Raw genomic sequence first — 126,180 nt, forward strand, 5'->3', positions numbered from 1 at the left:
GTCAGGGATGAGATCCCAGCCCTGGTGGCACCTCCTTCTCCCCCCAGGCCTAGGCAGCTGTGAGCTCAAATGAGGAGGAGGGGAAGCGCACCCAACCCTGAGCGCTCGGTGCAGGGGTTGCCCCTGATCAGTGCGATGTTTTTAATTTTTGCCCAGGCTTTGGGTGGGCGGTTCTGCACCTGGGAAGGACACCTTCCTCCCTCCTTATGGCTCTGAGCCTTCCGGGGGAGGGGCAGCCAGGAGGAGACCCGGACTGGGCCAGGTGAGCTTGCAAGGAGGCAGCACTGGACTCCGCCTGGTGAGACGCAGCCCTCCCGGGTCCAGGAAGCCCCGCCCATCCCAGCCCCTGGCCAGCCGCATTTGAAGGCTGCATTTGCCTTCATACTCAGTCAAGAAATAGTTTGCAGACTATGTGGGGGAGAAAAAATAATCTTTTCCTCAACATTCATGAGTTGTTAGTTGGAATGGACCCCTGTAACAGAAGAACAAAAGAAAAACCTACAATCACGCAGGAGAAACCTCAATGAAAAGTAACTCCAAGCAGTGATGAGATTTCACTCATATGGTGTCTTCAACAAAGAGCAATACATTTTAGAGAAATGACAGGAAAAAAAAAGCAGCTTTAGGCTTACAAGAGCGACTACTGTGGGAAGGTAAATCTATGGCAAGAAACCAATGGAGGGAGGTTTATTTGCAGGTTCTGAAAGCAGACAAGGAGGGTCTCCAGAGATTATAGGAATTTTATCAACTTGCATAATTGCCTGTTTTATAGCTTCCTGTCCTGCAGCCTGTTTTTCCCCAAACCCTGTGTGGAAAGTGGTCACCTTGTTGGTAGGAACCAGCTTCTGACAGACCCCAGCAACTTATAGAAAGTGAACTTTCTTCATGACCATGCTAAAGTCTCCAGCCCAGAAGGAGCTATAGCTTCATGACCATAACATGTGGCCCATGTGCTGATGTTAGGGAGCCTAGGAAAGCCAGGGTGACACTATTTTTAAATCGTGTCCATCTTGGTATTTTTTTTGTTTATTTAGAGACGGAGTATTTTTTTTGTTTATTTAGAGACGGAGTCTTGCTCTGTCGCCCAGGCTGGAGTGCAGTGGTGTGATCTTGGCTCACTGCAACCTCTGACTCTCAGGTTCAAGAGATTCTTCTGCCTCAGCCTCACAAGTAGCTGGGATTACAGGTGCCCACCACCACGCCTGACTAATTTTTGTATTTTTAGTAGAGATGGGGTTTCACCATGGCAAGGCTGGTCTTGAACTCTTGACCTGAAGTGATCTGCCTGCCTCAGCCTCCCAAAGTGCTAGGATTACAGGCATGAGCAACCACACTGGCCGTTTTTGTTTTTAAATACAGACGGGGTCTCACTGTGTTGCCCAGGCTGGTCTCCAACTCCTGGGCTCAAGCAATTCTCCTGCCTTGGCCTCCCAAAGTGAAATCAAGACTATCAAGACATTGGCTGAGCACAGTGGCTCACACCTGTAATCCCAGCACTTTGGGATACATGTGCTTTGATAAAATAACACTTTAATAAAATGTCAAGGATAGTCTTCTTTAAATCAATAAAATAATAATTTTTGTCATTCTGTCAGCCCATCTACATGTAGGGACAGCTTAGTTTAGTCTTTGCATAGACAAGACCTGTGTGTGTGTGTGTGTGTGTGTGTGTGTGTGTGTGTATATAGTATATTGTATATATATATAGTATATAGTGTATATATATATATATACACACACACACACGCGTCTTAAAACAAAGATGGTTCACTCTTCCTGTTGCTTTCTGAGGACACCCTACCCTGTAATGGATTAGCTTTCAATAAACTCTCTCTTCTCACTGCACTCTTTGACTCATCTTGAATTCCTTCCTGTGTGAGATCCAAGAACCCTCTCTTGGGATCTGGATCGGGACCCCTTTTTCTGGTAGCATCTTCTGGTGACCACCACTAAGGGACTGATATGGTTTGGCTGTGTCCCCACCCAAATCTCATCTTGAATTGTAGTTCCCATAATCCCCATGTGTCATGGGAGGTTCCTGGTGGGAGGTAATTGAATCATGGGGGCAGTTATCTTCATATTGTTCTCATGATAGTGAGTGAGTTTTTACGAGTCTGACGGCTTTATAAGGGACTTTTCCCCTTTTTGCTTGGCACTTCTCCTTGCTGCCACCACATGAAGAAGGACGTATTTGCCTCCCCTTCCACCATGATTGTAGGTTTCCTGAGGCCTCCCCAGCCATGCAGAACTGTGAGTCAATTAAACCTCTTTCCTTTATTAATTACCCAGTCTCAGGTATGTCTTTATTGGCAGTGTGAGAACAGACAAGACCCTATGCCAAGGAAATTCAGTCTGTGCAGCACTAATTGCCCACCTCTGGAAAGTGGGATCAGTCTTTGTGTCATATTAGGCAAGGCTAATATTTGGGTTAGAGTCCTGGCCCATGGGGTGGGAGTCCCTGCCTAAGGGGTTAGAGTCCCCGGGGCATAATAAAAATAGAAGGAGCCCTGCAAGACATTTGCCAGTGTGTGCCGTGAACTAATCTACCTTGTCCCCTTTGCTGGGTGTGGGAAAGCTACAGTTCTTGTCATTTCCCAACTTGTCGCCTTTACTTTACTGAGGCCTTATGGCAGCCCTGTATGGCTGGCCCACAGGTTCTCTCACTTCTGATTACCACTTCTGAAGCTGTTTCTCTCTTTTATTTTCTGCTTGCTTTGAATCTGCTATTATTAGGCTACTGGTGTTGAGATAAAACTTGCTGTTCAAGGTTACGTGAAGATTTTGTTCTGGCTAAAATGTAAACATGAGAAATGCCTTTGAATCTGAAGAAAAAAAGGTGAAAAGGGCTTTTTAAAAAACAAACTTCCATGAAGTCTTCTTTACCCAAAACGTTGGTCCACAGCTTTTTTTGGATGGCTTGTCAGATGTCTGGGTCATTCTCAGTTAAGAAAAGTGTATGATATGGGAAAATATGTTTCACAGTTGTGGAATGGTTTTCTCTGTAAAATGCTAACATATGACAAACAGTTCAGGGTTTCTTGCTTCCTAAGTTCTCGGAGTCATGGATGGGTGAGTGTCTTTGTTGTCCCTTCCCTTTCCCTTGTTGTCTTTTTTCATGCTCAGCCTGCTGAGCCCCAGGGGACATAGGGATGCTCATGTTCCTTTATATTCCCTGGGGGCTGGGGGTTACAGGCCCCCACTCAGATCTGTTGGATCCTGTGGGCCATGCCTGCCAGGGAGCCGGGAGTTGTGGGGTCCTCTGGCTTGGGCGCCACCCTGTTGTGTGGGGCTTTTTGGCTTTTATGGGTCCAGGGCTGCCATGTCACCCTGTCAGATAAACTGAGGCTCAGAGGGATGTGTGCCAGCACCTACTGATTCTCCATCCCCCTTGTCCCCTTTTTTGGCCACATGTTTGCTGTCTGTGCCTCACTAGTGACACATGTTGCCCTGCACTTCCATGCCCTGAAGCTTACACCTAGCATTTCCCTTCTGGTCTTGATGATTTTCGTTCTTTGGGTTGTTTAATTTGGCATATCTCTGAGTGGCATTGGAGGGCAAAAGCCTCCCAGGAACTAGTCTTATTGAGAAAAAGAGTAATTTTGTCCAATTCAGAAGTTATCTAAAAGTCAATTATGGCCTTGAAAATTACTTGTTAAACAAGGTAGAAAGGAACAGTAAGTAGGGGAGAGAGAGGTGTGAAGAAAGTTATGGACATGCAGACATATTTTTCATAAGGAAGGTTATAAAGAAAAGAGAATAATTTTGTATGAAAAAGGATCTTGTGTGGTAAATTTTTGTCCTAAAGTAAAATGACTGATTATTTAGGAGGTTTAGGACAAGGCAGAAAGTCCAAGCATGTTGTAGATGGTCTGTGTAAGTCGTGAAAATCTTTGTGAAGGGGAATTTATTAACGTGATTTTGGATGTAACTAAGTTGATTATAATTAAAAGGAAATCATTTATAATAGTCCTTCTAAGATTGGTCCCCTACGTTACAACAAGGCTTTTTTTAAAAAACTATTGCTTAGCTCTTGATAAAATTGCAAGATATTTTACTTGTATTTTATAATCTATTTCTTTTGAAAACTTCTCAGAATCATATCTCAGAAGTTCAACTTTTGCTATGTCTCGTTTTTCTCTCCTTGAGAAGGATAACTTGATTCTGTACTCTTGGCTTTTCTTGATATGTCTAAGTTTCTAATGTAATCAGAAAACTTCTCACACTGTTTCTAAGAGTCAGGTATTCCCCTGCTATACACATAGCTTTGAACACACTCTTCCTGTGTTCAATTAAATTCAAACTTTTTTCGTTGAGTTTGAATTCCAAGTTATGTAAATGGGCTTCTCAGAAGGAGAAGCAGTCACTGCAGAAGGGTTTTCTTTGCTTTTTTGTAGCTGGCTTAAGAAACAAGATTTTGGCTGGGCACGGTGGCTCACACCTGTAACCCAGCACTTTGGGAAGCTGAGATTGGTGGATCACGAGGTCAGGAGTTTGAGGCCAGCCTGGCCAATATGGTGAAACCCTGTCTCTACTAAAAATACAAAAAATTAGTTGGGCATTGTGGTGCATACCTGTAGTCCCAGCTACTTGGGAGGCTGAGGCAGAAGAATCACTTGAACCTGGGAGGCAGAAGTTGCAGTGAGCTGAGATCGCACCACTGCACTCCAGCCTGGGTAACAGAGTGAGACTCCATCTCAAAAAAAAAAAAAAGAAGCAAGATTTTATAATTGCTATGCTGTCTTTATTAGGTTTTGGATTGCTAAAAAAACCCCAAGATTTTTTTTTTTTTTTTTTTTAAGATGGAGTCTCACTGTGTAGCCCAGGCTGGAGTGCAACAGCGCCATCTTGGCTCACTGCAACCTCCGCCTCCTGGAAAAAACCCCGAGATTTAAAAGGTTTTAGGTTTTATCCACTCTGTAATGGAGTGGTTACATGGTGTTTTGTTTGTTTTGTTTTGTTTTTTGTTTTTTTTTTTAAGACAGAGTTTTGCTCTTGTTGCCCAGGCTGGAGTGCAAGGGCATGATCTCGGCTCACCACGACCTCCACCTCCCAGGTTCAAGCAATTCTCCTGCCTCAGCCTCCCAAGTAGCTGGGATTACAGGCATGCACCACCATGCCTGGTTAATTTTTTGTATTTTTAGTAGAGACAGGGTTTCTCCATGTTGGTCAGGCTGGTCTCAAACTCCTGATCTCAGGTGATCTGCCCACCTTGGCCTCCCAAAGTGCTGGGATTACAGGCATGAGCCACCACGCCCAGCCAGTTACATGGTTTTTAATTACCACTTTGGTTAAATGAGTAACTATTTTGCAATGACCTGTGCTTCTGTTTTGATCAAATGTTTTAACCTTTTAACATCTTTAACAAACATCCTCAAAATCAAAATCCTGTTAAGTCTCTAACTTAGTTTTATTGCTGGGGCTTACTAAAGCTATAAAAGTTAATTGCTGCAAGGTTGTAGAATTTTTTTTACACCTTCTAGTTAGACAATGAAGACCAGTATCACCACCTTCAGCCCCTTGGAAAAGGTCCTTATCAGGTGCTATTAACTAATCCTTGTACTGTTAAATTACAGGGCTTTGACTTCTGGGTATCCACATCTCATCTAAAAAAAAAGGCATCAACTCCTGCCAGTATCTGATGCCAAACTCAAGTTAACCAAAGCCTTGTCTTTAGAACTGGGCAAAAGTGACAAAGTAAACTCTTCTCATGAGACATAGGAACAGGCCTGTATTCAAAAACATTAAGATCCATTTAATAACTTTTCCTCTATCTGAAATAATCTAATTTATTCTATGCCTTGATGCTAAATAATTTAAATGTTTGGCTACTTGCGAACTTCCTATCCTGCCCTGCTCAAAACTAGGCAGGGCTGGCTGGGTGTGGTGGCTCATGCCTGTAATCCCAGCACTTTGGCAGGCTGAGATGGGAAGATCGCTTGAGGCCAGGAGTTCGAGACCAGCATGGTCAATATTGTGAGACCCCCCATCTCATTAAAAAATAAAAAAAAAACAGCTATGGCTTATGACCTTTTGTTTAAAATGTTGTTAATTTCTTATATTTTGTTTTACCTCCAGAATTTGAAATGATTTCAATCCCTCCAGGCTCAGAGACTATCATATGAGATTGTAAGAGCTGATTTTGAGGGATAAAATTAGTTCAGACCCTCCAAATCAAAGATGGAACCTTCAGGGAATCACCAGCCGGGTATACCTGTCCGAGATTAAACTTGATTTTTTTGTTGTTTGTTTGTTTGTTTTTCTGGAGTTTTACTTTTGTTGCCCAGCCTGGAGTGCAATGGCATAATCTCGTCTCACTGCAACATAAAGCTAATCAGGAACTAGTTCTTGGCTCACTGAAGTTAATCAAAGATTAAACTTCAGGGAATCACTAGCTGGGTACACCTGTCCAAGATTAAACCTGTTTTTTTTCTTTTTTTTTTTCTCCTGGGGATGGAGTTTCGCTTTTGTTGCCCAGGCTGGAGTGCAATGGCACAATCTCGGCTCACTGCAACCTCTGCCTCCTGTGTTCAAGTGATTCTCCTGCCTCAGCCTCCTGAGTAGCTGGGATTACAGGTGTGCACCACCTGTAAAGATGGGCACATAGATGCCTAAGCAGCTAATAAAACGCTTGTGTTTTGTATAACTAATTGCTACAAGCCAAGATTACAGTGGCTCAATGCATAGAATTTATAGATAAGTTAATTTTATAACCTTGCATTTTGGCTTTTGAGTTTTGGCTCTTATGTTGCTTAAAGGGGGTCCTAAAGCTGATGAATGCCTGCCTACCTCCATTCCCACCTGACCTAGAATGTTTAATTGACTATACAACTTTTGATTCTAAGTCCCTTGGCCATAGAAGTCCCACCAAGGGACATAATGGACCCAGGACAGGTAGCACACCACCCTGGCATCAATATGGGACAAAATAAAAGCTTGGCCAGGCCGGGTGTGGTAGCTCACACCTGTAATCCCAGCACTTTGGGAGGCCGAGGCAGGCAGATCACCTGAGGTCAGGAGTTCAAGATCAGCCTGGCCAACATGGTGAAACCATGTCTGTACTAAAAATATAAAAATTAGCCAGACAGGCTGGAGTACGGTGGTGCGATCTCGGCTCACTGCAAGCTCTGCCTCCTGGGTTCACGCCATTCTCCTGCCTCAGCCTCCCGAGTAGCTGGGACTACAGGCGCCCGCCACCATGCCCAGCTAATATTTTTGTATTTTTAGTAGAGATGAGGTTTCACCGTGTTAGCCAGGATGGTCTCGATTTCCTGACCTTGTGATCCGCCCATCTCGGCCTCCCAAAGTGCTGGGATTACAGGCGTGAGCCACTGCGCCCAGCCTAAACCTGCGTTCTTGAAGTCGTTTGTTACTCGCCAGGTGAAAGAACTCCAGTTTTTCTCTGGTAACATCCTTGGAGCTGAGAATCTAGAGTTGTCTCTAATAAAGGAGAATTTACATCCTGTCTTTAGGCAGGAGAGGAGGAAGATAGGTAGCACTTTTTCTCTGTTTGTTCTTTCTTTCTTTTTTTTTTTTTTTTGAGACGGAGTCTCACTCTGTCGCCCAGGCTTGAGTGCAGTGGCGCCATCTCGGCTCACTGCAAGCTCCGCCTCCTGGGTTCACGCCATTCTCCTGCCCCAGCCTCCCGAGTAGCTGGGACTACAGGCACCCGCCACCACGCCTGGCTAATATTTTTGTATTTTTAGTAAAGATGGGGTTTCACTGTGTTAGCCAGGATGGTCTCGATCTCCTGACCTCATGATCCACCCGTCTCGGCCTCCAAAAGTGCTGGGATTACAGGCGTGAGCCACCGCGCCTGGCCAAAAGAAAAGAAAAGAAAAGAAAAATAAAAATGAGCCTTAGGCTTGTAATACATGTAAAGCCCTCAACCTATTATTCAGGCCCTAAGAGTTTTTTGTTATTATCATCAGAGTGAGAGGATGTGTAAATGGGTATGTCTATTTATTGGAACTGCATTCATCCATGCAATAAGCATTTTTGGCACCTATGATGCGCTGGTGCTGGGGACCCAGGAATGCGCGAAGTCCTCAGTCCTGGCCCTCTGTGTGGTTTGGGATTGGGCATGGGGGTGCGTCAGTGTGTGATGTTAGTTAGGTGTGGGTGCCTCTTGCAAAGGTACTGCCCTGCAGGCAGGGTACATCCATGCAGATGGGCAGGTGGCCCTTGCCCGGCCCTGCTCTCATCACGCCTGACTCCTCCTTGCCCTGACCTGCTCCCTGACTTGGCACATTCCTGGGGTGGGTCCGGGAGGGCTGTTGGGGCGGGACAGAACAGTGAGTAGGAGGCCTCTGGGTGCCTCCCCACTTCCTGCTGGGCCTCCACTTCACTGCCTGCGAGTGAGTAGGGTCTGTACCAGACCGGGTAGGGGGCGGGGCCCAGGCTGAGTCATCAGCCTAACCCCCTCTCTGGGGTCTGACCCCTGGGCTCCTTAGCTCCAGCGAAGTTCTGTCACGGCCTTCATCCTCCTGTCTGTCTCTCCTAGTGTCGCCCTACACCATCGTCTACTTCTGGACCCAAGGTACAGGCCCAGCTCCTTCAGGAGGACGAAGGGTACACGCCGCCGGCCGGCTAAGCCGGCTCCCTGGGCCAGTGCCAGGGCAGGAGGGGGCGGGGCCAGGGCCGAAAGGGCGGGGCCGGAATTGTGGGGGTGGGGCCTGGACCTGCCTTTCTGGTGTCTTCAGCCCCATGGAGTCATGTTTCAAAGGTGGCAGGAACGTGGCCCAGGGAAATTCTGCCTCCTCTTTATCGAGCCTGGGGGTTCTAGGAAAGCCCAGGGTCCCAGGAGGGTGTGGCAACCAGGGAAGAGTGTAAAGGAACCCTGCGAGCTGCCAAGGCACAGCCCACCCCAACTTCCGGAGGCAGCTGCATTCCGTCCCTCCGTGGGGCTGAGTTCTCCGCCGTTCCCCTCTCCAAGGCACTGCTGGGGCCATGGTTTCCTCTCTAAGAGGCACCCAAGCTAGGGTTTCTGTCCTGTCTCCGTGTCCTGTCCCCTACCCTCCTCGCCCCGTCCCAGGTTGCTGTGAGGATGGGTCTCTCTCTGTCCCCACATTCCTGTCCTGTCCACTCCCCCTGCCCCAGGGCACCCCGAGGCCATGTCCTGCTGCTGGCAGTTCAGGGCCAGAGCTGGAAGGAGGAGGTGGTGACCAAGGAGATGAGGCTGCAGGGCCCACTCGAGGCCTCCTGTGTGAGTGGCCATGCCAAGAAGGGGCTGGGTCTTAGGGGTCAGGACTAGAGTGGAGGGCAACTGAACTCAATGCCCCTCATGGAGCCATGCCACCCCCAGCTGGGCTTTGCCCTCCTCCTGTGAACGGGAGTGATCCCAGTTGAGGGTGTGCAGTGAGCTGGTCACCTCCCCAAGTACCAGGATGGATACCTCACCCTGTACCAGTCCAATGCTATCCTGGGTCACCTTGGCTGCACCTTTGGTGAGTCCTGAGGCCTGGGGTGGCCCAGTCCAGAAAGGTACCTGACAGGTGCCTGGTGCCTGAGCTGCTGCACCTGCAGCCACCAAAGTTCTGCCCAGCTGAGGGGCAGGAAGGTGCAGGGCCTGCGTTCCAAAAGGCTCTGGGCTGTGGGGCTGGGGCTGTGGGTGCACGTGAGCAGGGCAGGGGCTGTGCGGCTGGGCTAGCCCCCAACCAGGCAGCACCAGGTGGAGTCGCTGCAGCCATCTCCTAGACAACAACTCACAGCAGTTTGGGTGCAGGCCAGAGGCCACTTTGGGTGGGGCCAGGAGCTTCCAAAAAGACCTTCCTGTCCATTTCTTCCCACTCTGGCCGTACCTAAATCTAGAAAGCCCCCACTCAAGGGTGGCAGGAGCCTGGCTCAGGGAGATGCTATCTCCCCTTCGGCCAGGTAAAGGGTCCAGGAAAGTCTGGGGTCCCAGGAGGGCATGGCAACCTGGGATGGTGGTGCAGAGGAATAGGGGGAGCAGCCAAGGCGCAGGCCCATCCCAACTTCTGCAGGACCCAGGAGAGAGAATGGAGAGAACACCCCCACTGGAGTCTGCCACCTCTTTCTGCCCTCACGTCCAAGTTCTCTTCTGGTCCCCACAAAAAGTCAGACTTGGACCTAGGAAGACACAGAGCAGAGGCTTGGTCCTCTCATCGGGGAGACAGATCTGGGGGAGTGGGCTTGGCACATTTTGGGCAGGGAATTCCTCAGTGCCAGGGAGCCAGGGTGTGGCCCCAAAGACAGGCGTGGGCCTACGGCCTACTCACCTTGTGGAGGTGGGAGTAGCAGAGGCTGGGAGAGAAGGCCCTCCAAAGCGGGGGTCAGAGAGAGGTCCTGGAGGCCCAGGTCTGACGCCTGTGGGCTTTGTGGGGAGAGAACAGAATCTGAGCCCACTGCCTGGCTGCTGACTAGGTCTCTACAGCAAAGACCAGTGGGAGATGGCACTGGTGGACACAGTGAATGACGGGGTGGAGGACCACTGTGGGCAGGCGCTGCAGCCGCCTTATCCACCAGGGCTCTGAGTGAGCCTGGGTGCGGGCTGGTGCTCTGGGACAGTGTGGTCAGGGACAGGAGGTCACCCTGGTCAGTCTCACCGCACACCTCCAACTGGAATCACTCCTGTTCACAGGAGGAGGGCAAAGCCCAGTGTGTTCGGGAGCTGCCAGGCACCTGAAGCCTTTTGAGACCCTCCGACCCAGAACCAGGGATGACAGGCCTTCATCGTGGGTGACCAGGTGAGTGCTGGCTCCAGCCTCTCCCAGATCATTGTAGGTCCATTTCTTAGAAGGGCAAACTGAGGCCCAGAGTGGGCCAGTTCACTGCAGCAGAGGCAGCCAGGGTTCTGGGTCCTGAAGCTGCTCTCTCCTGACCCAGCTCAAGCTCCCTCACACCTCCTGCCCTGCAGGTCTCCTTCACCGACCACAACCTGCTGGACTTGCTTCTGGCCCACCAGGTCCTGGTGAGGCAGGAGAATAGGGTGTGGAGGCAGGGAACCTAAGGCTGTTTCACACCAACTTCCTAGAACTAAATTGAAAGGAAAACCCTAACTTTCCACACCTAAGTAACAAAAGGACCAGAGGCTACTCCATTTGACCTTTTCTGCACAGCAGATGGGAAATTGGCTGTCCCCAACAAATCAGACTGGTTGTGGGTGGAGTCTTCGTTTGCAACTTGGTAACTTCACTCCAGCCTATGAATGGTTGCTGTCCACAATCAGACTGATTGCGGGTGGAGTCTTCGTTTGCACAGAGGTATAACTTTGTAACTTCACCCTAGCAAACATCTCATCCAATCAGATGTTGGCACAGGAGTGTGACCTTTGTAAGTTCACTTCAGCCTCTGATTGGCTGCTTTCTGCAACCAATCAGATTGTTGGCTGCCACTTCATTTGCATGAGGTGAGCATGAAGTGACCAATGGGAAACTTCTAGGGGATAGTTGGACCCAAGAAGATTCTGTATCCAGGCCCTTGAGCTGCTGCTGGGCCCACTCCCACACTGTGGAGTGTACTTTTGTTTTCAATAAATCCCTGCTTTTAGGCCAGGTGTGGTGGCTCACACCTGTAATCCCAGCACTCTGGGAGGCCGAGGGGGGTGGATCACCTGAGGTCAGGAGTTCGAGACCAGCCTGGCCAACATGGTGAAACCCTGTCTCTACTAAAAATACAAAAAAAAAAAAAATTAGCTGAGTGTGGTGGTGCACACCTATGATCCCAGCTACTCGGGTGGCTGAAGCACAAGAATCGCTTGAACTTGGGAGGCAGAGGTTGCAGTAAGCAGAGATCACACCACTGCACTCCAGCCTGGGTGGCAGAGCAAGACTCCGTCTCAAAAAAAAAACAAAACAACTGCTTTCGTTTTTTGTTGCTTCATTCTTTCTTTGCTTTGCTGGGTGTTTTGAACCAAGAATTGGTTCAAAACACCATGAACCTGGACAACTTGCAGTCACAACCCTCTACCAGTGACACTGGTGCCTGGCTATCTGGATGCCCTCCTCCTGCTCTCAGCCTACGTGGCACACCTCAGCGCCTGGCCTAAGCTCAAGGCCTCCCTGGCCTCCCCTGAGTATGGGAACGACCCCATCTTTGGAGGCTATAAGATGTGAGCCCACTTGGCCTCCCCATGGGAGCAGGGTTGCCCTTGGGAATCAATAAAAGCAATGAGAGGAAAGCTGTGCTGAGGTCATTGAGGGGCTGGGTGGGCATAAGGGACGTTCTACCCCATCCCAGGCTGCCTGGGAATGACCCAGGCATAGGCAGGACCAGAGGCTACAGATGACGCTCCCAGGGGTTGAGTGGACAGGGGCCCTGGTGACCTTGGCGGAGGCCTTGTCTGCTGGATGAAGGAGTGGGAGTTGACTCCCAGGGCACTAGGGAGCCACTGCAGGCTTTTAAGCAGGGATGGTGACTTTTAGGAATCAGAGCCTGTGATAGCTCAGGAGGCCTTGGGCACCACCTAACTCAACACCTAATAGATAGGGAAACTGAGGCCCAGAGAGGGGACTGGACTGCCTAGGTTCACTAAGCAAGTGGGTAGATGGGTCAAGTTGGTGTCCTGGGTCCTAAGCTCCCAGGCTGGAGGACTGGCTGCCCCTCAAAGGAGCCTCTGCCTGACTGAGATACTTTAGCAGAGGCTCCATGGGGAGGGGTCTTAGGCACCTTGGATTTGAGGGGCTGACTGGCAGTTCTGTTTTTGATGAAGGAGAGCTGACCCCTTTTGGGAGGCATGGTCCAGGAAGGACCCCCACAGTCCCCAAGAGGAAAGTGCTACAAACCCATCATCTCAGTGAAATTCTGAAGCTTCCACAGCCCTAAAGACAGACTGCTGCCTGAGGGGGGTGCTGTTCTGGTGGGTCTTGTAACCCTGCCCCAAGAAGCCTGCCAGGCAGGGCCCAGGGCCTGCAGCCTGTGGCCTGTGAGCCTCCTCAGTGCCCGGAGCATTCAGGAGAGCGTGTTCAGGTTCCAGCCTCGCCTGGGCCAGGCCTTGGAGTATGCTTGGGATGCCCTGGTGCCTGAAGGCAGGCAGCCTTACCAGTGGCTGGGCATGGGAAGGGCTGGACTCCTTGGACCACAGTGGTTCACTGTGCAGGCAGGTAAGACAGTGGCCGTGGTAGGCCACAGAGCAGGCCTAGGGGACACTCGAGCATCCCGCAGGTTCCAGAACAGCAGGAGGAGAGGAGTTGCTCTTTTCAAAGCTTCCCGCAGGAGTTGGATGCACTGGCTCACACTTGCTATCCCAGCTACTCAGAGGCTGAGGTGGGAGGATTGCTTGAGCCCAGGAGTTAAAGGCTGCAGTGAACTATGATTGCGCCACTGAATTCCAGCCTGGGCAAAAGAGCGAGACCCCATCTCTAAAAATATTTTTTATTTTATTTTTTGAGACAGTCTCACTCTTATCACCCACACTGGAGTGCAGTGGCATGATCTCAGCTCACTGCAACCTCTGCCTCCTGGATTCAAGTGATCCTCATGCCTCAGCCTCCCAAGTAGCTGGGATTACAGGTGTACGCCACTACACCTGGCTAATTTTTGTATTTTTAGGAGAGATGGGGTTCGGCCATGGTGGCCAGGCTGACCTCGAACTCCTGACCTCAAGTGATCCACCCGCCTTGGCCTCCCAAAGTGCTGGGATTACAGGCGTGAGCCACTGTGACTGGCTAAAAATATTTTTAAAAGAAAGCTTCCTGCAGACAATCACTTTCACACTCTTCAGGGTGACTGGGCTGGACATTTTGACTGTGTAGCTCTGAGACTGCAAGAAGGTGGATGGAGAGGCTCCCTGTGGCCAGGAAAAGGGACTGGGCCCCTGTCTGGGTGCCTCAGGACTGGCATGAAGCCGCATGTGTGAGCTGGTGCTGCAAGGCGAAGGAGTGATCAGATGGTCATTGGTGAGAGGCTGAGAGCCCCTCTAGCTGTAAAGTTGACAGGTGACACCCAGGGCATGTGGTCGGGACTCCCTAGCAGCATATGGGAGGGAGGAGGGTAAGCTTCCTCCAGGCAGTGTCCCAAGCACTTGACATCTATCAACTCATTTAATCGGCAGAAAAAATCCACCCAGTGGATGCTATTATTATCTCCATTTTATTTTTTTAATTTTATATTTTTTGAGACAGAGTCTTGCTCTGTCACCCAGGCTGGAGTGCAGTGGCGTGATCTTGGCTCACTGCAAGCTCCTCCTGAATTCAAGCGATTCTCCTGCCTAGGCCTCCAGAGTAGCTGGAATTACAGGTGCCCACCACCACACGCGACTAAGTTTTGTATTTTTAGTAGAGATGGGGTTTCACTGTTTTGGCCAGGCTGGTCTCCAACTCGTGACCTCAAGTGATCCGCCTGCTTTGGCCTCCCAAAGTGCTTGGATTACAGGGGTGAGCCACCGTGCCCGACCTATTATCTCCATTTTAGAGATGAAGAAACAGAGACACAGAAAGGTAAAGTAACTGCCAAAGTTCACATAGCTGGTAAGAGGCTGACCCAGGATTTGAACTAAAGCTTCCTGGCTCCACGCCTGTGCTTGAATCACCTCTGCCACAGGTGGTGGCTCAAGCTACTGGTTATTTTTGTTGTTGTTGTTGTTGTTTGTTTGTTTTTTGTTTTGTTCTTAAATTCTGGCACAGAGTGACGGCAGGAGGCCAGTAACTCTGTTTACTCCCCTTCATTTTACGGGGGACAGGAAGCCCAAGAGAAAGCCTCGGCTTCAGCCAATTAGGATGGAGGTGGGAGTGGGACCGGCTTTGGTTTGAAGGTTGGAACATTTGGAACTAGTGGCTGGATTTGCTCCCTGGCTGGGGAGGGGGGCCATACAGGTTACAGATAAAAACCTGCTGTTCTCAGGGGGAGCCTCTGGCCCCGGCCAGCTGCTGTTCCAGAGCAGGCAGAAGGGGCAGATCCAGGGGGCTGGCATCCGTTCACCCAGGGGTTTGCCCTTTGGTAGTAGCCCTGGGACTGAGAGGTCTGGAGTACCAGCATGGGGAGGGAGGGCTAAGGGGTGTAGAGAGTGACCCCAGACCTCAAGGGCAAAACCTGAGGATGCTTGCAGGCCTTGGCATCAGGTCTCAGCCACAGGTCTGGTCCCCAGCTGCACCATCCGGGCAGGGCAGCTGCAGGAATTTGGCTCCATTCCTCCCTGCTCCTCCTCCTGCCTCCCTTGCTTGTTCCCTGCTTGGCCAAGGTCCCAGTTGGCTGTGGCTCAGGCTCGGGCTCCATTTCTCTCCACCCTCATAAGTGGCCTGAGAACCCTTCCTAGCCCTGCTTGGGGACCCTGCAACTAGATATTGGGGCTCATGGCTGCCTTTACCCAGCTGTATGACCTTGGACAAGTGGTCAGCCCTCTCTGGGCCTGTTTCTTTTTGTTTGTTTGTTTTGAGACAAGGTCTTGCTCTGTTGCCCAGGCTGAAATGTGGTGGTGCAATCATGGCTCACTACAGCTTTGACCTCCTGGACTCAAGTGATCCTCCTGCCTTAGCCTCTGGAGGAACTGGAACTACAGGCGTGCACCACCATGCTTGGCTATTTTAAAAAATTTTTTATAGAAAGCGGGGGGGTCTCCCTGTGTTGCTCAGGCTGGTCTCGAACTCCTGGGCTCAAGTGATCCTCCTACCTCACCTTTTCAAAGTACTGGAATTATAGCTGTGAGTATCTGCACATGTGGGCCTATTTCTTCCTCCAATAGCCAAATCCATTACAAAGTGCCATCCTGTTACCAAATACTTCCTACATGCCAGACACTTGGCGGGTCTTCAGACCCCCATTTTACTGATGAAAAAACTGAGGTCAGGACTGGAATTTGTACCCAGGAGGCTGATTACCAAGCCTTCATCCTGTCCCAAACAGCCTCAGAAAATACTCTCAAGAGCGCTCTGACTGGGCGCAGTGGCTCACGCCTGTAATCCCAGCACTTTGGGAGACTGAGGCGGTGGATCACCAGAGGTCAGGAGTTCAAGACCAGCCTAGCCAACATGGCGAATCCTTGTCTCTACTAAAAAAAATACAAAAATTATCGGGGTGTGGTGGTGGGCGCCTATAATCCCAGCTACTCAGGAGGCTGAGGCAGGAGAATCACTTGAACCTGGGAGGTGGAGGTTGCAGTGAGCCGAGATCGCGCCACTGCATTCTAATCTAGCCTGGGCGACAGAGCGAGACTCCATCTCAAAAAGAAAAAAAACAAAAAGCTGTGGACGAATGAAGTGGCCGGAAGTGGTTATTTGAAAGGTTAATGTTAGTTGAATGTTAACTATCCTGACTGAAATTAAGTTGAAGCCCCAGGAATTTCAGAAGCAAAAGCACTCACGCACTCTTCTGGCCCATTTTGCAGTTTGCCTTCACAGCCAGCACAGTGGGAAGCCAGCTCTGAAATATGTGGGGTGAGGTCGGGGTGCTCAAGTACAGCCGGAAGTCTCCTCTCCCTGCACCTGCAGAGACGGTTACCCCTGGGAACCTCTGGGTGTTTTTCTGGGAGTTGTTTTTGGCAATGAAACCACACTTGAACTCCAGACCTCTCCACCGGAAGACTTTGGACAGGGTCAGGGTGGGACCTTTGCATTTCCAGATGGGATTTTCTGCTGCAAACAAGGTCAGGAACATGGCCCTGGATGATGCAGACGTGAGCGATGCTTGCTTCCCCTTAAACTGAACATCATGAGCCTTATTCTTACTTAGAAGCAGCATCCAGGGCAGAAAATACGATCAAAGCCTTGGCCCACCTGCCTGCTGTGCCTGCCACAGGCTCCTGGCTTAAAGTGTGTCCCACCTTAAAATGAGAAGGTGGTGACCTCTCAGAGGTTCAGGCTCAGTAGGTTTAAGTCTTCAGGTAGAACGAGCGACTAGGCCACTCCTGTGGAGGACTGCCATTGCCAGAGTTTGAAGCAGTTGCTTTTTCCTGCTATTCCAAAAATAGGACAACTGCGACCTTTGGCTTATAAATCCAGCCAAGGCAACAGTTGCATACACAACTGGGATGGCCACTCAGCTCTCTTCCTCTACCCACCCTGGCCCAGCGTCCCCTGCTGGTACCAGGCCCTGCTCCCTAGACGCAGGGATTGACCCAAACCCTGCCAATCAAAGAGCCTCAGCTCCAGCAACAGCAGTTGGTCCAGCGGGGAGAGCACGTGAGCAGAGTCGGGCTTATCAGAGTCCTCCCTGGCCCATCCCAAACACAGCTGGCCAGGGTCCAGGTGCTCCCTCTGAGATGGGAGCTTCTATTCAGGTCAAGAGGCTGGGAGAAGGTGAATCCGGAGTGGACTGTGATGTTGGTTACGGCTGAGAGAGTGGAGCAGGTGTGTGTGTGTGTGTGTGTGTGTGTGTGGAGAGAGAGAGAGAGGAAGAGAGAGAGGTGGCGGTGCAGTTTTTAGGTGCCTGGTTCCATTCTGTGAGAGTCCAGCTCCACTTTCCCTGTTTAGGTCATGTGGAGCCCATAAATGCCTCCCTTCTGGAGTTGAGTTTCTGTACTTTCAGCTGAAAGAGATTGCGACAGGTTCAAAATGTGTCCACAAATCCTTTGACAATTTCTCCCTCAAAATTTGGAACCCGGCGAGGGTGGTGGCTTATACCTGTAAACTTAGCACTTTGGGAGGCCAAAGCAGGAGGATCTCTTGAGCTCAGGAGTTCAAGACCAGCCTGGACTACATAATGAGGCCCCATCTCTAGAAACAATTAAAAAACAAAATTAGTCGGTTGTGGTGGCATGCACCTGTAGTCTCAGCTGCTCTGGAGGCTGAGGCAGGAGGATCACTTGAGCCTGTCTGGGAGGTTGAGGCTTAAGTGAGCTGTGATCATACCACTGCACTCCAGCCTGGGTGACAGAGGGAGACCATGTCTCCCCACTCAAAAAATGGAAAATAAACCCAATTCCCTACCCCTTGAGCACAGGCTGGATTTAGTGCTGGAAGTGATGGTGCACGACTTCCAAGACTAGGTCGGAAAAGACATTGTGGCTTCTGTCTTGTTCTCCTGAATCACGTGCTCTGGGGAAGCCAGCTGCCATGTCATGAGGACACTTAAGCAGCCCTGTGGTGGTCCAGGTGGTGAGGAACTGAGGTGTTCTGACAAAGCCAGCACTTCATCACTCTCCATGGAGTGCACCAGTATGAAAGTGGATCCTGCAGCCCCACTTAAGCCCCAGGCACCATCTTAATGACCACCTCATGAGAGACCCCAGCAGAAACCCCTAGCTAAAGAACTCCCAAATTTGTGACTTAGAAACGAATACAATAAATGCATGTTGTTTTAAGCGGCTAAGCTTTGGGGTAATTTGCTATGTACCAATAGATAAGTAATACAGAGTTCAAACCAAGCCGCTGCCATCAAGCCTCCGTAACAGAGGTGAGTGACCTACGAGGCTCACCAGACAAGGCAGATGCTGAGATTTCATGAGCCGTTTTCCAGAGTCCAATTTCTTGGATTGGGGTTTGTAGTCGTTTCTGAGTTGCTCTCACTCCTGTTGACAGTTGGAATTCTTGTTGTTTTTTGTTTTGTTTTGTTTTGTTTTGAGACGGAGCCTCACTCTGTTGCCCAGGCTGGAGTGCAGTGGTGCGATCTCAGCTCACTGCAACCTCCACCTCCCGGGTTCAAGCAATTCTCTGCCTCAGCCTCCTGAGTAGCTGGGACTACAGGTGCCCGCCACCATGCCCAGCTAATTTTTGTATTTTTAGTAGAGATGGGGTTTCATCATCTTGGCTAGGGTGGTCTTGAACACCTGACCTTGTGATCCACCCGTCTCAGCCTCCCAAAGTGCTGGGATTACAGGCGTGAGCCACCACGCCCGGCCCGACAGTTGGAATTGTTAGTGTCCTGCGTGCAGTGGTATTTCACTGTGGCTTTAATTTACATTTCTGGCCAGTCATGGTGGCTCATGCCTGTAATCCCAGCACTTTGGAAGGCTGAGGCAGGCAGATCACCTGAGGTCAGGAGTTGGAGACCAGCCCGGCCAACATGGTGAAACCCCGTCTCTACTAAAAATACACAAATTAGCCGAGCATAGTGGCACATGTCTGTAATCCCAGCTACCCGGGAGGCTGAGGCAGGAGAATCACTTGAATCCGGGAGGTGGAGGTTGCAGTAAGCAGAGATCACACCACTGCACTCTGGCCTGGGGGACAGAGTGAAACTCCATCTCGAAAAAAAAATTGCATTTCCCTAATAACTAATGACACTGAACATGTTTTTACCTTTTTACATGCTTAAAGGGTGTATAATAATGGCACACAAGTCGTCTTAAGGCTATATGTTTTAAATATTAGGGACTAGACTATGTAATATGGACACAGATAGGCTAGTAATTTATTGTCCCTTTGAAGTCTTTTTTTTTTTTTTTTTGGTAGAGATGGGGTCTTGCCATGTTGCCCAAGCTGGTCTTGAACTCCTGGGCTCAAGTGATCCACCTGCCTTGGCCTCCCGAAGTGCTGGGATTACAGGCGTGAGCCACCACACCTGGCCCCCTTCAAAGTCTTTTTTTTTTTTTTTTTTGAGACAGGGTCTCACTCTGTCACCCAGGCTGGAGAGCAGTGGTGCGATCTCCGCTCACTGCAACCTCTGCCTCCTGGGTTCAAGTGATTCTCCTGCCTCAGCCTACCGAGTAGCTGGGACTACAGGTGTGTGCCACCATACCCGGCTCTTTTTTGTGTATTTTTAGTAGAGATAGGGTTTCACCATGTTGGCCAGGCTGGTCTCAAACTCCTGACCTCAAATGATCTGCCCGCCTCGGCCTCCCAAAATGCTGGGATTACAGGCGTGAGCCACTGTGCCCAGCCCAAAGTCTTTACGTATTTGCTCAACATGTATTTAGTTTGGCTGTGTTTCTTTATTTTAAAAAGCCGCTTTTTATTTAAAGAAAAACAAAAGATTGTCTTCAGAAATAGATTCACCTCCCGGGGCTAAAAAAATCTTAACCATTTCCTACTTCTCTGTGGTTCTTGTTCTCACTTCAGGTTGTATATTAATCAGATACAAGTTCCACTGAGGTTACAAAGTTCCCCAACAGCAGCAGCTGAAACAAGCTAGAAGTATGTTTTCACTCAGCAACAAGTCCGGTGTCCTCTGCACGGAGCAATGGGCACTCCGTGGTGTTAGGGTCCCAGGCTCCCCCTACTCTCTCTGCCATGCCAAGGATGCCATCCCTGTCACCTCCATGTCCCAGCCCCGCGGGATCGGGGGTTCTCTGAACAACACCTTTTGAAGAGGCATCTTCTAGGTTTGCAATGTAGATGATAAAATAAGTTGCTTGTTGGCAACACGCAGCATACCCCATGCAGCACGGGGTTTCTGACTTGCAACTGGCGTGACTTCTAGTGAATGTGCCGCACAGAAACACTCAACGGAGACTCCACTGTTATATCACTAAGTTGTTTTTTCTCCTTCTTGAGTACTTCAGTGGGGTGGGGCCAATTTATATTTAACCAGTTATTTCAGGAATCAAGGAGGGCGGGGAGGCACACTGACTGCTCTATTACTGGTTCATTCTGGGGACGTCTGGGCCCAGCTCCAGCTTGCTGAGGCCACGCTACGGGGTCCACAGCATCGATTGTCCCTGACTCTAACCAGCGTCTCCCAGAGCCTGCAAATGTGCCACGCACAGCAGCAGGGGCGGGGCTCACTCCTCATACTCACTCTTTAACTTGTATTGGGCTGATTTTGATTGAAAGCAACAGAAACCCAATCAAAGGCAAATTTGCTGACTCAGTTAACTGGAAGATAACAGATGCTTCTGCTTTATGCACGTTGGATCCAGGAGCTCCATCAAATTCATCATCATTTCTCACTCTTCCTCCCCATGAAACATTCTTTTTCTCCCTCTCTCTCTCTTTTTTTTTTTGAGACAGAGTCTCGCTCTGTCGTCCAGGCTGGAGTGCAGTGGTGCGATCTCGGCTCACTGCAACCTCTGCCTCCCGGCTTCGAGCAATTCTCGTGCCTCAGCCTTCCGAGTGGCTGGGACTACAGGTGTCCGGCTAATTTTTGAATTTTTAGTAGAGACGGAGTTTCACCACGTTGGCCAGGCTGGTGTTGAACTTCTGACTTCAAGTGGTCCGTCCGCCTCAGCCTCCCAAAGTGTTGGGATTACAGGCGTGAGCCACTGCACCCAGCCAGTGTTCTTTTTCTCTACACTGCTTACTTCTCTGTGGCTTCATTCTCAGGCAGCCTGTTCCTGCAGGGTGGCAAATATGGCCAAGTCACTTTAAGGCTTTCTTGGATGAGTTCTGGGGTTGCCTTTCATTGACGTGGCTCACTGGGTCCTGCCCCTCCCTGAATAATCACTTTGGCTAGGAGAATGCAGTTCCTATCCCCTTGGCAGAAGTGGTCACTTTCAGTTCAATCACATGGATTTGGTTCCTCCAAGAAAGAGAGGTTCTGTTACCAAAGGAAGGGGCAAAGGATCCTTAGCTGATGAAGACCTCAGATGCCCTCTGTGCCTTCTTTGCTGTGCTCAGATGATGCCTTTGGCCAGCTTTTTCCTGTACTGCTCATTATAAAAACAATATGTAATGAAGTGGAGAAAACTTATTTCTCAAAAATTCCTGGCCAGGCACTGTGGCTCACGCCTGTAATTTCAGTGCTTTGGGAAGCTGAGGTGGGAGGATCGCTTGAGGCCAGGAGTTTGAGACCAGCCTGGGCAACACACTGAGATCCCATCTCCATTTAAAATATGTGTATTAAAAAAAAAATCCTAAGGGAAGACTGGAGATAGGCTGGTGGGTGGTTTGGACAGAGAGGGGCCATCTCTATGCCTGGGGCCTGGATATCCCATGGACAGCTCTTCTTGGGGCCAGGCAGGCACGGGTGGAGGGCACCAGCAGGAGGAGATGGAGGGCTGGGCTATGCCAGGTGCTGCCTCCTGTCCACACCCCACCCTGGTTCTCCATCACGGGATGATTCCCTGCAATGCCCAGGAGGACTGGAGTGAGAAAGTGGGCTCTCCATGATGGAGACTGAGGAGGGGAGAAAGCTACAGGCTTGGTTTGCTCTGTGGCAGAAGAGGGAAATGGCCTTGAGCTGCCTAGGCCTGTGAATTGGGGTTCAGATTGAGCTCTAAGTAAATCTGCAATGGGCAGGAGGCCTAAGGGATCATATGTTTTCTGAAAATCAAAGATGGAGGCCGGGCGCGGTGGCTCACGCCTGTAATCCCAGCACTTTGGGAGGCCGAGGCGGGCGGATCACGAGGTCAGGAGATCGAGACCATCCTGGCTAACATGGTGAAACCCTGTCTCTACTAAAAATACAAAACATTAGCCAGCCGTAGTGATGGGCGCCTGTAGTCCCCGCTACTCGGCAGGCTGAGGCAGGAGAATGGTGTGAACCTGGGAGGCAGAACTTGCAGTGAGCCGAGATCATGCCACTGCACTCCAGCCTGGGTGACAGAGTAAGACTCCGTCTCAAGAAAAAAAAAAAAAAAGAAAGAAAATCAAAGATGCACTGGGGTGTTTTCCAATACCAGCAACCACTTCTCTGACTCTCCAGATACCAGCTTAGTGTTTGAGAAAAGAAAAATCCCTCAGAGCAGTCTGACCTAGGTAAGGTGCTTGAATGAATCAGGCCGGGAGAGACACAGATGTGGATTTTGGTCGCACACCCCCTGCCTGGAGGTAATCATTTAAAGGCATTTTGACTGACTAGCTGCCTCACCCATTATCTTCATGTCCTGGAATTTGTGATATAAAGCACAACGTATAGCCAATCAATAGCTTATGTTATTTTACTGAGATAGGGTCTCACTATGTTGCCCAAGCTGGCCCCAAACTCCTGTGATCCTCAAGTGATCCTCCCACCTCAGCCTCCCAAGTAGCTTGGAATAACTCCTATTATTTTAATGTAAATTCCTGGTAAAGGGGCCGGGTATGGTGGCTCATGCCTGTAATCCCAGCACTTTGGGAGGCCGAGGCAGGTGGATCACTTGAGTTCAGGAGTTCAAGACCAGCCTGGCCAACATGACAAAACCCATCTCTACAAAAATTACAAAAATTAGCCAGGCCTGGTGTTGTACGCCTGTAGTCCCAGCTACTGGGGAGGCTGAGGTGGGAGGATTGCTTGAGCTTGGGAGGTGAAGGTTGCAGTGAGCCAATATAATGCTACTGCACTTCAGCCTGGGCAATAGAGTGAAAACCTCCTCTAAAAAAAAAAAAATTCTGGTAAACAACTTAGGGATTGCCTCTTTTCTTTTTCCTTAAAAACCAGCTTCTAACTGCTGCTAATCAGAGTGTACATTTAGGGCAACTTGAGTCTGTGCTCCCAGGCAGCCACCCTCAGGCTTTAGACTCTATACTTAATATTTTCTGAATCTTGTTTTTTTTGTTGTTGTTGTTGTTGTTTGTTTGTTTGAGACAGAGTCTCACTCTATTGCCCAGGTTGGAGTACAATGGCGCAATCTCGGCTCACTGCAATCTCTGCCTCCCAGGTTCAAGCGATTCTCCTGCCTCAGCCTCCTGAGTAGCTGGGATTACAGGCTCCTGCCACCGCACCCAGCTAATTTTTGTAGTTTTAGTAGAGACAGGGTTTCACCATCTTGGCCAGGCTGGTCTTGAACTCCTGATCTTGTGACCCACCCGCCTTGGCCTCCCAAAGTGCTGGGATTACAGGCATGAGCCACTGCGCTGGCCTGAATCTTGTTATTTAAAGTCGACATTTTGCACCCCAGATGGAACCTGAAGGGAGCTTCCGGTGATCCCACCGCTTCACCAGCAACCAGAGCCTTGGTACCAGCATGAGCAGCTTACTCACCCTACCTTGCCGAAGCCAGCAAGGAGTTCTGATAAGGCCCCTCTCAGGGCCGAATTCCTCCCAGGCTTGGTTGTGAATTCAGACTTGCTTCAAGCTACACATATTCTTTACTCGGTGGGGTTGGAGTTGAAACTGTACTTAGAGGTGGGAGTTTCATCTGTTATTCTCTAGAGACTCTGCTGATCACATATTCATAATTTTCAGTTTTCTCTGAGGTTAAGATTTTGTTTGTCTTACTCATTAGAGTTTGCAACCTTTTTTCTCATTTCAAATTTTGATCAGGGAGAAAATAGTTTCTCTCCGAAAAGAGAAAGTGAAATCTTTGTGGCTTCAGTGTCAAATCTGTAATCTTTCAAACTGGCCAGGTTCTGAGGCTCGGTTCGATGGCTTAAAACTGAGTGTTCCCCCTGAAGGCATAGGGGGAACATTGAAAACATAGGCTGGATTTGTGTTTAACACTGTGGCGCCTCTTCATGCAAATATTTAGAAAACTGGTCGTGCATAACTTGTGATGACCCAGCTTATAATGGCCAAAATGGAGGACTTTGAAATGCCTACATGAGTTCATCTGCATGCACAACTGGAAAAAGCTGGTTTTAGGAGCAGACAAATGGGACCGGGCGCGGTGGCTCATGCCTATAATCCCAGCACTTTGGGAGGCAGAGGCGGGCGCTTGAGGTCAGGAGTTCGAGGCCAGCCTGGCCAACATGGAGAAACCCCATCTCTACTAAAAATACAAAAGTTAGCCGGGCGTGGTGGCAGGTGCCTGTAATCCCAGCTACTTAGGAGGCCGAGGCAGGAGAATTGCTTGAACCCGGGAGGCAGAGGTTGCAGTGAGCTGAGATCACACCACTGCATTCCAGCCTGAGTGACAGATCGAGACTCTGTCTCTAAAAAAAAGAACTAAACAAATGGAATGACAGACTTCCAATAGCACCTAGAAGCTTCTAAAAGACATTCTGAGAGAAAAAATTGCCTCCATTCAAGCAGTAAACAAAAGGATATTTGAAACTAGTTCTAAATTAAGAAAGACTTCGGAGGCTTTTTCTCTTTCTCCTCCTGCTGACCCTTGGTCCTCTCCCGTGCGATCTGAACTCACCTCTCTCTGCTCTTTCCCTCAGCTCCCATACATCTCTCAGGCAGAGATTTTTGGAATTCCACAATACACACATTTCCTTCTCTTGAAAGTGGGGAATGTATCTAAATTTGGAACAAAGGAAACAAATGGAACCACTTCACAATGAGAATGACTCTACTGACATTATAAAATACAGATGCAGCATTTTTTATTCTCTAAACCAGGATGAATGAATGACACTGATGATTTATTGACCCAATATCGGACAATACCCTTTAAAAGCCCTGCTGGACTTCACAGTCCCTTGGAGATATAAATCTTACCAGGTATATGACATGTTAACTTCCAGGGAATTGGCTAAGCCATGTTCTAGTTGAGATCAGATCTGAAACAAGTTAAAATCCTTTACATGTTCAAACTGCCTGCTTTGCTTCTCCTGCAGGCCTTACAAAGCACTGGGATCTAGTGGCTATGATTCTGGGCATTCATGGCGGCAGCCTAGGTTGGACTTTTGGTCAGGGAACCAGTCTTGTTTGTTTTAAATTATTGGGGTGACTCTTCACCTTTTGGGTAGCCATTTGTTATTGGTCCTCGTCCTTTCCATGGGCAGCTTCCGATTTCCTGTTTTTTCCCATCTGTGGGGCATATGGGGATTTTGAGACTATGCATAGGTGGTCGGCTGAGAAGGTGACATCCTGGAATATGGCTGGACAGAAATGTGGGTCACACTCCATTTGCAGCTTGTGATGTCAGAGGCATTTGAACCAGAGCAGCTCCATCTTGAATAGGGACTGGGTAAAATGAGGCCGAGACCTACTGGGCTGCATTCCCAGATGGTTACGGAATTCTAAGTCACAGGATGAGATAGGAGGTCGGCACAAGATACAGGTCATAAAGACCTTGCTGATAAAACAGGTTGCAGTAAAGAAGCCGGCCAAATGCCACCAAAACCAAGATGGCGGCGAGAGTGACCTCTGGTCGTCCTCACTGCCACTCTCCCCCCAGCGCCATGACAGTTTAGAAATGCCACGGCACTGTCAGGAAGTTACCCTATATGGTCTAAAAAGAGGAGGCATGCATAATCCACCCCTTGTTTAGCATATCATCAAGACATAACCATAAAAATGGGCAACTAGCAGCCCTCGGGGCTGCTCTGTCTATGGAATAGCCATTCTTTTATTCCTTTACTTTCTTAACAAATTTGCTTTCACTTTACTCTATGGACTCACCCTGAATTCTTTCCTGTGTGAGATCCAAGAACCCTCTCTTGGGTCTGGATTGGGACCCCTTTCCAGTAACAGTGAGACTTTTCCTTCTTTGAGCTGTCTTTAGGGTGGCTCTGGATCTTGTGAGGATCACTTTGCACTTGTTTGGAGATGTCTTGTGTGTCCTTGGCTAAGTCATAACCTTGGTTAAGGGTTCCTGGTTTTGGTGAGTCACTTGAAAAGGAATTTTTTTTTTTTTTTTTTTTTTTTTTTTTTGAGACGGAGTCTCGCTCTCTCACCCAGGCTGGAGTGCAGTGGCGCGATCTCAGCTCGCTGCAAGCTCCGCCTCCCGGGTTCACACCATTCTCCTGCCTCAGCCTCTCCGAGTAGCTGGGACTACAGGCGCCCGCCACCACGCCCGGCTAATTTTTTTGTACTTTTAGTAGAGACGAAGTTTCACCGTGGTCTCAATCTCCTGACCTCGTGATCCGCCCGCCTTGGCCTTTCAAAGTGCTGGGATTACAAGCGTGAGCCACCGCACCCGGCCAGGAACTTTTTTTTTTAAGGTGAATTAAGTGTTCATAAATGATAGGCCTTCAGGTAAAGTAGCCTTTCTTCTTTTCCAGAGCTATCCATGCTGAGTCCAGGCATGGAGAATGCTTTCTTTGCCCTATTCATTCAAGAGCTTCACCCTGAAGTCAGTTATGTAATCAAGAAACAAGCTAAGACCAGGCACGGTGGCTCACGCCTGTGATCCCAGTATTTTGAGAGGCGGAGGCAGACGGATCATCTGAGGTCAGGAGTTTGAGACCAGCCTGGCCAACATAGTGAAACCCCATCTCTACTAAAAATACAGAAATTATCCAGGCATGATGGTGGGTGCCTGTAATCCCAGATACTTGGGAGGCTGAGGCAGGAGAATCACTTGAACCTGGGATGTGGAGGTTGCGGTGAGTCAAGATCACGCCATTGCACTCTAACCTGGGCAATAAGAGCAAAACTCTATCTCAAAAAAAAAAAAAAAAAAATTCGGCTGGGCGCGGTGGCTCACGCTTGTAATCCCAGCGCTTTGGGAGGCCGAGGCGGGCGGATAACGGGGTCAGGAGATCGAGACCACGGTGAAACCCCGTCTCTACTAAAAAATACAAAAAAAATTAGCCGGGCGTGGTGGCGGGCGCCTGTAGTCCCAGCTACTCGGAGAGGCTGAGGCAGGAGAATGGCGTGAACCCGGCAGGCGGAGCTTGCAGTCAGCCGAGATTGCGCCACTGCACTCCAGCCTGGGCGACAGAGCGAGACTCCGTCTCAGAAAAAAAAAAAAAAAAAATTAGCTGGGCATGGTGGCGTATGCCTGTAATCCCAGTTACTCGGGAGGCTGAGGCAGGAGAATTACTTGAACCCTAGGGAAGCAGAGGTTGCAGTGAGCCAAGATTGCACCACTACACTCTAGCCTGGGTGACAGAGCAAGACTCTATCTCAAACAAAAACAAAAAACAACCCTAAAACCAAAACCAAAAACTCTACTTCTTCTGTGTGTCTTTACATCTCTATATCTATATATAGATATACAGATTTTTCTTTTTGAGACAGAGTCTCACTCAGTCGCCCAGGCTTGAGTGCAGTGGAGCGATCTGGGCTTACTGCAAGCTCCGCCTCCCGGGTTCACGCCATTCTCTTGCCTCAGCCTCCTGAGTAGCTGGAACTACATATGTGTGCCACCATGCCCGGCTAATTTTTGTATTTTTTTTTTTTTTCGAGACGGAGTCTTGCTCTGTCGCCCAGGCTGGAGTGCAGTGGCGCAATCTCGGCTCACTGCAAGCTCCGCCTGCCGGGTTCACGCCGTTCTCCTGCCTCAGCCTCTCCGAGTAGCTGGGACTACAGGCGCCCACCACCACGCACGCCCGGCTAATTTTTTTTTTTTTTTTTGTATTTTTAGTAGAGACGGTGTTTCACCATGGTCTCGATCTCTTGACCTCGTGATCCGCCCGCCTCGGCCTCCCAAAGTGCTGGGATTACAAGCGTGAGCCACCACGCCCGTCCTAATTTTTGTATTTTTAGTAGAGACAGTGTTTCACCATATTAGCCAGGCTGGTCTTGAACTCCTGACCTTGTGATCAGCCCGCCTCAGCCTCACAAAGTGCTGGAATTACAGGCATGAGCCACCGCACCCGACCACATCTATATATTTTTATATGTCATGTGTTTGGGATATTTCACTGCCAAAATATATGAAAGAGCTCCAATTAATTAGCTTAAAGAAAAAGAAAGTGTTTAATGTTTCATCAGAAAAACAGAAACTAACTCAAAAATCTTTTAGTTCACATGACTTGGGTACATTTTTGGTAAATAAAACTAGTTCAATATTGTTGGCTTGGCTGGGCATGGTGGCTCATGCCTATAAACCCAGGACTTTAGGGGGCCGAGGCTAAAGGATCACTCGAACCCAGGAGTTTGAGACCAGTCTGGGCAACATGGCGAGATTGTGTCCCTACCAAAAAAAAAAAAAAAATTAGCCAGGCACAGTGGTGTGCACCTGTAATTCCAGCTACTCAGGAGGCTGAGGTAGGAGGATCGCTTGAGCCAAGGAGACTGAAGCTTCAGTGAGCCATGGTCATGCCACTGCACTCCAGCCTGGATGACACAGCAAGATCCTATCTCAAAAAGGTGAGATCCTGGAATGTCGCTGGATAGAAATGTGGATTGGATCGCATTTGCAGCTATAATAATATAGTTGGCTTAATAAAAACAGCTCCCAGAGAGAATAAGAAAACAAAAAACAAAACAAACCAAAAAACCAGCTCTGTCTTCTGATCGGCAAAATACTCATGTATGTAAGCTGAGATTGCGCCACTGCACTCCACCCTGGGAGACAGAGTGAGACTCCATCTCAAACAAAAAACCAAAAACCGACAAGGGGGAAAGTAAAGTAAATTTTTGTTCGAAGGTTCAACAGAGCTCTTAGGTGATGACTGCCTAACATTTGAAGGCTATAAAAATGCTTAACAAAGAAAGAACTTAGGAGGATGGCGAGCTTTGTTTATTGAACTATTCAAGCATAATAATTGTTGAGAATGAATAAATTAAATAAATGTCAATGGGGGAAAAGTTTAAAAAGGAACTTTTCATAGTTTCGAACATCTTTTGCAGAAACTTAATGCCGTTATGTTAATGACATATTAAGTAATTCATCATCACAAAATGTCTGAGTTGTTTATATGGTATAGAAAAACTAAATATATTTAGATCTGTTAATAAACAAAAAACCGATAAAACATTTTTCTGAAAGTTATGAAATGGTTTTCATCTACAAATACTGGTATAAAACAGTTTAAGGCCGGGCGCGGTGGCTCACGCCTATAATCCCAGCACTTAGGGAGGCCGAGGCTGGTGGATCACAAGGTCAGGAGTTTGAGACCAGCCTGACTAATATGGTGAAACTCCATCTCTACTAAAAATACAAAAATTATCTGGGCATGGTGGCGAGTACCTGTAATCCCAGTTACTTGGGAGGCTGAGGGCTGAGGCAGGAGAATCGCTTGAACCTGGGAGGCGGAGCCACTGCACTCATCCTGGTGACAGACAAACTCACTCAAAAAAAAAAAAAAAAAAAAAAAAGATAAGAAAATTGTTTACCTTTGAAAAAATTTGCCTCAGGCTATCTTTATTGGGTATTTCAATTGTTTAGGAGACCGAGTCTCCTCTCTAATCCAAGAGTAAAGATTTTTGCTTTTTGAAATCTTTGAGTTATCATTTTGGCTAAATTAATAACTTTTTTAAAAAATTTTCTTAGAGGCCAGCCATGGTGGCTCACGCCTGTAATCCCAGAACTTTGGGAGGATGAGGCAGGCGGATCACTTGAGGTCAGGAGTTTGAGACCAGCCTGACCAACATGGTGAAACCTGGTCTCCATGAAAATTTGCTGGGCGTGGTGGCGCATGCCTGTAATCCCAGCTACTCAGGAATTGCAGACAAGCTGAGGCAGGAGAATCACTTGAACCCGGGAGGTGGAGGTTGCAGTGAGCCGAGATCACACCACTGCACTCCAGCCTGGGCGACAGAGTGAGACTCTGTCTCAAAAAAAAAAAAAAATTTTTTTTTTTTCTTAGAGATGGGGGCTCACTTTGTCACCAGGCTGGAGTTCAGTGGCATGATCATAGCTCACTGCAGCCTCAAGCTCCTGGGCTCCAGGGATACTTCTGCCTCAGCCTCCCGATTAGCTAATAATATTAGCCTGGGCAACATAGTGTGACCCTGTCTCTATTTAAAAAATTTTTTAAATATTAGCAAGGCTGGCTAATATTTGACATTTTTGTTTTTATAGAATCAGAGTCACACTATGTCGTCCAGGCTGTTCTCAAACTCCTAGGCTCAAGTGATCCTTCTGCCTTGGCCTCCCAAAGTGCTAGAATTACAGGCATGAGCTACTGCACCTGGCCTAAATTAATGACTTTTATTTTATAGTAACCTGTATCCTATTTTGATCATGTGTTGTAAACCTTATTTTATTTATTTATTTATTTATTTATTTATTTATTTAATTTTTTTTTTGAGACAGAGTCTTGCTCTGTCACCAAAAGCTGGAGTGCAGTGGTGCGATCTTGGCTCACCGCAAGCTCTGCCTCCCAGATTCACGCCATTCTCCTGCCTCAGCCTCCCGACTAGCTGGGACTACAGGCGCCCGCCACCACGCCCGGCTAAGTTTTTGTATTTTTAGTAGAGATGGGGTTTCACCGTGTTAGCCAGGATGGTCTCGATCTCCTGATGTCGTGATCCGCCTGCCTCGGCCTCCTAAAATGCTGGGATTACAGGCATGAGCCACTGCGCCCGGCCAAACCTTACTTGTTTTAATATCAAGCGCTTTGAACCTTTAATATTTGACATACTTCCCAAAATTAAATTTCAAAATTTTTGTTTTTTTTGAGACAGTGTTTCACTCTGTTGCCCAGGCTGGAGTGCAGTGGCATGATCTCAGCTCACTGCTACCTCTGCCTCCTGGGTTCAAATGATTCTTCTCTTTCAGCCTCTCGAGTAGCTGGGACTACAGCTGCACACCAACATGGCTGGCTAATTTTTGTATTTTTGGTAGAGGCGGGGTTTCACCATGTTGGCCAGGCTGGTCTTGAACTTATGACCTCAAGTGATCCACCCGCCTCAGCCTCCCAAGGTGCTGGGATTACAGGCGTGAGCCACCACACCTGGACACTAATTTAAATTTCAAATTTAGAAAAATGTTTGACATGTTTTCCAAAATTAATTAAGTCTTTTTTATCTGAACTATCTTGGACACAAGAAATAGGAACCCCTGGAAGTCCAAGAGAGAAATATTGGGCTTATTTGGTATGTTAAAATCATATACGGAGCATTGTCAAATAAGAAATGGTGTTTAACTTTCTTTTTTTTTGAGATGGAGTCTCGTTCTGTCGTCCAGACTGGACTGCAGTGTCACAGTCTTGGCTCACTGCAACCTCCACCTCCCAGGTTCAAGCAATTCTCCTGCCTCAGCCTTCTGAGTAGCTGGATTACAGGCACGCCCCATCACACCCAGCTAATTTTTGTATTTTCAGTAGAGATGGCATTTTGCCATGTTAACCAGGCTGGTCTCGAACACCTGACCTCGTGATCCACTCGCCTTGACCTCCCAAAGTGCTGGGATTACAGGCATGAGCCACCGCGCCCGGCCGGTGTTTAACTTTCTTTGAGTTGTATTTATATAAATGTGTTATTAATATTGTTCCAAAATTGTATGAGATTCTTAAAATGACATGTCTTGGTATATGTTTTCAGTGATAATTTTGTTAAATTTTTGTATGTCACAGAAATTACCAAGTTTCCTTGTCAGTTGCATCTTTAACCATGGCTAGTCTAAGTTTTTTGTCATCCACAGACATTTATTGTTTTACTTTGATTCTCAAAAATTAGTTTATAATCAGCTACAGTCCAAAATTTGCTTCTTAAGGAAATTCACAGAAAAGGAACCTGAAAAGTACTCTTGAGTACAGGTTTCCAGTAAATTTATTTATTTATTAAATATTTGTTTGCTTGTGTATGTTTTTTGAGACAGGGTCTCACTCTGTCACCCAGGCTGGAGTGCAGTGATGTGAACACGGCTCACTGCAGCCTCAACCTCCTGGGCTCCAGCAATCCTCCTACCCTAGCCTCCCGAGTAGCTGGGACTACAGGCATGCACCATCATGCTTGACTAATTTTTAAATTTTTTATACAGACAGTCTTTCTGTGTCACTCAGGCCGGTCTCAAACTCCTGACCCCAGGTGATCCTTTTGCCCTGTCCTTCCAAAGTGCTGGTAAGATAGGAGAATAGGGAATTAGGGTAACAAAGGGTTAAGGCATAAGCAAAAAAACAGCAGGGGCAGCCAGTTCTAGGCAAGATTAAGCAGCACACAGGCCACATTCTCACTCCTGTGATAACAAGACAGAAGTCTCCACTTCTGTCTCTGATTGACCACAGGCAGAGTCTGCACTTCAGCCTCTGATTGGTCACGGGCCAATCGCTTACAGGGTGTAACCAATTGGAAGCCTCTACAGGGCACCTACAATGTTACCAAATTCTTTTGGCTTAATAAAAACCCTGAAGAATATTGTAATCAGGGCTGCTTGAGCCTGCTCCCACTCTGTGGAGCGTACTTTTGCTTTAATAAATCTATGCTCTCATCTTCTGTTGCTTTGTGCATTTTGTTCAGTTCTTTGTTCAACATGCCAAGAACCTGGATAACTCACAGTCAAGACTTTCCATCCGGTAACACTGGGACCACAGTCATGAGCTACCGCACCCTGCTCTGGTAACTTTAGAGATCATACCACTGAACTAAGTAAAAACTTCCAGAACTCTAATAAAGAACTGATGCATTCACGAAGATTGTGAACCCAACATCAAGCAGAACAAGAATTAATTACATAGGACAGAACCGATAGGGGACTAAAATGATTTTTATGGCTTTTGTTTGTCTGAAACATTGCTGATTATTTTTATATTTTGTTTTCTAGAAACAAAACTTTTTCTTTTGAGCTATTTATAACTCACAGCCATTGGGCAAAGTATACTTTCGTGAGCAAAATTGAAATATTTACCTTTCTCTTTACCTGATTTCTCCAAAATTTGGACACTATTTGTGACTATTCTTATTTTATTGCAATACAATTATTTGCATAAGTTCAATAACACTATGTTTTCTTTTGTAACTGGGCACATTGAAGACACTGGTAATTTTACCAAGGCTTTGACTGCAATGGCATATTTTCAGATATGACCAGACTGTTTTGAGGAGTTGAGGTTGACTTTATAATGCCAGTAAAAAGCCCCTTGGAAAGATTGGTCTGGTACCTGGTTTTTATGGTTCCCTTACAAGCTTCCTGACCTTGTGGTGTGGGTGGTAAGCCACCCACGTGCTGAGGCAAGAGACCGAAGGCACAAGCTGTTCCAGCATAATAAAGAAAATAATTAGAATAAGAATAGTTATACTAGAAATAGAATATAGACATGATTATATATGAATATTATCAATCATTAGTTTGTAGCATTACTCTTTATTTCATTATTATATTAATCTCTGTTTTATAATTATTACCTGTTCTATAATTATCATCTAAGGAAAACCAGGCCATACAGAATTAGGAGCTGAAGGGACACGATGAGAAGTGACCAGAAGGCAAGAGTGTGAGCCCTCTGTCAAGCCCGGAGAAGGGCCACTAGAGGGCTCCTTGGTCTAGCAGTAACACCAGTGCCTGGGAAGGCACCCATTACTTAGCAGACCTTGGTCTAGCGGTAGCGCCAGTGCCTGGGAAGGCACCCGTTGCTTAGCAGACTGGGAAAGGGAGTCTCCCTTTCCTCCAGGGAGTTACAGAACACTCTGCTTCACCACCTCTTGTGGAAGGCCTGACATCAGCCAGGCCTGCCCGCAGCCGTCCGGAGGCCTAAATGTCTCCCTGTGATGCTGTGCTTCAGTGGTCACGCTCCTGGTCCACTTTCATGTTCCGCTTTGTGCACCTGGTCTCGCCTTCTAGATAGCAGTAGCAGAATTAGTGAAAGTATTAAAGTCTTTGATCTTTCCGAGAAATGCATAGAAGAAATAAAGATGTAAGCTGTCCCCTCTGTCTCTCCGCCTCGGCTACCAAATAGGGAAGGGCCCCCTGTCCGGTGGACACATGACTCGCGTGACCTTACCCTTACGGACCTTACATTGGAGATGACTCACACTCCTTACCCTGCCCCCTTGCCTCGTATACAATAAATATCAGCAAGGTCAGGCATTCAGGGCCACTACCAGTCTTCGCGTCTTGGTGGTAGTAGTCCCCCGGGCCCAGCTGTCTTTTCTTCTATCTCCTTGTCTTGTGTCTTTATTTCTTGTGTCTTTATCTCTCGTCTCCGCACACGAAGAGAAAAACCCACAGGCCCTGTACGGCTGGATCCTACATTGTGGTAAGGAAAAAATGTCACTTTCTGACAGGCCCAGGAACCTCGATATTTGGGACCTTGAGAAGAGAGGAATTTACCCAATTCGTACAGGTACTACAGGCACAGGCTGATCATGAATCCTTGGCTTGGCTTCAAAGCCTGGGGAGGCTTTCAAAAGTCCACGCTGAGATTCTTCATGAAAAAGCTCCAGCAAAGCCAATTTAAAAGAGCCTGTATGGCCATTCACTATTCTCATTGCACTTTTTACAAATAATCAGGCCAAATATAATACTAAAACTTATTTAGCAACAAAATCAGTCCTACTAAGATTTCTTTTGATAGAAAAGCAGAACTGGAGAGACAGACAATCAATCTTTAAAAAGCAAACTGTGGCACACCTGTTATTAGATTCCAGCCCTGACCATTGTTTTTGAGATTTTATTGTTTTCCTACAATTTTGACTAAATCTTGAATTATTTCCTGGCCACAAGTCTCTAAAGAAGGACTGGGTTTTAATTTTCTTCCTGATGTTTTTAGTTGATTCCCTGATGGAATAGGTTTTTGTTGTCATTCTGACACACAAATTCTTTGGTTGTGATTCTTTTTTTGTTTTTGAGATGGAGTTTGGCTCTGTCACCCAGGCTGGAGTGCAGTGGTGTGATCTTGGCTTACTGTAGCCCCTGCCTCCTGAGCTCAAGGGATCCTCCTACCTCAGCCTCCCGAGTAGCTGAGACTACAGGCACACATCACAACTCCCAGCTAATTTTTGTACTTTTTTGTAAAGACAGGATTTCAGTATGTTGCCCAGGCTTGTCTCGAACTCCTGAGCTCAAACAATCCATCCACCTTGGCCTCCCTAAGTCCTGGGATTACAGGTGTGAACCACCACACCTGGCCTGTTTTACTCCCGAGAAAACTACACTCATTGTATTCTGAACACTAGAGACGAAGTGACAGCAGGTATATAAATTAGACGGAGGTCTCATTTTTGCCACCCTGCAATGCCATCCTAATTTGGCTTTTGGTGCTCTTAAAATTCCTCTTTGAGACGTATTCTCTCCCAGCATCCCACAGCGTCAGACGGGACCAGCCAGGGAGGAGCCTTCCTAGAGATACGAGGCTAAGACTAAGGAGTGAAAATGAGTTCATTTGAGATGCTTTTTTTGAAAGATCTTGATGAAAAGGAGGGAGATGAGCAAAGTAAACTAGCTTAGAGAAGTCTTAGCTGTGTGAAGTCTGAAAAATTCATCAGGCTCAGGGAGATGTGAACATGAAACTCCAGCCAACCTCACGCCTGCAGCCACACCCTACCCCCGCAATTGTTTAAAGGCATTTTGTTCCTGTTTTCTGCCTCACTCATTATGTTCATTTTCCTGGGATTTGTGATACAAAAAACAATGTACAGCCAGTTGATAACTTATGTTATTTTATTGTAAATTCTTGGTAAACAACTTAGGAACTGCCTCTGTCTTTTTAACTTAAAAACCTGGGCCTCCTAGCCTGGGCAACACAGCAAGACCCTGTCCCTATGGAAAAGTTTTTTTTTATTTGTTTTTGTTTTTTTGTTTTTTTTGAGACGGAGTCTCGCTCTGTTGCCCAGACTGGAGCGCAATGGCACAATCTTGGCTCACTGCAACCTCTGCCTCCTGGGTTCAAGCGATTCTCCCGCCTCATCCTCCAGAGTAGCTGGGATTACAGGCACCCGCGATCATGCCCGGCTAATTTTTTTTGTATTTTTGTAGAGACAGGGTTTCACCATGTTGGCCTGGCTAGTCTTAAACTCCTGACCTCAGGTGATCCGACTGCCTTGGCCTCCCAAAGTGCTGGGATTACAGGCGTGAACTACTGCACCAGGACAAAAAGTTTTAAAAATTAGCCATATGTGGCTGTGCGTGCCTGTAGTCCTAACAACTCAGGAGGCTGAGGTGGGAAGATCGCTTGAGCCCGAGAGTTAGAGGCTGCAGTGAGCCGTGATTGTGCCACTGCACCCCATCCTAGGCAACAGAGCAAGATTTTGTCTCTGAAAAGAAATAAACAAACAGGCTGGATGCGGTGGCTCATGCCTGTAATCTCAGCATTTTGGGAGGCTGAGGTGTGTGGATCACTTAAGGTCCGGAGTTTGAGACCAGCCTGGCCAGCATGGTGAAACCCCATCTCTACTAAAAATACAAAAGTTAGCTGGGCGTGGTGGCGAGTGTCAGCTACTCAGGAGGCTCAGGCAGGAGAATCGCTTTGAACCCAGGAGGTGGAGGTTGCAGTGAGCTGAGATTGTGCCACTGCACTCCAGCCTGGGTGGCAGAGACTCCATCTCAAAAAAAAAAGATGGGGCGTGTGGAGACCCTGGGCCTGCCGCTCCCCCCCCGCCACACCCCGTGCTCTCTGCCCACCTGGTCTCCAGCCACGGCTGCCACAATCAGCTTCCCACTGGTGCCACCTGACAGCCCCTGCCTCAGAGCACCTGTGGCTATCAGTTTCTGCCCTGAGGCCTCTCTAGCACAGATCACCTGCTGGAACCTCCCTGGTGGTCTCAGATGAGACCTGGAGTGCAGGGCGTCAGCAGTCATGAGCCCTTGAGTGATGGGGTGGGAGGCAGGACATACAGTCCCCTCTCCTCTGTCCCATCTGGCTCCTCAGAAGTCCCTAGAGGACAGCAGCCCCAGGTGCTGCCGCAGTGCCAGCCTGATGACGCACCTTGGAGGGGCTCGTCCTCCTGCCCTGTCCCACTCTCCATGGTCCTCCACTCCCGTGCCCTGGAACCACTCCCCAAAACAAGCCACTGCATACAAGCCCCGTCTTGGGCTCCGCCTTTTGAGAGACCCAGCCTAAGACAGCAGGGAGTGATTACAGAAATAATTCTGGGTAGTTTTTCCAACACAGAGAGAGGGACTGACACCCTTTTTCCTGTGAACACTTATTGACAGTCTTCCTCCGCATGGAGAAATAGATAAAATGTAAGCTCCAAAGCGTGGGGACTTTGTCTTCTTCCCTCTGCGTCCTCAGTGCCTTCAGCCATGCCTGGCACACAGTAGGTGCCCAGGAAACCTGTGTTCAAGGAGGAAGGTGGGGAGGGGCAGCTCTGCTCCTCTGCGTCCCCTCCAGGCTGGAACTGCGCGTCACTTTCTTAAGGGGAGCTGTCCTGGCTTCTGCACTCTTTGGTGTTGCCTCAGGAGGGTGCTAGAACCTCGGAGACTGGGTCTGGGACAGGCAGGACTGGGTCTGAGATGGATGATGCCTGGGGCTTAGCCTGGAGGGGAGGGGCAAGGTGGGTGGGGCCCCTGGTGGGTATCCTAAGACACGTGTTGGGAGCAGGGAGGAAAAAGCCTCCTCTGGGCCTCAGTCCTGAGGCCGGGTGCTTCTCCCACTCTGGGATGAAGCTCATTGGCCCCTGGTAGGTGTGGGAAGGCTCTCGGGGGTGCTTTGGGATTGAACCCAGAGCATGTCAGGGCCCTCAGTCCCTGGAGCCAGCCTTGGGGGACGGAGATCCCGGCAGCAGAACTGGCATTTGGAAATATTCAGGAGAGGACCAGAGGTATGGGGCCTGAGCTCAGCCCAGGGGACTCTGAGCCCCCACCCTCTGCAGAGTCCCCTCAGGCAGGAGGAGGGGAAGCCGAGGTTCTCCTTGGGGAAAGCTCAGCAGGATGGGGCCACGCAGCCCCAGGGGATCAGGCAGGCAGAGTATGAGTGACTGCTGCTGGCACTTACCATGCACTCGCTGTGCGTGAAGCATCGACTCGTCGAACCCTTCAGCTTGTCCTCACTGCAAGTGAGGAAAGGGAGCATGAGGGTGCAAGTAGCATGGCCAAGGTTGCAGAGGGTGAGGCAGGAGCTGGGAATTGATCCCAGACCGCCCGGCCTAGAGGCTGTGCTCTCGCCCCTGAGGCCATGGATGGAAGTGCCACAAGGGCAGGGTGCTTATCTTCTTTATGGCTTGATTCGTTGAAGAGCTGTTTTGCTGGCTGGGTGCGGTGGCTCACGCTTGTAATCCCAGCACTTTGGGAGGCCGAGGCAGGCGGATCAGAAGGTCAGGAGATCGAGACCATGGTAAAACCCCGTCTCTACTAAAAATACAAAAAAAAAAAATAGCCAGGAGTGGTGGCAGGCGCTTGTATTCCCAGCTACTCGGAGAGGCTGAGGCAGGAGAATGGCGTGAACCCGGGAGGTGGAGCTTGCAGTGAGCCAAGATTGCGCCACTGCACTCCAGCCTGGGAGACAGAGCAAGACTCCGTCTCAAAAAAAAAAAAAAAAAAAAAGAGCTGTTCTGCTAACTGCATCTTTCCGGGCTTTCAGGAAAGCAGACAGGACACTGGCCGCCAGCCCTGGAGAGTCAGTGCAGAGGTGAGGGTTGGTCTATCTGGATGACAAGGTTACTTTCAGATGCAGTCTGAAGGAATGTGACTGCCAGTGGGGTCCAAGGCTGTCCCCACCATCCCCAAAGCACTGTCAACACCAGCATCCTGGCACCAAGTGGACACACCCTGGAAAAGGCTCACTGCCACACATGGGCCCTGCTCCAGCAAGGACAGAAGATGAACTGGGCTTCCAGTTACTCTGGGAGGTTTGGGGAGGATGACTCTGAGTGCTAAACCACTAAATGCAGCCCCGGTTAGTCAGGTTTGGCTGGGATACCACAAATGATGTGGGCAAAGGCCTGGAGCACTGGCCATCCAGCCCCCACGCCGCTAGCTGCCTCTGGAAAAGTGTTGGACTGAAGCCCAAGCCTGCTTCCGTGCCCTGCTGAGCTAGGCAGTCAACCCCGGCTTAGCCTTTGCTGCCCTGATGGAGCCCCAGTCCTTGGTCAGGCTGCACATGGCAGCTTGCTGGGTACAGGGCAGCCGTGGATCAAGACCAAGAAAGAGATAGAGGCCAAGGGCTTTCCCAGCTTCAGTCCACATGCTCGGGACAACTGGTACTCCAAGCACCACGCAGAGCTCCCAGCCCTGAGATGGGCGTCCTCAACTCCTTTCAGGGAAGCATGAGCCCATGCCTGTGGCCCACCCATCCCTGTGCCTGGGCTCAGTGAAGTCACTGGGGCACCTTCCCCTTGGATAAGAGTTCAGAACTTTGAAGATTAAGCCGGACCAGATCTGCTCATCCTCACAGTACATTTCAGGAGCATCTCAATGGCTCCCACCCTGGCCTGGAAACCGCCTGTGCTGCTGAGATATCAGGGAGGCACTGGGCACTGCAAGGGGAAGATGGCATTGCTATGGAGCCACTCTTGGCAAAAGTTGAATGGGTGACATTGGAAGTCCAGCTTTTCCTGAGGCTGGGGTCTGGACCTTGGTCTATCAGGGGTCAGCAAATTTTTCTTGAAAATGCAGACAGGAAATATCTTCAGCTGGCCGGGCACGGTGGCTCACGCCTGTATCCCAGCACTTTGGGAGGCTGAGGTGGGCAGATCACAAGGTCAGGAGATTGAGACCATCCTGGCTAACACAGTGAAACCCCGTCTCTACTAAAAACACAAAAAATTAGCCGGGCGTGGTGGCGGGCGCCTGTAATCCCAGCCACTCGGGAGGCTGAGGCAGGAGAATGGCGTGAACCTGGGAGGTGGAGCTTGCAGTGAGCCGAGATCGTGCCACTGCACTCCAGCCTGGGTGACAGAGAGAGACTCCGTCTCAAAAAAAAAAAAAAAAAGAAAAAAAAGAAAATATCTTAAGCTTTGAGGACCACATAGTCTGTTGCAATCACTCATTTGGGCCACTGTAGCACAAAAACAAACACAGATAACACACACATGAGTGAGCATGGCTGGGGCCCAATAAAACTTTATTTACACAAGGAGGTGATGAACCAAGTTCTATAGTGTCCCAACCCTTGATTTAGTTGGTGAACTATCATGAGCTTTCAGTTCCCTCTCTGGTAGGAATATGGGAGAAACCACATTTCAGGAAAACAGTAAAATTAAACAAATAAAGTGAGACGTAGCCCCTCCTGGAGGCTGCAGGTTGTGTTGAACCTGTGTGTGTCTGGGTGTACAGGGATGTGAGTAGATGTGTGTGGAGAGGTGTGTGTGGGTGGAGGCTGAGCGTGGCTGGAGGTGGCCATGGTAGGATGCCAGAAGGAAGGAGTTTGTATTCAGTTCCTTTCTTACTACTCTCTGGAGTTGTTGAGGGGATGTCACTGCTGAACACTGACCCTGGTGCAGGCTAAACTGAAGTTAGCCTCTGCTACCCTCTGCTGGGTGAGGCACTGGGGAGAACAGTGGGACTGACTGGGGTGGGCTTTCTCCCTCCCACACTTCCCCTGGAAACACCCAGCACCAGCACATTAGAATGTGGGGAGCCACCTCCCCCAGCACTGCTTCCCAAGGTTCGGAAGGGGAAGCTCTGACCTCAAACTCTGTTTGAAGAGCGATAGCAAAGGGGAGGGGTTGGGTGTGGTCTGGTGGTGCTTATCTCCTTCCTTTGCTTTGAAACCACAGACTGGCATACTACCCGAGAGAATGACCAGTGCCACCAAGGAAAGGGCACAAGCTCACCGGTTCCAGGGGAGACATCTCAGGGGACAGGAACATCCCCTGACGCTGAACGAGTGGAGCACACAGACAGAGAATACACACAAGACAAATGCACGAGGACATGAGAAAAGGCACCGGCAACAGGAAGTTACAAAAAACAACAAAAAAGAAAGAGTAGATATAAAAACAACAATCGAAGAAAGCCAACAACAGATGGGATGAATCATACGAGGAATGCGACTCAAGGATGAAGAGGTGAGTGACGAGATCAGCTGGGAAACTCTCTCCCAGGAAAGACAAACCAGAAGAAACACAAATGACATTGAAGTGGCCGGGCGCAGTGGCTCACGCCTGTAATCCCAGCACTTTGGGAACCTGAGACAGGTGGATACGTGAGGTCAGGAGTTTGAGACCAGCCTGGCCAACATGGTGAAACCCTGTCTCTACTAAAAATACAAAAATTAGCCGGGCGTGGTGGCAGGCGCCTGTGATCCCAGTTATTCAGGAGGCTGAGGCAGAAGAATCGCTTGAACCCGGGAAGCAGAGATTGCAGTGAGCTGAGATAGTGCCAGTGCACTCCAGCCTGGGCAGTAGAGCGACACCCTGTCTAAAAAAAGAAAAAGGCAGTAAAGTGATTGGACGATAGATCAGAAGGGCCATTATCCAGACAGTGCAAGTTGAAGAAGAAGAGGAGGAGGAGGAGGAACAGGAAGAGGAAGAAGACGGAGAAGAGGGAATCTCAGAAGAAACAATGGAGATACATTTCTTAAAACTGAAGAAAGATGACCAACCTCAGACCGAAGGGCCAAGAGGCCAAACCAGAGAGACAGCTTGGCAAGCCAAGAAGAGCACCAAAGCTAGACAATTAGAGTGAAATTAAAGAAAACCCAAGGTGACAAAAATTTAAAAAGCTTTCATGTGACCTCAGTCCACTGGTGAAAATTAAAAAAAAAAAAAAAAAAAAAAAGGACAGCCTGGGCAACATGGTGAAACCCCATCTCTACAAAAAATACAAAAATTAGCTGGGTGTGGTGGCACATGCCTGTAGTCCCAGCTATTCAAGAGACTGAGGCAGGAGGATCACTTGAGGCCAAGAGTTCCAGACCAGCTGGGGCAACATACGCGTTGCGGGAAGTCTGGAGGGACTGGCTGAAGCCATGGCAGAAGAACATAAATTGTGAAGATTTCATGGACGTTTATCACTTCCCCAGTCAATACTCTTGTGATTTCCTATGCCTGTCTTTACTTTAATCTCTTAATCCTGTCATCTTCATAAACTGAGGATGTATGTCACCTCAGGACCCCGTGATGATTGCGTTAACTGCATAAATTGTTTGTAGAGGACAATTGTTGTGTGTTTGAACAATATGAAATCTGGGCATCTTAAGAACAGGATAACAGCGATTTTCAGGGAACAAGGGAGATAACCTTAAAGTCTGGCTGTCTATGGGCCGGGCAAGACAGAGCTATATTTCTCTTATCACCGAAAACAGGTAAGAGAAATATCGCTGAATTCTTTCCCCAGTAAGGAATATTAATAATTAACAGCCACTGTTATTAATTATTAATATTAATAATTAATGGCCACTGAAATGGCCGCCCTAAGAGTGCCTGCCTTTATGCAGATGTAGAAAGGAATGAAACACACCCTAGTCTCCTGCAGTGCCCCCAGACTTGATAGGATTAGGAAATTCCAGCCTGGCAAATTCTAGTCAGACTGGTTCTCTGCTCTTGAACCCTGACAGGGCGTGCACAGTGGGACCTGGAAGTTCATTAGTGATTCTAGTTTCGCCCTGACCTTCTGCCTTGTGATCTTTTGTCGCCCTTGAAGTATGTGATCTCTGTGACCCACACGCTGTTCGTGCGCTCCCTTCTCTTTGAAAATTGCTAATACAAACTTGCTGGTTTTACGGCTCGGGGGGCATCACGGAACCTGCCGACATGTGATGTCTCCCCCGGCACCCAGCTTTAAAATTTCTCTCTTTTGTACTCTTTCCCTTTATTTCTCAGGCCAGCCGACACTTAGGGAAAATAGAAAAGGACCCACGTGAAATATTGGGAGCTGAATTTCCCCCGATAATATGTCTCTTAAAAAAGACTTTTAAATGAAATTTCTTTGTTTTTTAACTTTTATTGCAGTTTTCGGGGTACATGTGAAGGTTTGTTACATAAGTAAACTCGTGTCATCGGTGTTTGTTGTACAGAATATTTCATGACCCAGGTATTATGCCCAGTACCCAATAGTTCTCTTTTCTGCTCCTCTCCTTCTTCCTACCCTGCACCCTCGAGTAAACCACAGTGTCTGTTGTTTCATTCCTTGTGTTATAAGTTCTCATCATTTAGCTCGCACTTACAAGTGAGAACATGCAGTATTTGGTTTTCTGTTCCCGCATTAGTTTGCTAAGGATAATAGCCTCTAGCTCCATCCATGTTCCCACAAAAGACATGATCTTGTTCTTTTTTATGGCTGCATTAAATGAAGTTTTAAAGGCACAAAACATAAACACCAACCTCTTCCCCACCACAAAAATCCCTTGCTGAATTTGATTACACTTAAATTAAGGAGTTTTGTTTCATGAAAGACTCCTTGGACAAACTTGACGGTTGATGCAATAGGAGAAGCTGTCTGTCATGTCTAAAGCCAACAAGAGATCAATATCTAGAATAAATGAAGATCTGCAAATCAACAGAAAGTAGGGAGCAAAGCCAAAGAAAATAGCCTAAGGTGCAGCCACTAAAAGGGACGTGATCATGTCCTTTGCAGGGACATGGGTGGAGCTGTAAGCCGTTAGCCTCAGCAAACTCACACAGGAACAGAAAACCAGTGAGACCACATGGTCTCACTTATAAGTGGGAGCTGAACAATGAGAACACGTGGTCACATGGCAGAGATCAACACACACTGGTGCCTGTTGAGCGGGGTGCTGGGGAGGGAGAGGACCAGGAAGAATAGCTAAGGGATACTGGGCTTAATACCTGGGTGACGGGATGATCTGTGCAGCAAACCATCATGGCACACGCTTACCTATGGAACAAACTTGCACATCCTGCACATGTACCCCAGAACTTCAAATAAAAGTTGAAGGAGGGTCAGGCGCGGTGGCTCACGCCAGTAATCCCAGCACTTTGGGAGGTCGCGGTGGGCGGATCATCTGAGGTCAGGAGTTCGAGACCAGCCTGGCCAACATGGTGAAACCTCGTCTCTACTGAAAATACAAAAATCAGTCAGATGTGGCACGCACATATAATTCCAGCTACTCGGGAGGCTGAGGCAGGATAATTGCTTGAACCCAGGAGGCGGAGGTTGCAGTGAGCCCAGATCGCGCCACTGCACTCCAGCCTGGGCCACAAAAGAAAAGAAAAATAAAGCCATTTCCTCTTCTCTAAGCGGCCTCCACCCCTCTCCCCTACCCTGCGAAGCGGGTGTGCAAGCTCCGGGATCGCAGCGGTCTTAAGGAATTTCGGCCCGCGATGCCCCGGCGCGCCAGTAGCTGTGCACACTTCGCTGCGGTCCTCTTCCTGCTGTCCGTTTACTCCCTAGGCCCCGCTGGGGACCTGGGGAAGAGGGAAAGGCTTCCCCGGCCAGATGCGCGGCGACTCCGGGGGCTCCAGGGCGCCCCTCTGCGGCCGACGCCGGGTGTGCAGCGGCCGCCGGGGCTGGGGACGGCGGGAGCCCGCGGGACCCTCCAGAAGAGCGGCCGTCGCCGTGACTCAGCACTGGGGCGGAGCGGGGCGGGACCACCCTTATAAAGCTCGGAGGCCGCGAGGCCTGAGCTAGAGTTTCGCCGCCGCAGTCTGCGCCACCAGTGAGTCCGCGCGGGCCGCGTCCCCGGGGATGGGGTTCAGAGCTCCTAGCATGGGGCCAACCCGCAGCATCAGGCCCGGGCTCCCGGCAGGGCCCCTCGCCCACCTCGAGACCGGGGACGGGGTCCCAGTGGACCCAGGACGTCCCCAGTGCCGTTAGCGGCTCTCAGGGGGCCCGAAGCGCCTCGGGCAGGGATGGGACCCCGGGGGCTGGGGCGGGGGCGGGGGTGCAGGCTGTGCGCACCGCGCCTTGGCATCCTCCCCCGGGCTCCAGCAAACTTTTCTTTGTCCGCTGCAGTGCCGCCCTACACCGTGGTCTATTTCCCAGTTCGAGGTAGGAGCCTGTGTCTGGCAGGGAGGGGAGGCAGGCGCTGGGGCTGCAGCCCACAGCCCCTCGCCCACCCGGAGAGATCCGAACCCCCTTATCCCTCCGTCGTGTGGCTTTTACCCCGGGCCTCCTTCCTGTGCCCCGCCTCTCCCGCCATGCCTGCTCCCCTCCCCAGTGTTGTGTGAAATCTTCGGAGGAACCTGTGTTCCCCTGTTCTCTCCCTGCACTCCTGACCCCTCCCCGGGTTGCTGCGAGGCGGAGTCGGCCCGGTCCCCACGTCTCGTACTTCTCCCTCCCCTCAGGCCGCTGCGCGGCCCTGCGCATGCTGCTGGCAGACCAGGGCCAGAGCTGGAAGGAGGAGGTGGTGACCATGGAGACCTGGCAGGAGGGCTCACTCAAAGCCTCCTGCGTAAGTGACCATGCCCGGGCAAGGGGAGGCGGTGCTGGGCCTTAGGGGGCTGTGACTAGGATCGGGGGACGCCCAAGCTCAGTGCCCCTCCCTGAGCCATGCCTCCCCCCACAGCTATACGGGCAGCTCCCCAAGTTCCAGGACGGAGACCTCACCCTGTACCAGTCCAATACCTTCCTGCGTCACCTGGGCCGCACTCTTGGTGAGTCTTGAACCTCCAAGTCCAGGGCAGGGGTGGGCAAGCCTCTGCCCCCAGAGCCCTTTTATTTAAATCAGCTGCCCCACAGCCCTCTGGAGTGGAGGCAACTGAGACCCACTGAGGTTATGTAGCTTGCCCAAGGTCAAGCCTGGGTGCCTGCAATCCTTGCCCTGTGCCAGGCTGCCTCTCAGGTGCCAGGTGAGCTCTGAGCACCTGCTGTGTGGCAGTCTCCCATCCTTCCACCACACCCTCTTCCCCTCCTCCCAGGCTGGGGCTCACAGACGGCCCCCTGGTTGGCCCATCCTCGGTGATTGTGTGTGATCAGGCGCCCAGTCACGCGGCCTACTCCCCCCCCACCCAACCCCAGGGCTCTATGGGAAGGACCAGCGGGAGGCAGCCCTGGTGGACATGGTGAACGACGGCGTGGAGGACCTCCGCTGCAAATACCTCTCCCTCATCTATACCAACTATGTGAGCATCTGCACCAGGGTTGGGCACTGGGGGCTGAACAAAGGAGCTTCTTGTGCCCTCACCCCCCCTACCCCTCACGTGGCTCGGGCTGACCCTTCCTTGGGTCGGGGTGCAGGGGCTGGGTCAGCTCTGGGCCAGGGGCCCAGGGACCTGGGACAAGACACAACCTGCACCCTCATTGCCTGGGACATCAACCAGCCAAGTAACGGGTCATGGGGGAGAGTGCAAGGACAGAGACCTCCAGCAACTGGTGGTTTCTGATCTCCTGGGGTGGCGAGGGCTTCCTAGAGTAGCCAGGGGCGGAAGAGGATTTGTCACCAGTTTCTGGATGGAGGTGCTGGCACTTTTAGCTGAGCAAAGTATGCAGACCCAGAGCACAGTTGGGGACCTGGGACCAGTTTAGCAGAGGCAGAGCCTGTGTGTGTGTGCGCGTGCGTGTGCATGTGTGTATGTGTGTATGTACACTTGCATGTGTGTCAGGGGTGGGTAAGGAGATAGAGATGGGCGGGCAGCAGGCCTAGGTCCCGAAGGCCTTGAACCCACTGTTTCGGAGTCTCCTAAGGGCAATGGGGGCCATCGAGAAGTCTGAACAGGGCTGTGTCTGAATGTGAGGTCTAGAAGGATCCTCCGGAGAAGCCAGCTCTGAAGCTTTTGCAATCATCTGGCGAGAGATCCCAGCAAGGATGGACAGGCAGAATGGAATAGAGATGAATTGGCAGCTGAAGTGGACAGGATTTGGTACTAGCCTGGTTGTGGGGAGCGAGCAGAAGAGAATCTGGGACTCTGGTGTCTGGCCTGGGGCAGACAGAAGGGGGTGTCTCAGGGGCTGGGAGGGATGAGAGTAGGAGGATGATACATGGTGGTGTCTGGCAGGAGGCGGGCAAGGATGACTATGTGAAGGCACTGCCCAGGCAACTGAAGCCTTTTGAGACCCTGCTGTCCCAGAACCAGGGAGGCAAGACCTTCATTGTGGGAGACCAGGTGAGCATCTGGCCCCATCCTGTTCCTTCCTCGCCACCCTCTGCTTCCAGATGGACACAGGTGTGAGCCATTTGTTTAGAAAAATGGGGCAGATCTAGGGGATGGGCTTAGGCCCTCCGCCCCCAATTCCCCCAGCCTGCTCCCGCTGGCTGAGTCCCTGGCCCCCCTGCCCTGCAGATCTCCTTCGCTGACTACAACCTGCTGGACTTGCTGCTGATCCATGAGGTCCTGGCCCCCGGCTGCCTGGATGCGTTCCCCCTGCTCTCGGCATATGTGGCGCGCCTCAGCGCCCGGCCCAAGCTCAAGGCCTTCCTGGCCTCCCCTGAGCACGTGAACCTCCCCATCAACGGCAACGGGAAACAGTGAGGCTGGGGGGACTCTGAGCGGGAGGCAGGAGCTGTTGCCTCCCTTTCTCCAGGACCAATAAAATTTCTAAGAGAGCTGCTGTGAGCACTGTGTTTCCTGGGAAGGGGCTCAGGGGTCCTCAGCTCTCAGCCTTGAGGTCAGCGGGAGGGCAGAACAGAGGGCTAGAAAACGGTTCCTCTAGCACAGTCAGTGGCTTCCTGGAGCCCTCAGCTTAGCTGTGTTTACTGAACCTCACAAACCGGAAGAGGAAAAAGAAAAAGAGAGAGAGAAACAAAGAGAAATAACCATGGTCACTGTCCTGGAGCACCACACAGTGTAGAGAAGGAGAAACGTCTCTTAGAAACATGCTTTCTAGGCACAGCAGGCGCCTGTCAGAGGGATAGACTCCAGGACAGAGGGAAATGAGGGATCCTGGGAAGGAGGGATGTGAGGAGTTCCCTGTCCTGGGACTTTGAGGGATTAGCTGAGTAGCTCCGAGCAGCCCACGCTGGTGGGAGGGTCATTCTGCTTGGATGGGGGCTCTCTTGGCTTCCTGCTGACTTGTGAGTTTTGGTGCTTCCTAGGCAAGCGATGACACTACTGTATTAGGATTCTCCAGAGAAGCTAAGCCAGTAAGATACTGTAGGGCAGGCAAAATTTTATCTCTGTCCTTTCAGAGTTTTTTGGCTGGGCCCGAGAACTAAAGACATGAGCAGGAGAAAAGCATTCAGATTTATGTAGGCTGGGCATGGTGGCTCATGCCTGTAATCCCAGCACTTTGGGAGGCTGAGGCAGGTGGATCACTTGAGGTCAGGAGTTCAAGACCAGCCTGACCAACATGGTGAAACCCTGTCTTTACTAAAAATACAAAAATTAGCCAGGCATGATGGCCAGTACCTGTAGTCCCAGCTACTCGGGAGGCTGAGGCATGAGAATCGCCCTCTCTCTCTCTCTCCTGCCACCTTGTAAAGATGTGCCTGCTTCCCCTTCACCTTCCACCCTGATTGTAAGTTTCCTGAGGCTTCCCAGTCACGCTTCCTGTTAAGCCTGCAAAACTGTGAGTCAATTAAACCTTTTTTCTTCATAAATTAATCAGTCTCAGATAGTTCTTTATAGCAGTGTGAGAATGGACTAATACACTTTTGTTTTGTTTTTGAGACGGAGTCTCACTCTGGTGCCTAGGCTGGAGTACAGTGGCGCAGTCTCTGCTCACTGTAACCTCTGCCTCTCAGGCTCAAGCAATTCTCCTGCCTCAGCCTCCTGAGTAGCTGGGATTACAGGTGCCCACCACCATGCCCGGCTAATTTTTGTATTTTTAGTAGAGATGGGCTTTCATCATGTTGACCAGGCTGGTTTCGGACTTTTAACCTCAGGTGAGCCACTCGCCTTGGCCTCCCAAAGTGCTGGGATTACAGGCGTGAGCCACCGCACCCAGCCTAATACACTATATTAATCAGAAACTGCCAACTAACTTCTAACTTGGGACTTTTCACCAGTCAAAATTGTTTTCTTTGTCTGGCTTCTGCAAATACATGATTAAGTTTCACTTCCCCTCTAATAGAAGCACTAGCTGCATTGGTCTGGTGCTATCTTAATTCATGTGTCACTGAATGCTCAAATAAGCTCTTTAAAATGTAAATGAGCTTAAGTTTATCTTTTAGCAGATCTGATGTCAGAAGTAGGATCCTTCAGAAGGACATCAGAAGGATCTGAAGGGTTTCTCCCCATCCCGGGCCCAATGGTGGCCTCCAGGAGCAATGAGCAAACAGGTGTAGACATTTCACTGAGCCCCCTGCACGCTGCTTCCCGCAGCATATTTGAAGTTCATCACTGGTAAGTCCCACTCAGATACTGTATTAGTCCCTTCTCACACTGCTGTAAAGAACTACCTGAGACTGGGTAATTTATAAAGAAAAGAGGCTAAGCCAGGTGTGGTTGCTCATACCTGTAATCCCAACACTGGGTTTTTTTTTTTTTTTTGGTGGTTGTTGTTGTTGTTTTTTGAGTCAGAGTCTCACTCTGTCGCCCAGGCTGGAGTGCAGTGGCATGATCTCAGCTCACTGCAACCTCCACTTCCTGGGTTCAAGTGATTCTCCTGCCTCTGCCTCCCAAGTAGCTAGGATTACAGGCACATGCCACCACGCCTGGCTAATTTTTGTATTTTTAGTAGAGACAGGGTTTCACCATGTTGGCCAGGCTGGTGTCAAAACTCCTGATCTCAGGTGATCCACTCACCTCGGCCTCTCAAAGTGCTGGGATTACAGGCATAAGCCACTGCACCCGGCCAATCCCAGCACTTCAGGAGGCCGAGGCGAGCAGATCACTTGAGGTCAGGAGTTGGAGACCGGCCTGGCCAACATGGTGAAATCTCATTTCTACTAAAAATACAAAAAAAATTAGCTGGGCATGGTGGCACGTGCCTGTAATCACAGCTACTCGGGAGGCTGAGGTAGGAGAATCCCTTGAACCTGGGAGGCAGAGGCTGCAGTGAGCTGAGATCATGCCTCTGCACTCCAGCCTGGGTGACAGAGGCTTGATTGACTCACAGTTCTGCATGACTGGGGAGGCCTCAGGAAACTTACAATCATGGCAGAAGATGAATGAGAAGCAAGGCACATCTTACATGGTGGCAGGGGAGGTAAGGGGGGAAGTTCCACACCCTTTTACATCAACAGAGCATGTGAGAACTCACTGTCACGGTAACAGCAAGGGGGAAATTCGCCCCCATGATCCAATCACCTCCCACTAAGTCCCTCCCTCAACACGTGGAGATTACAATTCAAGATGAGATTTGGGTGGGGACACAGAGCCAAACCATATCACATACAAACTCCAGAACTTAAATTGAGTTCTCTGAGTTTAGCTGATCTGGACTGGGTTTGGAAGTTGTGATAGAAGTTTAACAAATCCTGTAGGGAGGCTTCAGGTATCTGACTGGGTCAGACAGAAACTGAAGTGGTTTTAGTAAAAGACCTCTAATAGGTAAGGTTCCAGGAAAACAAACAATTCTGGGCTCATTTAAATCCAGGGGGCCTGGGACTCCATTGCAGGACTTGTGCTTTTCTAGAGAAATGAGTGAATCTTACCAAAAATAATTTAGAGTTTTAGTGGCCACAGTGGGGAAGTTTTAACCTAAATAAAACTGCTCATCTCCAGACTGCATTGAAAAAAAAAGAGGGGGGATCCCAAACACCCCAGAAATAATGGGATGTATTTTTGGTGGCAAGCAGAGGGTTCTAAGTTCTCCATCTTTCTCACTAGCCTCCTCTGAATCTGCTGACTTCTTTGCTTGGTTACTTTCCCACCTTGACGATGCAATGAAAAAAAACCCAGCTAGATAAATTATACAAGTTAGGCTGTCAAATCAACCATGTCTGCTTCTTTACCCTTATGCCATGGTTAAAATCTTAAGCTCAGAGCAATAATGAAAGGTATCCCTGTCCAGCATAGAAAATGCTTTGTCTGCCCTATTTGTTAATGGGTTCCACCCTGACCTCAGTAATCTAGTTACACATATGTTGATAGGACCTGAGGAAGCTCAAAATTGGATGCAAGAGGCAGAATGGTATTGCTCTGAGGACAATATCCAAGGTCCACAAGCCCCTATTTGGTCCATATATAGGCCAGAGAAAAACACAAACTTTTGACTGGGCGCAGTGGCTCACGCCTGTAATCCCAGGACTTTGGGAGGCCGAGGCGGGCGGATCACGAGGTCAGGAGATCAAGACCATCCTGGCTAACACGGTGAAACCCTGTCTCTACTAAAAATACAAAAAAATTAGCCGGATGTGGTGGCAGGCAACTGTAGTCCCAGCTACTCAGGAGGCTGAGGCAGGAGAATGGCATGAACCCGGGAGGTGGAGCTTACGGTGAGCCAAGATCGCACCACTGCACTCCAGCCTGGGCGACAGAGCGAGACTCCATCTCAAAAAAAAAAAAAAAAAAACAAAACTTTTGAGATCACGCCACCGCACTCCAGCCTGGGTGACAGAGCGAGACTCCATCTCAAAAAAAAATCGATGCCTGATAGCATTTTAATTTATCAGTTAGTCTAGAAACTACACGAGGAGAAAGAACAAAATACCCTTAAACAACTACCCCCGGGCAGGGAGACTCATTTTCATGTCTCTCCGGGCCTGATACGTTTTGCATAGCTCGCATTCTTCACACTGCTCTAAGCTACTTTTCTTTCTCATTTCCCCCTTTTGATAGATATTTTTCTCTTCTGAAAGCACTGATGATCGACATTTTATTTATACGTATGATTTTTGTTCACTGTCACATAAGATTCAGGAATCAACGTTTTAGATGCAAATTTGTCCCATGTCACTGGGAAGGCTTATTCCCAGGTCATCTGTCCTACTTCAGAGGGAAAGAGGAGAGGTACCTATGGTTTAAGAATTTAGTGAAGGTGCCGGGCACAGTGGTTTACGCCTGTAATCCCAGCACTTTGGGAGGCCAAGGCGGGTGGATCACCTGAGGTAAGGAGTTCGAGACCAGCCTGGCCAACATGGTGAAACCCATCTCTACTAAAAATACAAACATTACCCGGGCGTGGTGTTGCATGCCTGTAATCCCAGCTACTCGGGAGGCTGAGGCAGGAGAATCGCTTGAACCTGGGAAGCAGAGGTTGCAGTGAGCCAAGGTCGCACCATTGCACTCCAGCCTGGGTGACAAGAGCAAGACTTTGTTAAAAAAAAATAATAATTTAGTGTAGTCTCAAGGCCAAATGGATTAGAAATACAGAGGGACAAAGCAATGGGAACTCAGTCGAGCCATCTGCTTACAAAGGAGCCGTGACATGTGAGAGCATTTCTAAGCATCTAGCTATCATGATTTTATTTTTTGTTGTGGACTTAAGACATCTAGAAATGCAAAGCATAATCAATTTAAGAATAAAAAATACTGGCTGGGCATGGTGGCTCACACCTGTAATCCCAGCACTTTGGGAGGCTGAGATGGGCAGATCACCTGAGGTTAGGAGTTCGAGACCAGCCTGGCCAACATGGTGAAACCTGTCTCTACTAAAAACACAAAAATTAGCCAGGTGTGGTGGCAGAAGCCTGTAATCCCAGCTACCGAGGAGGCCGAGGCAGGAGATTCGCTTGAACCCTGGAGGCGGAGGTTGCAGTGAGCTGAGATGGTGCCACTGCACTCCAGCCTAGCGACAAGAGTGAAACTGTATCGAAAAAAAATATGATGCAAATAAAGACAGTTATTAACAAAACAAGTTGAAATCCAGATCTGAAAAGTGTTCTTATTTGTGAAGGTAACGAATCAAATAGATCATGTAATGCGTTTGGCTTTTTGACAGCTTGCAGCCATTTAGCCTTTTAAGTGATCTTTCCAAACCGAGTTTCCACTTCTCATTCAGGTTTGAAGAACAAGGTGACTGGTTGTGGTCAGCTTCGGTGGGACATCTCTGGTGATGAAAGATGTCCACTCAGGTGGGGCTGCCTTTTTGAAGTGAAAAAAAAAAAAAAATGTGAATCCATGAGTCAATGCCCCTGATGTTAGCTGCACAAAGACTGGTTAACAGTACGTGACATGATCCCTTCCAACATGGTTGGAGGGAGTACTTTATTTGATGATGTTTCCAATAAACAAAATCTCCAGATTGGAAGCTGTGATCTTTGATGTCTGTCTCCAGGGAGATTGCTTTTTAAAAGAATTCTTCATTAATTAAAATTTTTTTTTAAGTGAGAAGCTTTATAAGGACCTGGCAATCATGAAGTATAGCATTTTTAAGAAAAGCTGGCTCATAGACTCCTGCATTCAGGCACATGGCCTTCCTGTTATTTCAAAGAAAGAAAGCTGATGTTGTTGAAATGGGGTAGAAAGTGAATTAAGCAATACCTGTGGAACATTCTTAGGCCAGAGAAGTTTCAAGTTTCCATAAGCTTGACCGGGCACGGTGGCTTACGCCTGTAATCCCAGCACTTTGGGAGGCCGAGGCAGACGGATCACCTGAGGCCAGGAGTTCGAGACCAGCCTGGCCAACATGGCGAAACCCGTCTCTACTAAAAAGTACACAAATTAGCTGGGCATGGTGGTGGGTGCCTGTAATCCCAGCTACTCAGGAGGCTGAGGCAGGAGAATTGCTTGAACCTGGGAGGTGGAGGTTGCAGTGAGCTGAGATCGCGCCACTGCACTCTAGCCTGAGCGACAAGAGGGAGACTGTCTCAAAAAAAAAAAAAAAAAAAACAGTTTCTCTAAGCTTTGCCAATTTGATTTTTATTATTTGTGCATTTCACAAGTCTGGAAGACTGAGGGTGGTATGGACAATGGAAATGTTGAAAAATCAGCCATACATTACAAATAAACTGAATTATTTGACCAGTGAAATGGGTTCCTTAGTTTCCATGAAGATTGGAGGGAGCTCTCCAAGAAGGAAGAGGGCAAGATTTAAAGTGGTCATGGTCAAAGATGCAATCGACAAAGAAATTTGGTCGTTTTATTTTCTCGTGGCCTACTGGAACGGGAAGGGTTCCCCTGTCCCCCTCGCAGGGCGTGTGATGGGGCTGTGGCTCGCTTCTTCAGTGCCTCGCTGCTCAGACCCGCAGGGGAGCATACAGATGGGCAGGCTGTGGGCTCCAACCCACGGCAGCATCTAGGGGTGGATGTTTACAGCTCCTGAAGCCCCAGTGGGCATGTGTTACAGGGTGCTCTTTTAGTTTTTTTTGTTTTTGTTTTTGTTTTTTTGAGACGGAGCCTTGCTCTGTTGCCCAGGCTGGAGTGCAGTGGCGCAATCTCGGCTCACTGCAAGCTCCACCTCCCGGGTTCACGCCATTCTCCTGCCTCAGCCTCTCCGAGTAGCTGGGACTACAGGCGCCCGCCACCACACCCGGCTAATTTTTTTTTTTTTTAGTAGAGACGGGGTTTCACCGTGGTCTCGATCTCCTGACCTCGTGATCCGCCCGCCTCGGCCTCCCAAAGTACCGGGATTACAAGCGTGAGCCACCGTGCCTGGCCACTCTTTTAGTTTTGCCATCTATAGGCAGCTTGTGTTAACCAGCAGCTCAATTAGACCCTCCGCTTTGTTACGAGGACAGAGGGATTTCTGTATCCAAGGTTCTTGCCTTGGTGTACTGGAAGAATAGGATCACACCTGGGCTTGGAGAATGAGTGCAAGGTTTTATTGAGTGGAGGTAACTCTCAGCAGTTGGAGGAAGCCAAAAGGGCATGGAGTGGGAATGTTTTCATTCCCACTGAGCAGTCAGTCAGGCTGCTCAGCGGCTCGGGCTCTCCTTTGACCGCCCAGCCAAACTCTGCCTCGTTCTGCAGGTGGATGGCCTGCCGGCACGCCGGCGTCTGTCGTGTGCTCTTCCACCAGCGTGCTCCCTTCTGTGGGGGATCCCTCAGAGAGGTGGGAAAAACTATAGGGAAAGGACGCAAACCTTCTGAAAGGTGGGAAGGTTCTGCAGAGCCCTGGGGGAGAAGAACTGAAGGCAGCTGTTCTATAACCCTGAGGCAGAGGGCAAGGACTAGGTATAAGGGAGTATGGGGGATTTTATCTTAAATAGGCTTGTTTACTCATGTTGACCAGGAACTGACCTTTGATCATCTATGATCACCTATGATCATGTTTCAGGGAACATGAGGTTCCCTGAAAGGGGAACAATAAATATTAATTACCTACAGATTGTGTTGGCTCCAGGTTTTCGACATTGTGCCTGCACTGAATAAAAGCAAAGCAGCTCCAGCTTCTTCCACTAGAGCCAGGCAGTCACCTAGCTGCTCTTACACTGCATACCTGTGTCTGGGTACTCATTTCGTCTGTCGGCCAGGGTCTGCGGGACAGAGCTGGCACCCCTCAACGACCTCTCAATGTCCAGCTACTTGTGTCTTCTTCTGCCAATGTGTTCCTCTCCACGTCCAGCTGCTTGTGTGTCTGCTTGCTAGGGTCTCAGGGTTTTTATAGGCACAGGATAGGGATGTGGTGGGCCAGAGTGCTCTTGGGAAATGCAATATTTGGGCAGGAAAACAAAAATGCCTGTCTTCACCCAGGTCCATGGGCACAGGCCCGGGGGTGGAGCCCTAGCCAGGGACCACGCATTCCTCTACCCAGCACTTCCCTGCCCTCCTTCTGTATCACTATAATTCAACATAATACTTACAATAATGACTGATAATATATACCAACACATACCAGATTTTTAGGAATTTCATACAATTTTGGAACACATATTAATAATACATTTCATAAATATAACTCAAAGAAAGTTAAATGTCACTTCTTTTTTGACAATGCTTGCTGTGTAATTTTTACATGCCAAATAATACCAAGTTCTCTTGAACTTACATGGGTTTTTTTTTCTCTTTTTCAAATGTTGAAAAGTTAGTTTGAGGTCAAAATGGCTTAATTTAGAATTTGAATTTTCATTTTTGGGAGTTTGTTAAATACCAAAGCTTTAAAACACTTGATATTAAAATAGAAAAGGTTTAAAAGACTTGTTCAAAATAGAATCATGGGGAACTTCAAAATAATAGTCATTCATTTAGCCAAAGTGATAATTGAAAGATTTCAGAAAAGCTGGGTGTGGTGACTCACACCTGTAATCCCAGCACTTTGGGGAGCCAAGGTGGGAAGATCACCTGAAGTCAGGAGTTCGAGACCAGTCTGGCCAACATGGTGAAACCCTGTCTCCCCTAAAAATACAAAATTAATTGGGCGTGGTGGCAGGTGCCTGTAATCCCCGCTACTCAGGAGGCTAAGGCAGGGGAATCGCTTGAACACGGCGGGGTGGAGGTTGCATTGAGCCAAGTTCACACCACTGCACTCTAGCTTGGGCAAAAAGAGCAAAACTCCATCTAAAAAAAAAAAAAAGATTTCAGAAAGCAAAAACCTTTATTGTTTGATAGAGAGGAGACTCAGTTTTCCAAACAATCAAAAGACCTAATGAAGGAATCATAAGGCAAACTCTCTCCTCTTTTTTTATTTTTTTCACTTTGCAGTTTACTCAAAAGGCAAACAAAAATCTTTTACTATCTCTTATTACTACTACATTAAAATCTTGTTTAAAAGAGAAAACTAAATTCTACCTTTACATTAGTGTATTATTAATGCTACAGCTAATTATAATAATTATAATAAAATCTTGCAAACAGATCCATCTAATCTCAATCACTTTTGACCACTACTCAAGATAAAGTTTCTATATACCTTTTATATTCTCTTACAATGTTTTTCTTTTTCTTTTTTCTTTTTTTTTTTTTTGAGATGGAGTCTCGCTCTGTCACCCAGGCTAGAGTGCAGTGGCACAACCTCTGCTCACTACAACTTCCGCCTCCTGGGTTCAAGCGATTCTCTTGCCTCAGCCTCTGAAGTAGCTGGGACTACAGGCACCTGCCACCATGCTCGGCTAATTTTTGTATTTTTAGTAGAGACAGGGTTTCACCATATTGGCCAGGCTGGTCTCGAACTCCTGACCTTGTGATCTGCCCACCTCAGTCTCCCAAAGTGCTGGGATTACAGGTGTGAGCCACCATGCCCGGCCACAATGTTTTTCATTGTCTTTCTTTCTCCAGCTTTGTTTATGCATTTGGCTTTATCTATCTCATATATATATGATATAATAAATACACACAGAGATGCATATATATACGTATGCATATATATACACACACATACACGAACACATATAATCATATGTATTTCTTAATGGGATATATATATATAAATTTTAGAGATGGGGTATTGCTCTATTGTCCAGGCTGGAGTGCAGTGGCAAAATCAGAGCTCCTGGGCTCCGGCAATCCTCCTGCCTCAGGCTTCTGAATAGCTGAGACTACAGGCATGAACCACCATGCCCAGCTAATTAAAAAAAAAATGTATCAGGCCAGGCATAGTGGCTCGTGCCTGTAATCCCAGCACTTCAGGAGGCTGAGGCACGTGGATCACTTGAGCTCAGGAGTTTGAGACCAGCCTGAGCAACATGCCGAAACCTCGTTTCTACAAAAAATACAAAAGTTAGCCAGGTGTGGTGACACGGGCCTGTAGTCCTAGCTAGTTAGGGGGCTGAGGTGGGAGGATTGCTTGAGCCCGAATTCTTTTTGGTTTCTCCAATTTAAGTATCTCCCACTTTTCTGACTTGTAATCATTAAGAACAAGGATTGCTTTGTTCCTAAAGCCCTACAAGCAGGATATGGACGACTGGATTAAACATCAGAGAAAACCCCTCATGCCTGATGTAGGGAGCACTCGAGGAGTTTGCTGAAATGCCTTCTGCCATAAACAGAGATATTAAAACCACAAATCAGGAAAATATGCTTTGAGCTTCAATCTAGGAATCTTGATTAACTGACCCCTGGACTCAGAGACTAAATTTATAGTTTGTTCTGGTTATCTCCCTGAGCGAGAACTGAGCCCATTCAACCCAGATTCATATGTCTTCAAGGTGTCCTTGAAAAGGAGAGAGAGAGAGAGAGAACAAGGTGAAGACACACTTGTTCCTGGCTGCCCAGGCCTGGAAGTGACACACTTCATTTCTGCCCCATTTGGATGCAAGGAGACTGAGAAACAATTTAGCTCTTTGTCTGAGAAGAGGAAATGAGTCTGTGATATCTAGCTAGTCTCTATCACATACAACCAACCCATGCTTTAAAAATGAAAAATAAAATAAAATAAAAAATAAAAGAAATTCATGGCTATCCTGGAACTCAGGATGTACTAGCAGTGGTATCATAAATAAGTTTGAAAAGAAGAGTTGGCCGGGCGCGGTGGCTCACGCTTGTAATCCCAGCACTTTGGGAGGCCGAGGCGGGCGGATCACGAGGTCAGGAGATCGAGACCACGGTGAAACCCCGTCTCTACTAAAAATACAAAAAATTAGCCGGGCGTGGTGGCGGGCGCCTGTAGTCCCAGCTACTCGGAGAGGCTGAGGCAGGAGAATGGCGTGAACCCGGGAGGCGGAGCTTGCAGTGAGCCGAGATTGCGCCACTGCACTCCAGCCTGGGCGACAGAGTGAGACTCCGTCTCAAAAAAAAAAAAAAAAAAAAGAAGAGTTATTTGGATAGCATTAGTGAAACTGATTCCACCTATTAAGAAAAATTACTGGATCCTCACACCATGTACAATAAAGTCTAAACAGATCAGTGGTTCTTGATAGGAGGCAATGTTGTCACCCAGAGGATATTTGGTAATATCTGGAGACATTTTTGTTGTCCCAACTTGTGGGGTGCTATTGACAACTAGGGATGCTGCTCAACATCCTCCAATGCACAGGACAGCTAGCAAATAAAGCCCCAATGGCCATAGTGTCAAGGGTGAGAAGCCCTGCACTAGGGTTCACCTACACTTGAGAGAGAAAAATAAAATACTAACAGAAAAAAATAATTAAAGAAAGTTTCTTATGACCTTGGGCTAGGGATAGATTTCTTAAACAAGGCCCCTAAATGAATGAATTTAACTATATCAAAACAAAAGATTTCTCTTTTTAAATTTTTAATGGATACATTGTACTTGTACATATTTATGGAGTACAATTCGGTGGTTCCATATACATATATGTGTTTTATAATGATCAAATTAGGCAGGCTGGGCATAGTGGCTCACATCTAGCATCCCAGAACTTTGGGAGGCCCAGGCGGAAGAACTGTCTGAGCCCAGGAGTTCAAGGTCACCCTGGGCAACATTATGAGACCCCCATCTCTATAAAAAACTTGAAAATTAGTGGGGTGTGGTGGTTCCTGCCTGTGGTCCCAGCTACTTTGGAGCTGAGGCAGGAGGATTGCTTGAGCCCAAGAGGCCAAGGCTGTAGTGAGCTATATTCTCATCACTGCACTCCAGCCTGGGTAATAGAGAGAGATCCGAAACAAATTAGGATATTTAGTGTGACCATCACCCATGCATTTATCTGAAGTTTTCTCTTGTAGAATGACCATTATTGTTTATCAGATTATCAGATAGATGATAAAGGAAATATTTGCAACATTTGACAGGAAGAGGGAGGACCTGTGGTTTTTAATGGTGGAGCTGGGATTCCCACTAATCCTTCAGAATACCCCAAAAGCCACAAAGACCATGAAAAACCAAAACACGCATTCCATCCAAATACACACTTTATCTCTTATGAAAGTAGGAGACTCCCAGCACTTTGGGAGGCCGAGACAGGCAGATTACCTGAGGTCAGGAGATCGAGACCAGCCTGGCCAACATGGTGAAATCCTGTCTCTACTGAAAATACAAAAATTAGCCGGTCCCAGTGGCATGCACCTGTAATCCCAGCTACTCAGGAGGCAGAGGCACAAGAATCACTTGAACCTGGGAGGTGGAGGTTGCAGTGAGCCAAGATGGTGCCACTGTACTCCAGCCTGGGTGACAAAGCGAGACTCTGTCTCCAAAAAAAAAAAAAAAAAAAAAAGAAGAAGAAGAAAGAAAGAAAGAGGGAGACATCTCGAGTGACTACAGTTAAGAGCATCTATGCACCAAGTAACATATCTGGGCACCTATACAACAAAAGCTCACAGGTAGACAAGGACTCTGGCAGTTTTAAACAACAGATTTCAAACTCTGCCATAGGAAAGCAGAGAGGCACCACCCTTCAGTTGCTCTTGGGACATTTACTATAATAATTATGTATTATGCCTTAAAGGAAGTTTTAGAACATTCCAGGGATTAAGAGGGGTGGGGAGACGGAGAGAAATAGTACAGCTGACAGTCTTTCATTATGAGGCAATAAAACGAAAAATAACAAAACCAGGAAACAAAATCCCCCTAACACCTGTACGTTTATAAATCTTTCTTAAAATGACTCCTGTCAAAGGAGAAATCAAAACCAAAATTGCAGAACATCTAGCGAATGATGATAAAGATGCACTATATGTAAGAACTATTGGTCTACTTGACTGGATTGCTATGGCTTTAGAATCAGTCTTGCTATCTGCCAGGGCAAAACCCACCACCCACCCCATCTTCTTCTTCAAAATTGTCTTGGCTATTCTTGGCCCTTGTTGTTCTATATACATTTTGGTGTCAGCTTTCTCACTTCCATGAAAAGCCCTGGTGGGATTTTGATGGGAATTTGCAGTGAATTTATAGATTAATTTGAAAAGATGTGACACCTTTATGATATTAAGTCATCCACCTGGTGAAAGCCCTGTGAACCAGCCTGGCTCCCCCATCCTCCCAGCAGCTGAGGGGCCGACTGGTGGGGACTGTGGGTGCACGATAAAGGAAGGAAGCCATAAATACTGGCCATGGCTTCATGACTGGCTGCAGCCACAGAGGTCCCCTTCAATGTCCTTTGTGGCTTTGAGTTCTGCATAGTGGGAGGAAATTGTCTTTGCAAGGTGCAAAGTGGCCCCAGGAGGAAGAAAATGTAATAGAAGACAACTGCTCAACCTGTTTCTGATCATAAAAACTCAACAGTCTTTTTCTTTTTCTTTTTGCTGATTTATAAGATGAGGCCTGACATTTCTAAAACCTGAACCATTGAGGAATGGGGAAGACGAGTTTCACATTTCTCACAGCTTAGAAGGGGCATTGAAGGGGTGTGTAAGCTTTTCCTGGTGTCTGTCATCCCAGATAGCCATCAAGGACTATGAGGAGTGAAAACGAAGAGACTAGAGCTTTTGTGTTAAGGGACAAGAGCTTTTGTATTAAGGGACAAAGGGGATGTAGGCAAGACTTCAGGTGACAACAGGGGGATGGGCAAAGGACCAATGCAGAAACAATCGTTACCTAGACCTGATCTTCTGGGTTTCCGGATGTGAGTTTGCTGCAGGGAGGCGCCAGCAGGACTGGACCCAGGGAACTGATACCAGTACCTGGGGTCTGTGCATGCCCAAGACCTCCCTGGTCCTCCATGATGGAAACTGCAGACCGTGTCTAATGCGTCAGGATGGTATATGCCAAAGAGGGACCCTGAGACACTGGCAGAGTGATGGAGAGTGGCCACACCAGGACGGCAGCACGGAGGGTATTCCATGGCCCCCAAGCTGGGCCAGCAGGGACAGAGGCCTGGGCCTGATTCGTCATTTATTGTGCTGCTTTCCTTAAATACATTCACCTCATCCTTTGCGTGCCCCACTGGCCGTGATTGATTGACTTTACTCTTTCCAGTTTAAATTCATGGGAAAAAAAAGATTTCTGGTTCAAGACAGCAGGATACAACCTGAAACCCACTGTGTCTTTCTCAAACACATCAAGACCAGAGAAGAAAAACTATAAAAACTTTTTTTTTTTTTTAAGACAGAGTCTTGCTCTGTCACCCAGGCTGGAGTGCAATGGCACAATCTCGGTCCACTGCAATCTCTGCCTCCTGGGTTCAAGCAATTCTCCTGCCTCAGCCTCCCGAGTAGCTAGGATTGCAGGCACCTGCCACCATTCCCGGTTAATTTTTTGTATTTTTAGCAGAGACGAGGTTTCACCATGTTAGCCAGGATGGTCTCGAATTCCTGGCCTCAAGTGATCCACCCGCCTCGGCCTCCCAAAGTGTTGGGATTACAGGCGTGAGCCACCGCACCTGGCATGAATTTCCTATTTAGCATTCTTTCCCTGTATTTCTCCTTTACTCTGTTTTCTTGTCTTCAGTTGAATTGAGTTTTTTTGTGCTAGTCTCTTCTCCCCTACTATTGGAAGTTACACATTTTACTTCTATTTTTAGTGATTACTCTTAAATTTTTAGATCATACCTAAATTTCATGTCCAAGCAAAAGCTAATTAATATCTTTATCCCCCTTCCCGAATATGAAGCGAAAACAAAAACAGAGTGTATGTCCAGGTGCAGTGGCTCACGCCTGTAATCTCAACACTTTGGGAGGCCGAGGTGGGCGGATCACCTGAGGTCAGGAGTTTGAGACCAGCCTGGCCAACATGGAGAAACTCTGTCTCTACTAAAAAAAAAAAAAAAAATAGCCGGGCGTGGTGGCACGTGAGTGAGCCGAGAGTTCACGAGTTCAAGAAAAAGTAACAATTTGGCCAGGTTCAGTGGCTTATGCCTGTTATCCCAGCACTTTGGGAGGCCGCGGTGAGTGGATCACTTGAGGCCAGGAATTAGAAACCAGCCTGGCTAACATGGCAAAACTCCATCTCTACTAAAAACACAAAAATTAGCCAGGTGTGGTGGCACACACCTGTAATCCCAGCTACTAAGGAGGCTGAGGCAGGAGAATTGCTTGAACCTAAGTGGTGGAGGTTGCAATGAGCCAAGATCGCACCACTGCACTCCAGCCTGGGTGATAGACCAAGACTCTGTCTCAAAAAAATAAATAAAATAAATAAAATGGAAAAATTAACAATTCATCAAGAAAACTTTCTTTATAAGTGATCAAAATTGGCTCAAGGAAATAGATAAATAGCCATAAAAGAACTGGAGGCCAGGCGCGGTGGCTCACGCCTGTAATCGCAGCACTTTGTGAGGCTGAGGCGGGTGGATCATGAGGTCAGGAGATCGAGACCATCCTAGCTAACACGGTGAAACCCCGTCTGTACCAAAAATACAAAATATTAGCCGGGTGTGGTGGCACGTGCCTATAGTCCCAGCTACTTGGGAGGCTGAGGCAGGAAAATTGCTTGAACCCGGGAGGCGGAGGTTTCAGTGAGCCAAGATCGCACACTGCACTCCTGCCTGGGTGACGGAGCAAGACTCCATCTCAAAAAAAAAAAAAAAAGAAAAAGAAATGGAGATAGTGTTTCAATCACCCCTAAGCAGAGGTCCCAGCTCCAGATAGCTTTACAATAAGTTATAGACATGCTTCAGGAAATAGATAATTTTTAACCTGAGCAAACTCTTCCAATATGTGGAAAAAGATGGGAAGTGGCCCACCTCATTTTAAGGGGCTAGCATAATCTTGTAGCAAAACTGAACAAGATCCCCCGGAGAAAGTAAAACTAGAGGCTACCCTCTCTTGTGAGCACTGGTGTAGAAACTGAATAAAATGTTAGCAAAACAAATGCAGCAGGACAGTGAAATCATATTACATCATGACCAATTGGTGTTTAGACCCAGAATAAGAAAAAATAAGAATAGCAAGCACTTACATGGAGATTAAAACATGTAATCGTCACAACACCACCTTGAAACAGAGAGAGGTCAAGGAACTTGCTCCATGACACGCAGCTGATTCAGTGTAAGAATCCAGAATTAAGTCCAGAGAGGCCTCCTTCTGTGTTCTCAGCCACTGCGCTCTGCTGCCCCGTTAGGTCAACAAATTAGAAAAATGATTGATGTGATTAACCACAGATTAAAGAAGAAAAACAACATCATCTCAGATGCAGAAAAAGCTTTCCATGAAACTGAGCACAACTTCATGATAGAACTGTGCTCTCAAAGGGAGTTTTCATAACATAATCGTGGTCTCTGCCAAAAGCCTCAGCAAACCTCATACTTACTGGTTGCTATGACAACTGTCACACATACTAATTGTTTTAAGATAAATAGGCCAGAGTTCTCAGCATGTTTTACCTTCATGCCCGATAGAAGGAGAGGCCTGCTTCCAAGATGCCTCTGAGCAACCAGGCAAGCCATACCCAGATCAGTTAGGGCAAATAGAATTTTGTAGCCCTGAACTACAATTACCTACAACTCAGTTTTGTTTTTTTGAGACGGAGTCTTGCTCTGTCACCAGCCTGTGGTGCAGTGGTGCGATCTCGGCTCACTGCAACCTCCAACTCCCTGGTTCAAGTGATTCTCCTGCCTCAGCCCCCCAAGCAGCTGGGATTACAGGCACGCGCCACCACGCCTGGGTAATTTTTCTATTTTTATTTTTATTTTTTTCAGTCGAAGTCTTGCTCTGTCTCTCAGGCTGGAGTTCAGCGGCGTTATCTCGGCTCACTGCAAGCTCCGCCTCCCAGGTTCACGCCATTCTCCTGCCTCAGCCTCCCAAGTAGCTGGGACTACAGGTGCCCACCATCACGCCCGGCTAATTTTTTTGTATTTTTAGTAGAGACGGGGTTTCACCGTGTTATCCAGGATGGTATTGATCTCCTGACCTCTTGATCCGCCCGTCTTGGCCTCCCAAAGTGCTGGGATTACAGGCGTGAGCCATCGCGCCTGGCCAATTTTTCTGTTTTTAGTAGAGACGGGATTTCCCCCATGTTGGCCAGGATGGTCTCAGTCTCCTGACCTCGTGAACCGCCCGCCTCAGCCTCCCAAAGTGCTGAGATTACAGGTGTGAGCCGTCATGCTCAACCTACACACCCAGTTTTTAAGCAAGCCATTTGGAAGCTAAAGGTACTTTCTTAAGAATGCAGTGGGTGTCATGAAAGAAACCTCTGGGTGATTGGGGAAGAAGACATAGCAGAAGAGGACAATAACAAGATGTCAGAGGTCAGGTACGGTGGCTTATGCCTGTAATCCCAGCACTTTGGGAGGCCAAGGCAGGTGGATCACCTGAGGTCAGGAGTTCGAGACCAGCCCGATCAATATGGTGAAACCCTGTCTCTACTAAAAATACAAAATTAGCTGGATGTAGTGGTGTGCACCTGTAATCCCAGCTACTTGGGAGGGTGAAAAAAAAAAGATGTCGGAGAAGAGAGTAAGCTAGAGACTGGTGAATGTTTCCGACTGCCATCTTTATCTAATGAGGTTTAAGGTGTTATTGTTGAGAATTTTATCTCCCTTTGCACCTGGATCGACAGTTCTTTTCTGCAGTCACTCTGTCTTTACCTTATTTTTCACAAGTAGCTACTAATAATTAGGGGGAATATAATCAGAAACCGACACACAGGAATTCTGTTTCTGAGCATCCAGCGGAAAACTTCTGGCCTAAGGCATTTGATGTGAAAAGATAAAAAAAAATTAACAAATAGAACTGAGGACCTTAATATTGTCAACAAAAAGAGTCAAACTCTGTACAATATTTGAAGAGATGTATTTTTATTATTTTTTTTGGACAGAGTTTTGCTCTGTTGCACAGGCTGGAGTGCAATGGCGTGATCTTGGCTCACTGCAACCTCCGCCTCCAGGTTCAAGCAATTATCATGCCTCAGCCTCCCCAGTAGCTGAGGTTACAGGCATGCACCACCACGCCTGGCTAATTTTTTGTATTTTTAGTAGAGACGGGGTTTCACCATGTTGGCCAGGCTGGTCTTGAACTCCTGACCTCAGGAGATCTGCCTGCCTCAGCTTCCCAAAGTGCTGGGATTACAGGCGTGAGCCACTGTGCCCAGCCGATATTTATTCTAGGTTGAATAAGAGTGACTGGTGGTCTGTGACACAGCCCCCAGGAGATCCTGAGAACATGTGCCCAAGGTGGTTGGGCCACAACTTAATTTTATACATTTTAGGGAGACATAAGACATCAATCAAGACATGTAAGATTCTAGACAATAGGAAGCAGGTTGGGGGCTGCTTCCAGGTAGTAGGTGGACTCAAAGATTTTTCTGATTGGCAATCAGTTGAAAGAGTGATCAACAGAAAGGAATGTCTAGGTTACAAAGGGGTTGTGGAGACCAAGGTTTTGTCATGCAGATAAAGCCTCCAGGTAGCAGGCTTTGGAGAGAATAGATCATCAATGTTCCTTGTCAGATGTAAGAGTCTGTTCTATCAGCAATTCTGAAAGAGAGGAGTGTGTAATGAGGCATGTCCGGGTCCCCTTTTCATCATGGCCTGAACTAGCTTTTCAGGTTAACTTTGGAAAGCCCTTGCTGAGAGGAGGGGTCTACTCGGATGGGTGGGGGGCTTAGAGTTTTCCTTTTGGTTTATAATATCAAACCTTTACACATTCCCGTTAAAGTCACACCCCAGGTAAGGAAGCTTGCTATCACCACTATTCAGCCTTATCCTGAAGTTTTTAGTTGGTGCAATAATGAAAAGAAACGAGACACCTGATGTTAGAAAGGAAGCGACACCATCCTTACTATTTCTCAACAGTGTGATCACCAGCAGAGAAAACAGAAAAGCAGGCCGGGCGCAGTGGCTCAGGCCTGTAGTCTCAGCACTTTGGGAGGCTGAGGTGGGAGAATCACCTGAGCCTGGGAGGGCAAGGCTGTGGTGAGCTGTGATCATGCCACTGTACTCCAACCTATGTGATGGAGTGAGACCCTGTCTCAAAAAACAACAACAACTACAGCAAGAACAAAACAAGAAAAGCTTGAAAGAATACAATTTTATTTATTTTATTTTTTACTTCCCACACTACACTGATGTAGCCTTTTAAAAATCATTTATTTAGTTAGTTTTTTTGTTTTGCTTTTGAGACAGGGTCTCGCTCTCTTACCCAAGCTGGAGCGCAGTGGTGCTATCAGGGCTCACTGCAGTCTCACCTTCCCAGGCTCAAACCATCTTCCCGCCTTAGCATCCCAAGGAGCTGGGATTACAGGTGTGCACCACCATGGCTGGCTAAGTTTTTACTTTTTTTTTTTTTGTAGAGATGGGGTCTCACTCTGTTGCCAGGGCTGGTCTTGTACTCCTGGACTCAAGCAATCCTCCTGCCTCAGCCTCCCAAAGTTCTGGGGTTACAGGCGTGAGCTGCACACCTGGCCTGGATAAACTTTTATAATAGCAGAGTCCATTAAGTGATCTAGATACAATATCAATAAAGGTAAATCGATAATATTCCATTCACAAGCAACAACCAATTAGAAATGTAATCAGAAAAGGGATTACAAAAACATAAAACCACAAAATACCACATAAAATTCCTGCACTAAAAAATTATAGACTTAAAAAATAATTCTAAGTCTTTAGTGAAGGAGCTAAAAGATCTGAAACAATGGGAGTGACCACATTCCCGGGTGGGAAGATGCATGATTGTAAAGACATGGTTCTTCTCTGAATTCATTTAGAATTCTGGGCACTAAGTTAAACACTCTTGGGACACTTGCTGTGTGTCAGGCATGGCTCTGAGCACTTTACAAGCACCTCATTTACTTTCTCAGTAACTCTAACCATCACTCCTTTAGGGTATATGTTATCCTCATTTTCCACTTGAGGAAACTGAGGCGGGGTCATAAAATCTCATTGGTAGGAAGTGGCAGAAGCAGGATTTTGAATCCAAGCCCTTAACCTTGAAGCTTTGGCGTCACTTGCAGATAATCATGTTTCTAAATCTATTTGTGCCAACATAGGCTAATCTCAAAAACATCGTGTTGAATGAAAAAAGCAAGGTGTACACTTATTACATCGAAATACTAGGCTGGGTGCAGCAGCTCACGCCTGTATTCCCAGTACTTTGGGAGGCAAAGACCAGAGGATCGCTTAAGCCCAGGAGTTCGAGACCAGCCCTGGGCAACATAGAGAGCCCTTGCATATACAAATTTTAAAAAACTAGCCCGGTATGGTTTTGCACACCTTTGGCTCCAGCTACTCAGGAGGGTGAGGCGGGAGGATCCCTTGAGGCCGGGGGGTCAAGGCTGCAGTGAGCCATGATCATGCCACTGCACTCCAGCCTGGGTGACAGAGCGAGACCTGTCTCAAACCAAACATACAAAATGCCATTACTGCAAATAAAAAGCACCAAACACTCATATTTTTCTGTGGGTAAATATATACACAAGTAAAATAATTTTTTAAAAGGATTGGAAGATGATATCAGATTCAACAGCATTTGGCTCCAAGATAGTAAGAGGGGACTTTACAATTTTTTTGTAAAGGTCTAAATTTCTTTCTTTTTTTTTTTTTTTTGAGACAGAGTCTCACTCTGTCGCCCAGGCTGGAGTGCAGTGGCGTGATCTCAGCTCACTGCAAGCTCTGCCTCCCGGGTTCACGCCATTCTCCTGCCTCAGCCTCCTGAGTAGCTGGGACTACAGGCGCCCGCCACTACCCCTGGCTAATTTTTTATATTTTTAGTAGAGACGAGGTTTTACCGTGTTAGCCAGGATGGTCTTGATCTCCTGACCTCATGATCTGCCTGCCTCGGCCTCCCAAAGCGCTGGGATTACAGGCATGAGTCACCACGCCCTGCCCGTAAAAGTCTAAATTTTTAAGAACCAGTATATTAATATGCTACTGTGAAGTGTTTTAAAATCACCTAGAAAACCGGCTGGGCACAGTGGCTCACGCCTATAATCCCAGTACTTTGGGAGGCTGAGGTGGGTGGATCACCTGAGGTCAGGAGTTCGAGACCAGCCTGGTCAACATGGTGAAACCCTGTCTCTACTAAAAATACAAAAATTAGCCAGGTGTGGTGGTGTGCACCTGTAATCCCAGCTACTTGGGAGGCTGAGGCAGGAGAATCACTTGAACCCAGGAGGCGGAGGTTGCAGCAAGTTGATTGCACTACGCTCTGGACTGGGTGGCAAGAATGAGACTCCATCTCAATAAATAAATATTTTTTAAAAAATCACCTAGAAACAGTAACAGGTATTGTCAGGATGGTCATAATATGTTATTACTTTCTTCTTGCTTTTTTGGTATTTCTCCAATTTCAAACACAGGAAAAAAATTGATGTTTTTCATTTTCCAAATATAATATTTGATTACAATATTGAGTAAGTCCCTCCCTTGAGAAGCTCTGTGCTGGGGGTTGGGGAAGATCTGATCGTGCCTTACTCACACTGGGTCTGACAATAGGTGCTCAAGATAGTTGTATGGGGTTGTTGTAGGACCAACAGGTTTGTATGCCCATATGTATGCAGTAACAGACCAATTACACTGAGATAGCAGGGTTTGCAGCAGAGAAAGAGTTTAATGATTGCAGGGCACCAAGTTTGGAGATGGGAGGAGACCTTCAAATCCATCTCCGCAAGGAGTTTTGGGCGGGGTTTTTTAAGGAGATTGTGGAGGGCAAGGGGCTGGAAATTTGGGATTGTTGATTGTCTAAGCAAGGGGCATGAAATAATTGGGATTGGAAACCTCATTCTTTGGTGAGCCAGCTCCTCATGGGGACCAGTTGAGTCAGTAGTTTTACCAGCATGCAGGACCTGAAGGAATATTTTAAAAGGAAAATTTAACATTTCATGTCCAAGTTGTTATTTGTACAGCAGTTAAGGGCAGCTATAATCTGGGGTCTTTGTGACTCCAGGACAACAGGCACCAACTAGCCATGAGGAAGCAGGTCAGAGAGGAGCTGACCTCATGATGAATGCTGAGTGTGCTGCAGGCTTGGTTTATTTTCATCTTTCCCCCCTACTTCTTCCCTAATTGGTTTTATAAAGTTTATAGGGACGGTTGTAGGATGGTTGCAGAAAGCTTCCTGGGGGAGGTGACGTCCAAAGGGCTCCTAGGAGGAGTAGGGCCAAGTCGGGAGGAAGACAGATCCTCTGGTGCAGATCCAACTTGTATGGGCAAAACCAAAGGAGCTGGAACTGGGGAGGTTGACAGGTGGCAGCCACAAAGGACCTTGAATGCCAGGCCAAAGGGTCTTGAGCTTTGTTCTGAGGGCAGTGGGGAACCACAAAAACTCTCAGGCAGGAAAGGGGCAAAACGAGTTCTGAGATTTATAATAATCCTACTGTTCTATGTTTGCAGAGAACGGGCTGGAGGAGCCAAGATGTGAGGGTGGGAGGCCCCAAGGACACATTGTTAATTTCAGGTGAGAGATGACAGGGCCACAGCCATCTCTCACTGTGCAGGGAATGTTTGGAAGGTAAAGTTGACCAGATAGACACAGTGGATGTGGGGCCAGTGGGACAGGGAGGAGCCCTTGATATCTCTTGGCTTGTGGCCTGGAGGCTGGCTGGGGAGGCTGATACACAGAGTGACACAGGATGGGATGGGTGCTGAGGAGGTGAGAGCCAGGACCTGAGACACTGCAGAGAAGGCTCCTTGGAGATGACATCGGAGTGGATCTCCTTCTTCGCTTGAGAAGCCTGGCAAGTAGGTGCTCCAGTGGGTGGGGACCAGTGGGGCATTTGTTGTTAGGAGACCTCAGGCCGAGTTCTGACAGTTGTGTCATCCTACAGGCCACTCAGCAATGCTGATACCCTGCTTCTGAAAACAGGGCTCATAATTCCTGAGGCTGGAGTTTTGGAGGATTAAGGAGGCAACACAGCCAAGTGCTTGGCCCAGAGCCTGGCACTGAATGAACAGAGGATCCTTCCCCTCACTCTCCGTTTTCCATACCCCCCATGCCCAGCATCTCCTGTCCGCAACATCCCCAATCTGCCTCTCCCTCAGCCTGTATTCCTTTGACCCAGTTAGAGAGAGATGAGGAAGGAACCCACCCGCTGGCTCTGACCTGCCCCCCTTCTTCTGCCCCAAAGGGAGGGATCCGAGGACTCAGGTCTGAGCCCGGATTAGCTGTGTAATCCCCAGCTTTGCCTAGGCAACCTCTTTCCCTGACCAAGAGAGGGGGCCTGGGGCTGGCAGCCAGGACTCCTGGGCTCTGGGCCTGATACTACCCTATCTGTCTGGGAAACCTCAGACAGGGAAGAGATCTCTTGGTGCCTCTCTTGGGAATGTCACTGATGTCCACAGTGACTGTCACATGTGTGTCAGTTGTTCTGTGTGTTTGCTGTGTGCAGGGCACTGTGGAAGGGAAGAAAGGCCTAGATTCCCGTCCAGCTCCACCATTCAGCAGCTTCATGCCCACAGACAAAGGACAAAATCCCCCTCAGCCTCAGTTTTTTCGTGGACAAAATGGAGTGAACACCTTGCGGGGCTGCTGTGGGATATGTGAGAAAATAGCTGCAAAGGAGTTTTGTAAATAGCACGTTTTAGAGAGATCAGGAAGGATGATTCCAGCACAAAAGAACAGAGATGGTTCCTCCCCATGAGGACTGGAAAAGAGCTGGGAGAGCAGGCCAAAAAGGTCACTCTTATCACGAGGACCACAACACAGGGTTCCAGGAAACTGAAAAAGACGAGTTCATCAGGCTTCCAAGACTTCCTGGGAAGGCAAAGGACAGAGGGACCTCCTCAGGTCAGGGGAAAACCGAGGGAGGGGGACAGCCACACAAACACCCTAAAGTCTAATGACGGCAGAAAGGGGTCTTGGGGGACGGGGGTGGGGTTCGCAGCAGTGGCCTGGGCGTGATGACCCTGGCGAAGGAGGGGGTCGCAGAGCCCTTAAATCCTGGACCAGTGGCTGATTCCAAAGGCAGCAGGGACCATGCCAGGATTTTGGGCAGAAGCACAAAGTGCTGGACTCTCCTGACAAGAGCTGAGAGAACTCAGCGGCGCCAGCAAGAGGATGTGCCGTGCACTGACCATCTGCATCCTCTCTGCCTCACCCCAGCCTAGGATTCCGTGACAGGCCCTCCGGGAAGACCTCCGCGAGCAACCCCCTGCCTTGGAGTCTGCAATCCTTCCTCGAGCACACGGACGCCCGGGGTGGGGAAGCCCACAGTCTGGCAAGGCTCGGATTGGGCAGAATAATTGCAACGTAGTCATGAGGATCGGGCTATGACCTGCCTGATTTTTCCCTCCTCCCATGATACACGGATGCATACCGCAGGTGCACACTAAACGCCGAATCTATAGAAAGTGGAACACACCAGGACCCAGCAGAAGGCGACATGCGAGGTTTGTTTACTTGTGGCATCAAAGGCTGGGAGCCGGCGGGCGTAGTCCACGAAGTGAAGCGGGCTAAGGAGGGAGCGAAAGAGCGGTGGGGACAGCTGCCGCTAAATGCCAGCCCGGCGGATGGAGGAAGGCGGGCCCCACGCCGGCGGGACCACACCTCCCAGAAGCCCCGGCGCCAAGGCACTGGCCTCGCCGTCCTCCCCCGAGGAGGTGGGGCCGCTGGCGAAGCTGAAGGGGCGCAGCGATACCGGTGCGCGGTGCCGGCGTCGGGCGCGTGACGTCTTTCCTGCGCGCCACCTAGCGTCTCTATCGCGCCAGTTCCTCAGCCTCAGTGCTGTGAAGGTGACAGCGTGAGGTGACCCAGCTGGCCCCCCGCGATGCTGGCAGCACGGCGGCTGCTCGGCTGGTCGCTTCCCGCGCGGGTATCTGTGCGTTTCAGCGGAGACACGGTGAGGCCCGGCCTGGCTGGGGCCAGGGGTGTTCGGGGCCGGGTGTCGCGGCCGCGCCTGTGCACGAGCAGTCCCTGGGGTCTGTAGTGGCCTCTGGAGAGCCCTTCTCCCCAGGCCAGGCGGGAAGGCCCCCGCTCTGGCCTGGTTGAAGTAGGGGAACGGGTCCCAACGCGGGGCCGACTCCCTTGGCCCTCTGGCTTGCTGGCTTCCCTTGTTTCACAGTCCTCGGTCTGGCGGAAGTTTTGCAGGTTATGAAGCGCCCTAGTCTTTCATTCCCTCTTTGTCACAGCCTTGTAGGGCGTGAAGGGGTCATTGCCGCATTTAGGGATGCGCACCTCCTGATTTCCCGTCCACTGCTCTGCGCCCTGAAGTGGCTGAAAAATGCTCTTAAAAGGATGGGAATCCCGTCGCCCTCAGCTGGGGCGCTCTCCACTGGGTCGTGGGGCTCCTCATTTCATCCTCAGTGTGCCCCTCCATCACCTGTGTGTTAAGGAGGCATTTCTTTCCCATCAGTAAACACATTTCGCCTCTTCGGCCGAGTTAGGAATATAAAAGGCCCCTGGCCTACCCAAGTTTTGGTCCAGCAGGGGAGCCAGGCCAGGAAAGGGCCAAGCCGCCACACTCGGCTTGTGGGGCGGTGTGGTGCCGTGATGCAGCTGTGGGCTTTGGCCACTGACAGACCTGGGCTCAAATTGGACTTGCTGCTTTTGACTGAGACTTTCCATAAGTTCCTTTTGCTCCGAGCCTCAGTTTTCTCCTCTGTGAAATAGAGAAAATCGTTCCTATCAGAGTTGTTAGGAGGATGAAATGGGATTTTGGATGTAAAATGCTTCCATTCAGTACCTGCTAAACAAAATGCTTACTAATGGCCGGGCGCGGTGGCTGACTTCTGTAATCCCAGCACTTTGGGAGGCTGAGGCAGGCGGATTGCTTGAGGTCAGGAGTTCGAGACCAGCCTGGCCAATATGGTGAAACCCTGTCTCTACTAAAAGTGCAAAAATTACCCGGGCGTGGTGGTGAGTGCCTGTAATCCCAGCTATCCAGAGGCTGAGGCACAAGAATTATTTGAACCTGGGAGGTGGAGGTTGCAGTGAGCTGAGATTACGCCACTGCACTCCAGCCTAGGCAACAGAGCAAGAGTCTGTCTCGAAAAAAAAAAAAAATGCTTACTAAGTGGCAGTGGTAGCTATGATGCTATAGATGCTTCCCTAGCCCTAGCCCAGCCCCTCCTAAATAGGGAGACCCAAGATTCCGTAGTTTCTGGCCCAATCCCTCATGGCTCCAGAGTGCTGCTGGGCCTCCTGACCCTTTGTCTCCCTAGACAGCACCCAAGAAAACCTCATTTGGCTCGCTGAAGGATGAAGACCGGATTTTCACCAACCTATACGGCCGCCATGACTGGAGGTGAGACAGTGCCCTTGGTGTGCAGGGTCCCGGAGCAAGGCGTCCCCTTCACTGCCTTCCCTATTCTGTCCAGGCTGAAAGGTGCCCTGAGTCGAGGTGACTGGTACAAGACAAAGGAGATCCTGCTGAAGGGGCCCGACTGGATCCTGGGCGAGATCAAGACATCGGGTTTGCGGGGCCGTGGAGGCGCTGGCTTCCCCACTGGCCTCAAGTGGAGCTTCATGAATAAGCCCTCAGATGGCAGGTGTGTGTTGGGGGGGTGGGGCAGATGTGGCTGTGGGAGAGACCTTGGGGGTGGCTGGGGTTTCCCTGGGCCTTTGGGCTCTTTCCTTAGAAACTTAGCATGAACGAGGTGGGCACACGTTCCCAGGCCTTAAATGGATGGGACTTACTCTGTGGACTTCCACAGGAGAGACTTATGTAGCAGAATCAACACATGATTTTGACTCAGGCAGACTTAGTTCAAATCCTAGCTCTGCCTCCTAATCATAGAGGTTTGGGCAATTTCCCGGCCTTTGTGAACCTTAGCTTCCTTTTTGTAAATAGGTACAGTGATATCATGCAAGGATTAAAGAGATAATGTTCATACAGCTTTTGGCCCGTACGCTGGTTGGCACATAAAGCAAATGATAAATGTCACCTGCTTTACCTCCTTTTGATGGTAGAGCTTGAGGAATGCTCTTTGTCACCAAGAGTAGAATCTGGCTCTCAGGGGCAGACACAAGGAGAGATGTTTGGATGAGCTGAATGAAGACCTTTCTTGTGGTCATAGCCACGCAAAGATAGAATAGGCAGTGAGCTCCCTGTCAGTGGTGGTGAGCAAGCAGAGCCCCTGGGACATGTTGGGAGAGCAGTGAAGGATTGGCTATCAGAGGAGACATCTTTGAGTCCTCCCTGGGTGGAGTGGGGTGGCATGGAGCTGAAGACCCAGTCCTGGTGGCCCTGTAGCCTGTCTGACCTGTGGGCCCCTGCAGGCCCAAGTATCTGGTGGTGAACGCAGACGAGGGGGAGCCGGGCACCTGCAAGGACCGGGAGATCATACGCCATGATCCTCACAAGCTGGTGGAAGGCTGCCTGGTGGGGGGCCGGGCCATGGGCGCCCGCGCCGCCTATATCTACATCCGAGGGGAATTCTACAATGAGGCCTCCAATCTGCAGGTGGGCAGGGAGAGACGTGGACAGATGAGAAGGTGCTCAGTGTGCACTCACACACCCGTCACCCAGCACAGTTGTTCTGAGGTGTTAGTACCTGGTCTCTCGGTGGTTGAACTGGGGGAGTGGTGGCCAGTCCTGCATGCATCCCAAATGGAACTTGGCTCCCAAAGCCTCCTTCCAGGGCTCCTAATGCTGCTGGTGTAAATTTTTTTTTTTTTGCTTCAAAAATATAGTATTTTTTATAATAACAAGTAGCAAGAAGAAAAAACCTAAATGGAACTACATGTTTAGCAAGAGAGCTGAATAATTATGAATATAAACAATTCCTATTTGGAGAAAATACATTATGTTCATTGCTTGGAACTATGAATAATACTTATATCTGTAGGAAATATAGAAAAATAAAATAGGTTAAGGCAATAGGATATAGGCAGTTAACATTTTCATTTTAATTTTATAAAGACTTTTATTTTTCCTTACAGACTAGGGTAGTTAGGAGACCTGATAATAGCTACTTCGTTTTTATTTTCCTGGCAGCAAAGCAGCTTACTTACGTGTTCCTTCTTGCTTATCTGTTCCAGATCATAGTCAAGTTTTCCAATTCGTTTTACTAAGCTAGCAAAATTTTTTATACCAGGAGCATTAGGAGCTTCACCGTGGGAAGCCTTCAAGGGCTTCATGACTCCTGAAGTTATAGGCTGACTCCTGGGCTGGGGGTGGGCTGGGAAACTCACACCTTTGTCCTGCAGGTGGCCATCCGAGAGGCCTATGAGGCAGGTCTGATTGGCAAGAATGCCTGTGGCTCTGGCTATGATTTTGACGTGTTTGTGGTGCGCGGGGCTGGGGCCTACATCTGTGGAGAGGAGACAGCGCTCATCGAGTCCATCGAGGGCAAGCAGGGCAAGCCCCGCCTGAAGCCCCCCTTCCCCGCAGACGTGGGTAAGGCCTGGCGTAATCCTGGGTCAGACTGTGTCCGGTGACACCCAGGATCTGGCTAGGCTCACTATGGATTGTTCTTAGGGATTTCTGAGTGCCTTCCCGGCTGGGGCCAGGGGCCAGATAGAGAGTAGGCTGGCAACAACACACAGGCTCCCCCAGGGCCGCCTACAGTCCCTCCTCCTGCCTCGGTCCCCCCCTGCACCAGTGCTGCTCTGTGGCTCCACCTTCACAGTGCCTGTTCTGAAGCTAAGGGCATGGTGGTGAACAAGGCAATGAGGCATCTCTGGAGTTTGGGGTCCAGCAGGGATAAGAATGATAAGGGGATATTAGAGCAGGGGCTCTGCCATGGTAGCAGGACCCTGGGACACACCTCCCTGCCAGGAAACTTGCCCCACCCCCTAGCAGCCACCAGTTCTCTTCCCATTTCCCTGAAGGAGTGTTTGGCTGCCCCACAACTGTGGCCAACGTGGAGACAGTGGCAGTGTCCCCCACAATCTGCCGCCGTGGGGGTACCTGGTTTGCTGGCTTTGGCAGAGAACGCAACTCAGGCACCAAACTATTTAACATCTCTGGCCATGTCAACCACCCTTGCACTGTGGAGGAGGAGATGTCTGTGCCGTTGAAAGAACTGATTGAGAAGCATGCTGGTAAGGCCTGGGGCCAGCCAGGTGGTGGGGGGTACGCAGTGGGGGCAGGTGTCCACGAAGAGAGCCTGGGCGGGAGGGCTCAGGAGACGGGGCTGGGTCTAGAGGCTGACTAAGGGCCTGGGCTCAGGACTAGGCAGGTGTGCCGGCCCCAGCCCTGACCATGCATCCCTTTGGGGACCGACTTGGGGCCCCAGGGGGTGTCACGGGCGGCTGGGACAACCTCCTTGCTGTGATCCCTGGCGGCTCGTCTACCCCACTGATCCCCAAGTCTGTGTGTGAGACGGTGCTGATGGACTTCGACGCGCTGGTGCAGGCACAGACAGGCCTGGGCACAGCTGCGGTGATCGTCATGGACCGCTCGGTAAGGGTTCACACATCAGCCCTGGTCCCTGCCCTCCTGGTTGCTGTCTCCCTCCCTGGGCCTCCCGGAAAACCCTCTTGCCAGCACTCAGGTCTCAGTTCCTGCAGCCTGAGATAAAGCAAGGTGGAAGAGGAGGGAGGAAGGCTGCTCTGAAGAGAATACCCCGGAGTCTGGACAGCACAGGGGGCCCAGGGAGGCTGGAGGAGGCTAGAACGCTGGGTGGGCTGGGAAGAGCTTCTGGAACTGGTGGAGGGGCTGCTGCTAGGGGGCTGAGGCCCAGGCTTCTGTCTGGCCGTGGGTGCCTGCTGATTGCCCCTCGTCACCCAGACGGACATCGTGAAAGCCATCGCCCGCCTCATTGAATTCTATAAGCACGAGAGCTGTGGCCAGTGTACCCCATGCCGTGAGGGTGAGCTTCGGGCAGGTTGGGGGTTTGCTTGCTGTGGCTTCATTTAACCTCTACCCCACCACATGGCCTGCATCCCTCAAGCGCCGCCCCACATCCTGGCTGGGGAGATCATCAGGCCCTCTCTTGTGGCTGTGGCTGCAGGTGTGGACTGGATGAACAAGGTGATGGCACGTTTCGTGAGGGGGGACGCCCAGCCGGCCGAGATCGACTCCCTGTGGGAGATCAGCAAGCAGATAGAAGGCCATACAATTTGTGCTCTGGGTGATGGGGCCGCCTGGCCTGTGCAGGTATTCACTACCCTTCTGTGTAGCACGGAGGGTGGGTGGCATCAAGGGCCCAGGGTGTTGGGGAATTTTTGGACTGTGTTTCACACGCTCCCCCCACCGACCCTAGGGTCTGATCCGCCACTTTCGGCCGGAGCTCGAGGAGCGGATGCAGCAGTTTGCCCAGCAGCATCAGGCCCGGCAGGCTGCCTCTTAGCCCACCACCCTGGCCTGCTGTCCTACGTCTATCCTTCTGGAATGCTGGACAATAAAGCGAGTGCTGCCCACCCTCCCGCTGCAGCTGCTGTGACTGTGCTCTTTACCCTTTACCCAGCACAGGATCTTCAAGGGTGGGAGGGGAGAACAGGGTCCAGTCTGGCCCATGGCCAGAGAAAGGACAGGGTCTCGTCTGGCTTGAAGGAGATGTTTATTTAGGCTCCATGATTTGGGGTGGGGTGAATGTGAAAGCGGGGAGAGAGGAAACACCTCTCTGACTTGGGGCTGGGCATGATGGGTAAGGCAGCCCCAGCCTCCACCATTTTTGTGGGGACGTTTCAGGCAGCTGTAGTGGAGGGGCGGCAGTCAGGGCCCATGGGCTAGTCGCTGAGCTGGACAGGCTTGCTGTCCAGCGGGTGCCACAGCTCCAGGCAGTGGTCACTGTGGCGCAGGCACTGAAGCCAGTGCCGCAGGTGCTCCCCACTGGCATGGCTGCCCAGCTGCACCCCGCCTGCCATGGGGGATGGGTCAAGAACTGCCAGGAGCCTACTGGGCCCCCACCCCGGCTCCTCATGTTCCCACTCACCAATGAAGTCATCAGCCGTGCCTAGGTCATAGTCCCACACGGACACCAGCAGCGTCTTTTGGGCCAGCTCCTCCCGTGGGCCTGAGTAAAAGAATTCCTGCAGGGAGAAGGGCAGAGAGGCGGGAAGGAGGCAGCCTCGGCTCTCCCACAGCTTAAGAAGCAGGCCACGGTAGGGTAGTGGCTCAGCATGTCAAGGCCAGGGTTGGCTGGGACCTGCCTGGCCCTGGCTCACCTCATTGAACTCAGGGTTCAGGGTCTTCCTGCGAACACTGGTCTTGAATTTAGATTTCTTCCCTGCATTCGGATGCAGGAAACTGATCGGGGAAGATTGGCGGGTTAGGCGTGGCCCTGGAGAGGTGAGGAGTCACCGCCTTGTCCTCACCTCCCGCCTGCCTACCCCAGTTCACTCACAGGCGCACGAAGGGGTCTGAGTAACTGTTGGCATCCATGGGGGCCAGGTGGGCGCAGCACAGCACACCCACCAGCAAGCCACCCCGCTGAGAGCTGTAGCACAGTGACAGCAGGATGCGCCCACGTTCCTCCCAGGCCACCTCTGTCTCCATCTCCTCCTGCAGGTGTAGGCTGAGGTCAGCCCCCATCCAGCCCAAAGCCCACCTTCTTTAGCCTCCGTGCTCTGGGCAGGAAAGCTCAACCCGGCCCCAAAGAAATCGGGGGCAATGACTTCATTTCCCAATACAGCCACTTGCCCAGTGCCATGGAAGTGGCCCTATGGGTCAGCTGTACCCTCCAGGGCCTGACCAAAGGCGAGGCTTGCTGACCACGTGACCAGTCAGATACGTCTGTCATGGAGGGGAAGCGAACTGGCTGACATGCCAGTAGCTCCCTAAGTGGCCTCCCATCCAGTGCCTTAGCCACCCCTGTACGCAAGCGGCTCTGAGAGGATGTTCACTTCCCAAGGAGAAGCAGGTCTCTTCAAAACCCCACCCTCTTCGCCCCCTACCTCCCTGGGGACCAGATTCTGAGTGTCCTTTGTCACACTCTGGGCCCTGGTGCTGCTGAACAGGCTCAGGGAGGAAGCCCTGGGAGGATGCACTGCTCTCACCCGCAGAGTAGGTTTCCATTTGCAGAAAGCCCCACCACTTTGCTCACAGGCGGTTCTCAGGAATGCGGGAGTGCTCTGTGAGCACCCACCATGCTCCAGGCGCTGTTGTGCTTGGGATCTGGGGCGGAGGGTACACAGGGCTGGCGCTGGGTGAAGTGGCCTGTCCATGCCACCTTGGGCTTCAGCCACTTGGGCTCAGCTAATCGACAGCTGCAGCAACTTGTGGCTCCACCAGGGGGCAGGGCACCTGGCACTTTGGGGAGGAGCTGGTAGGGGGCCCTGCTCTCAGCCTCCCAGCTGCCTCCCCCACCGACCACAGGGGTTCTAACTAGGTCTTTGGTCTCCAGTGGCGTCAAAGAAACCCCTGCAGTCACCCTCACTGCCTCCGGACAAGGGCCTGTCTAGGACAGCCTGCCCCAGGAGTGGCCCCCACACTCCCCTCAGGCCAGACCCCAGCCAGGAAGCCCCACCCATCTGTCCTCTCTTCTACCTCGCCTAGCCTCCCATCTCGGGCCATGGACAAATACCGCCAGTTTCAGCCTCTGCCTCAAGGCAGGTCTCTGCCCAGCTGCGCCCCCAAGGGCTCTGCTTGTCCCAGTGCCCCACAGCTCCTCTGGGCCATCCTGGCAAGGGAGTCACACTCACTTTGCCACTGGGTACCTGGCTGTCCCCTGTGAAAATGAGAGCTCACAGGGCCTATGAGAGCTGGCCTCAGGTTCCTCCGAGTCCCCTACGCCCCTGCCACCAGGCCTGCCCCCTCATCCCTGCTCAGCCCAGCTGTCCTACCCACCTCATAGAGGGACATGCCGTGGGCTGTGTCCAGGCTCTTGGGCCTCTTGGCCTGAAAGGGCAGAGGGCCCAGTCATCCTGGCCAGATGCTGCCCAGGTCCCCCTCCCTGTTCCTCCCCTCCAGCTCCCCCCATCACAAGGTTCCTGGCCTCTGCAGTCCCACCCTGTGCTCCAGCCCCACTCACCAGCCTCCGCTTCTCCAGACAGATGTTGAAGCTCCTGGCTCAGTTTGGCACCAGCTTCCTCAGGGGCACCCGCAGCTCCCCCAGGGGAGGCACCTGCCGCCGTCGCCGCAGCCATGGGTCCTCTCGCACACACAGCCTGGTGGCCGCCCAGGTCGGACCTGGCCAGGCCAGCCCCATACCTCTGCTCCACCCCCAGGTGGCCCAGGCCGGATCCTCACCTAAGGGTGTTGCATGCAGCATCCTGGCGGGTGAAGCCGTGATAGGTGAGTGTCTCCTCCCAGACAGGTACCCTCATGCCCCGAACGGTGCGTGTCCGAAGGTGGCTGGCCTAGGGCCCAAGCAGGGTGGGTCAGGGCCTCCTAGGGCTAGGACTGTTCTGCAACCCCCTACCCTACCTCCCTGGTAGGACCGCCCACTATTTGCACATTCCAGCAACTGAGACCTAGGCCTTGCGGGGTGGGGAGGAGCCAAGCAGAGCCAAGTGGGTGCCCCAGGCTGGATGTTCCACCAGAGGGCAGCAGTGGGGGCCTGGGGCTTGCCCTCACCTTGCTGGCCCCTGGCAGCAGATAGATTGGCTTTGACATAGGCGTCCACGGAGCCTGAGGCCAATGGCTTGAGGCTCTGGGAACAGACAGTGGGTATGAGACAGGCCCGTGGCCCAGCCCTCTGTCCCAGGAACACCCACCCCCATCCTCACCTTGGCATGATGAGCCCTGCAGTGCAGGGCACTGTTGTCCGCATCAAAAAGAAGTGTGAACTCCAGGGTGCCCAGGGCAGCTAGAGGCAGGTGGCAGGCAGGGTCACCTCCTACCTCAGCTCAGTCTGCCCCCACCCATGGCACGTGCCTCCTGCCTTGCCCCTCCACAGCCAGATGGTAGGGACACCCCACTCCCTCTCCTGGCTGGGCTGAGCTCAGGGTGTCCCCCTCTTCCTGCCCCACTCACTGCTGTCGTCTGAGTCTCCTTCTGGCTCTGGGTCGGGCTGCAGCTGGGGTGCAGAGCAGATGGTGGACGCCGCTGCGGGGCGCAGGTCCGGAGGGTGCGGGGCAGGCTCCGCAAAAGGGTAAAAGTGCAGGAAGTAGTGGGAGATGAGGCGGATGGGCCGGATGGGGCCCGGGCTCACATTGATGGCCATGTGCTCCTGCATGCTAACCCGGGGAGGCTGCCCACCTGCTGCCGCAGTGCCCGCCATGGGGACCCAGACGGGGGGGCGGAGACTCAGAGAAATGCTTGAGGACTGGGGCTGGCGGGAACACACCCGGCCTCGGAGAAGGGGTGAAGACGCATCGCTGATACCATGTGGGGACCTGAGGACAGAGCGCAGGGTTGAGGGAGCGAGGGAGCGGCCGGGGGAGTCCCCAGCCTGGAGGGTCGTGGCAGGCTTTGGAGGGGACTGGGTGTGTTGGGAGTCAGTCCAGCTCCCGGTCCTTACCGCTCTGGGAGCTACTTCACCCAGTGTGAGTCGCTGCTACTGGCAGTGGATGTGCACTCTTGGGGGCAGAGCCCGTGACTGCTGTGTCTCGTGAGTGAGGGTGACCCAGAGCTCAGAACCCTCCCAGAGCTCCTTCCTAGCACTGGGGCTCAGCTTCCCTCCTCCCTCTGCCCCCTTCACACTTTGTCAAAGGGAGTTATTTTTACCACCATCATGTGGCCCTGCTCCCAGGTGAGGAGGCTGGAGGGCCGGAGGTAACAGAGGGCTGTGGAGGTGATAAGTGGTTTGTGGGAAGGAGGGAGCGCATAGGAGGAGGGGAGGGGGTGCATGGGAAGGTGGGAGGGGAGGGAGGTCTGGGGAGGAGAGGAGGGGAGCCACAGGAGGGGGCCCCTGTGATGGAGCCCTGTGGGGGTGGCCAGTTTACACTCTGAAACATGAACCAGATCATCCCGCCTCCACCCCTGCTTGGAATAAAATCCGAACCCTTTGGTGAGGCACGGCCCTTTTTCACCTCACCAAGGAGTGTCCCCTTGGCATCTCACAGTAACGGCCCGCTCCCCTCCCAAACTGGGCCACCCTCCCTGCCCTTTGACCTGACCACTCCTACTCACCTTTGGTTTCTGGGTCACCCCCTGCAGGGGATCTTGGCTGGTTTTAACCACCCAGCATTCCCTCTCCTCTCTTCTCCCCAGTTATTCTTTTAATTTTTAATCAACATAACCATAGATGTGTATGGGGTACAATATGGTGTTCTGATGTGATATATGTAGAAATGCGATTTCTATGATATGCATTGTAGAAGGGGTCAGTCAGGCTAATGAAAAAAAGAACACTTAAAATGTACTCTTCAGGCAACTGTGAAATACACAAGGCGCTATTGTTAGGGATGTTTGTCATGCTGTGCAACAGGGCCTTCAGCTTACTCTTCCTGACTGGAACTTTGTACCCTAAGAGCAATGTCTCCCCTCTCCCCATCTCTAGTCCCTCACTCTCCAGCCCCTGGCGACCACCATTCTCTCTGCTTCTAGGAGTTCAACTTTTTCAGATTCCACATAAAAATCAGACCGTATAGTATTCTTCTTTCTGTGCCTAGCTTATTTCACTTAGCATATCGTCCTCCGGGTTCATCCATGTTGTCACAAATGATAGAATGTCCATCTTTGTTAAGGCTGAACAGTGTAGACAGACCATCCTATCCATCCGTCTGATGCTGGGCAGTCGGGTTGCTGCCGTGTCTTAGCTGCTATGAATGGCACTGCAGTGAACATGGAGGCAGACACCTCTTCAGCATGCTGACTTCAATTCCTGTGGATACTACCCACAAGTGGGGTTGCTGGATCACACGGTAGCTCTATTTTTAGTGTTCTAAGGGACTGCCATATGATTTTCCAAAATGGCTGTGCTCATTTACCTTCCCACCAACAGCACATAAGGCTTCCCTTTCCTCCACATCCTCACGAGCATTTGTTACTTCCCATGGTTTGGTAGTAGCTTTTCTAACAGGTGTGAGGTGGTATCTCATTGAGATTTTAACTTGTATTTCCTGCACGATTAGCGATATTGAGCATTTTTTCACGTGTCTTTTGAGAAATGTATGTTCAGGTCCTTTGCCCATGTTTAAATTGGGATATTTGTTTCTTGAGTTCCTTGTTTCTTTTGGATATTAGCCCCCTTATCAGATGTATGGTTTACAAAGATTTTCTCCCATCCTATAGTCTCTCTCTTCACTTTGTTGTTTCTTTTGCTGTGCAGAAGCTTTTTAGTCGGGTGCCATCCCATTTGTCTGTTTTTGCTTTTGATGCCTTTGCTTTTGGGGTCCTATCCAAGAAATCATTGCCCAGACTAGAACTTTCCCCATATGTTTCCTTCAAGTACTGTTACCATTGCAGGTTTTTGTTTTTTTTTTCCTTTAAGATAGGATCTCACTCTGTCGCCCAGGCTGGAGTGCAGTGGCACAATCTCAGTTCACTGCAGCCTCTGCCTCCTGGGCTCAAGTGATCTTCCCACCTCAGCTTCTTAAGTAGCTGGGACTACAGCGTGCACCACCATGCCTGGCTAATTTTTTTGTATTTCTGTACAGACGGGGTTTCACTACATTGGCCAGGCTGGTCTTGAACTCTTGAAGTCACGGTGGTCCACCTTGGCCAACCAAAGTGCTGGGATTACAGGCATGAGCCATGACGTCCGGCTCACTTCAGGTTTTTACAGGCCATTTTGAGTTGATTTTTGTCTAAAGTGGGAACCTCAATTGTTCTTTGGGAACCACTGCTTCTCAGTCCAGGGAGTTCCCCCTCCTACCCAGGCAAGCATCCCAGACTCTATCCATCAATGTATTGTAAATCCAACCGGCCATGTGACAGGCTCAGGGAAGGACATGTGACTCAAGGCAGGCCAGTGAAGTGCACTTCTGGGTTAGACTGGCCAGGAAGGAGCAGACATGTTTTCTGTTGATGGACGCTGCTGCCCTCTCCTCAACCTCTCACACTCTGCATTAGAGACAACCTCCCCAGAGCTGAGGCCAGCACAGTGCAAAGCACAGCAAGAGGGGAGCCCCTGAGCCCCTGGATCCAGCCATCCTGCCACAGCAAGCTCAGACCACCCGCTCCCTCAACTCTTGCACAGAACCCTGGTCCACCTAGTTGATGTCTTATAGAATTCCACTATTATCTGTGATTAATTAATGTGGAACCACATGATTATCTGTGTGACCTGGTCTGAGGTCTCCCCTAGACTGAGCACCCCCTCTGGAGGGCAGGTGAGCATCTGACTGGTCCACAGCTGTGGCCCCCACACAGCAGCTGGCGCACACAGGGGCTCTGTGTGTTAGACCCCTGCAGTAACACCCAGGGGCATGGGTGTGCCTTACTCCTCTCTGGGATCCCGGAGGCCAGCACAGGGTCAGCCAGGAAGAGCAGAGAGAACAGGAGGTGCAGGCTGAGACATGGGCAGTGCAGTGCCTAAGAGTCTGGGCTGTGGAGTCTGAGAGCTCTGGTTCCAATCCCAGCCTGGGGCCCTTAGGCAAGGTGTCTCTCCTCCCTGAAAGCAGTCTCACCAGCCAGACAGTGTTGGCCCCGCCTTATGGGCTGTTGTGAGGGTGAGATGAATTGACTCTAAGTACTTGGCACCCAGGAAGTGTCCACTGCTGTGGGGCATGGCGTGACTGGAAGGAGGAGCCCCAACCAGCAACCTGGAGTGGTCTACCCAAGGTCAAGGCCCCAGTACAGCAGAAGCAGGAGCTCTAGAGCTGTCAAAGACCTTTATTCAGTCCTGGAGTGGAGCTGGCCTGGCAGGGTGAAGCCAGAGGCTGTTTAGGGTGGGCCAGACCCTCAGCCCCTGAGCAGCTCAGGCCAGCCAGGTGAGGCTGGTAGGTACCAGGTGCCAGCAGCTGCAGAGCAAACTCGGTGATGACAGCTGTGAGGCCCCAGACCCGGTGTGGCCCATGCAGGAAGACGGGTAATGTGTAGCGGAAGTGGCCACCCTGGCAGAAGTGGGTATAGCCCTGATTCTTCGTCTGCAGCAAGTGGGCCAGCGGCAGTGCAAACACCTCATCTACCTGCAGGCAGGAGGCAGAGAGGGTAGACAGAGGACTGGAACAGCCCAACCCCCTCACATCCCCCAGCTCACCTCCTCTGAGTTGGGCCTGAGGCTCTGGGGATCCAGTGGGCCTACACCAGCAAGCACTGGCACCACGGTGGCCTTTTTCTGGGGAAGAGGGCAGGTGATCAGGGAAGCATGGCCTTGGCTGGGTTTGAAGGCTGGGGAGGGGAGAGAGGAAGACCCCCTTTGCCATGCATTGGCCTTTGGTAGTCCTGTTCGGGTCCACCTGCCTGTGTCCTCCAGCCATGCTGACTCAGGTCCCCTCAAATGCACTAGACCTGTTCCCTCTGCTTAGGACAATCTCCCACTTGGCATTCAAGCCTGGGTTCAATCCCTGCCTACCCCATGAAGCTTCCCTGATCCTAATCCACCAAGCTGAGCGGAGCTGGCCCACCCCATCACCCTGGGCCACCTCTACTCAGGACACCAGAGCCTTCCCAATCCCTTCTCGAGGGGGTGTGTGGGGTGGCGCATGTGACCAGGCAGGTTAGGGCCACCCCTCCACACTTTGTGCCTGTGGGGGTCCATGACCACTCTCCGGGTCCCTGGGAGCCCAGCTCCAGGGCAGGCACAGAGTGAGTGAATAGGGTGGGGTGACCTCAGCCAGGTGGCTCACCGGATCATACACAGGCCGCAGCAGGCCCCACACGTGCTCCTCGGGCACTGCCAGGCCCAGCTCCTCCCGGGTTTCCCGCAGGGCCGTGTGCACCACGTCTTGGTCAGCCGGGTCGCACTTGCCGCCTGGGAAACTAAACAGACACAAGGAGTCTGGTCCTTGGACTCTTGGGGCCGTGGAGAGGTCGGGGTGTCGGCAGTGCGGGGGGGCCAGTGGCCCACCGAAGTATCGCCTGCCTCTGCCCCTAGTTTACTGGAAGGCCCCAGGCAAGCCACGCGACCCCTGGAGGCCAGTTTACCTCCCTGAGCAATGGGGATAAGGAAGAGAGGCCCGGGGCAGCGCAGGATAAGAGGGTCTGTAGCAGGGGCAAGAAGATCCTGGGGCTCAGATACCCAAATTCGGCCTATGGTGGCCCCAGTAACACTGACATTGTCCTCAGGATGTTCTTAATTCTCGCCCGGCGGGGCCCGAACCTCTCCGTAGTCGCCGGCAGGGGGCGGCGTCCGCCCTCTTAGCTGGAAACAGCTCAAAGGGGTGTCCCGGGCCCAGGCGTGCCCGAGGGGCCCACGCGGAGAGGACGTGGCGCCCGGGCAGGTGCACCGGGGCCGACGGACACGGATCGCTGACCTCTCGCCGCAGCCCTTGGGCGGAGGGACTCTCCCCAGACCCATTTTACAGAGGCGGAAACCGAGGCTCGAAGGGGCTAAGGGCCCTGCCGGAGGTCCCCGCCAGCCCCGGGCTCCTGTGGCCTCCGGCAAAGGGCGAGGAGTTCCCGGCCGCTGTACCTGACGTCGCCCTTGTGCCTCCCGGTCAGGCGGCTGGACCGCAGCGTGTACAACAGCGCCGGGACCCCACGCACTGAGCAGAGCGGCACGAGCACCGCGGCCGACGCGGGCCGCGCGCGGAGCCGGGCCGTGGCCCCCGCCAGCAGCCGGCGGCAGCGCAGCTCGCCCTCGGCCGACAGGCAGTCGGGCAGCATGTCGAGTCTGGCGCGGCCGGGACACTGAGGGCGCGGGGTCGGGCGAGGGAAGAGGCAGGGCGGGGCGGGGCGGGGCGCTCAGCCCGGGTCCCTCCGGAAGCTGAGAGGGAGAGGGGCAGCTCGCCCGATGCGTCCCGCACGGGGGGCTGCGGAGCGGGAGCGGTGTCGGGGGACCTCGGTGGGGTGGGTCTGCTCGTGGGCGGGGCCTGCCCGGAGACGGGGCCTCGGTGGGACTGGGTCTGCTCGGGGGCGGGGCCTGTTTGAAGGCGGGGCCTCGGTGGGACGGGATCTGTTAGGGGGCGGGGCCTGCTTGAAGGCGGGGCCTCGGTGGGACGCGTTGAGTCCCCCGGATGGGACGGAGTGGGGACGGAGGGGGGACGGAGGGAGGACGGAGGGAGGGCGGCGGGGCGGGGCCTGCGCAGGAGCCGGACCCGGACGTTACTGCGAAAGGGCGGCGGGGCCTAGTAGGCAATCGAGGCTGCGGCGGGCTCGGGGCGGGGCCTGGACCGGAGCTTTTGCTACGAAGGACCGGGGGGCGTGGCCAGGCGGACTGTGCTTCCGGCAGGGCCGGGCCGGGGCCGGGGCCGGGGCCGGGGGCGTGGCCGCGGGGAGGGAGATGGGCGCGGAGCTGGAGGACCTACCGGTTGTGCCCTCCAAGATCCTGGAACCGCGCGAACCGTGAAGCGCCCGGCGACCGTTCTCGGTCCCGTTGGGTCCTGGCGTTGGGGTGTCTGATGAGGCCCCGCCGGCCCCCGCTGCTCCGTCCCTCCCCTAGGGGCTCCAGGATGTACGGAGCTGGGATCCCACGGGGACGCCCCTCTAGGAGCCCGAGGTCGATCGGTGCGCGAGAGGAGCGTCCGGCCCATCCCTCCCTCCGGTCCTCCCTCGCGATGCCGCTGGGTGGCGCGCGCTGCCCCCAGTCTTGTCTTCCCCTCTGGCTCCGTAGGACTCCAGCCGCAGGCCTTTGACCGACTTGTCCCAGCTTCCAGAGCTCTTCTCCCTTCCTGCCTTGAGTCTTGACCGGATTCCCAAATCCCTCCCCCGTTCCTACCTCGGCCCCTGTGGTCACTGACCACCGTGGTTCTGCGCCCTTCCACCAGACCCTGGGCTTGAGTACCAGATGACCCCAGCCTTGCACACAGCATTTAAACGTGGGGTGGCGGGTGTCTGCCATGCTCTGCTGTGTGATCTTGAGCAGGTCCCGCGCCTCTCTGAGCGCCAGTTTCGATCCTCATCTGGGCAAGTGCAGCCCTGCCACTGGGCTGGAATCACCACTTTTAATATTACTGTGTGCTCCCAGGGATGCGGACAGCACTGGGCAGAGCTTCGGGATGCCTATAAGGCTGGTGTGGGGACTGTGATGGGTCTGGGAGTTCCTGAGGCCCCCACCCACCCTGACCACGAGGACAGAAGTGCTCTGACCACTCATGCCAAATAGTTTAATGTTAGGGGGAAGGGAGAGGTAAGGCAGGGTTTTCGGGAGTTACCCCCAAAGCAAGAGGGCACAGTATTCAGGCTGCTGGGGTTGGGAGGTAGAAGACCTGGTTCCAAGCTTGCCATAGTCCCAGGCTTGCTGTGACCCTGGGCAGGTAGCCTCTTTCTCTAGACTTTCACCTACCCTGCTTTCCTTGAGACAGAGGTGGGGCTGGAGGGGGCGGGGCAGAGGCTGATTCCCACACCAGGTGTAAGGTCCAGGGTAGCAGGGCTTCCCCACAGGGCTTCTGCCATCACTGGGAGTCCTGGCCAGGCCCCAGGCACACCACAGTGGGGGACAGGAGCCCCAGCCCAGCTGGGAGAGGCAGGCCTCCTTGATCCCTATCAGCCCGGATGTTGGGGAGGGGGTATGGTGCTGGTCGGGTCCTTGGGATCCCTAGGTGGCTCAGGGCCCCAGAGTACAGGCTCTGATAGGTGACAGGCCTGCAGGTGGCCGGGGCCAGCAGGGCCTCAGGTGGGGGCAGCAGCTGATGATGGAGCCGAGCAGGGGTCTTGGAGGTGGAAGCTGAAGCTTTGTTGGGGTCTGAGGGAGGAAATGGTCTGAGTGGACTCTGGGCCTCCCATCACATCCTCATCCCTCATCCCAGGCCTGCCCTGGTCCCTTCCTGCTCCTCCTTCCCAAGTTACCTACCTCTCAGCCTTTGCCTTTGCTTTTCCCTCTGCCTGGAATTTCTTCTTCACCTTCTCCCTCTGTCCAAACCCTTCCCAGTCCTCCAAGGCCCAGCTTGAGAGCCACCTCCTGCAGGAAGCCTGCCTGGCACCACCTGCCTGTGCTCTCTGCCCTGAGCCCCATATTGTCTTAGGCATGTCTGCTTCCCCCTCTGTGTGTCAACACAGGGGCCCTGTGGGTTTGCTGAGCTGCTGAAGCCCCTTCCTGGAGGTCCTGTCCCTTTGCCTCCCGCCCACCGTGTATGCCTTAGTCCCACGATGTCTGCAGGCCTGGGGCCTTACCTTTCTCCCTGTCTGTGGCGCCCTTCAGCACACAGGGACTGAGGCTGCTGTGACTCCGGGCTGGGACACTGAGCAGGGGCCGTGGGGCCACAGGCCTGAAGATAGAGCAAGCAAGAATGGGGGGAGGGGATCAAGGGGAAGAACCCGGGCCAGGGATCATGGCTAGATGCAGATGGTGGGGCCCCGGGGTGGGTCAGAGGGTGTCATCCTGAAACAACGGTCAGGAACTGAGGCTTTAGGATAGGCCTGGGGTGGGGGTGAGGGGCTAGGGTCAGGGTCAGACAGTACCAGGAGTCCAGGTCACTCTCTCTAAAGCCCTTGGCAAAAGGGTTGCTGGCGATTTTCAGCTGGGTGATCTGCGGGAGACAAAGTGCATTGTGGGCTGGCCAGGAGCCAGGCTCAGCCACCTTGTCCTCCCGGGAACCCGCAGTCAGGAGGCCCTGGCACCCGGGCCCCTTGGCCCAGGAACTCTGAGCTGATAGGAGTGCGGGCAGGGCCTTGACTGACGGCAGATGCTCAGGGCAAGTGGGGAAGGCAGTAGTCTGTGCCAGTGAGGGCTGCAAGCCTCAGGGCTCAGTCTCCACCCCTGTGAAATGGGCGTGCAGCGGGTGCTCCGGAGCTGGTTCACCCACCCTGTGGTTCTGATAGGCTGTCACGGCTGTGAACTGGGTCTCCGTGAAGATGAAGGATTTGAAGTTCTCCTGGGCATAGCGCTCACTGTCCTTGCGTGGGTCCACGAAGACCACGTGGAAACGGGGCTGGTATCGATGCATGGAGTTGAGAATGATCTGTGGAAGGGACAGAGCAGGGGTACAGGGGTGAGGTGGACTACAGTGGACTCCCTGAGGCTGGAGTCCTTCCCTCCAAGCCGGGAGCCTACCCCAGGCCTGCCACCCTGTTCCTTTCATGGCAGTGCAGGGTCTGAGCTGGAGAGGCTGCGGTTCCGTGTCAAAGGCCCCTTTGGATCATGGATCCTTCCCTCCATGTCCTCTCACACCCCACTTCCCAGCTGCCACCCACTGCCTGTGTGCCGGCCCTCCACTGTCACGTTCACCGGTTTCCTCGGTTGCCTCCTGGCCTGTCCCCTGTCCCTGCCGTACCCCTCTGTTCCTTCTCCACACAGCTGCCCGGGAAGCCACATCACATAGCCCCCTGCTCCTAACCTTCCAGCGACTTCCACCCCACACGGTAAAAGCCATAGTCCCCCGCAGTCAGCCCGGCTCCTCAGGCATTCGCCTCGTTGGCTTCCCCTCCTGGCTCCACTCCGGCCCCATGGATGCATCTTGCAATTCTGCCGGCCCAGGATTCTCTGGCCTCAGGGCCTTTGCACCTGCTGCCTCCTCTGACGGGCATGGGCCCCTCCATCCCCCACCTCCTTCAGGTCTTCAGCTCCCTGCGCCCCCTGAGAACAGCGGCACCCTTTCTCTGCCCCCCCCTTCCATACCTCTGCTTTCTCTCTGGCATTTGTCCCTATCTGAGACGCTGGACACAGTGTCTTCTGGACCCTGCCTCTGCCCCAGGAAGTGACCTCTGTGAGGGCGGGGATCATTGGCTGTTTGACCAAGTGTCAATGATGCTGTGTCCGCACATAAAGCGGGCCCGGCCTAGGCTGGGCGTTCCATACCTTGTCCTCCCTCTCCTTGCAGGGGACAATGCATGCTGGAACATTCCCCCGCCCACACCCCCTTTTCCACCTGCCTGGACAACCCTCCCTGCTGTGCCACCCCCAGCCAGGTGAGCTCGCCACCCCCGCTCCCCGCCCCGCCTTGGCCATCAGCAGCAGGCAGAGGTGTTGGGCACCAAGGCCATTGGCCACCAAAGGCCCTAACAACCCTGACCCCAGGCCCTTCCGTCCCCGCCGTGGCCCGGGCCTCACGTGGCCATTGTCATCCAGCAGGTTGTTCGTCAGCTTGAGCTTGTCGAAGGACACAATCTGGCGCATCCACTGGGCACCCTTGGCCGGCGAGTCAGGGTGGAAGTGCACGCGGCCAGGTGTGGCTGGGTCTGCCTTGCCTGCCACCAGCCAGGCAGAGCTGTGGAAGGCATACCTGGGGAGCACAGCGAGGTAGTGAGGGCTGCCCCAAACAGTCACACCTGAGCAACACAGGCGGGGTGAAGGGGCTGCTGCTGACTCCAACACTGCTCACCCCACCTGATGGGCACCTTGCTAAGGAACCCAAGGCTCAGAGAATCCTGTTGAGACCTGAGCTCCCTGTGGTTGCATCTGGCTGGTGGATGATAGGATAACCCCTGCTGCCCTGGGCTAGACCTCTCTGCCTGCCCGAGGCTAGCCCACAGCCCATGGAAGTCTGCTGGGTACCCTGAGCTGGGCTCCCTCCTGCCCTCAGGCTGTTGTTGCCTGTCTGTCGTCCTGCCCTTAGGCTGGACCTCCTTGGCATTGTTTGGACAGGCCCCTGCCTCACCTTGGGGTGCAGGAAGGGTCTAATTCCTGGTCTCAGCACCTGAGGCCTGAGCCTGTGCCCCAGGCCAGTCCCCGCACCTGTATCTCTTGTCGTCCAGGGGGATGAAGTCCATGAGCAGGGCGTAGTCGGCCAGGCAGTCCATGCCCAGGATCTTCACCTGGAAGGGGGGGAACATCCTCCTGCGGGAGGGAGGTGCTCAGCAGCCGGATGCGGCTCCAGCCCTGGCCCCTGCCCCACCCCGCCCCCGCTGCTCACACCTGCCTGCCTTGGTGACGATCATCTCAGTGCCCAGCTGGTTGAATTCCTCCCACAGAGGCTTCATCTCCAGCTGAACCGTCACACTGGACACACGTGGGTTCTTGGGGCCCTGCCCAGTGGGCTCGGCCACAGCTTGGGCCCCAGTAGAGCTGGTGCAAGGGCCTGATGGGAATGGCGACCCCAGCTGGGGCTCCCAGCCAGAGCTGGTTGTGGGTAGGGGGTAGGTCTCTGAGGGTGCAAGTATGCCGAGGCCAGCAGACAGGAAGGCTGTGGAGAGAGGACGGAAGTGTGGGCCCCACGCATTACCCAGCCAGCTCTTATCCTTCAGGCTGCACCTACATGCCTCTTCCTCCAGGAAGCCCTCCCTGACTGCCAGGGCTGTGTTCTCACAGGATCCCCCACTCAGCATCACTCTGTGAGATAAATGCTCACTTAAAGTCTTTTTTGCCAGCAAGCTCCTTGAGGGTAGCGTCAGGGCCTGTCTTGCTCCCCAGAGAATGTTTGGGCCATTTTGTGTCTATGTGGCCTCAAGCAAATTGTTTCACCTCCTGGACCCTCAGTTTCCACATCTGTCGGAAGGGGTTCTTAATACCTGCCTCACAAGGCCGATGTGAGGATTAGTGACCACGCACAGGGGCTGGTGCACAGGGGGCCCTTCACAAACAGCACCTGTTCTAGACGATATGTGTGTGTGTGGGGAGGGGGCAGGGGTCTTCCCCAGCTCTGTGGGACCCTGCCTCCCGGTGCTGCTGAAGGAGAGCTGAGCCAAGAAGAGCCCCCCATTCAGCACCAATTACCTATCCCTGACCTTGACAACCCGCCCAGAGCCTGCCTCCAGAAACCCATCCTACCGTCTTTTTCTCTGGTCTCTGCACTCTTTTCTAAACATCTTGTCTTTTGATCTGCAGTCCTGGCACAAGTCTTGGCCAAATGCTTTGTCACCCTTCACCCCTCCAATTAAAAAAAAATCTTAGCTAAATAAGATACCATTTTATACCCATTAAGATGGCTATTAGAAAAGAAAAGAAACCAGAAAATAAAAAGTGTTGGTAAGGAGATGGAAAAATTAGAACTCCCTTTTTTTTTTTTTTTTTTTTGAAGCAGGGTCTCACTCTGTTGCCCAGGCTGGAGTGCAGTGGCAGCTCTGTCATAGCTCACTGCAGCCTCGACCTCCTGGCCTCAAGTAATCCTCCCATATCAGCCTTACAAGTAGCTGGGACTATAGGCGCACACCACCACACACGGCTACTTTTTTTTTTTTTTTTTGTAGAGATGGGATCTCCCTATGTTGCCCAGGCTGGTCTTGAATTCCTGAGCTCAAGTGATCCTCCCACCTCGGCCTCCTAAAGTGTTGGGATTACAGGTATGAGCCAGTATGCCTGGCCTCAAGAAATTGGAACTCTTGTGCACCGCTGGTGGGAATGTAAAATGGTGCAGCTGCTGGGGAAAACAGCATGGTAGCTCCTCAAAAAAGGCCGGGCGCGATGGCTCACGCTTGTAATCCCAGCACTTTGGGAGGCCGAGGCGGGCGGATCACGAGGTCAGGAGATCGAGACCACGGTGAAACCCCGTCTCTACTAAAAATACAAAAAATTAGCCGGGCGTGGTGGCGGGCACCTGTAGTCCCAGCTACTCGGAGACGCTGAGGCGGGAGGAATGGTGTGTGTGTTGTTGAACCCGGGAGGCGGAGCTTGCAGTGAGCCGGGATTTCGCCACTGCACTCCAAGCTAGGTGACAGAGCTGAGACTCATATCTCAAAAAAAAAAAAAAAAAAAAATTAAAACTAGAATTACTATATATTTTTCACTCTTTTTTTCTTTTTTTTTTTTTTGGGGGCTAGTCTCGAAGCTCTTTCATAGGCTGGAGGGTGTCTTGTGATGTCTCTCTGAAAAGCACCTCCACGCCGTTCTCCTGTCTCAGCTTCTCCCTCGATGGCTGGTTAACCACCACCACTGCGCCGCTCGGCCTATGGGCAACGAGGGACGGGAACCACCGTGATGCCCGCCTTCTGACCTCGCAATCCGCTCGCCGCCGGCTCCCAAGTGCTGGGGACGTGGCGATAGCCAACGCCCGACCTCTCCACTTTTTTTTTCGGGCCGAGTCTTGCTCTGTCACCCAGGCTGGATGGACACGATCTCGGCTCACTGCAACCTCCGCCTCCCTGGTTCAAAAGATTCTCCTGCCTCAGCCTCCTGAGTAGCTGGGATTACAGGCATGCATCATCACACCTGGCTAATTTTTGTATTTTTATTAGAGACGGGGTTTCACCATGTTGTCTAGGCTGGTCTCGAACTCCTGACCTCAGGTGATTTGCCCACCTCAGCCTCCCAAAGTGCTGGGGTTACAGGTGTGAGCCACCATGTCCAGCCTAGAATTACCATATGATCCAGCAATTCCACTTCTGGGTCTATACCAGAAAGAATTGAAAGAAGGAACTCAAACAGATATTTGCACACCCATGTTCATATGAGCATTATTCACAATAGCCAAGAAGTGGAAGCAACCCAGTGTCCATCGGAGAATGAATGGATGAACAAAATGGGGTCCATCCGTGCAAGGGAATAGTATCCATCCAGCCTTAACAGGAAAGAACGTTCTGACACATGCTACAACATGGATGAGTCCTGAAGACACTGTTACGCGAAATGAGCCAGACACCAAAGGACAAATACCATATGATTCTACTCATAGGCGGTACCTGGTGAGGCCAAATCATAGAAACAGAAAGTAGAATGGTGGTTGCCAGGGGCTGGGGAGGAGGAAATGGAGAGTTGTTGTTTCATAAGGATAGAATATCAGTTCTGCAAGATGCAGAGTGTTCTAGAGATGGATGCTAATGACGGTTGCACAACAACGTTGTTAGAAATGCTTGTTTTCTGGTGCCGTAAAGAAATAGCACTTGAACATAAATTTAGTTTCCTCAGCAAGGCCATTTTTTTTACTTTTTGCAGAAAGGGTACACTCGCAAGCAGTTTTGCCACGAGAGTACACCGAACAAAGGAGACAGGGTCATTTATAACCTGACGTGTCCACCCTACTGCTGTGTCCGGTTCCCATTGGCTGGAACGGGACCTCACATTCTGTGTTTGTTCTGATTGGCTAGCAACTTAGAACTTTTAAAAGAGGCAAAGGCAGAAGAGAACAAAGGAAGGAGGAAGTAACTTGTAGAATGCTGAGAAAGGTAAAAACACCTTCAAATAAGGAGGAGGAACAGGCTATGACCTAATGTTTGCCTGGACCAGTATAAGCACGCCAGGGCAAATATTTAGGCTAAATTGTGGGAACTAAGAACATAAAGTATATTGATTTTTTTTATTATTGCTAGCAGATATTTAAGAATGTTAGTACAGATCTTTGAATAAATTTTGCTTCTAAGAGAAGTTATTATTTATTCCTAATTAGATGGCAGGAAAGTCTTTGAAGAGGAACCTCTACTTTACTTTTTACAATGTGAATGTAATTAATGCCACAAAACTGTGCATTTAAAAATGGTTAAGGTGGGCTGGGTGCAGTGGTTCGTGCCTGTAATCCCAGCACTTTGGGAGGCCGAGGCGGGTGGGTCACTTGAGGTCAGGAGTTTGAGACCAGCCTGGCCATCCTGGCAAACCCCATCTCTACTAAAAATACAAAAATTAGCCAGGAGTGCTGGCAGGCGCCTGTAATCCCAGCTATTCGGGAGGCTGAGACACAAGAGTCGCTTGAACCCAAGGGGGTGGAGGTTGCAGTGAGCCAAGATAGCACCACTTCACTCCAGCCTGGGTGACAGAGCGAGACTCTGTCTCAAAAAAAAATAAATAAATAAATAAAAAGGTTAAAATGGTAAATTGTGTTATGTGTATTTTACAATTAAAATGTTTTAAATGGAAAAAAAATCCTGAAAAACAGAACTATTATTTTATAGCAGCCCCATAAGGGGCTGAGAAGCTGGAAGGGTCATGGAAGCCACAGTGGCTGGGAGTCAGAGGACAAGGTTTTATTCCCAGCTGTGTCCCCACCCGAGTGGCTTTGGGATATTTACACGACTGTAAGACTATGGGATGCCTGGAGCAGAGGGGGGGATGCTGGGTGTTGCAGAGATGGAAGAACTGGCAGACAGGCGGGTAACGGAAGCTCCCATGGTGGCATAGCACCTGCTGAGGTACCAGGTGGACAGCACCTGGCCAGGGTGAGCTCTTAGTAGGTGCCTGGGGAGAATGTGGAGCCCAGGGCCATGGCCACGTCCTCAGCAGCCCTGAGAGCTGCGTGCAAAGCCCCTGGGATTTCTGCAGCCTCTCGGGGGAGGGGATGTCTTTGTGACAGCGATGGGTCACATCAGGTTTGAGGACCCTGGGCAGGATGGATAGATGGGCTGATGTCCCCCTGCCCCTGTGGCCAGTCCATCAGAAGGGTAACTGCTTGTCGCCCGGCTGCCCTGCCGGGGCGGGTACGTCATCCAGGCGATGCCAGCCCGCCCTGGGTCCATGGCGATGGGTCCCAAGTTGGGGGGCTCATGATTTCACTGGGCCTGGAGGCTTTGCCGGTGGTCACTGGCTCCCAAGTCCTCTAGGGGCTCACCCGCTGCCCATCGCAGCCAACGTGCTGCCCCTCAACACTTTCAGGGACTCTAGGGAGGGAGGCTGTCCTTTGCTCAGTCCCTCTAGAAGCCAGCACTCAAGGCCCAGAGATGACAGCTTGCCGGAAGCATCGAGTATCAAGTCTGGAAGGGAAGCTAAGGCTCCTTGTCTAGCCCCCAACTTTGATGCTCAAGGAGCTGGGGCTCAGGGAGAGGTCCAAGGTCACATGTGCCCAGTGAGTCGCTCATCTCCCGGAACAGCCTGGTCCCTGGCATCTCCCATAATTGCACTTGGGCAGCCGTGAGCCCTGTCCCGTTGGGATCTCAGACCTTAGCCTGGGGTGCCCCTGCCACACCCTCTTGCGAAGGACCTGGGTTCAGCGGGGCTGCCTTGGTTCCCACCCTGCCCACCCACCCTGGAACCTGAGCCTGACCCATGAGGCCACCTCTGCTTCACGTAGCCTACCTGCCATGGAGACAGAGCGGCTGTCCGGCTCCTGGAGAAACTCTGCTTGGCTGGGGCTGGGCTGCAGCTGCCACCCAAGGGGACCCTGCCTGCTGGAAGGGGTGGTCACCACTCGTCCACTCGGCACCTCAGCTCAGCCCTCAGGTGCTCACACAGGCTGTAGTCTCTCGGCAGGACTGTCCTTGCCTCCTCGATCGCCCTTCGTCCACGTCCCGAGGTCGTGGTCTTCCCACTTGAGCTGGATCCCTGGTCTCCGAAGGCGAGATGCAGGCTCTGGGGCATGCAGGGGCCCTTCTCCAAGCCACTCTTGGGCTGTGCTGTCCAAGGCTGTGCGGGAGGAGGGCAGGTGGGAAGGTTCTGACGTTGCAGAGCCCCCCTTCCTCCCTCCTCATCCTCCCTCTTCAGGTCCCTCCCTTCCCCAGCTAAGAGCCCCCCAGCCATTCCTGATCGATGCGCCCAGGCGTGGCAGGGGTGAGGGGATGGGAGGGTGGTTCTTGAGGACGGCTGGGCATCTGCAGGGGTCCAGGCCTGGCTGACTGGAGGGGCTGGGGCCCCGGGGGTTGGGAGGCACAGTAGGAGCAGCAGATCACGGGCCGAATGGTGGAGGAGGTGCCCTCCCACCAAGACCCAGACCCCTGACCTGAGGCAGGCCCCAGCCGGCCGGCAGATGCGCAATTTTCAGGAGCTTTGTGAGCAGGAAACGTAAGGGGGCAGCAGCAATGAGTGCAGTCAGCATGGAGCCCCAGACTGGGTGGTGGGAAGCCCAGGTCCTGTGGCAAGTGAACCCACACGCACAGACACATGGATGAACTCAGGGAGCTGAGCAACACTGGCAGGTCCGACAGTCTCCGTGCCTCAGTCTCCCCAGTTAACCTAAGCACATAATCTCTTCTGCCTGGGGTGGTCTAGCCCAACCTGGAGAGCGGTAAGCCCATCCCTCCCGGAACTGGGGGCGCTGCCCTGGCTGCTGGTGCCCACAGAGCCCCCATCTAGGCATGAGTGGAAACGGTGAGGCTGGCCCAGGTGAGAAGTGGGCGTCCGCTCTGCCTGTGGGTCTGCCTGTTCTCTCTGGCCTGACCGGGCACCCTCTGCAGGCTGTCTGCAGCCTGTGCTGGGCATTCAGGGGACACATGGATCACTCTGCAGGGAGGCAGAACCCGGAGGTCCCCCTGAGCTGCTGCCAGTTCCTTGGTTGAGAGTGCACGTTGGCCTTTTGACTCTTGCCGAATGGCACAGAGTGGGTTGTCTGGCTGGAGCCCCCCATACCTCCTCCAGAATCCTGTCTTGGGGATGCTGGGTTGGCAGTGGCCTTGATTCCTAAGAGGGGGCACGGAGGGGCTGGGGGGTGGCAGGGCTGCTTCTCCCTGAGCACTGCGTTCTAGGCCCTCCTCCCTGCAGCTCAGGGATGCCTGTGGCTCAATCCCTTGTGTCTCAGATCTCAGCCTGCAGAGCTGGATGGAACCCCACACAAAGACGGTAGGCTGGCTCTGGGGGATGTAAAAGGAGGAGGGCTGGCCTCTGGCCCAACCCTATGCCCAGCTGTGTGAGAGAAGGCTGCTAGTGCTCTGGAGCTGCTGCCAGGCAAGATGGGAGTGCTCTGTGTGAGATGGAGGGTCCCAGCAGCCCCTTGGGGCTACACAACAAGGTGTAGTCATCTGCCCTGGCCATGGCATGGTGGGTGGGAAGTGGGGGGATGATGGAAGGAGTTGGGGGATCCATTCCAGTACTGGTGGCTCCCCTTCACCGAGACACCCAGGGGAGGCCCAGGCTGGGATTGTAGTGGCCCGTGATACGTGTGTGTGTGCGATGTTGATCTGTGTGATGGGAAACAACCCCCTCCCCCACACACACACACGAGCACACTGACATGCTAACCCGCATGCACGCAGACACACGGATGAGCTCAGAGCCTGCTGACTCGCCACATGGTGCACATACGTACAGCTTCTGTGCACATGGACTTACCACACAGCATGCACACAGACACAGGCATGCACATGCACACACACACAGGCAGGCCTCCCTGCACACCCCTCCCCGGCTGGCCCGCCGTGCCTGCCCGAGGCGCCTGCTGGCCCCCTGCCCCTTCATCCATCTTGCCTGCCAGCCTGTCCCTGGTGCCCCCGTATCCTTCACACCTTCTCATCTCACTGCTCAATACCAGGAGGTGGCGTGGCAGCCGTGGCCCCAGGGAAATGGATGGGCCGGGCGGGGGTGTAGAGGGCTGGGGGGGTGGCACTGCGAGGGGACTCTGGACTCCAGCAGCCCCAGCTGTCAAACAAGAGTCCATTAGGCTTAGGCAGGTGTGGGCAGTGAGGCTGCAGCCAGGTCGCATGGAGCCCTGACTATTTGTCCTGCCGTGACACCCTGAAGGGTACCAGCATCAGGACAGAGGGGCCCTCAGCAGTGGGCCTCATGCCAGCTTGCCCGACATCAGTATGCGGTGTCCTGGGGATGGCGGAAATGGTGGCTTCCCAATTAGAGCTGGGAAGTCCCTCTGCCCCAACCCAAGCCACCTCCTCCCTGCATCTCTGCAGTTGGACAAGCTGACCTGCATGGGGACAGCCTTGTCCTGCTGTGGCCCTTACCCCAGCCCTGACTCCCTGCTTGAGCCGCCATGGGCACCGGGCTCATTACACACTTGAAAATGCACATCTGGCCACATAGGGATCCCCTTAGAATGCCCAAGGAACTGAGGCTCTTGGAAACACGTGTGTGTGGGAAACGCACAGACACGCACGCCAAAGAGCACCCGGGGCAGGCGCCACGCACAGACAAACACACACGTGTGCACAGACATGGGCCCGGCTCTGCGCTCCCCACACTCACCCTCTGGCCCCAGGACTGTAGAAGGGTTGGGGGGTCCCCCTCTGGGTTGTGGCCTCTTCTGGAAGCCCCTCTGCTGGATCCAGAGCAATCTTCCAGGTTCTCCTCCTATGCTCTGGAATCCTCCCCCGGGCATGGATGGACAGCTGTGGGCACAGAGGCAGCCACCACTGGCCCCAAGACACTTGCGTGTCCAAGGCTCCACTGGCCAGACCTCCCCCAGATCCTGTGGTCAACCTCCCTTCCTCCATCCACTCCCCCAGCCAGAGAGGAGCCGTGCAGGACAGAGGACACAAACCATGGACCTCTGGACATCTTCCATTTTATAGACTGGGAAACTGAGGCCAGGGGTTGGGGAGGCCTGGCAAGGAACATGGTGCATGGTAGGTGGCAAAAGGGACCTTTGTGCTCAGAGCTGTGCCTCAGGACCCATAGTTCAGATGGGAAGACTGAGGTTGGGGAGGTGTGGCTTGGGTTAGGAAGCTGGGCTCGGGTCAGGGGTCAGCGCGGGCATGGCAGGCACGGTGAATGTGAACTTCTCAGTCTGGACAAAAGCAACGCCCTTCTCATAGTAGGCAGCCTCGTTAATGAACATGGGGTACACCGTGGACTCCCCCTCATAGAGCAGGTCCTCCCCACCGAACATCTGGAAGATGGGAGCACCGGGCTGCAGTGGCTGGAAGTCTCGGTCCTGGAAGGAGAGCCAAAGGCCAAGATTGCTGGGGCCACCTCTGCCCTGGCCCCAGAGGGGGGCGACCCCAGCTTGGCACCCAAAAGATGCCCCTCATTCATGGCCTTTCCCACCCATGCTTCACTTCCTTAATCCATATGACGGCAGGTCTGGTGAGATACCAGTCTGCTCTGTGTCTAGAAATGAAGACACAGGTCACCTTGGGGAGGCATGTGCCCATGTGGAAGTGGACCCTCATGGATACGGGCACAGGTATTGAAGCTGGAGTTCAAATCCTTGCTAGCTGTGTGACTGTGAGCAAGTCACTTAACCTCTGTTTTTCAGCTTTCTTGTCTGTAAAATAAGGATTACAATATCTCCTCCTATCATTCTGAAGTTTAGACTAAACAGGTTAATAGTGCTTAAAGCAGTGTCTGGCACACAGTAAGTACAATATGATGCTTTATTAAATAAATTTTGGCTGGGTGCAGTGGCTCACGCCTGTAATCCCAGCACTTTGGGAGGCCAAGGTGGGTGGATCATGAGGTCAGGAGTTCAAGACCAGCCTGGCCAACATGGTGAAATTTCTCTCTACTAAAAATACAAAAATTAGCCAGGTGAGGTGGTGAGCACCTGTAATCCCAGCTGCTTGGGAAGTTGAGGCAGGAGAATCACTTGAACTCAGGAGGCGGAGGTTGCACTGAGCCGATATTATGCCACTGTACTCCAGCCTGGGCAACAGAGCAAGACTCTGTCTCAAATAAATAAATAAATAAATAAATAAATAAATAAATAAGGTCAGGCACAGTGGCTCATAATCTCAGTGGCCTGTAATCTCAGCACTTTGGGAGGTCGAGGTGGGCAGATCACTTGAGGTCAGGAGTTTGAGACCAGCCTGGCCAACGTGGTGAAACCCCATCTCTACTAAAAATACAAAAATTAGCTGGGTGTGGTGGTGAGTGCCTGTAATCCCAGCTACTGGGGAGGCTGAGGCAGGAGAATCGCTTGAACCCAGGAGGCAGAGGTCACAGTGAGTTGAGATTGTACCACTGCACTCCAGCCTGGGTGATGAAGCAAGATTCTGTCTCAAAAAATAATAATAAAAAATAAAAAATAAAATAAATTTTAAAATTGTAGGAGGAGCCACCCAAATTGACTGTTATGACTTAACATCTGCAAGGTAGCTGGGCATGGCTGGATTAAGACCGTCTAGCCCTAAACATGGACAGGATGGTGCTGTCTCCATTTGTAAGAAGGTAACTCCTCAAAATGAAACTTCAGGGCACAAAAGGCCACAAGACTGCACCAGACCCTATTCAACAATGACCCTTTGTGGCAGCAAGCAGAGCAGCAGCCACTGGGTTCTTCCCAGGCACCCAAGGGAAAGGTGTGGAAGCAGGATTGCCCAATCCTGGAACATTCAGGAAGGTAAGGCCTGCAGAGAGACATACTGCCAACAGGCATGGGGATGCTCAAGGAACCAACTGAAAATCAGAAGAGAGTTTTGTATTTGCACCTCCAAGCAGGTGAATTGAGTCATGCCTGCTCCACGTCCCCTCCCTCTGCCTTTTACAGCCAGGGTAGGGTTGTCTCCATCATGCCCTCCACAGGAGCTATGGGGATCACTGTGGCCTCTTGTGCTAGGCCTGAGTGTGGGGTTCCAGGGAAGGCAGCAGGGCCAGGAGAAGTGGGATGGTAGAGCCCAGCCTCCCATCCTGCTCCTCCACCCGAGATACTGGTGAGCTTGTGGGAGGTTTGGCTGCACCCTCTGGGATTCAGTTTTCCTTGACAATCCTCCTCCCCAAGGCTGTGGCCCCAGCAATCACCCCCCACCACACACACACACACACCTGCAGCTGAGGGTGCACAGTGCCTGCCAGGTTCCCGGCCTCAGTGCGGGGGAAGTCCACGACGCCCACGGGTCTATAGGCTTCCATCTCAAAGGCAGGAAATGCCGTACCTGTGTGGGAGGCTGGGTGTGTGAGCCCATTCCTCCCTCCAGGCTAGGGGACAGACTGGGCTGTGGGGGGACCTCAGGGCTAGATCCCAGCCCGCCTGTGGGCCTGGCTCCCCAATCCCTGAGCCAGGCCTGCTCTTCCCCAGACCTGTTTCCCGAAAGTCCCCCGGGGTCTCACCCTGGTTGAAGAGTTCGATGAAGTCCAGAACTGTGGCCACCAGGGTCCTCATCCTAGAGAAAATGTCAGCCCGCAGCACACCCTGTGGCTGGGGGCCCAGCTCCAGACCTGGGGACCAGGAAGCAAGGGGTTAGGCAGGTGCAGGACCCATATACTCCATGAAGAGGCCCCGCCCCTTGGTGCCTGGCCCCGCCCCTCCAACCCCCCTGGCCCCGCCCACTTCTCAGAAGGCCGCGACCCACCCAATCCATTTTTGGCCACGGAGTCCAGGTTGTAGCTCTCCTCCCCAGACCGCTGGTACAGGAAGACCTGGCAGGACAGCTCGGGGTACTGCAGCTGAGGGCGAGAGAGGCAGGTTAGGGGCGCAGGCCTACTTGGGAAGGGAAACTGAGGTGGGAAGGTGTTGTGTGGAGGAAACACAGGGCACCACCCTCCTTGGCCAGGTCTCCCTCTACCCTCTGGCAGGGTGGTGGAGGGGGTACCGGGGGCCTGGAGTGCTGGCGAGTGGCAGACCCCAGGGACTGGAGCCCAGGGGAAACCAGGCCCGGGGAAGAGGGGCTAAGCAAAGGAGGTTCCAGCATTGACCCACCTGCCCTCCCTCCCTCCCTCTCCCCTCTGGGGGGCTGTGTGCTGGGGGCCGGGGCCACCTGCAGATGGCGGCACAGGTGCATGGCAAAGACTTCGTGGGAGGACTTCGCGATTAAGCAGGTGCCCACGTTGGCCGTGGTGTTGTGCAGGTCAAGGACAAAGTCAAACGCCCGGCCTGAGGCCTTGGGCCCCAGCAGCTGGTTCAGCTCTCGGGCTCTTGTCACCTCGTATGGGTCGTCCGGGGTGGGCCTGGAACTGTGGAGACGGGAATGGGGGACACCGACCCCCACAGTCTCAGTCAGTCTTCAGTGGTTTAAGGGGGAAGGGGCAGGAGCCCTGCAGGAGCCACTCTGAGCAGCTCGAGGGCTTTCCCTTCAGCCGTTGTGGCTGTGTCCACCCCTGCCCATGGCCCTCTCGGCTCTGCACTTCCCGGTAAAATCCAAGCCCTCAGCCTGGCCCGCCCTCCCGCCTGCCTGCCCACTTGCCTGCCTCTCATGCCCTCACTCCAGCCACGCTGCCTGAGCACCATGCTGGTCTCACCCCCAGGCCTGTGCTGTGCTTGGCCCTCCCCTGGAAACTCCCTCTCACCTCTCTTCCCCTGGCTAGCTTTTACTCAGCCTTTGGGGCTTGGCTGAGATACCATCGCCTCCAGGAAGCCTTTCCTGACTGCTCTCAGCCAGGTTAGCTGCTTTGTGTAGCCCCCGGCCCTGCCTTTAGCCTCCCGGGTTATGGTTGCCTGGTTCTTCCTCTGTCTCCCCATTAAGCTTGAAGCCAACACCTTGGTCCTATTCCCCATTCTCTCACCTGAGCTGGCCAGAGCCTGGCCTGGAGATAGGACTCAGTGACTATTCATTGGAAGGAGGCATGAACAGTGGTCAGGGCACACGACAAGTAAACATGGCCTGTGGTGCTAATCTGAGGGAAGCGCTAGGTCTGGGATGCCCAGAAGAGGTCCTGAACCAACTTGCAGTCAGGAAGGGCTTCCTGGAGGAGGTAACATCAATCTCGGTTTCTCTAAATGTTCGGTTTGTCCCCGTGGAGGAATGGGCCACATAGGCTGAGGGGAAGCAGGAGTGAAGGCAGGGAGGGCCCTGCTGGTGGCTGGAGGGAAGGTTTGTGGTGGGGACTCGGTGCCCAACTGCCTGGGCCAACCTGGCGGCAAGAGCACTCACTTGAGGAAGCTGCTGGTGAAGGTGCGGTTGAGGTCGTGGTCCACGTAGCGGCGGCAGCCAGCTGTGGCTGCCGGGTTGGCCAGCACAGGCACAGCGGAGAAGCTGGGTCTCTGCAGCTCTGCGGGGGCCTGCAGCCAGTGCCGGGCCAGGTAGATGCCCGACATCTCGTTGCCATGCGTGCCCCCAGTCACAGCCACGCGACGCAGGGGCTCCCGAGGCACGGGCAGTGAGCACATGCTGGTGTGGGGTGCAGAACCTGGGAGTGGGCATACTTAGGAGACCCCGGCCCCGATGCAAGGGACCCGGGCTCAGAGCAGGGATGGCGGTGGGAGACCCCACAGGGCAGCTGCCTGTCAAGAGGTGTGGCCGGCTGGGAGTGTCTCAGCTGTGTCCCACCTGCACCCCCAGTGGCCATTTCTCTGAGGAGACAATTTTCCTGCTCCTTTGGAGAAAAGAAGTTTCTTTTTCCTAAATTGAGAAGAGGGGCCCAACTGTTCAGGAAGATGGGTTCACCAAGGCACACTCCCTATAGGAAGAGGACTGCGCTCCTTTTTATAGACAGGGAAACTGAGGCACAGCATGGGGAGTGGAAAGTGTCACCAGAGTTCGCTCTGGAGTGTCTGGGTTCTAGGCAACAGCCTTGCCTTCCTGCCCCTCCTGTTTGCTCCTCCGAGCTGGTGCAGGGGTCTCAGGGCAGGGGGTACTTACCTGCTGATGCGGATCTGGGCTTCCTGGGCCACCAGGACTGGCGTCTAACTCGCAGACAGGCTGGTATTTATGGGCCTGGAGATCCACAGACGGGAAGTTCTGTGGCAAGCTGGCAGACAGCAGGGGGCGGGTGGGACGGGCTGAGGTTCACGCAGCCAAAGGTCGGAGTGCTGGGGTCTGCTCCACTGCCCCTGCCCCACCCGCCCCACTCTGCTACTTGTGCTGCCATGGCCCAACGAGTCCAGGTCCTGCGGGCAAGTTCCTGCCCCTGCCCTTCGTCCTTCTGCTGGGCCCCAGAAGGGCCACCTTCCTTAACACTACTAAGAGGTTCACCTGCAGTGGGGTGGTGACTTGGTTTTGGTCACCACCAGAGCAGGCTATTGAAAGTTACTATAGACGTGTCACCTTGATGGCCACCAAGATGACAAGCTGCCCCTCCTTTACCACCTTGGCAACATGCCTCTGTCCTTGCAGCCCCCGGAGGGCTGTGGTCACTCCTGAGTCACCCTTACCCAAAGGTGCCATGTGGAGCCCCAGTTTTACAGCTCTTTGTTGCTTTAAGCAAAATTTCAAAATGTTTGATCTGGGATTTCGGTCATTTTCAAGGACAGTGTAACTCAGATGACTCGCTTTGCTCTGTTTTGGAAACGACCCTCAGGCTCATTTTATAGATGTGAAAACTGAGGCTCAGAGAGATGTCTGCAGGCACACAGAGCCCTAGAGGCAGGCTGCAGGTGGCACACAGAGCCCTAGGGGCAGACTGCAGGTGGCACACAGAGCCCTAGGGGCAGGCTGCAGGTGGCACACAGAGCCCTAGGGGCAGGCTGCAGGTGGCACACGGGGCCCTAGGGGCAGGCTGTCCAGGGGTACACAGAGCCCTAGAGGCCGGCTGCCCACAGGCACACAGAACCCTAGAGGTGGTCTGCCCAGGGGCACACAGAACCCTAGAGGCGGGTCACACAGAGCCCTAGAGGCAGACTGCAGGTGACACACAGAACCCTAGGGGCGGGGGTGTTGCTGTTCAAGGGGACACAGAGCCCTAGAGGCGGGCTGCAGGTGGCACACAGAACCCTGGGGCGGGCTGCCCACAGGCACACAGAGCCCCAGAGGTGGGCTGCAGGTGGCACTCAGGGCGTCCAGTCTGGCTCCATCCCCTCCTGCTGCCTCTCAAGAGCAAAGTGGGGAGGGATGAAGGTGAGGTCCCCTGCACTCAGCCCTGGGGCCTCTACCTCCCACCAGCCTCAGCTGTCTGCTGGGAGGAGCTGAGGCCAGTCCAGAAGTCACTGGGGAGTGAGGCAAGCCACTTCGCCAGGGCCTGCTGGATGCCAGGTGCTGGGACCCTGAGCTGGAGCTTCCCCCAGGCATCCGATCCTAGGCCTTCTTTACCACCACACTGGGTCTCCCCGGGCCAGTCCAGCCCTGCTCCAGATGCCAGGCCCACCAGCCTGGGGGGCTCTGGGTGGCCAGGACCCTCTAAGTTACACCCTCTCGGAAGCTGCCCCAGATCACACTCAACTCTTTGTGGCCTGGGCTCTCCTGCCCTCCACACCCAGGTCTCCGTGAGCTCAGAGCATGGTGATTGTGGAGACAGGGGATTTGTCATCCTGGTTCCCATCAGGGCAGCTGGGACCTTGACAGGGTGTCAAGAGGGGTGGATGGAGTGTGAGGCTGAGCCCCCAGCGGGCCGGGGCTCCCTATGAGCCCCCTCCAGGGGCCACTCCTCCTGGCACCTGGAGCCTCAGCAAAGGGAGGGCAGAGACTGCCATTAGGGGGCCATGCCATGCCATCGACTCCTGTAACCGGCCCAGCCCTGGGGGCAGCTGTCACTGGCTCCATTTTGTAGGTGTGGACTGAAGCTCTAGGGGTTGGGTGACTTGACTGAGTCCTTGGCAGATGGTGGGAGAGGGGGTCAGCAGAGGAGCCTGTTGGCCTGGGTCTGCTCCCTCCTTGCTTGGGGTAGGGGTCTCAGGGACCCCCATGCTGCTTTATGAGTCCCAGGCCATGGTCTTTGTTGGAAGGCCCCCCCTACCCCCACAGAGGCTGGGATCCTGCTGACTCGGTGTGGTGCCTCTCAGGAAGGAAGGGCCTGCTTGGCAGACCTAGCTGTTTTGGGGGCTTCTGGGGACCAGGGTGCTTTCTGCCACGAGGTGCTGGGCCCCCAACTTTGGGGAGAACAGAGTAGGGATGCTGAAAAGTTTCACTTCCCTTGGCTGGGGTCCAGCTTCTGCATTTCAGTGAGTGTTTATGGAACAGACGGGGGCCAGGAGCCCATGCAGGAGCTCTCAGAAACAGCAGCCCCCAGTCCCGGCAGTGTGTGTGCATGTGTGCATGTGTGTGCATGTGTGTGCATGCATGTGTGCATCTGTACACGTGTGTGTGTGCATGAGAGCATGTGTGTGCACGCAAGTGGGCGTGAGAGCATGTGTGTGCGTATGTGTGTGCATGTGCGTGAGAGTATTGTGTGCATGTGTGTGTACATGTGTGCATGTGTGCATGAGAGCGTGTGCATGTGTGTGCATGTGTGCATGTGTGTGAGCATGTGTGCATGTGTGTGTGTTGTGTGCACACGTGTGACCTGGCTCTGACCCCACCTCCCTGACAGGCTGTGTGACCTGGAGAGATTCAGTGCCCTCTCTGGGCCTTGGCTCCACCCTGCGAAAGTCCTGGCCAAGGGCAGCTGTGGGGAGTGAGGAACAAAGGGCGGGCACAAGCTTGAAAATGGGCACATGGAGACCCCAGCATGAGTGAGGGCAGAGGATGGTGGTGTCATGGGCATCATCACTGGGGCCAATTTCCTCACTGCAGTTGGGGAAACTGAGACCCAGAGAGGGGTCAGAGCTGTGGTATCCCCTGTGTCATCATCCAATTAGATCATGCCTCCCAGCATCACCTCATTGCAAGATGCAATCAGATCACGCCTCATTACCCTATGCTTATAAAATCTGCCCCAGCCCTCAGCTCGGGGAGACACCACTTTGGGAGCTGTCTCGGTGTTCTCCTTACTTGTTGCAAGAAATAAAATCCCCTGTTAAATCCTCTTTAGTTGACACCCGCCAAGCAACTGAGCCCACCCGTTGTGTGGGTAACAAAACTCTGGCGACCCAGATGGGGCCTACTGCGGTTCTGATCCTAACTCCTTGAGGCTCACTAAGGTGAAGCAGTGGGCACCTCCCCCGGGCAAACTCACCCACGTGGCCCCAGAGGGTTGAGGGGGACTCCCTGGGATCTTCTGCTTGCTGCGCGGCCTGTGGGGCTGTCACTCGGCCCTACACCCGAAACAGCGGAAGCAGCTGCCTGGAGCTTTTGTTCGGCGCTGCTCCTTCAGGGAAGAAAGTGGACTTTGTCCCGTGGGTTGACTGAAAGGGTAAATTCTTTGGATCTAGCAGTGGGATCTCTAGACTTCAGTGCAGGGCACCTCTGTTTTCGGTTTCTGTCTCTGGCTCTGCATGCCCTGGGGGATTGAGAGGCATCTCCGGCCAGGCCAAGGGCAACCCGGAGCTGGGTAGACAACAGTGGGACTAGTTTGGGGAATTCTTTCTTTCTTTTTTTTTTTTTTTTTTTTTTTTAGACAGAGTCTGGCTCTGTCACCCAGGCTGGAGTGCAGTGGCGCGATCTCGGCTCACTGCAAGCCCCGCCTCCTGGGTTCACACCATTCTCCTGCCTCAGCCTCCCGAGTAGCTGGGACCACAGGCGCCCGCCACCGCGCCCTGCTAATTTTTTGTATTTTTAGTAGAGAAGGGGTTTCACCGTCTTAGCCAGGATGGTCTCTGTCTCCTGATCTCGTGATCCGCCCGCCTCGGCCTCCCAAAGAGCTGGGATTACAGGAGTGAGCCACTGTGCCCAGCACGGGAATTTGTTCTTTTTTAGAGAAACAGAATTTTTCACAGGAGGCTGAGCTGCTCCATCTCCCAGAGCCCCCGCTTGCCATACCCCAGGTTACCAGAAACAGGAGCTCTGCCATTTGATGAAAAAAATATTTTTTTCAGATAAATGTTTTTATTATATTATCACACAAAGCAGGTAAAGTTGTATATATACACATACAACTTTTTACAAACGTGATCATTATGTACAAAGGCTAGAAGGAAATATACAGAAAAATATGTATTAAAATACTGGGGGTTTTTTTTTCATTATTTTATAAGATACTCTACAAAACATTACAATGAGGTAGGACTATTTCAGTGCTAGAGAATCTCATTAAATGAATTTGTTCAAGAGCTTCTTTGTCAGCTGGGTGCAGTGGCTCACACCTGTAACCCCAACACTTCGGGAGGCCAAGGGGGGCAGATCGCTTGAGCCTAGGCCTTCAAGACCAGCCTGCGCAACATAGGGAGACCCTGTCTCTACCAAAAAAAAAAAAAATTAGTGTGGGCGAGGTGGCTCACACCTGTAATCCCAGCACTTTGGGAGGCCGAGGCGAGCGGATCACCTGACGTCAGAAGTTTAAGACCAGCCTGGCCAACATGGCGAAACCCTGTCTCTACTAAAAATACAAAATTTAGCCAGGCATGGTGGTGGGTGCCTGTAATCCCAGCTACTCGGGAGGCTAAGGCATGAGGCAGAGGTTGCAGTGAGCCGAGATCACACCATTGCACTACAGCCTGGGCGACAAGAGCGAAACTCTGTCTCAAAAAAAAAAAAAAAAAAAAGATTAGCCAGGTGGTGGCACACACAGCTGTGGCCCCAGCTACTCAGGAGGCTGAGGCAGGAGGATCACTTGAGCACAGGGAATTGGAGGTAATTGTACCGTGCATACAGTGAGCTGTTATTGTACCACTGCATTCCAGGCTAGACAACAGAGTGAGTGAGACCTTGTCTCAAAAGAAAATAAATAAATAAATAAATAAATAAATAAATAAATAAATAAATAAATAAAGAGCTTCTTTGTCAATATCCTTTTGTGGGTATACATCATAGTCCCACAGTACTTCTTCAACCCAAGGAGATACATGTGTATTTGTCTGAAGACCCAGGAGAGAATCTTCAAGACTTGGCACTGTCACTAATGATGATCTGATTCCTTACGTTATGACAAATGTATTCCCAGCTCTGGCCTGTTCTGCCTCATTAAGAGAATATTTGAAGACATTATTCATGAAAACAGCATCAGTATTTTGCAGAAGAACTCTGGGGACAGACGTCTGCATGAAGCACCTTTATTCTGTGAGTAAACTGGTATTTTTTAATGACCATTTCTTGCAACTGGCAAAAGTCTCCATTCAGTTCTACTCCATGGAGTTGCACTGCTAAACTATAAGATTACCCCATAAAGACTGTGCTGAGCCTGGAGCTGACGTCAGCCACAAGGTCTCCCGATTGATCAGGGAGTGCATGAAGATAAATGAACTTCAATTCCATGAGGGAGAAGGAACGAGCAATCAGTCTATAGGTTCTGTTTGGTGTGAACCACCCAGTAGTTTCTACTCATTTTCCCTTTGTCATATAATGAATCAATGAAGTCTTCATCACAAAGGAATGCGTCAGTGTGAATGGTGGGTTCTGGCTGCTGCTGTAGTTTTTGAAGGGTTAGATGTTCTGAGGAAATTATGGTTTCTAGAGGCAAGCAATTCTGAAGGTCTTCTGCAGTGGGTTTTTTTTATTTTGAGACAAGGTCTGGCTCTGTCACCCAGGCTGTAGTGCAATGGCCCGACTGTGGCTCACTGCAACCTCCAACTTCCAGGTTCAAGCAGTCCTCCCATCTCAGCCTCCCGAGTAGCTGAAACTACAGGCACGTGCCCAGCTAATGGTTTTTTTTTTTAGATGGGGTCTTGCTATGTTGTCCAGTCTGGTCTCAAACTCCTGAGCTCAAGTGATCCACCCCCTTCAGCCTCCTAAAGTGCTGAGATTACGGGTGTGACCCACCACACCCAACCTTTCTGCTGTGTTTTTAAACGCAATGTCCTTATTGCCTTCAGTGAATTCATCAAAATCTCGGGCAGTTTGCATCTGTTGGAGCAGTGCCGGGCGGTCGGCAGAGCCACAGTGTAGAGCAGTCACAAGATTTCCTGCCTTGCCGAGTGAAATATATGCCTTCCAATTTTTTTTAATTAATTAATTTTTAAAAAATTAGATTGGTACAAAAGTAATTGCAGTTTTTGCCATTACTTTCAATGGCAAAAACAGCGGTTACTTTTGAACCAACCTAATATTATAGAGACAGGGTTTCACCATCTTACCTAGGTTGGTCTCGAACTCCTAAGCTCAAATGGTCCACCCACCTCTGCCTCCCAAAGTGTGGTGATTATAGGCATGAGCCACCATGCCCGCCCCTCCCCACCAATTTTTTTTTAAACTAGTTGAGCGTGGGCCAAGAGTTGTGGGATCTGTGTCACCACCAATCCTGCCTCTAAGCTGCTGGGTGGGCAATCTGGGAAAACAGTAATTGTAGCAGGACTCCAGTGGCACAAGCCATGCGGATAAACTACAAAAAGCAGAAGGGACACTGGGGATGCTGACATCTCAATTGGTTGAGATTGCCCTTAAGGTATTGAGCAACTGTGGCCAGGTCCAGGAAGGGCAAATAAAACCAACAAGGCCACACAAGACAAGAAGCTACCGAGTCTCTTGGCTACAACCAGCCAGTACACAAGAAACAGTTCACTGCGGCTGGGCGTGGTGGCTCATGTCTGTAATCTCAGCACTTTGGGAGGCTGAGGCAGGCGGATCACCTGAGGTCAGGAGTTCAAGACCAGCATGGCCAACATGGCTAACCCTGTCTCTACCAAAAATACAAAAAAATTAGCCAGGCGTGGTGGTGGGCGCTTGTAATCCCAGCTACTCAGGAGGCTGAGGCAGGAGAATTGCTTCAACCCAGGAAGTGGAGGTTGTGAGCTGATATAGCGCCATTGCACTCTAGCCTGTGCAACAAGAGCAAAACTCTTTCTTGAAAAAAACAAAAAACAAAAAAAACAAAACATTTCACTGGAGATGATCAGCCGTAAGTAAGATCCCTAGGGACCCCACTGCCCGGCCAAAGGGCCTCCCGCCCTTGAGACCACAACAGTGTGCATATTGTAAACAAGAGGGCCATTGGGTACTAGAGAGTCCTAACTGTCCCCAGTGGGTAGGGAAAGAAACTTCCCCATCAATCAGCCCACCAGATGCTGCAGTTTGCTAATAGTGACCAGAAGTGATGGGACTCGGGGACTCTTCTATGATCTAGGAACCCCTAGATCAGGTAACAATTGCTGTGGGAGAGACTCATGGGTTTTCTAACTGACACTAGAGCCAAATTTTTGCCTGTCTCCTTTCTACCATGTTCTTCCTAAAATTTAGGAAAGGGCTTCTGCAGTATGGGACAGATAAATTTTAGCTAAAATTGTTAGTTGGACGGAGACAGAGTTGGAATCTGTCTTTTAAGTAGTGAATTTTACCTGACCCATGGCTAAACTTTTAAAAGTTAAAACTACAAGATCGTTATTTGTATCTGGTAGTATGTACAGGTCCGGTTATATTTGTCTGTGGTACCAAATTGGCTTATAAAGAAATGAGTACTCATAAACTAAGCAAATAAGACCAAGTGCTTTTCAAGTTCACATGATGGTAATCTTTTGGTGGATGGAACTAGTCTAAAATTGTTGGTTTGATGAGAATGGTGTGCCTTCTGAAATGTAACTTACAGGTTCTTACTTTTTTTTTTTTTTGAGACGGAGTCTCGCTCTGTCACCCAGGCTGGAGTGCAGTGGCGTGATCTCAGCTGACTGCAAGCTCCGCCTCCTGGGTTCACACCATTCTCCTGCCTCAGCCTCCCTAGTAGCTGGGACTACAGGTGCCTGCCACCACGCCCACCTAATTTTTAAATTTTTTTTTTTAGTAGAGGTGGGGTTTCACCATGTTAGCCAGGATGGTCTTGATCTCCTGACCTCGTGATCTGCCTGCCTCAGCCTCCTAAAGTGCTGGGATTACAGGCATGAGCCACCGCACCCAGCCTTAAAGGTTCTTACTTTTATGATAGTTGCCTGACATGCAGCTATATAAAGGTAATTAACAGATAAATAATTTGAAATGATGACTAGCTTTGTCTAATTTATCAGTTCTCATAAGTAATACTGGTAAACTGCTAAAAATAAATAAAGTATGTAAAGGTAAATGGGATAAGTATCTATCTACTTTTTAATGTAATTTGAAATCCTCTATTAAGTGATGGATACTCATTAACTATGTGAGTTATTTCCAAATAAGACAAAAACTGGAACAAATTGCTGACCATAAATATGTTTGCCCTTGGTCTCTTAAATTTAATATAAAGACTAAATATGTTTGGGACTATAAATATGTATAAAAATTATGCCATAGGAAAACATGTTTCTCTAACAATTTCAAAATGGCTCTTCCCCATAAAATACCAATATGTGATATGCAGTTCAAGATTTTGTGCTTCCTATGTATTCAACAAAATTTAAGGGAACTGGATGGGCACTGTGGCTCATGCCTGTAATTCCAGCACTTTCGGAAGCTGAAGCAGGAGGATCGTTTGAGATCAGGAGGTCCAGACCAGCCTGGGCAACATGGTGATACTCTGTCTTTACCAGAAAAAAAAAAAATTAGCCAGGGGTGGTGGCACATGCCTACTGTAGTCCCAGTTACTCAGGAGGCTGAGGTGGGGGATTCACTTGAGCCAGGGAGGTCAAGACTGCAGTAAGCCAAAATCAATGCCACTGCACTCCAGCCTGAGTGATGGAGCAAGACCTTGTTTCAAAAAAAGAAAAAAGATAATTAAAAACAAAAATTTAAGAGTACTAAGGGTTTTTAAAAATCCTAATATACAATTCTATATAGGAAGTGTGCCAAAAGTAAGGAGCACTTAATAAGAAAACAATAAGAAAGGTATAAAATATATTCTTTATTGAGAAAAAAAGTAATTTGTCTAATTTGGCAGTTATTTAAAGGGAGTTTTAAACTATGGATTTAGGAAAGAAATAGAAAAAAGATTAAAAGGAACCAGTAAGTAGATGAGACAGAGATGTAAAGAAAATTACAGATGTGAAGCAATGAGAGTAATTTTGCATAGGAAAGAACCTTGTGTGGTCAATCTCTGTCTTAGACTAAAATGACTAGACATTTAAGAAAGAGGAAGTACAGGGCAAGTCCAAGCATGCCACAGGTGTCTGAGTAAGTCATGATAAGGCTTGTGAATGGGAACTTATGATGGAAAAGTGGGGGGGTGTGATTAAATTGGCTTTAATTAAACACGCTGTCTCACTCATTTGCTGAGGCTGGAGTGCAGTGGTTCGATCTTGCCACACTGCAAATTCCATCTCCTGGGTTCAAGTGAGTCTCCTGCTTCAGCCTCCTGAGTAGCTGGGATTACAGGTGTGAACCACCATGCCTGGCTAATTTTCGTATATTTAGTAGAGATGGGGTTTCACCATGTTGGCCAGGCTGGTCTTGAACTCCTGACCTCAGGTGATCCTGGCCTCCCAACGTGCTGGGATTACAAGCATGAGCCACCATGACTGGCCTGTAACAGTTTTTCTAGAGAATGAATTTGGATGTTAAAACACATGACACATAACTTACAATTTTGGTCCCCTTTGTTAAAACAACAGCGGTTTTGGCTGAGCGCAGTGGCTCATGCCTGTAATCCCAGCACTTTGGGAGGCCGAGGCAGGTGGATCATGAGGTCAGGAGATCGAGACCATCTTGGCTAACACGGTGAAACCCCATCTGTACTAAAAATACAAAAAATTACCCGAGCATGGGGGTGGACGCCTGTAATTCCAGCTACTCGGCAGGCTGAGGCAGGAGAATGGCATGAACCCGGGCGGAGCTTGCAGTGAGCCGAGATCGCACCACTGCATTTCAGCTTGGGTGACAGAGCGAGACTCCATCTTAAAAACAAACAAACAAAAAAGAGCAGTTTCTTAAGACATTAATTTACTCTTAGTAAAGTTCCAAGAGGTTTTGATATTTATTTCTAAAACCTGCTTCGTTAATAGCCATTCTCTGAATTACAAATTAGTTTGTTTCTGTCATATTCCTTCTTAAGATCAGTCTAATTTATTTGGTTTCAAGTTTATCTCAAAGGTCTAGAAAAGCAGTTTTATGCCAGTACAAACTGATTCTGTGTTCTTGGATTTTCTTAATATGTCTGAATTGTTTCATGTAACCAGAACTTCCCATAGTATTACTAATGTATTCCCCTGCTCACCGGCCTAGGAAACACAGATTGCTTAGGGAGACTGAGCTTTAAAGTGTTAAGGTTTTTCCATGCGTGTAACTTTCTGTGTTGCTTTTGAAGTCTTTTGATTGTCACTGTGGTTAAATGAGTAACTATTATTTGGCAGTGATCTCTGATTCTGTTGAAGGAAGCCATTTGAACTTCTTGACATCTTTGGCAGAATTCCCCAGGATCCAAATCCTAAATTAAGCCATCTGGCCTAAAATCAACTTTGAGATTCTTCCAGAAGGGCCTCCTGGAGCAAGCCTCAAAGGTTGTGTCTCTCATCTTTTGGAGATATTAAATGATCAGGCTTACTCGGTAAATAATATGGGAAGCATTGTCAAATAGAAATGGTGTTTAACTTCCTTTAAGTAATGTTTGTGTAAGTGTGTCACTAACACATGGGAAATGGTTTGAAATTCCTAAAACTCTGATATGCCAAGATATGTGTCATGACTATGGTGATTGTGTCACATGGTTTTATGCCACAGAAATGCTGAAATTTCTGGCCGGGCGCGGTGGCTCATGTCTGTAATCCCAGCACTTTGGGAGGCCGAGGCGGGTGGATCATGAGGTCAGGAGATTGAGACCATCCTGGCTAACACGGTGAAACCCCATCTTTACTAAAAATACAAAAAATTAGCCGGGCATGGTGGCCGGCACCTGTAGTCCCAGCTACTCGGGAGGCTGAGACAGGAGAATGGTGTGAACCTGGGAGGCGGAGCTTGCAGTGAGCCAAGATCGCGCCACTGCACTCCAGCCTGGGTGACAGAGTGAGTCTCCATCTCAAAAAGAAAAAAGAAAAAAAAGAAATGCTGAAATTTCCTGTCAATTGTAAATTGTCATCAGATCTCTGACTGGCTGCTCTGGGCTTTTGTCACCCACAGTTAATTTTTATTTTTGAGTCAGGGTCTCACTCTATTGCCCAGGCTGGAGTACAGTGGCGTGATCACAGCTGACTTCAGCCTCCACCTCTCAGGCTCAAGTGATCCTCCCACCTCAGCCTCCTGAGAAGCTGGGACTACAGGGGTGCTCCACTGTGCCCAGCTAATTGTCTTTATTTTTTTATAGGGACAAGGTCTCATCATGTTGCCCAGGCTCGTCTCAAACTCCTGAGCTCAAGTGATTCTCCCATCTTGGCTTCCCAAAATGCTAGGATTACAGGCGTGAGCCACCACACCCTGCCACCCACAGTTGTTTTAAATTCTGCTCTGGAAGCATTCACAATTGGCTATGGTCCAAAATTGCTAATTAAGATTGAGTAAAACAAGCAAAACTGGCCAGGTGCAGTGGCTCACGCTTGTTGTAGGGTCTAGCCCTACAGGATCTGTGGGTTTTTTCTCTTCGTGTGTGGAGATGAGAGATGGTAGAAATAAAGACACAAGACAAAGAGATAGAAGAAAACACAGCTGGGCCCAGGGGACCACTATCACCAAGGTGCAGAGACCGGTAGTGGCCCCGAATGTCTGACCGCACTGTTATTTATTGGATACAAGGCAAAAGGGGCAGGGTAAGGAGTGTGAGTCGTCTCCAATGATTGATAAAGTCACGCAAGTCACGTGTCCACCAGACAGCGGGCCTTTCCTTTTAGGTAGCCGAGGCGGAGAGACAGAGGACAGCTTACATCATTATTTCTTCTATGCTCTTCTCAGAAAGATCAGAGACTTTAATACTTTCACTAATTCTGCTACTACTATCTAGAAGGCAGAGCCAGGTGTACAGAGCATAACATGAACGTGAAACAGGAGCGTGACCGCTGAAGCACAGCATCACAGGAAGACAGGCCACCGGATGGCTGTGGGCGGGCCTGACTGATGTCAGGCCTTCCACAAGAGGTGGTGGAGCAGAGTCTTCTCTAACTCCCCCAGGAAAAGGGAGACTCCCTTTCCCAGTCTGCTAAGTAACGGGTGCCTTCCCCAGGCACTGATGCTACCCCTAGACCAAGGTCCGCTAGGTTATGGGTCCCTTCCCAGGTGCTGGTGTTACTGCTAGACCAGGGAGCCCTCTGGTGGCCCTGTCCAGGCATAACAGAGGGCTCACACTCATCTTCTGGTCACTTCTCACCGTGCCCCTTCAGCTCCTATCTCTGTATGGCCTGGTTTTTCCTAGGTTATAATTATAGAACAAAGATTATTATAATATTGGAATAAAGAGTGATGCTACAAACTAATGATTAATGATATTCATTATACAATCATATCTATAATCTATTTCTAGTATAACTATTCTTATTCTATATCTTTTCTTTATTATACTGGAACAGCTTGTGCCCTCGGTCTCTTGCCTTGGCACCTGGGTGGCTTGCCACCCACACCTGTAATCTCAGCACTTGCGGAGGCCAAGGTGGACGGATCACTTGAGGCCAGGAGTTTGAGACCAGTCTGGCCAACAAGGTGAAACCCCGCCTCTACTAAAAATACAAAAAAATTAGCCTGGTGTGGTGGCGAGCACCTGTAATCCCAGCTACTCAGGAGGCTGAGGCAGGAGAATCGCTTGAACCTGGGAGGTGGAGGTTGCAGTGACCCAAGATTGCACCATTGCCCTCCAGCCTGGGTGATGGAGCGAGACTCTGTCTTAAAAAAAATAAAAAGATTGAGCAAAACAAAAATAATTACATGAAATTAAGTAATTGATATGAATAATGTTTTTATGACTTAAATGTGAGACTATCACCTCACTTTGTTTGGCAGATTCAAGGAAATTTTCTGTCATAACCTGCCTATAGTTTTGGAGGACTAAACTCTGATTTTTTTGTTCTTATTTTGCTCAAATTCCTCCCTAAGGGGCCTGGGGAGTCACACCCTACAAACCATAAAGTCTCATCAGAGAGGCTTTAATTTTAACCCTATAGCGTGGTCTGCTTTCTGACCTAACTCTGGCGTAACCTCACATAACAAATAAGAGAAGAAATCAAAATACTTTAACCCCAAATATATTTCCTTGCCATATCGTGAAACTGTCCTGCAAAGTTGTCTTCTGTGGAAAAAATCTACATTCTGTAGAGAATCCCATTTTCCCTTTTTTCTAACTTCTTTCCAGATCCAGGAGATAATCATCTAAGAGCCAGGCACCCCTTTATGTTAGATAAGAAACATTTTAGGCTGGTGTGGTGGCTCACACCTGTAATCCCAGCTCTTTGGGTGGCTGAGGCATGTGGATCACTTGAGGTCAGGAGTTCAAGACCAGACTGGCCAACGTGATGAAACCCTGTCTCTACAAAAATACAAAAATTTGCCAGGTGTGGTGGCGGGGGCCTGTAATCCCAGCTGCTCAGGAGGCTGAGGCAGGAGAATCACTTGAATGCAGGAAGCAGAGGTTGCAGTGAGCCGAGATCACTCCACTGCACTCCAGCCTGGGCAACACAGCAAGGTCCCATCTCAGAAAAAAAAAAGAAACATTTTACAACCTAGTCTCTGAAGCCTGCTATCTGAGAATTTCCTCTGCACAATATAACTTTGTCTCCACAATCCTTTATCTTAACCTGAACATTTCCTTTCTGTTGATCCCAGGTCTTCAGATAAACTCAACCAATTGTCAACCAGAAAAATGTTAAATTTACCCATAGCCTGGAAGCCCCTGCTTTGAGTTGTCCCATCTTTCTGGACCAAACCAATGTATATCTTGCTCATATTGATTGATGCCTCACGTCTTCCTAAAATGTATAAATCCAAGCTGTGACCTGACAGTCTTGGGTACACGTTCTCAGGATCTCCTAAGGGCTGTGTCACGGGCCATGGTCATTCATCTTTGGCTCAGAATAAATCTCTTAAATATTGTAGAGTTTGACTCTTTTGATCGACATTTGCAATAATTTGATCAAGTGTCCTTTGTGAACAAAGGTGGAAGTTATTCACTTTTTCTCCGTACTTGATTCCTACAAAATTCAGAAACTATTCATGAATATTCTTATTTATATATAGTAAAACAAACAAACAAAAACAAACATACAAAAACCCTGCTCTCAGGGCTGGGCGCAATGGCTCACGCCTATAATCCCAGCACTTTCAGAGGCCAAGGCGGGAGGATCACCTGAGGTCAGAATTTCAAGACCAGCCTGGCCAACATGGTGAAACCTCATCTCTACTGAAAATACAACAAATTAGCTGGGCATGGTGGTGGGCACCTGTAATCCCAGCTACTAGGGAGGCTGAGGCAGGAGAATCACTTGAACCCGGGAGGCAGAGGTTGCAGTGAGCCGAGATTGCACCTCTGTACTTCAGCCTGGGCTACAGAGTGAGATGCCACCTCAAAAAACAAAAAACAAAAACGAAAAACCCTGGTCCCTGTAAGCAGGACACAATTAGAAACATCTATTGTATTACCAAGGTTTGGACTGAAATACCATTTTTAAGAAATGTGGGCTGGGAATGGTGGCTCACACCTGTAATCCCAGCATTCTGGGAGGCTGAGGTAGACTGCTTGAGCCCAGGAGTTCAAGAGCAGCCTGGGCAACATAGTTCTAAATCTGAAATTTCCTTTATGATCAAAGATGGGTGGGAACCCCATTCTACAAGATAAGTGTCAACCTCAGAGAGACAGGCTCTCCAGAACAGATGAATTTATTTGGGAAGACCAGAGGATTCCTATCTGGGCTATGAGTGCTAGGAAGGATCCCAGGCATACACAGAGGGCCATAGCCAAGGGGAAGCTTTTAAAGGACAGAAGTCCATGTAAGCTGCTTTTAAACAAGGTTTGTAGGTCACAAGCTGATCACAGGAGTTGGCAATGGTTTTCTGGTGGAGACGGCCATGGTAGGTAAGCATCTGCAGCTCATCTGGAATACTACAGTCTTGAGGACGTGCTTTCGATACGCCCTGTGTCTGGTCTACATGCAGGAGTGTCTTGTGATAAATCCTGTTACGGGCATGTGTGTGTGAGGGCTTCTTTGTGGCCCACTGACTCCATTTTATTAGAGTTTGGCATAAGTGACTCCATTTTGGTTCCAGCAACTTTCACTAAGGAAACTGAGGCTCAGAGAAGTCAAGGGACTTGCCCACAGGTCCCAGTAACGCTGTGCAGTGGAGTGATGCAAACCCCAGTTTTCCCAGTGGATGGAGCTGCTGTGGGTGAGTGCAGGGTGCGGTGTGAACCACAGCGGTGGTGCAGAGACCAGTGTGGGATGTGAGAGGATCCCTGGGGGAGGCAGTGCTGGTGCAATTGGGATGGGGCAGAGGTGGAAGTGCGTGTGTGCCTAGAGGAGAGAGCAAAGGCCTGGAGGGCTCCACGCTCTCAACCGTTCAGGGCTGATGCCCATAAGAAGGCAGGGCACTGTGTTTTCCAGGGTGACGCTGCCCCTGGGACTGGGCCTGGCCAACCCTGACCGAGAGGGCAAAGGGCTGGAATTGGGGAGGGTGGGGTGAGTGAGGACACTTGGCACGTTCTGCGGTCTCTTGGCCTCTCTCGAACAGCGTCCCCCAGATAAAAGCAAGACCTTGCTTTGCAACCCTGGCAGGCAGGATGCAGTCATGTGACAGCTCCAGCAACCTGAGGCTGGGGGAGCCTGCGGTCTGGAGGAACAATGTGAGTTGGGAGCATAAGCCCCTCATGGCTAGACTCAGGTTTCTCTGTGTGACACGTCGGAGGCGGGTAGGACGCTCACAGGAGGGTGCAGCTCTGGGAGCCCATGCCCCAGCTTAACAGCTGTTGGTTCCAGTCGGTATAGGGCGGGTAGCGGATCTCCTTTAACTTCTCCAGGCCGGAGGGGGCGAGCAGGCAGGTGCGGTGGTGGGAGAAGGTGTCGAAGGTGAACTTGCCATGGTACTGGCCCATCCCACTGTGGCCTGTGTGGGCACAGAGAGCAAGGGCCTGAGGCCAGGCAGCCCATGCAGCCCCAGCAGTAGCCCACTGCCCCGGCCAGGGGCACACAGCTGGCAGGGAGCTCAGAGAGAGCCAGGCCACTCACAGAGCCATTTTACAGATAGGGAAACTGAGGCCTTGAGAGGCCCAGGGCCCGGAACAGTGAGTGAAGGGACTTCCTAGGTCTGGGGTACCAAAGCCAACTTCCCTAGGGGTGGAAATGGGCAGGGACCCACCGACTCCCCCGAACGGCACGGACAGCAGAGTCGTGTAGGTGAAGCCCTCGTTGCCTCCAAAGCTGCCGCTGCTGGTCCGCTCCAGCATCTGGTTCACAACCTGCCAGGGAGTGGGAAGGTGGGTGTTGGGCTCCAGTCATGGGAAGAGGTCTTGAGCCCCGCACATTCCACAGCGGAGGTGAGCCTCATCCTCATCTGCCCCTCCACCCTCTAACGGGCAGTAATCTCCGCTCTAAGCATCTTCTGGACACAGCACCCTCTCAGTGATGGTCGGGGTGCCATGGGGGTGATTACCACCGTGGCGCAAAGACCAGGAAGCCCTGTGGGACCGCGGGGAGACGGCAGCCTGGAGTCGTAACGGTGAGGTTAGGATGCTGCAGTGTAGTATGCAGGCCCTACTGCGACCCACTGGGCTCTATCAGGCCCCTGCTCTGCTCTGTCCCTGACCTCCATTCGGGGCCTCTGCTTGCCCATGCAGAACCTTTGCACAGTCCAAGTGCAGGCTGCTCTGGCCAGGGCAGAGGACGGGCCCGCTACGTGTCTGGTGGGTTTTGACCCTGTCCTCTCTGCCGGGCATCCTTGCGCTGGATGCAGTGGTACCAGGTGGCCTAGATATAGACACCCTTGAGACATCTGCTGCTCTAAAGCCCTGCTGGGAAGGGCTGTAAAAGGAAATGTGCCAGTCTGTGCCCCTTTCAGCCCCTCCATTGCCCCCAACCCGGCTGCACCCCCACCTGGCTGCTGTTGGAGAAGGCGTACAGGGCCAGGGGCTTCTCCCGCCGGTTGATGAACGCGATGGCCTCGTCCACGCTCTGCACGTTCACGATGGGCAGGATGGGCCCGAAGATCTCCTCCTGCATCACAGGCTCCGTCTCCTGCACATCCACCAGCACCGTGGGGGCTGCGGGCACCAGAGACGGCTCAGCCCCGGGGCCAGAGTCAGGACCTCCCCCAGGGGTGGGGGTAGAGGTGGGGACAGGGCCACGGGCCAGGGCTCCAGGCCAGGATCCCAAGGTCTGACTTCCCAGGGCTTCAGGCTTTGGAGTGTTTAGGGAAGAAAGTCTCCCCACAGCCCCCCAGAAGGGACCCTAGGGCTTCCCCAGCCTACTCAGGGCCTGTGGGGCTCAGAGAATCCTCCGACCTTGGTCTCACAGTCAGGGGTGATGGGATCTTAGAACCTTGGAGTTCGTGAGGCAACAGCGTCCCGGAATGTTGCAGCTGCAGTGTCCCGTGAGCTGCTGAGCCGTACGGCCCAGGAGACTGGGGGCTCAGGATGGGGCCGTCGGACTTTAGAACCTGAGGATCATGGGCTCGGAGAATCGGAGGTTACGGCCTTTCAGGACAGCCGGTGGTGGGATGGGAGTTCATCTTAGCACCCTGGGCCCTGGAGCCCTGGGATCTGAGCTCAGCGAATCCAAGGCTGAGGGACCAGAGTTTGGCCTCGTGGGGCCACAGGCTCAGAAGCACAGAGACGGCATCATGGCACCGGAGCCGTGGCTCAAGGCCGGGCTCTGGCAGTGGGGCCGGGTTTCAGGTGCGAGTCCAGACTGGTGGCCCAGCTGTGGGCCCTCCAGTGAGGAGGGGTCTTGGCCCAGGTGGGCTGTGGTAGGGGCAGCAGGACTCACCGATGTAGCGATCGCTCTCGTCACTCTGGCCCCCAATGGCCACCCGGCCACAGCCCAGCAACGCCCGCAGCCGCTGGAACTGTTTCTGGTTGATGATGCGGCCCAGGTTTGGGGAGCTCTGGGGGTCGTCGCCATAGAAACGGGTGATGGTGCTCTGCAGGGCGGACAGCAGCCTCTCCTGCATCTCGGGGCTGCACAGGACGTAGTCGGGGGCCACGCAGGTCTGGCCGGCGTTGAAGTAGCGGAACCAGGCCACGCGGTTGGCCACGGTCTGGGGGTCACAGTTGTCATCCACGTAGCAAGGGTTCTTGCCCCCCAGCTCCAGGGTGACAGGTGTCAGGTGCTTGGCGGCAGCGGTCATGACAATCTTGCCCACACGAGGGCTCCCTGGGCGTGGAAGGAAGCCAGAGTGGCCAGTCAGTGACTGGGACCAGGCAGGATGGCCCAGCCCAGAGCCTGCTCCTCCTGGGAGAGGTGGTGGAGTCAGCGGGCTTCCTAGGGACACGGTGAGGAGACCCCATCCTCAGCTGGCCTTGACCACAAGCTCCAGGCACCTGACTCTTGCCCATTTCCTTCATAGAAAGTCCTGGCCTGCCTCACCCTTCTCCTGGCCGGTCTGGCTCACCCAGTGGGACCTGCCTCCAGACTGGCCACCCCTGGATCCAATTGCTCCAATGTGCCCAGGGCCTGACCTGTGCAGGCAGAGGGACTCTGTGCCAGCTCCAGCTCCCCATGTGCCCCCACTGCTGGCCCCAGCCTCCTCCCTCCACAACCCTCCCACCCTCTCTCCTGCTGATCCCCTCCGCCTACTCTGGGACCCTGGCCTGGCCCCCTCACCCGTGAAGAAGATGTAGTCGAACTTGTGCTCCAGCAGCTGCCCTGTCTCCTGGGGTCCGCCTAGCACCACGGCAAAGCAGCTCTGCAAGGCGGGATGAGCGGCTCAGGGGCGGCTCGGGGGCGGGCTCAGGGGCCAGCTGGGCCTCCTCAGCCCACAGGGGTGAGGTATGGGGACATCGGGCACTACTGGAGCAGGGCCACCCTCACCTGATCCAGGTACTGGGGCAGCACCTCAGCCAGGACCTTCTCTGTGCCCTGGCTGATTTCTGATGGCTTCAGCACCACGCAATTCCCTGCAGGGGCAGATGGGGATGTCATTGGGGGAGCGCGGGTCCCCATGCCCAACCAGGGGCTGGGCTCAGAGGGCATGTGAGGCCCAGGGTGCCTCATATCAGGATTCCAGGGGCCTCTTTGGGAGGGGCTACTGGGCGGGGAGAGCACGGGGTTCGGAACCCCTCCTCACCTGCAGCGAGGGCGCCCACCAGGGGCACCAGGGACAGGTTCACGGGGTAGTTCCAGGGTGCGATGATGAGGACCAGGCCAAAGGGTTCCTTCCGGATGAAGACCGAGTCCAGCTTTGTGAACTGAGGCACAGGGCAGACGGTGAGGCCCCAAAGCCCACCCACTGCACACTTGGGGCCTCAGCTCCCTGTGCGATGGAATCCCAGGAGAGACGAGAAAATCAGTGACTTGCCCGGGGCCTCAGGGGCAGAAGCGGGCCTGGGCCAGAGCTGCCCGGTGCCCTGCCCTGCCCTCCCGCCGCCTGCCAGCAGGCCTCACCAGGTTCGTGGACCGCGGCTCGTCCTTCATCCAGGCCTGCAGGTTCTTGAGAGCGTAGTCGACCTCGTTCTGGCAAAGGATGAGCTCAGATACGTCTGCCTCGAAAGCTGACTGTGGTGGAGGTGGAATTCAGAGTGGTCAAGCCCAGACCTGGGCCAGGAGGGGTCTAGAATTTGAGGAGGGCACACGCAAGCACCACCACCACCGGACATATAAAGACAGCTCCTATGGGAGGCACTGCAGTCCCCTGGGAACTGTGCATGGCTGCAATTCTGATCTGTGACTTCCTGGTTGTGTGGCCTTGGGCAAGCGATGTTAACCCCTGAGTGCCTCAGTTTCCTCATTTGCAACATGGGGACAGCCATGGAGCCTGCATCACAGGGTGGCTGTGAATGTTCAGGAGTGAAGGTCAGGTGCCTGCCACACTCCACATGCCAGGGAGGGGGTCTGTTAGACAAACAGGAATAAAACTAGGGACATAGCCAGTCACTAGGGGGCATGGACCCTCCTGAAAGAGGACAGGGATGCTGCTCCAGCCCCTGCCTGGGCCCACCCTCCACGGCCCACCTTATGTAGGTCCTGGGCCAGCACGTCGCACAGAAGCTGCTTGTTTTCTTGAAGGAAGCGGCCCAGGCCCTGGAGCTGCGCAGCCCGGAACTCGGCCAGCCGAGTGCGCCCTGAGTTGAAGGCCTCACGCAGCCGCCGCAGCGTGTCCTCGAAGGGGTCCATCCTGCCGGATGGGGCGGCGTGAACTGGGTGGCCAGGGCTGCCTCTCCTTCACGGGCACCCTCCAGCCACCCCAGGGTCTGCACACCCTTGCCTCACCTGCACCCATGGGGGCTCACAGACACCCCACCTCATACACACACAGACCCACTCGAATGACCCCAAGGGGCAGGGGCTGCCTGCACCCCCCTCCAACTCACCTGCCTCCCAGGCGTGCCCATGAGGGAGGGCCCTGGGCTTGACTTCCCACACTCCAGGGAGGGGATCCCCCTCCTGGGCGCCCTGGAAGCCCAACACACCCACCTTGGGTGACCCTGCTGCCCACCATCCCAGCTCTTCCCTGCATTTCCCTTCCTTGCGCAGACACACACCCACCCACGTTGGCACCTGGCCACCCCTCCACCCAGACCACTCAGATGGAACAGGGCTCTCCCCTGGGCCTCCCTCCCTTCTGGGACTAAACGAGAGACTCGGAGGATTCTTTGCCTAAGAGATCACAGAGCTTTGAGGTCGCAGATGGGGAAAACTGAAGCCATAGGCATGCCCTAGCGCGGAGGAGGGTTTGGCACCTGCTCTGGGGAGAGGGTGGCACTCGGCTGGTCGTAGAAGGAAGCAGAAGCAGAGGAGAGAGCTCCGGGGCTGGTATGGGTGGGCACAGGTGGCAAGTGGGGGTAGGTTGGCAGAGCTGAGACTGCCCCAGGGCATGAACCCCTCTGGGCTTTAGCCTGAGGGCCCAAGGGAACCCCGGTGGGGTCTGGAGAGAAGGAAGGATCAGGACCCTGGGGGTGGGGGAAGGGGCCCAGGGGGACACTCAGGAGGATTGCCAGGCACTTAGCAACAGGATTCTGAGCATTCCAGCCCAGAGGCTCAAGAATGTGAGCAAATCCTGTGTCTTTGTGTATCCATGTGTCTGTGTGTGTCTTTGTGTCTGTCTTTGTATAGCTTTGTGTCTTTGTGTGTCTATGTGTGTGTGTGTGTGTG

At 51.6% G+C, this 126,180-nt stretch overlaps 7 protein-coding genes and 1 pseudogene across 13 annotated transcripts in view; 2 read left to right on the top strand and 6 right to left on the bottom strand.

Moving 5' to 3' along the window:
* Positions 1-44,475: 44,475 nt before the first annotated feature.
* GSTP1 (glutathione S-transferase pi 1) lies at positions 44,476-47,450 on the top strand. Its single transcript, XM_032153661.2, has 7 exons — positions 44,476-44,624; positions 44,921-44,956; positions 45,253-45,359; positions 45,474-45,561; positions 45,926-46,029; positions 46,903-47,010; positions 47,188-47,450. Coding segments are annotated over exons 1-7 (633 nt in total). The 5' UTR covers positions 44,476-44,623; the 3' UTR covers positions 47,377-47,450.
* A 21,463-nt stretch (positions 47,451-68,913) lies between these two features.
* Positions 68,914-71,870, bottom strand: LOC116469092 (uncharacterized protein NDUFV1-DT-like; annotated as a pseudogene).
* On the top strand, positions 71,681-77,629 carry NDUFV1 (NADH:ubiquinone oxidoreductase core subunit V1). Of its 4 annotated transcripts, none has more exons than XM_032153665.2 (10): positions 71,681-71,702; positions 73,477-73,555; positions 73,629-73,799; positions 74,530-74,713; positions 75,460-75,649; positions 76,084-76,296; positions 76,491-76,657; positions 76,985-77,066; positions 77,208-77,353; positions 77,460-77,629. In XM_032153665.2, the coding sequence occupies exons 1-10, from the start codon at positions 71,696-71,698 to the stop codon at positions 77,544-77,546; spliced, it is 1,326 nt and encodes a 441-aa protein (XP_032009556.1). In that variant the 5' UTR covers positions 71,681-71,695; the 3' UTR covers positions 77,547-77,629. The 4 variants fall into 4 exon arrangements, with proteins under 4 accessions (XP_032009556.1, XP_058294991.1, XP_032009553.1 ...); XM_058439008.1 differs by having other exon boundaries at positions 71,683-71,702; positions 73,473-73,555; XM_032153662.2 differs by lacking the exon at positions 71,681-71,702 and adding an exon at positions 71,990-72,151 and having other exon boundaries at positions 73,473-73,555.
* A 158-nt stretch (positions 77,630-77,787) lies between these two features.
* Positions 77,788-81,363, bottom strand: LOC116469094 (double C2-like domain-containing protein gamma). Its single transcript, XM_058439009.1, is given in 11 exon segments — positions 77,788-78,056; positions 78,132-78,228; positions 78,364-78,445; positions 78,543-78,700; positions 79,985-80,035; positions 80,169-80,304; positions 80,387-80,496; positions 80,714-80,734; positions 80,736-80,789; positions 80,866-80,945; positions 81,113-81,363. Coding segments are annotated over 11 exon segments (1,167 nt in total). The 5' UTR covers positions 81,360-81,363; the 3' UTR covers positions 77,788-77,925.
* Positions 81,364-84,838: 3,475 nt separating this feature from the next.
* NUDT8 (nudix hydrolase 8) lies at positions 84,839-87,323 on the bottom strand. The gene is made up of 4 exons (XM_032153672.2): positions 86,598-87,323; positions 85,813-85,945; positions 85,224-85,301; positions 84,839-85,152 (listed from the first exon to the last, which is right to left on the bottom strand). Exons 1-4 carry the CDS (start codon positions 86,789-86,791, stop codon positions 84,847-84,849), a joined length of 711 nt encoding a protein of 236 aa, XP_032009563.1. The 5' UTR covers positions 86,792-87,323; the 3' UTR covers positions 84,839-84,846.
* Positions 87,324-88,191: 868 nt separating this feature from the next.
* On the bottom strand, positions 88,192-97,035 carry TBX10 (T-box transcription factor 10). Its single transcript, XM_032153668.2, has 8 exons — positions 96,936-97,035; positions 91,917-92,184; positions 91,737-91,838; positions 91,113-91,284; positions 89,869-90,024; positions 89,525-89,592; positions 89,237-89,331; positions 88,192-88,808 (listed from the first exon to the last, which is right to left on the bottom strand). Exons 1-8 carry the CDS (start codon positions 96,940-96,942, stop codon positions 88,519-88,521), a joined length of 1,158 nt encoding a protein of 385 aa, XP_032009559.1. The 5' UTR covers positions 96,943-97,035; the 3' UTR covers positions 88,192-88,518.
* A 3,191-nt stretch (positions 97,036-100,226) lies between these two features.
* ACY3 (aminoacylase 3) lies at positions 100,227-105,113 on the bottom strand. 2 transcript variants are annotated; one of them, XM_032153669.2, is made up of 7 exons: positions 105,035-105,113; positions 104,327-104,582; positions 103,214-103,409; positions 102,809-102,902; positions 102,567-102,674; positions 102,282-102,391; positions 100,227-100,452 (listed from the first exon to the last, which is right to left on the bottom strand). In XM_032153669.2, the coding sequence occupies exons 2-7, from the start codon at positions 104,560-104,562 to the stop codon at positions 100,237-100,239; spliced, it is 960 nt and encodes a 319-aa protein (XP_032009560.1). In that variant the 5' UTR covers positions 104,563-104,582; positions 105,035-105,113; the 3' UTR covers positions 100,227-100,236. The 2 variants fall into 2 exon arrangements, with proteins under 2 accessions (XP_032009560.1, XP_032009561.1); XM_032153670.1 differs by lacking the exon at positions 100,227-100,452 and adding an exon at positions 100,752-100,785.
* A 15,681-nt stretch (positions 105,114-120,794) lies between these two features.
* LOC116469095 (aldehyde dehydrogenase family 3 member B2) overlaps positions 120,795-126,180 on the bottom strand; it is a 12,624-nt gene continuing 7,238 nt past the window's right edge. Inside the window, exons 2-9 of one of the 3 annotated variants that reach the window (XM_058439787.1) lie at positions 125,041-125,203; positions 124,157-124,277; positions 123,901-123,986; positions 123,694-123,775; positions 122,857-123,243; positions 121,966-122,132; positions 121,232-121,331; positions 120,795-120,979 (exon numbers count right to left, since the gene is read on the bottom strand). In XM_058439787.1, the coding sequence (XP_058295770.1) occupies positions 120,795-120,979; positions 121,232-121,331; positions 121,966-122,132; positions 122,857-123,243; positions 123,694-123,775; positions 123,901-123,986; positions 124,157-124,277; positions 125,041-125,203 (1,291 nt within the window). Of the gene's footprint in view, positions 120,980-121,231; positions 121,332-121,965; positions 122,133-122,856; positions 123,244-123,693; positions 123,776-123,900; positions 123,987-124,156; positions 124,278-124,473; positions 124,585-125,040; positions 125,204-126,180 lie in introns of those variants that run through there. The other 2 variants (XM_058439786.1, XM_058439788.1) reach the window with 2 other exon arrangements.

This window comes from Hylobates moloch, unplaced genomic scaffold, assembly GCF_009828535.3.
Source record: "Hylobates moloch isolate HMO894 unplaced genomic scaffold, HMol_V3 SCAFFOLD_5, whole genome shotgun sequence".
Taxonomy (NCBI): domain Eukaryota; kingdom Metazoa; phylum Chordata; class Mammalia; order Primates; family Hylobatidae; genus Hylobates; species Hylobates moloch.

Bases quoted from the DNA above. Each gene is read 5' to 3' on its own strand.
- TBX10 (XM_032153668.2), bottom strand. The intron at 91,285-91,736 runs GTGCGGGGACTG...TGTGCTCCCCAG, and splicing joins CTGGACGACAAGAGATACAG to GTATGCCTTCCACAGCTCTG. The intron at 89,332-89,524 runs GTACTGTCTGAC...CTCTATCTTCAG, and splicing joins GAGAGTGACCTGGACTCCTG to GCCTGTGGCCCCACGGCCCC.
- ACY3 (XM_032153669.2), bottom strand. From the start codon at position 104,562: ATGTGCTCACTGCCCGTGCCTCGGGAGCCCCTGCGTCGCGTGGCTGTG. The intron at 103,410-104,326 runs GTGAGTGCTCTT...CCGTCTCCACAG, and splicing joins TTCACCAGCAGCTTCCTCAA to TTCCAGGCCCACCCCGGACG. The intron at 102,675-102,808 runs GTGGGTCGCGGC...CCTGGTCCCCAG, and splicing joins CGTGGCCAAAAATGGATTGG to GTCTGGAGCTGGGCCCCCAG.
- GSTP1 (XM_032153661.2), top strand. The intron at 44,957-45,252 runs GTAGGAGCCTGT...CCCTCCCCTCAG, and splicing joins GGTCTATTTCCCAGTTCGAG to GCCGCTGCGCGGCCCTGCGC. The intron at 46,030-46,902 runs GTGAGCATCTGC...GGTGTCTGGCAG, and splicing joins CCCTCATCTATACCAACTAT to GAGGCGGGCAAGGATGACTA.
- NDUFV1 (XM_032153662.2), top strand. From the start codon at position 72,080: ATGCTGGCAGCACGGCGGCTGCTCGGCTGGTCGCTTCCCGCGCGGGTA. The intron at 73,800-74,529 runs GTGTGTGTTGGG...GGGCCCCTGCAG, and splicing joins AATAAGCCCTCAGATGGCAG to GCCCAAGTATCTGGTGGTGA. The intron at 76,297-76,490 runs GTAAGGCCTGGG...TTGGGGCCCCAG, and splicing joins ACTGATTGAGAAGCATGCTG to GGGGTGTCACGGGCGGCTGG.
- NUDT8 (XM_032153672.2), bottom strand. From the start codon at position 86,791: ATGCTGCCCGACTGCCTGTCGGCCGAGGGCGAGCTGCGCTGCCGCCGG. The intron at 85,946-86,597 runs GTACAGCGGCCG...GTGTCTGTTTAG, and splicing joins AGGCACAAGGGCGACGTCAG to TTTCCCAGGCGGCAAGTGCG. The intron at 85,302-85,812 runs GTGAGCCACCTG...CCTCTTCCCCAG, and splicing joins TGCGGCCTGTGTATGATCCG to AAAAAGGCCACCGTGGTGCC.